The 142,186-nt window shown below is 45.6% G+C and overlaps 9 protein-coding genes across 12 annotated transcripts in view; 5 read left to right on the top strand and 4 right to left on the bottom strand.

Moving 5' to 3' along the window:
* The window catches only part of LOC117413351 (tissue alpha-L-fucosidase-like), a 4,777-nt gene extending 4,035 nt beyond the window's left edge, over positions 1–742 (top strand). Inside the window, exon 9 of the mRNA XM_058999403.1 lies at positions 1–742. This exon is cut by the window's left edge and continues 367 nt beyond it. The gene's annotated coding sequence lies outside the window, so the exon portion shown is untranslated.
* A 444-nt stretch (positions 743–1,186) lies between these two features.
* On the top strand, positions 1,187–7,225 carry LOC117964594 (hydroxymethylglutaryl-CoA lyase, mitochondrial-like). Of its 2 annotated transcripts, none has more exons than XM_034908565.2 (8): positions 1,187–1,360; positions 2,789–2,875; positions 3,005–3,112; positions 3,581–3,825; positions 3,984–4,047; positions 4,447–4,635; positions 6,166–6,291; positions 6,642–7,225. In XM_034908565.2, the coding sequence occupies exons 1-8, from the start codon at positions 1,340–1,342 to the stop codon at positions 6,741–6,743; spliced, it is 942 nt and encodes a 313-aa protein (XP_034764456.2). In that variant the 5' UTR covers positions 1,187–1,339; the 3' UTR covers positions 6,744–7,225. The 2 variants fall into 2 exon arrangements, with proteins under 2 accessions (XP_034764456.2, XP_034764455.2); XM_034908564.2 differs by lacking the exon at positions 1,187–1,360 and adding an exon at positions 2,008–2,224.
* Positions 7,226–8,162: 937 nt separating this feature from the next.
* On the top strand, positions 8,163–13,997 carry LOC117414199 (UDP-glucose 4-epimerase-like). 2 transcript variants are annotated; one of them, XM_059000307.1, is made up of 11 exons: positions 8,163–8,320; positions 9,477–9,603; positions 10,412–10,524; positions 10,760–10,873; positions 10,983–11,159; positions 11,676–11,789; positions 11,882–11,948; positions 12,089–12,174; positions 12,416–12,493; positions 12,746–12,860; positions 13,523–13,997. In XM_059000307.1, the coding sequence occupies exons 2-11, from the start codon at positions 9,483–9,485 to the stop codon at positions 13,585–13,587; spliced, it is 1,050 nt and encodes a 349-aa protein (XP_058856290.1). In that variant the 5' UTR covers positions 8,163–8,320; positions 9,477–9,482; the 3' UTR covers positions 13,588–13,997. The 2 variants fall into 2 exon arrangements, with proteins under 2 accessions (XP_058856290.1, XP_058856289.1); XM_059000306.1 differs by having other exon boundaries at positions 8,164–8,320; positions 10,409–10,524.
* A 5,612-nt stretch (positions 13,998–19,609) lies between these two features.
* On the top strand, positions 19,610–23,460 carry LOC117413650 (platelet-activating factor receptor-like). Its single transcript, XM_034022884.3, has 2 exons — positions 19,610–20,630; positions 23,444–23,460. The coding sequence occupies exons 1-2, from the start codon at positions 19,610–19,612 to the stop codon at positions 23,458–23,460; spliced, it is 1,038 nt and encodes a 345-aa protein (XP_033878775.3).
* On the bottom strand, positions 22,495–74,019 carry LOC117413896 (disks large-associated protein 3-like). Of its 2 annotated transcripts, XM_059000138.1 has the most exons (12): positions 73,818–74,019; positions 52,089–52,233; positions 35,902–36,944; positions 33,075–33,298; positions 32,438–32,537; positions 31,941–32,160; positions 31,034–31,449; positions 30,863–30,945; positions 30,258–30,622; positions 29,837–29,928; positions 29,371–29,514; positions 22,495–27,374 (listed from the first exon to the last, which is right to left on the bottom strand). In XM_059000138.1, the coding sequence occupies exons 3-12, from the start codon at positions 36,883–36,885 to the stop codon at positions 27,078–27,080; spliced, it is 2,925 nt and encodes a 974-aa protein (XP_058856121.1). In that variant the 5' UTR covers positions 36,886–36,944; positions 52,089–52,233; positions 73,818–74,019; the 3' UTR covers positions 22,495–27,077. The 2 variants fall into 2 exon arrangements, with proteins under 2 accessions (XP_058856121.1, XP_058856120.1); XM_059000137.1 differs by lacking the exon at positions 52,089–52,233.
* A 6,592-nt stretch (positions 74,020–80,611) lies between these two features.
* Positions 80,612–83,077, top strand: LOC117413357 (gap junction alpha-4 protein-like). The gene is made up of 2 exons (XM_034022433.3): positions 80,612–80,800; positions 81,838–83,077. Exon 2 carries the CDS (start codon positions 81,852–81,854, stop codon positions 82,758–82,760), a length of 909 nt encoding a protein of 302 aa, XP_033878324.3. The 5' UTR covers positions 80,612–80,800; positions 81,838–81,851; the 3' UTR covers positions 82,761–83,077.
* A 5,359-nt stretch (positions 83,078–88,436) lies between these two features.
* LOC117413360 (small integral membrane protein 12-like) lies at positions 88,437–90,425 on the bottom strand. The gene is made up of 2 exons (XM_034022436.3): positions 90,293–90,425; positions 88,437–89,210 (listed from the first exon to the last, which is right to left on the bottom strand). Exon 2 carries the CDS (start codon positions 89,200–89,202, stop codon positions 88,927–88,929), a length of 276 nt encoding a protein of 91 aa, XP_033878327.3. The 5' UTR covers positions 89,203–89,210; positions 90,293–90,425; the 3' UTR covers positions 88,437–88,926.
* Positions 90,426–90,741: 316 nt separating this feature from the next.
* LOC117414226 (peflin-like) lies at positions 90,742–96,194 on the bottom strand. Its single transcript, XM_034024038.3, has 5 exons — positions 96,070–96,194; positions 93,611–94,040; positions 93,007–93,162; positions 92,748–92,891; positions 90,742–92,280 (listed from the first exon to the last, which is right to left on the bottom strand). Exons 1-5 carry the CDS (start codon positions 96,085–96,087, stop codon positions 92,063–92,065), a joined length of 966 nt encoding a protein of 321 aa, XP_033879929.3. The 5' UTR covers positions 96,088–96,194; the 3' UTR covers positions 90,742–92,062.
* Positions 96,195–96,315: 121 nt separating this feature from the next.
* LOC117414227 (gap junction beta-4 protein-like) lies at positions 96,316–100,708 on the bottom strand. The gene is made up of 2 exons (XM_034024040.3): positions 100,520–100,708; positions 96,316–99,833 (listed from the first exon to the last, which is right to left on the bottom strand). Exon 2 carries the CDS (start codon positions 99,819–99,821, stop codon positions 98,940–98,942), a length of 882 nt encoding a protein of 293 aa, XP_033879931.3. The 5' UTR covers positions 99,822–99,833; positions 100,520–100,708; the 3' UTR covers positions 96,316–98,939.
* Positions 100,709–142,186: the final 41,478 nt, after the last annotated feature.

Genomic DNA, 142,186 nt, shown 5'->3' on the forward strand with positions numbered 1-142,186 from the left:
TGTGTGTGTGTGTGAGTGTGTGTGTGTCAGTGTGTGTGTGTGTGTATCTGTGTGTGTGTGTGTGTGTATCTGTGAGTGTGTGTGTGTGTCAGTGTGTGTGTGTGTATCTGTGTGTGTGTGTGTGTGTATCTGTGAGTGTGTTTGTGTGTGTGTGTATCTGTGAGTGTGTTTGTGTGTGTGTCAGTGTGTGTGTGTGTATCTGTGAGTGTGTTTGTGTGTGTGTGTGTGTATCTGTGAGTGTGTGTGTGTGTGTGTGTGTATCTGTGAGTGTGTTTGTGTGTGTGTGTATCTGTGAGTGTGTTTGTGTGTGTGTGTGTGTCAGTGTGTGTGTGTGTATCTGTGAGTGTGTTTGTGTGTGTGTGTGTGTGTGTGTGTGTGTGTGTCTCTGCGTGTTGATCTCTTGTTTCCAGTCTTTATTTTCTCTTTTTGCTTTCAGATGACTGACAGAAATGTAAACACGAGTATTCAAATTCATAGTTTGATTTAGATTTTTTTAATTTTTTTTTTTTACACGTCGCTTTTTAATGAAATCTTCGGAAGCAATCAAGATATTTCACCAGCAAGAAATAACTGTGATGCACTGATTTATAAAGATATAGTGGATGTATTAAATGTGAAACGGTCATGGATGAAATCAAGGGGGTGGGTTTGTTTAAAGGAATGTGCTGCCTGGTGCTGATGCAGTGTTTGTTGTAAGTGCTGGGAGATGCTGTTTCTCAATAAACACACAGTGATGCATTGATAGTGTTTGTGAGGGTGGATTTGTTAGGTGCAGAACGCTCTGTACACGCTGGCTGCACCCATATCAAAGCGCGCGCCCCCCCCCCCCCCCCCCCCCTCCTCACATTCTTCTGGGGCTGGGCTTCTCCACACTGCCTGGGTTCACCTCGTTTCTCAAAATATTTAAAAATCCATTTCCCACACTCCTTTTGCTCTTGCGTGACAAGCCCGTTCAAAGACTGTGTTTTTCCTGCTTGCTTGGGATCACAGATGGGCCCAGGGGCTCCTGTTTGTGCATCGCAGGCATATTGTAAAATAAAGGGGTCCTTTGCAACCAGATTGCTGATTACAGATGTAATCTTCAGCATAACTGATGTTCAAGAGTTGACCTAGCCGAGCAAGGTAGCTGGGTACAGCAGACTCCGGTTCAGTCCAAGCGGAATCCAGTGCCGCGTTTTTATCCTGGCATCTCCTGTGTTCGGCTTCAAGACGCGTCTGTTCCATGGCAGAAAGTTGCATGTATTTATTTAAATAAACATTTCAATGTATATTTATATATATTTAATTTAACCGCGTAACTGTATGTCGACGACCGTTAGGACATAATGCGCTGTGGAAAATGGGAGCAGTTTGCACGCAGGTAAGTTGAAAGAGGTTTTATTTAATTGAGTCCAGTGTCGGTACTTTGTATACAGACGGTATAATTATAGTGTGTGAATACAGTGCTTTAATAATAATAATAATAATAATAATAATAATAATAATAATAATATGCAGTTATTATTTAAAAGGGTTGGCCGTAATAAAATAGGCACTCAGCATGAACTATAGCAGATTGCCTTTCCTAGTGTAGCTAATACAAGCATTGTTTCTTTGCGATTTTTAAATAAATGGACATTATCTAGTGGTTGAGACGAGGGCTACATTCATTTACACGCAAAACCTCATATTTGTGTTTTTTTTTAATAAAATGCCAACGCCAAAACTCGCACTGTGAACTACAAACAGTACAGTTACTCCATAACGCGGAAACACTTCCATATATTAAAAAATAATAATAATAATTACACTCAAGCGATTACATTTATACAGGTGTTTCAGCCGCTATGCTAAATTGAAACGGCTACGTGCATAACGTATTACCTGTTTTAGTGTGTTACTGTATTATTATTATTATTTATTTAATACTAGTTTTATTGATCCAAAAATAATTAAAAAAACCCGTTTCTGTGCCTTTAAATAAAGCTTAAAGCCCCGTCCACATCCTCCTCCTGTCGGTGTTTGTTTGGCTGTTGGAGCTGGGTTCTGATTGGTCAGTCCGCTGCCAGTCAGACCGGCTCTCCAACAGGGGATGGGGGAGTTGCTCGATGACGTGCTTGGAGGCGGGTCTGGTGGACTGACCCTGGTAAAGATGGCCACGGCGATGCGTGTTTGCAGAGCGGTGTATCCGTGTTGGGCGCTTCAAACCCGGGGACTGAGCGCCGCCGCGACCCCACCCGGAGCTGTAAGTATATATATATATGCAAAAAACGTATTGATGTTACCTAGCGGATGTACGTGTCTGATAAGCAACCAGGAAGAGAGATGGAAATCAATAAACCGCCTGTGTAACATCGCAGGAATCCGCGAGTTTGTTTTTATCAGGGATCCCTTACCTGCAGACCGTTAGCACCACGGGTCACAAACACGAACCGCTGTTCTGACAAATACTGACCCTGCCAAAACAGAGTCTCCTGCAGGGTAGCGGTCGATTACTTATTTTTTCAATTCCAATTCCTTAATTCCTTAATACTGTCTCCAGCGCGACCGTGTCCCATTGCAAATTAAGCTAAATACCAGTGTGCGATATATGGACTTGTGTTGCAGACAGCGCGGTACAGCAATCGCCGAGGCATTCGTTTTCAGTTCTGGTTCTTGTAGCCCTGTCTCTCCTTAATGAAGAAAATAAAAGCGAACAGTGAGTGAGTGAGTGCATCGGGGTGCGAGTTCTGCTCATTCTGTTGAGGGTAAACAGGTTTTTGGTTGACAGAAACACTGATCTCCTGCTTCGTGTGTCTCTCCCGCACAGTCCGGCGTTTCAACCCCTTTGAAGCGGCTCCCGACTCGGGTGAAGATTGTGGAAGTGGGGCCCCGCGATGGGCTGCAGAACGAGAAGGTACCGCAAGGGAGCGCTGCGTGTGCGTGTGTGTGTGTGTGTGAGAGAGAGAGAGAGAGAGAGAGAGACTGTGTGTGTGTGTGTGTATCTGTTTATGCCTCTCCCCTCCTCTCTGCTCTCCCCTCTCAGACTCTTGTCCCAGCTGAGGTGAAGATCCAGTTGATTGACATGCTGTCGGAGGCGGGTCTTCCTGTCATCGAAGCCACAAGCTTTGTGTCGCCCAAGTGGGTCCCTCAGGTATGCAGTGGGGTGCGGTGGGGGTGGGGGGTCCAATGAGAGAAACTCCCATTATAAAGGATGAAGCAGTGAGACAAAGTCCATTCTAAAAATGAAGCAATTTCAATGAGAATAAAAAGATTTTTTAGTTGAAAACAAGGCCGCCTCGTTGCTTTATGGCAGAAACTGTTTGCAGTTGTGCTGCCTTCAGTGCTGCAGCACAGGGATGGGAATAAGACTGCATAGCAGTTTCACCCAGTCCAGGTTTTACTAGCAGCTTGATTAGCCTCAGTGTGTGCCGGTAACAAGCTCAGGTGAGTCTTATTAAACATAATAAAACCAGGACTGGAGTGAAAGTGCAAGGGGAGTCTCGCTGCCATCCCAGCTGCATGTCATATTCCATTCAGAGGACCGCAGGGAGCCCGATCCGATCCCAATGCAGCGTGCAGACAGTGCATTATTTCATTGCCTCTGTTCTGAGCCCCTCAGATGGCGGACCAGGTGGAGGTGATGCGTGGGATTCGGAGGCGCCCCGATGCCAGCTACCCCGTGCTGACCCCCAACCTGCAGGGGTTCCAGGCCGCGGTCCGGGCAGGGGCGCGGGAGGTGGCCATCTTCGGGGCGGCCTCGGAGCTCTTCAGCAAGAAGAACATCAACTGCAGCGTGGAGGAGAGCCTGCAGAGGTTTGAGGAGGTGACCCGGGCTGCCAAGGAGCAGAGCGTGCCAGTGAGGGGGTGAGAGCGGGGCGAGAGAGGGCTACAGGAGAGCGTGCACTGGTGGGGGTGCGGAGATGGTGGAAGGTGTGAGGGGGTGGGAGGGGGGAGTGGTTCGCTGTCAGGTTGAATGTATTGTTTGCTCTCCAGAGCGTTTAACTCTTCCTCTCTCCTCTCAGCTACGTGTCCTGTGTGCTCGGCTGCCCCTACGAGGGGAAGGTCTCTCCAGAGAAGGTCGCCCAGGTGAGTCGCGTTTTGTAACAAAGTCCATGTAGGATAAAATAACAGAAGGAAAGCGAGACACAGGAGAAAACTAGAAAAACAAAACAAAACACCTAAATGGTCTTAGTTGTACCTTGATTTATATAATGGTTGATTGATCCCTCTCCCTCTCTGGCCCCGCCCCTCCCTCTCTGGCCCCGCCCCTCCCCCTCTGTCTCCGCCTCTCCCCCTCTGTCTCCGCCCCTCCCTCTCTGTCTCCGCCCCTCCCTCTCTGTCTCCGCCCCTCCCTCTGTCTCCGCCTCTCCCCCTCTGTCTCCGCCCCTCCCTCTCTGTCTCCGCCTCTCCCCCTCTGTCTCCGCCCCTCCCTCTCTGTCTCCGCCTCTCCCTCTGTCTCTGCCCCTCCCTCTCTGCTGCCCCCAGGTGGCGAAGCGGCTGTACTCCATGGGCTGCTACGAGATCTCGCTGGGTGATACGATTGGTGTGGGCACGCCGCGGGGCATGCAGGAGATGCTGACGGCCGTGAGCCGCGAGGTGCCGATCAGCGCCATCGCCGTGCACTGCCATGACACCTACGGGCAAGCGCTCGCCAACATCCTCGTAGCACTGCAGGTACACTGCCAGGGGGAGCGAGTGCGACAGAGTGTGTGTGTGTGTGTGTGTATCACTGTGTCTGTGTGTGTGTGTGTGTGTGTGTGTATCACTGTGTCTGTGTGTGTGTGTATCACTGTGTCTGTCTGTGCCAGTGTGTGTATCAGTGTGTTTGTGTGTGTGTGTGTGTGTATCACTGTGTCTGTCTGTGCCAGTGTGTGTATCAGTGTGTCTGTGTGTGTGTGTATCACTGTGTCTGTCTGTGCCAGTGTGTGTATCAGTGTGTCTGTGTGTGTGTGTGTGTGTGTATCACTGTGTCTGTCTGTGCCAGTGTGTGTATCAGTGTGTCTGTGTGTGTGTGTGTGTATCACTGTGTCTGTCTGTGCCAGTGTGTGTATCAGTGTGTCTGTGTGTGTGTGTGTGTGTGTGTATCACTGTGTCTGTCTGTGCCAGTGTGTGTATCAGTGTGTCTGTGTGTGTGTGTATCACTGTGTCTGTCTGTGCCAGTGTGTGTATCAGTGTGTCTGTGTGTGTGTGTGTGTGTATCACTGTGTCTGTCTGTGCCAGTGTGTGTATCAGTGTGTCTGTGTGTGTGTGTGTGTATCACTGTGTCTGTCTGTGCCAGTGTGTGTATCAGTGTGTCTGTGTGTGTGTGTGTATCACTGTGTCTGTCTGTGCCAGTGTGTGTATCAGTGTGTCTGTGTGTGTGTGTGTGTATCACTGTGTCTGTCTGTGCCAGTGTGTGTATCAGTGTGTCTGTGTGTGTGTGTGTATCACTGTGTCTGTCTGTGCCAGTGTGTGTATCAGTGTGTCTGTGTGTGTGTGTATCACTGTGTCTGTCTGTGCCAGTGTGTGTATCAGTGTGTCTGTGTGTGTGTATCACTGTGTCTGTCTGTGCCAGTGTGTGTATCAGTGTGTCTGTGTGTGTGTGTGTGTATCACTGTGTCTGTCTGTGCCAGTGTGTGTATCAGTGTGTGTGTGTGTGTGTGTGTATCACTGTGTCTGTCTGTGCCAGTGTGTGTATCAGTGTGTGTGTGTGTGTGTGTGTATCACTGTGTCTGTCTGTGCCAGTGTGTGTATCAGTGTGTCTGTGTGTGTGTGTATCACTGTGTCTGTCTGTGCCAGTGTGTGTATCAGTGTGTCTGTGTGTGTGTGTATCACTGTGTCTGTCTGTGCCAGTGTGTGTATCAGTGTGTCTGTGTGTGTGTGTGTGTGTGTGTGTATCACTGTGTCTGTCTGTGCCAGTGTGTGTATCAGTGTGTCTGTGTGTGTGTGTGTGTGTATCACTGTGTCTGTCTGTGCCAGTGTGTGTATCAGTGTGTTTGTGTGTGTGTGTGTATCACTGTGTCTGTCTGTGCCAGTGTGTGTATCAGTGTGTCTGTGTGTGTGTGTGTGTGTATCACTGTGTCTGTCTGTGCCAGTGTGTGTATCAGTGTGTTTGTGTGTGTGTGGTCTCTCCAAGTGGTCTCTCTTTTTTCAGACGTGTGTGAGTGTGAGTGTGCACTCTCTAACCCCCCCCTCCCCTCTCTCCTGTCTCCTGTCCCGCTCCAGATGGGTGTGAGTGTGGTGGACTCGTCCGTGGCTGGGCTGGGCGGCTGTCCCTATGCTCAGGGAGCCTCAGGGAACGTGGCCACAGAGGACGTGGTGTACATGCTGCACGGGCTGGGCATCCACACGGTGAGCCACGGGGCAGGGGGAGGGGGAGAGGGAGGCAGGGGGGCAAGCAAACCACTACCAGTACTGGGCAAACAGCAGACACTGATCAGTGTTGGAAGTGAGACTCCTGTTGCACAGCAGTTTCACGCATTCATGGTGTTACTACGAGCTTGATTAGCCACAGTGTGTATAAGTAACAAACTCAAGTGTGTGTCTTATTAAACTTGTAGGAAAACCAGGAATGCATCAAACTGCTGTGCAATTGGAGTCTCGTTTCCATCCCTGCTGTTTCTCACCTGCCAGGCAGACTGAATCATAATGATAATGATAGTGATGATAATAGTGATTCACTCTCTCTCTGTCTCTCTCAGGGGGTGGACCTGCAGAAGCTGATGGATGCCGGAGTCTTTATCTGCCGCGCTCTCAACCGCAAAACCAGCTCCAAAGTGGCTCAGGCCTCCTGCAAGCTGTGAGGGAGTTCAGCATTGAGGCGTATTAAAAGCAACTTCACTTCAGTGACAAACGGCTCCACTAGAAGCCTTTCTCAATGTCTTATACAAAAACAAGAGACGTGCAGGTAGACTTTGACTAAAGACACTGAGAAAGACTTCTAGTGGAAACGTTAGTCATTGAATTTACACTGAAGACACTGAGAAAGACTTCTAGTGGAAACGTTTGTCGTTGAATTTATGAAGTTTCTTTTAGTGTTTCTGAATTCAGCTCTGTTGAGTGTTTTGATAGTTATGAATGGGAATAAAACACGTGAAGGAAATTCAGAGGCAGCAATGGTTTGAATTCGCAATCCCAAGTTAAATGTGCTTGTATTGAACTATTCAACCCTGTCTGCAGTGTGCTGCCCTCCTGTGTCCGAATACTCGCCTGGTTTGTGGGAGTTTGTATTTGTTCATTTGTATCTCTTAAATCCTAAATAAAATAATAATAATAATAATACAAATCTATCTATTTACTTTGATATGTGTTTAAGACTCTTGAATTGTAAAACCATATTTCCAGCTGTACTGTGAAAGCCAGTCTGTGAAATTCAATCTCATCTCGTTCCCAGTATCAAACTGGGGCTGCAGCCGGTCCCACCTGCAATCTGCAGTGTGCAATCCATACAGCAGCTCGACCGCCTGCATGCATCGCCGTCTTGTGTAGTTGCTCTTTCTAAAATGAATTCACCAACCAAACCTCCAGTATTTCACTGACAGTAAAATATATGCAAACTAACTATACCCTAAAGCGATTGTTGGTTTTTTTTTAAAATGTTTTGGTGGATTCATAAAGGTTTATATTCGTGAAACGTGTTTCTTTAACGTGGGTCAGCTGTGCGTGTTTCACTTCAAAACGTTATGTCACGGTTCAAAGCCGACGCTTTAGTTTAAACAGAGTTGTAGAAATTGTGTATCTGTTTTAGAGAGAATTCCATAATCATCAGCTCTCTCTGTGCGAGGAGAATCGGGATGCAACAGGATACTCATCAATCACGAGAAACACTCCATGGAGAAGGGACGCCATTGAGAAACGGCGTGGCTTTCAGTTCATCGATTACTCTTCCTTATTAATTGCTTGATGTTTTCACGCCATGTCTTGCAGCCTGTTACATTTACACCGTTGTTAAAAGCGTTTTACATATGCAATAACAGGATGTGTTAATGTTTTGGCACGGTACAGGAACGCACTGTAATCGTATATAAACACTCGCGAATTACAGGGTTAAAAAACTTGCGATCACAAGACCTGCCCTGAACCCGACGGGCCGACGCGTCGCCATGGGCGCAGTTACTATGGAAATAACAGCAAGAGCAACGTCACAGGGAGCTGGAGCCAGCGATCACGTCACCAGAGCCGGGATTCCACCCCCCTTCCACGTGTCCACGGAACAGGAAAGCCGAGTTTCTTAAAGGCGCAGGGGCACCCCTACCCGTCCACGTACTGGAATAATACTTGCGAGTCCATCCGAAGCGCCGGCTCCACACGAACTGACACGAAGGCAGAGAGAGGCAGCTGCACGGGAGCGAGCCGAGCACAGCGAGGGCTAACTAAACAGGTACGTTTAGCGGCAGTTTAAAAGCAGGAGGAGGTGTATTTGTAAGAGCACTAAAGCGGTGTTGCTGACAATAATTTATAAACGAAGATCACTTCAGTGGGGTCTGCAGAACAGTGCAGTGTCAGCCGATCAGCCCTGATTTAGATTCGTACCCGGAGCTGCATTCATGCATTAGACTTAAATACATCACGGTGCTGCTCATGTTATACAGCGTGCGGCAGGGAAGGGTTTCACCAAAGTAAAGACACTGTTCCCAAAGGCTGTCTGCTTAAGGGTTACGTACTGTGTGTTTTTTTGTTCAGATTGCAAACGGGTTATTTGCTAAGCACTTGGTAGTGATTGTGACGAGCTGGTTACGTATCCAATCATTCCGGTTTGAATGTATTGTTCACCGTCCGGATACTAAGAGCACGGTAGATACTGTACGCGTGTACCTCTAGTGTCACTAGCATCGGATCATATCGAGCTGTACCCCCTGCCTTTAGGACAGTTAGGACCCCAACAAATTAATACAAAGATAAAAACAATCATTAAAGTTTAAGTAAAGACAACGTTAGCCTTCTCGTGCCCTGCAGTGGTGTATATAAACCAGCCACGCTGTATATATTGTGTGTGTGTGTGTGTGTATATATACACACACGGCTGCTAGTTTAGTATAAGGCAGTCATTGTATGGACTGTTTGAATGGCGCTGTGTTCTGTCTGTGCAACGCGACATAGGAGCTGCAGACGATTTCCTGTTTGTAGAATATCCTCAAGCCAAGGGGAGTGTGCGTGCGTGCGTGCGTGTGTGTGGCAGTGGCAGTGCCCTGCTGCTGTGATCACACACTGCACAGAGCTGCCATCGCTTCCAAACCACTGCAGACAGGGTCCGTTTCAGCGCTCTGAATCCCACAGCGAGAAGGCATGCCAGTCACGTTAATATGATCCTGCGCACAGATCTGTCCCCCCCCCTGCACAGGACACAGGACACAGGGCGTAGGTCTGCAGTGTCTTGGTAACATGCGTATGGAGTCAGTGTGAGCAGCTCAGCTTTGCTGTCAGGTCCCTGTCGCCTCCAGACTGCCTCGGATGACGTGTGTGTGTGTGTATGGAAGCTGTGTGGAGCTGATAGAAGCACGCTGTGTTAATGAATGCCTCCCCGCGTGCTCCCCCAGGGCAGCATGGCGCAGAAGGTTCTGGTGACGGGGGGAGGGGGTTACATTGGCAGCCACTGTGTGGTGGAGCTGATCCAGGCTGGATACACGCCCGTGGTGATCGATAACTTCAGCAACGCCATCCGAGGTGAGAGCGGCACACCCTGCACCCTGCACCCCGCACCCCTATACTCTGCACCATACACCCTGCACCCTATACTCTGCACCCTACACCCTGCAACCCTGCACCTGCACCCCTATACTCTGCACCATACACCCTACACCCCTACACCCATAAACACTGCACCCCTAAACTCTGCACCCTATACCCTGCAACCTACACCCTGCAACCCTGCACCTGCACCCCTATACTCTGCACCATACACCCTACACCCCTAAACTCTGCACCCCTAAACTCTGCACCCCTATACTCTGCACCCTACACCCTGCACCCTGCACCCCGCACCCCTATACTCTGCACCATACACCCTACACCCCTAAACACTGCACCCCTAAACTCTGCACCCTACACCCTGCACCCTATACCCTGCACCCTACACCCTGCAACCCTGCACCTGCACCCCTATACTCTGCACCATATACCCTACACCCCTAAACTCTGCACCCCTAAACTCTGCACCCCTACACTCTGCACCCCTACACTCTGCACCCCTAAACTCTGCACCCCTACACCCTGCACCCCTACACCCTGCACCTGCACAACTCGCCCTATAGCCCTGAACCCTCCAGCTGTGGCCAAAAGTTTTGCATCACCAAGAATTTTCGGATTGAGACACAATTAAAAAAACAAACCAAAAAAACAACCCAACAATTTTGATATTTTATTTAACCCTCATGCAATCAAAGAAGTTATAAATGACGCCTCTCTGTCTCTTGGGGAGGGGGGCGAGTGATGGATGATTGGGGTGCTGACTCTCTCTGTCTCTCTCGAGGAGAGGGTGGTTCCCCGGAGAGCCTGTGTCGGATAGAGCGGATCCTTCACACCCGGATCGAGTTCAGGGAGCTGGACCTGCTGGACCGGGCCGGGCTCGACGCCATCTTCAAGGAGGTGAGAGAGAGAGAGAGAGGGAGCTCTGTGTGTCTGCCTGTCTGTCTGTCTGTCTGTCTGTCTGTCTGTCTGTCTGTCTGTCCGTCTGTCAGCTTCTCTGCCCGTCTGCCTGCCAGTCTTTCTGTCTGTCTGAAGTCTATGTCAGTGTGTCTTGATGGCCTTAGCATTTCTGTACCTGGCTGTGTCTGTCTCTCCCCTCTCTCACTCTCCCTCTCTCTCCCCCTCTCTCTCTCAGCACCAGTTCTCAGCAGTCATGCACTTTGCTGGTTTGAAGGCTGTGGGAGAGTCAGTCCAGAAGCCTCTGAAATACTACCGGGTCAACCTGACTGGAACCATCAACCTGCTGGAGGTCAGTCTGGGGTTCCCCGGGTTATCTAGCTCTGCATTACATACACTTGCATTGCTCCTGCGTGCTGTGCTCGCTGCGTGTTGACTGCGTGTCGTCCCGTGTCCCGCAGGCCATGCATGCTCACGGCGTGCTCAACATCGTGTTCAGCAGCTCCGCCACGGTGTACGGAGACCCCCAGCGCCTGCCCATCGACGAAGACCACCCTGCGGGGGGCTGCACCAACCCCTACGGGAAAACCAAGTACTTCATCGAGGAGATGATACAGGACCAGTGCAGGGCAGAGAAGGTGACGAGAGAGAGGGGGGGGACAGTGGGGAGAGACGGGGGAGTGGAGTCTGGAGAGAGGGGAGAGGGGAGTCTGTAGAGAGGAGATGGGGGATGGGGGATGGGGGAGTGGGGAGTGGGGAGTGGGGAGTGGGGAGTGGAGTCTGGAGAGAGGAGATGGGGAGAGGGGAGAGGGGTAGATGGGAGATGGGAGATGGGGGAGTGGAGTCTGGAGAGGGGAGATGGGGAGAGTGGAGTCTGGAGAGGGGAGAGGGGAGATGGGGGAGTGGAGTCTGGAGAGAGGGGAGATGGAGGAGTGGAGAGATGGGGGAGTGGAGTGTGGAGAGAGGGGAGATGGTGGAGTGGAGAGAGGGGAGATGGTGGAGTGGAGAGAGGGGAGATGGTGGAGTGGAGAGAGGGGAGATGGAGGAGTGGAGAGATGGGAGATGGTGGAGTGGAGAGATGGGAGATGGTGGAGTGGAGAGAGGGGAGATGGGAGAGTCTGCCGTGTTTGCTCAGTGCTGCGTTTCTCCTCCAGGGCTGGAACGCGGTCCTCCTGCGCTATTTCAACCCGATCGGAGCGCACCAGTCCGGGCAGATCGGAGAGGACCCCCAGGGCATTCCCAACAACCTGCTGCCCTTCGTAGCACAGGTACCCAGCCAGGGAGAGGGGAGAGGGGCAACTCATAAGAGGAACAGCAAGAGTGATGAAGTAACCTCTTCCCTTTCCTCTCTCTCCCGCAGGTGGCTATCGGACGCAGGAAGCACCTCAGTGTGTTTGGGAAGGACTACGGGACCCCTGATGGGACAGGTAGGGTTCTGCTAACCCTGCTAACGGCACAAGCCAACTCGTTTGTTCTGCGATGCATCTGACAGATCTTTACATTGTGTGTTTTGTTAAGGAACGAGATTGATGACATACGTCTCTCCCCTCTCTCTCTCTCTCTGCAGGAGTGAGGGATTATATCCATGTGGTCGACTTGGCGAAGGGCCACATCGCTGCTGTGAAGAAGCTGGAAGAAAAGTGTGGCTGCAAGGTAGTGGATGGACCAGACCAGAACGAGCACGCTTTTGAAATGTTCTCAAATGCTATGTTACAAAAAAAATACTGTAGGATGCTGTGTGCAAGCTGCTCTTACACCCTCTCAAGGTCGGAGTGGCCAGTAAGCCCACTGGTGGCAAAACCACTCTGACCTCTCAGGAGGTGGGGTGGGTAGTGGCTGGTATGGCACAGCACCCTTGACGATGCTCTGTCCTCTCCCCTCTCCCTCGCTGCAGGTGTATAACCTGGGCACAGGCACTGGCTACTCGGTGCTGGAGATGGTGAAGGCCATGGAGAAGGCTTCAGGGAAGGAGGTGAGTCTGTGTGTCTCCCTGTGTGTGCCTTGCTCGGCCGTGCTCTCCGCCTCTCTGTGTTTCTGTGTGTCTCCCTGTGTGTGCCTTGCTCGGCCGTGCTCTCCACCTCTCTGTGTTTCTGTGTGTCTCCCTGTGTGTGCCTTGCTCGGCCGTGCTCTCCATCTCTCTGTGTTTCTGTGTTTCTGTGTGTGTGTCTCTGTGTCTGCTCTTTGCCCTGCTGTCTTGCTAACCCCTGTCCTCTCTCCCCTGCAGATCCCGTACCAGATCGCTCCCCGCAGGGAGGGGGATATCGCCTCCTGCTACGCGGACCCCAGCCTGGCTGAGAAGGAGCTGGGCTGGAGAGCCAGCTTCGGACTCGACAAGATGTGTGAGTGTGGGGGCTGATACTGAGAACACCTGACATTACAAACCTTACTCTATACCTGACCTCACCTGCACATACCTGTATCAATACCTGACCTCACCTGCATAGCACACACCTGTATCAGTACCTGACCTCACCTGCATAGCACACACCTGTATCAATACCTGACCTCACCTGCATAGCACACACCTGTATCAGTACCTCACCTGCATAGCACACACCTGTATCAATACCTGACCTCACCTGCATAGCACACACCTTTATCAATACCTGACCTCACCTGCATAGCACACACCTGTATCAATACCTGACCTCACCTGCATAGCACACACCTGTATCAGTACCTCACCTGCATAGCACACACCTGTATCAATACCTGACCTCACCTGCATAGCACACACCTGTATCAATACCTCACCTGCATAGCACACACCTGTATCAATACCTGACCTCACCTGCATAGCACACACCTGTATCAATACCTCACCTGCATAGCACACACCTGTATCAATACCTGACCTCACCTGCATAGCACACACCTGTATCAGTACTGATACAGGTTCACACACAGCAGGTGAGGAGCTGGAGTAACACATGTTGCGTATTTTATAATCTTGGTTTGTTTGTTTGTTTGTTTGTTTCTGAACTCTCTGTCCTGTTCCCAGGTGAGGACCTGTGGCGCTGGCAATCCCAGAATCCAACTGGCTTCAGCAAAGGGGCGGAGTCATAACACAGGCCCCTCCCACCCTCCTCGCAGCCAATCAGAATGTAGGGAGGCAGCCTCCACAAAATCATGGCTTTGATGACCGATTGTCGAAACTTGAAGGAAGAAACTGGAATAATAAGAAAATAATTTAATACGATTTGTATCACTTTGATTAATTATTATTAATTGTTATTAATATAATACATTTTTAAACAGTGCCATTGTTATACTGTACTGCTGAAACAAGAATATAGAAGGAGAATTTAGCAAGGGACCTAAAAGGACTTTCTGTCTGTCCGTCTCTCCGTCTCTGCTTGGGTGTGGGGGATGAGAATAGAGACTCCTAATGGGCAGACTCTGTACGTGTCTGTGTATCACTACAAATGATTGTGAGCTTTTCTACTTCTTTCTAATTAAACACTGTGTTGACAGTATGACTTGTGCACCGTGGGTATTTCTACAGACTCCTCTTCCAATGTACTGTAGGCTGAATCTGCACGTGATGGCGTTTCTGTTTTAGACCGATGCAGCTCCGTTCACACACTAAACAATGCTTGATATATTTTATGAGGATCAGACAGGACCGTCACTCGCAGTTACAGCAAAAGGCCGTTAGGTGGCAGCATTAGAATCTTAAAAGAAGGTCTTCTTCAAAGCAGAGTGGGTTTGTGTTTGGTAAAGCAGAGTGGGTTTGTGTTTCATAATCCCTCCTCTCTTCAGTGGCATGAAACTCTGCAGTAAGATCCAGGATTCTGAACTCCAGCAGTGTGAGCTCTGAAAAGGGAAGCTCATCTCTTATACAAGGTTAGACTGCTAGGCTGTCGCAAAAAGAGAGGTGGTGCAGTGGGCTAGTTCACTAGCATGCTGTGCTGCTCCTCCTCGGAGTACCGGGTTCGAATCCAGGTGAGTTCTTTGTTTTCAAATACTTTGTTAATTTCTCATATAGACAATGAATTGTATACTTTCCTATATAGAGCATGATCAAGCAAGCGGTGAGGTGGCACAGGGGGCTGATTCACTCGCATGCTGTGCTGTGCTCCTTGGAGTACCGGGTTCAAATCCTGCTAATTTCTTGCTTTATTTTCAAAAAACTGGTTCATTGACCTCATAGCCAGCGTGCAGCAGAGCTTTCCTGTGGGAGCTTGTGGCGCAGTGGGTTACACCCACGGCCTCCTCTCCCTGAAGACGGCGGTTCGAATCCTGGTCCCGGAGGTGAGTTCCTGAAGGTAAGTAATGATGTTGGTTGTGTTTCCACAGATGGAGGAGGAGGAGAAGGAGGAGGAGAAGAAGAAGACCTGCCCTGTGGAGGGAGGAGGAGAAGATGGAGAGCAGGTAGGAGAGGATAGAATGGGGGGGGTCTGGCCCCCCCCGCCTGGGAGGAGAATGTCTGGTGGCAGTGTTGCTGCCTGTGACAAGTGGAACTTTTGCTCTGAAAGTCTTTTTGTAAAAGTCACTTACTTAAAAAAAAAACTAATAACACTATATCAGTGACTTAAATAACTTGTTACTAAGTCACTGATATAATGTAAGTTTTTTTTAAAGCTATTTAGTAAGTGACTTTTACAAAAAGACTTTCAGAGCAAAAGTTCCACTTGTCTCAAGCAGCAACACTGCCACCAGACATTCTCCTCCCAGGCAGGGGGGGCCAGACCCCCCCCATTCTATCCTCTCCTACCTGCTCTCCATCTTCTCCTCCTCCCTCCACAGGGCAGGTCTTCTTCTTCTCCTCCTCCTTCTCCTCCTCCTCCATCTGTGGAAACACAACCAACATCATTACTTACCTTCAGGAACTCACCTCCGGGACCAGGATTCGAACCGCCGTCTTCAGGGAGAGGAGGCCGTGGGTGTAACCCACTGCGCCACAAGCTCCCACAGGAAAGCTCTGCTGCACGCTGGCTATGAGGTCAATGAACCAGTTTTTTGAAAATAAAGCAAGAAATTAGCAGGATTTGAACCCGGTACTCCAAGGAGCACAGCACAGCATGCGAGTGAATCAGCCCCCTGTGCCACCTCACCGCTTGCTTTATCGTTCTCTATATAGGAAAGTATACAATTCATTGTCTATATGAGAAATTAACAAAGTATTTGAAAACAAAGAACTCACCTGGATTTGAACCCGGTACTCCGAGGAGGAGCAGCACAGCATACTAGTGAACTAGCCCACTGCACCACCTGTCTTCTTGTGTGAGGTTAGCATTGCAGAGAAGATCTTATATCAGCCTCTTCATATTATTTTTAAGCTTAAGACCATCAACCCCTTAGACTTGATTTTACAAAAAGGCCAAGTCTTTGAAAATGAAATGAAAGCACATCCTCCTAACATGGGGTTTGAAGCCACTAACCTGAGCATCAGAGTCCCACGCTCTACCAGCAGAGCAAGCAGCCAGCTGGCTCTCCTGCTGCGCGAAACACATTATTACATTGTGTGATGTGGACCTGGGGAGACACACTGATTCAACATTTCATTTGTGATTTGAAATGGAAGCCAAACCTTATAGGTCTATATGGTAAATGAAACAATAATTTGGAAAATTAGGGATTAACACAAACATCTCATGTGGGACTTGAACCAACTACCCTGTGAAGCAGAGTCCAGTGCGCTATTAACTGAGCCAGCGAGAGAGCTGCTTAATGGTGTTGTAAAATGCCAGCTAGTACTTGAATGAATTATTCATACACTATATAAAAAACATCCTCCCAGTGCACAGATTCTCAGAAGGGAGCCCCTGCCAGTGAACGACGCTCCTACAGAGAAGCGGGTAATGCACACATTGAAAGTGTAGGAACTATACCCTGTAAAGGGTCATTTGAAAGAACTGTTTAAAACGAAGACTTTTATGACTGTTGCAGGATATTACACTCAAGACAGAAACGGCGTCTATAATGAGAACAGTGGAAAAAGAGATTCCATTCGACACATCGAATATAATAAAGGTGTCAACCACACATGATATGTGTTAACACCTTGCATTTAACTCGAAGAGGCCCACGCAAGGAATGCAAACCAAACAGCTCACGTGAGGACTAAAGAAAATATAAGATGCACATCCTGACCACGTAGAGACACAGGAAACGACACTGAAAACAGCAGTTTAAGTTAGTAAGTTCAAAACTTAGAAATAATGTAACTCTGACAGACAGAAAGAAATGAAGTTCGACAAGAAGAATTGAATCAGGACTTCAAGTTAGTGAGACAGTAAGAGTGAAGCCCTGAGAGGAGGGGCACTGGCACCGTTTTTAAAGTGGGGGTGCTGAAAGCCATTGAACAAAACTGTAACCGCTGTATATGATGGAAGCCATGCAAAGCCAAGGGGGGTGCTGCTGCACCCCTAGTTCCAGCGCCTTAGAGAACACATTTAGACAGTAAGTTGGAAAGAAACAACAGGTGGAGCGTTAGACAGTTAGGAGTCTCAATAATATGTGGTCTGAAATCTCTAGACTTTCAATGCTGTGACACAAAACAGGATCCGGGGGTGGGAGGGTTTGTTTTCTGAATGAAACCTCAAATCACTAAAAACTAGAAGAAAAAAGTTAAAAATTTCAACGTGTCATTCTTTCAGTGTGGTTAACCCTGCGGTGGCCAGGGAGAAGTGTGAGAGAGAGAGAGAGAACACCATCCCCATGCACATTTCACACACTCCCCTGCTCCCTCTCTTCTGTCTCTCCCTCGCTCCTTAATTCGAAGGCTCTAAGCAGAAATCACGCCTCAGAAGCAGGATTAAAGCAGGTAAGATATTTAACATTAAGGTGATGCAGGTGGCAAGGTAACACTTTTTTTTGGTTGAAAGTTTATATGCACTCTATATACATCTTATAACCTTACAATGCAGTTCTGTTTTTTTTAATAAGTCAGTCTCGGAAGCTATTTAAAGACTTTTGTTTTTAATGAAACGAAATGATGTAGCAGGCTATTTTACATTTTGAAATGAGCAGCTAGTTTACTGTCAGGAGAAAGCTATTACCATCTGAAGAACTCGGCACGAACCCAGAGTAATACCATTTGAAGAACTCGGCACGAACCCAGAGCCGCTCAGGGCTGTGATTCCCCTCAATCTCGTTTTACTGAAACAGAAACCACTTGTGAATCGTACAGATTATTATTATTATTATTATTATTATTATTATTATTATTATTATTATTATTATTATTATTGTTATGATTCCTGGCAAACTGCAGCTCCACACGCATTTGACCTCAAGAAAGAAAGTACCCAGCTTCCCTAGGCTGACCCAAGCTAAAATTCAAGGACCCTTTCCATGAAGTGTCTCTAATGACTGTGGATTTACACTGTAGTTACTCAGCAAATACACGCGCACTTACATGCCAGTGCTGTTCTACATAGTTGCAATGCACTTAATATGTCAATCTGTTTGCATGATATATGTAAGCACACAATTGTATCAGAAAAGGGTTTGGGTTATATCGTGCAAAAAAAAGATTTGCACATTACGAACACTGTAGCTATGCATAACAGCACGGTACTTGTGTGCGAGTGCCGATGTATTTACTAAGTAACTACAGTGTAAATCCACAGTCATTATAGACACTAACTGTCATGTACCCTGAACCTTGCCATGCTATTAGCAGCAGAGTTTTACAAGAGGTCTAACAGTAAGCAACCCTGGAGTTTCCTTTGAATTCCGCACGGGACCCAACCCAACCCAACCCGACATGCTTCAATCAACTGAAACATTAGCAGCCCACATCCTCTGTAGTGTCAGAGAAGTGTGAAAGTGAAGAACCGCTACACTCTCACACTCACTTCCACTCTCTCAGCACCCTGTCAAGCTGCAGGACAGAGCAGGGGATCAGAGAGCAGCGCTCCAAGTCAGACGAGCAGCCAGCAGCGAGCCGGTAAGCGTATGCTGTCCCACACCTCGCTGTTCTACACAGTGCTTACCTATGCTTTACCATGCTTATTACACTTTACTGTGGGGAACTTGTGCAAGGGTAGAAAGAGTCTAAATCTCATTAATCACATCTTTAAACGGGGCACTGTGCGTGCTAGCCTATGTTTATTTAACTTTGATTCCCAAATTATCAGCACGCAGTAATTGGTATGTAGTTATTTTTTTTTTCTCAGGAGGATACATTGTACTGTGTTTTAAAATGATGTATTTTATAAAACAAGAAGGACCATTATTATTGCAGCTGCGTTTCAAGGACACATTGTGCGTTTCTTATAACTGTCTCGGGTACAGGTTCTCACACTGTGTGGTGCTTTATCATGGTTTCCCTGTCTTCTATCCTATATTATTTCTAACATCATTTCCAGATGCATTATTGACTTGACTTTTTACAAAATATGAACTAGCAGATATAAAATAGGTTAGGTATTTTGAGCTTCAGAAACCAAAATAAACAGTTAAAAACGTTTGTGATTTAAATTTACTAATCAATGTCTGCAACAAAGACTTGCAGACAGACTGTTTCTCATCGAATTTATTCAGTGCCTTGTAGTGTTTCTATATGGTATTAGACAGTTCATTATAAATACTGGATGCACAGCAACATGGTGCTTTAAGGATGTTGAACCAAGGTGTTTAAAATAATCCCTAAGATGACTTTATAGCGAGGTTATAACGAGCACAATGACTTTATAACGAGGTTCTAACGAGGACAATGACTTTATAACAAGGTTCTAATGAGGACAATGACTTTATAACAAGGTTCTAATGAGGACAATGACTTTATAATAAGGTTCTAATGAGGACAATGACTTTATAATAAGGTTCTAATGAGGACAATGACTTTATAACAAGGTTCTAATGAGGACAATGACTTTATAACGAGGTTCTGACGAGGATAATGACTTTATAACAAGGTTCTAACGAGGACAATGAGTTTATAATGAATTTCTAACGAGGACAATACAGTATTTCTCAATGTACTACTATTGAGCAGTTTTTTTTAATTACGGATGAGACACGATAGCTGTTCAGAACACAGTCTCTGTTTGGTGGCGCTGTGTATTAAACACAATCAGCCTTTTTCTCTTTTCTCTGACCCCCTTTCCTTGTCTTTCCTCCTGTGTGTCTGTCAGAAATGAACGACAGCGCTCTCGTGGAATTGGGCTCCATCGTGGTGACGCAGCCGAGCAGGGGGCCCTGTCAGGTGAGCCACCCCGCGGAGTTCCTGCTCCTCCCGCTGGTCTACACCGCCGTGTTCCACCTGGGGTTGCCGGGCAACCTGATGGCGCTGCTGGTGTTCTGCAGCCGAGGGACGCACGTGAACAGAGCCATGAAGATCTACCTGGTCAACCTGAGCGTGGCAGACGTGGCCTTCAACCTGACGCTGCCCCTGTGGATCCACTACTACTTCAACCGCGGCCACTGGGTCTTCACGGAGCTGGGCTGCAGGCTGGCCGGGTCTCTCTACTACCTGTCCACCTACAGCGCCATCACCTTCATGACCCTCATCAGCGTCAACCGATTCCTCACAGTCACCGCGAGTCGGGGCCAGCTGTTCCTGGTGACCAAGAGAGGGGCTGGCTGGACCAGCCTCTGCGTCTGGGCCTTCTGGCTCTGCTGCTCCATCCCCTCCCTCTCCGCGGATCAGACCTTCGAGACGGACCGCGGGGTCATCACGTGCTTCGAGATGTTCTCCCAGGACCGGACCTATGCCTTCCTGGCCTGTCTCTTCTTCCTGTCCTCCTTCCTCACGGTCCTGGGCAGCTACCTCTCCATCCTCCGCACACTCGCAGCCCCAGGAGCCCCCGGGGCCCCCTTCCGAGGGCCACACCGGCGGCTGGCCAGGTCCATTGTCCTGGGCATGCTGCTGGTTTTCGTGGTCTGCGTGGCCCCCTACCACGTGACGCTGATCGCCTGGGTGTTCAGAAAGACGTCGGTTTTCAGCTGCGCCCCTCCATCCCTGGTGGACGTTGTGCACAGAGTGAGCACGGCCCTGCTGAGCGTGAACAGCTGCATCGACCCACTCATCTACTGCTTCTCTCTGCAGCACTTCCGAGCCCAGCTCCGAGGGCTGTGGATGGCGTCCGGGCCGTGCCTCTGCAGGCAGACTCCCAGGCAGGCAGACTCCAGCAGCTCCAGCAGCAAGGGGCTTGCCGGTAAGTGCAACAGAGAGGATCCACACTCAGGATTTACTCGCCGTGACATCTCTGTCTTGTAAATCCTTAAGAGGGTGCACAGCCCCAAAGCATTGCTGATTCGACTTGTGTTCAATTTTCTATCTTCATACTGCAGAAATAAAAAGTAAAAAAAATATGTTTTGGTGAACAAATCCCGAGCGAGGATACCCTTTGTTGAGTATATACTCCATTTATCCAGCACCTGGACTCTAGCGAGCGGCGCGAGGCACCTTGACTTTAAAATGGTACTTTGTAAGCCCCTCTGGTTTGTTTCTCGCTGATGTGAAATTATCTCTGTTCACAAAACAGGAGATGGATTAAAGACTAAGAATAAGATAAACCGTGTTTGTCAAGTGTTGTTTTTCTAAAATAAAAATATGTGATATGACTATAAAATGGGCTTGACAATAATTGCATTACAGAGTTCCTATTGCATCTATGAAGATGTTATAAGCAATACTAGATGATGGATAGTAATGACATGCTATAACATTGTTATAGCAGTGTGATAAGAACATGCAACTAAGACATTTATAACAAACCTTATAACTACTTATTAACATTAAAATAGCATTGCAGTCAACACATGTAACACTTTAGATTAGGGATCAGTTATATATAAGCAATTATAAACAATAGCAAAAACAATGGCAGAAGTGTATAATACTAGTCTTATTATTTGTAATCATATTCTAGAATTATTAATAGCATAATTAATAACATATTTATAGATTGTTTATAATCACTTATATTGGATCCCTAAAGTGCTACCAAAAAATATCCTTGTTTATAATACTCAGAAGCTATAAAACACATTTAATAAATGAAACTAAGGTGTGTCTATATAATCCAACATGAACACTGTATACCTCCACACAAGCCTTATTATTACAGTGAGTGCTTACCAGCCGCGTGTGCAGCTTGTGTGAGTGGCTGTGTGATAACAGAGAGAGCCTGTGTGTTATGAGGTTTGTTTGATCACACAGCTCCAGACACACCGGCTCACAGTGATTCATTCTGATTCTTCCTGTCACGCCTTGTTCAGTCTTCATTGGGCTGTTTGGTTTTACTGTTTATTTTCCTCGTTCTTAACCCCACCCTGTCTGTCTGTCACTCCTCTTAACGGCATTGGGCAGCCGTTATGCAGACCCACGAGACAGACTTTCACACACACACACACACACACACACACACACACACACACAGTGTGATGGAGAGGGAACAAACAAAAGAGAAACTCACTCCAACACTATTACCTTAAAAACAAAAGGGCATTCTTCTTCATATTGCTGTCACTGTTTGTAAATGTAAGAATAACACATCGCTTTAAAAACAACCGCACCTGGAGGGGGAATGATGGGGTGTGGTTCCTGCTTCGCTTTGTAACCTGCAGAAGAGAGGAAAAAACCTAACAGCTGTGACCAACAAACTGGGATACCTACCACTGTAAACACACGATGTTGTGGATGAAGTACAGTTTGTCTTGTTCGTAGAGATTATTGACAGCTTACCATTTTCTGATGTTACATGGGGCAAGTTTTCGTAGGCGTACCACTTTCTGACGGTGTACCACTTTCTGACCCTGCACCAGCAAACACACACACACACGCACCCAGACACACAGGAAAACCCACCTGGTATTACACAGACTTCCCATTCAGTGAAGAAGAGCAGAATTCTACTTTTGAAAACGATAAACGTGAGTCCCTCCATTTATTTACCCAACATCCCCGCACCACATTTTAAAACAGACTCCCTTTCAAACAGAAGAATAGTGCGTTTCGTTTAGAAAAGACGCGAGAGAAAAGCAGGAAAAGAGAAACAAACAAACACAGGCCACATGTCGCTAAAATAGCTTTTATAATAAAAAAAGAGTTTGCAACGTCAACAGTGTTCCATTCTGACTGATAAAACACATCACAGTGCCTTGTCTAAGGGTGGCAGGAGCTAACATGGATTTCTTTAGCTAAGTGACTCTGCATTTACTCGGTAGATGCTTTTTAAACACAGGTGTGCTTTCACAGAATCGCAATGCTATTATGCACTCTAATTCTTTCTAGAACTCTGTTTCCTGTTTTCATTAAAGAATTCTGCACTGAAGGCAGCTGCGCGTGTGTTTGGTCGGCCTGTGGTTGTTCTCTGATAGACAGGCTCCAGACCTCGAATGCTCTCCAGCACGACTGGAGAAGTCAGTGTATGAACACTGCACGGGTGCCTCCTATTAAAATAACTAGCATAATAGTTCATTTACATGATAGCGCACATGAAGGTGTAATAACTGGATGACTACCAACATTGCTGCTCTTGCACAGTAACTATTAGTGTACTACACGTGTTATTACAAGTCTCACGTGTTACTGTGTAATTACACCAGGTCCATAGTGTCATTACCATGTAATTACAACGCAGTTCCCATGTCAATAGCAGGGTCCGCTGGTAATTACATAGTGATTCACATCCTGTAATCTGAAACGTCCACACTTGAGAAGGTGGCACTGAGCCCCCTGCTGCTGTGTGTGCATCATTCCGTTTACATAGCGACATGATCCAGTTTTAAAATAAAACCCTTCAGCGTGCTGCTGTTTGGTTTCTGTTTGGGATGTGCTTTACCATACCTCTCTGGGCTTCACAGTGCTTGCCTATGCTTTACCATACCTCTCTGGGCTTCACAGTGCTTGCCTATGCTCGTCCACGCTTTAGTTACTGTGGGAAACTCTAAGGGTCGGGTAGAACAAAGCTCTTTTCCAGGACCCTCAGTCTGGCACTGTCTTGTCTTTCCCTCCCGTTTGCAGAACCGCAGCGACAGTAAGACGAGGACACAGGATCCTCCAGCTTGGGGGGTGGGGGGGGCGGGGGGACGTTACAAAAATCAAGCAGCATCTTCAACCAACCTAGCATTAACGCGACAGTCATTTAAAAAGCATGCTGCCTAGGGTTAGCAGTTTTACAATGAGTAAAAAGCAAGCCACACAAACTACTGCCTCGTGGGCATGACAATATCAGAATAATCACAATAATATAACACTGTACTTACAAAGTGTTGTCAGTCATCTAGTGGCTGTGTCCACTGTTCATCCCACCATTGGGATTTTGCTACATTAAAATATTTTTTTGCAATTTTATATAATAATAATAATAATAATAATAATAATAATAATAATAATAATAATAATAATAATAATAGTATCAGACAGCTCCCTCTTAGGCACATTTTATTTGCTCAGTAGAAAACTGTAAAACACGACCAGCGTCATTGGTGCTCTGTACTGCAGGCCTGTTCACTTCTTTGTTCTCTTCCCTCTTCTTTCCCAGTTGTTTGCAAGCGCCCAGCAGGCAGCGAGCGGGTCCGTTACTGGGGTGTAAAGGGGTGTAATGACGGCAGAGCTCCGGGAAAGGATTTGAACGCTCCTGTTGTGCTGTGGATGGAAACGTAAGCCGCTCTCAGATCGACAGCCCCTCTGACACCGCGCGCTCCTCTCAATGCTGAAGCACTTCTGAACAGACCTCCTCTTATTAGCAGCCTGTAAAAACCGGACCACATTTCCACTTCCACACAAGCAGCCCCCGGTCTGAAGCTGCTGCAATGTTCTCTGCCTCTTAGCTTTTTCGTTGCAGACGCTGTTTAGCGTTACAAGGTCAGTTTGTTTGATCCCCTCACTGTTCCAAACCAGAAAGTGAATGCATGCATAGGGAAGCATGGGCAAGCCAAAGAATGGGAGCGAAACCCTTTTTCTGGTCATTTCAAACTCATCCGGCAGCAGCAATGTTAAAATAATCCCATGAAAACACACACACAAACCTCGGCCTGCTGACTCTGCCTCTTATGAGGAGGCAGCGACTGGAAAACACTGCAATAACTGGCTTTAGTTCAAGGATCCATTATGAGGAATGTGTTATAAAGGATGTTATAAACAAATTCAACAGTAACACTGCTATTAGTGTTAGTAATAAGAGGCTACAGCAACAGTGTTATAAGAATGTAAATAAGCATTTATAACACAGCGCATTACTGCTTTATGACAAGACAATAGTAATGTGTCACTCAAATGGTATTGTAATAAACAGAGTTCTGTATTAATAATTGTTAAAGCCTTTACTAAGTCGTTTCTAAATGTTTTATGAACGGATCCTTAGACTAACGGGTGAGCAGACAAAGAGGATGATTGGAGTGAAAGTGCTGGCTCCCCGAGCCTACCTATAGGCTTCTATCTGTCTCTCTCAATGAAGCGTGTGTCACTGAGCTTGCTAGGGTCCTGGAAGGCACTGAGAAGGACAGACTTGTACAATAAAACAACTTTAAACAAACTGCATTAGAGGGAGTGGGGCACGACACAGCTTTTAAACACAGTAACAGAGCAGCTATAGTGTGGCCCTCTAGATATAATATAATATATTTATCGCTATAGATATAGATATATTTTAGATCGCATGTCATTTGTATTAAAATATACTTCAATTTTAAAATATGAAGATTTATTATTATAAATTAAAAAAAAAAAAAAAGAAATCTAAAAAGGTAATAAAAAGCCTGTTATTGTGTTGAAACGGTTGTCATGTAATGAAAAAAACAAACAAACGAACAAACAAAATAAAAACGACCCCTAGTCCCCTGGCTCTAGCTCCCTGGCTCTAGCACTCTGCTGTCCAGAGGTCCTGTGCAGTTTTAGCAGCTTGACGCAGTAACAAGGCAGGGTGTCCGTTGCTGGGATGTCCAGCAGGGGGGGCAAGAGTAACGCAGTTGAGCTCCCAGCTCACTGCTCTGCGAGTTGTGTTGTGGGTCTGTGTGTGTCAGCTCCCAGCTCACTGCTCTGTGAGTTGTGTTGTGGGTCTGTGTGTGTGTCAGCTCCCAGCTCACTGCTCTGTGAGTTGTGTTGTGGGTCTGTGTGTGTCAGCTCCCAGCTCACTGCTCTGTGAGTTGTGTTGTGGGTCTGTGTGTGTGTCAGCTCCCAGCTCACTGCTCTGTGAGTTGTGTTGTGGGTCTGTCAGCTCCCAGCTCACTGCTCTGTGAGTTGTGTTGTGTGTGTGTCAGCTCCCAGCTCACTGCTCTGTGAGTTGTGTTGTGGGTCTGTGTGTGTGTCAGCTCCCAGCTCACTGCTCTGTGAGTTGTGTTGTGGGTCTGTGTGTGTCAGCTCCCAGCTCACTGCTCTGCGAGTTGTGTTGTGGGTCTGTGTGTGTCAGCTCCCAGCTCACTGCTCTGTGAGTTGTGTTGTGGGTCTGTGTGTGTGTCAGCTCCCAGCTCACTGCTCTGTGAGTTGTGTTGTGGGTCTGTGTGTGTCAGCTCCCAGCTCACTGCTCTGTGAGTTGTGTTGTGGGTCTGTGTGTGTGTCAGCTCCCAGCTCACTGCTCTGTGAGTTGTGTTGTGGGTCTGTGTGTGTGTCAGCTCCCAGCTCACTGCTCTGTGAGTTGTGTTGGGGGTCTGTCAGCTCCCAGCTCACTGCTCTGTGAGTTGTGTTGTGGGTCTGTGTGTGTCAGCTCCCAGCTCACTGCTCTGCGAGTTGTGTTGTGGGTCTGTGTGTGTCAGCTCCCAGCTCACTGCTCTGTGAGTTGTGTTGTGGGTCTGTGTGTGTCAGCTCCCAGCTCACTGCTCTGTGAGTTGTGTTGTGTGTGTGTCAGCTCCCAGCTCACTGCTCTGTGAGTTGTGTTGTGGGTCTGTGTGTGTCAGCTCCCAGCTCACTGCTCTGTGAGTTGTGTTGTGGGTCTGTGTGTGTCAGCTCCCAGCTCACTGCTCTGTGAGTTGTGTTGTGGGTCTGTGTGTGTCAGCTCCCAGCTCACTGCTCTGTGAGTTGTGTTGTGGGTCTGTGTGTGTGTCAGCTCCCAGCTCACTGCTCTGTGAGTTGTGTTGTGGGTCTGTGTGTGTCAGCTCCCAGCTCACTGCTCTGTGAGTTGTGTTGTGGGTATGTGTGTGTCAGCTCCCAGCTCACTGCTCTGTGAGTTGTGTTGTGGGTCTGTGTGTGTCAGCTCCCAGCTCACTGCTCTGTGAGTTGTGTTGTGGGTCTGTGTGTGTCAGCTCCCAGCTCACTGCTCTGTGAGTTGTGTTGTGGGTCTGTGTCTGTAGATGTGCTTTCCTTGTTTTTTCTCAGTGCAGCAGAGATAACGATGAACGCGGTGAGGAACACGCCCACAAAAAGCAGCTGATATATAAAATGGCCCAATTTACTAAGCCTTCGCTGGAGCACACCATTATTTACTGGTGTTGAAACAAGAGGTTGATTTAATTCTCTTTAGGAGAAAAAAAATAAATTAAAAGAAATGGGAGCATATTTTTGCACTGGTCGCAAATACAATGAAACAAACCCACGGAATGAAATGACATGAAATGTAAAAGCGAGCTGGGCAGGCTGGTCGGCTGAGGCGCTGTGCTGGGGGAGAGAGGGGGAGAGAGAGTGCCGAGGCTGGGCTGGCTTCGTGGCTCCGAGGCTCTGTGGTTCACAGCCTGGTCTGGGCCTCCGGGATGTAGATCTCGATGCTGTCGGCGCTCTCTGTGGCTGAGTTTTGCCGGAAGGACGCGGTGCGTTTTCCGGCTAGCAGCCTCCACCTTGCCTCCTGCCTCTGCCGGTCCCCTACCAGGTCCAGGGATCGGTCCCGGGGAAGCAGCACCTTCCCTGCCCGGGACCCCAGGCTGCCCCCCATGCTGAGGCTTCCCAGACTGACACTCGTGACAGCACTGCCGCTCACACCACCCGCTGACTTCTTTGGTAACAGAGGAGGAATCTTCTTATCCTCCTGGAGAGGGGGAGAGGGAGAGGAGGGGAGAGAGAGGGAGTGTGGGAGTGGAGGGGGAGTGAGAGGGAGGGGGGGAGAGAGAGGGAGTGTGGGAGTGGAGGGGGAGTGAGAGGGAGGGGGAGAGAGAGGGAGTGTGGGAGTGGAGGGGGAGTGAGAGGGAGGGGGAGAGAGAGGGAGTGTGGGAGTGGAGGGGGAGAGAGGGAGGGGGAGAGAGGGAGTGTGGGAGTGGAAGGGGACAGGGAGAGGAGGGGAGAGAGAGGGAGTGAGGGAGTGGAGGGGGAGAGAGAGGGAGGGAGAGTTAGGGGTGAGAGAAATAGTAAGCTTAGTCATTTTCAAATGACTTTGGTATGATGCGTTTTTAACCATTTTTTTTATATGAACCCTTTATTCTCCTCTGTTTTCATCTCAATACAATACTGCAGATTTTTTCACAGATTCCTGGCCATTTCACCTCTGATTCCTCTCTCTTTCCTCTCTCTTTCCTCTCTCTCTCCTCTCTCTCTCCTCTCGGATTCCTCTCTTTTTCCTCTCTGATTCCTCTCTTTCCTCTCTCTTTCCTCTCTCTCTCCTCTCTCTCTCCTCTCGGATTCCTCTCTTTTTCCTCTCTGATTCCTCTCTTTCCTCTCTCTTTCCTCTCTCTCTCCTCTCTCTCTCCTCTCGGATTCCTCTCTCTTTCCTCTCTGATTCCTCTCTTTCCTCTCTCTTTCCTCTCTCTCTCCTCTCTCTCTCCTCTCGGATTCCTCTCTTTTTCCTCTCTGATTCCTCTCTTTCCTCTCTCTTTCCTCTCTCTCTCCTCTCTCTCTCCTCTCGGATTCCTCTCTTTTTCCTCTCTGATTCCTCTCTTTCCTCTCTCTTTCCTCTCTCTCTCCTCTCTCTCTCCTCTCGGATTCCTCTCTCTTTCCTCTCTGATTCCTCTCTTTCCTCTCTCTTTCCTCTCTCTCTCCTCTCTCTCTCCTCTCGGATTCCTCTCTTTTTCCTCTCTGATTCCTCTCTTTCCTCTCTCTTTCCTCTCTCTCTCCTCTCTCTCTCCTCTCGGATTCCTCTCTTTTTCCTCTCTGATTCCTCTCTTTCCTCTCTCTTTCCTCTCTCTCTCCTCTCTCTCTCCTCTCGGATTCCTCTCTTTTTCCTCTCTGATTCCTCTCTTTCCTCTCTCTTTCCTCTCTCTCTCCTCTCTCTCTCCTCTCGGATTCCTCTCTCTTTCCTCTCTGATTCCTCTCTTTCCTCTCTCTTTCCTCTCTCTCTCCTCTCTCTCTCCTCTCGGATTCCTCTCTTTTTCCTCTCTGATTCCTCTCTTTCCTCTCTCTTTCCTCTCTCTCTCCTCTCTCTCTCCTCTCGGATTCCTCTCTTTTTCCTCTCTGATTCCTCTCTTTCCTCTCTCTTTCCTCTCTCTCTCCTCTCTCTCTCCTCTCGGATTCCTCTCTTTTTCCTCTCTGATTCCTCTCTTTCCTCTCTCTTTCCTCTCTCTCTCCTCTCTCTCTCCTCTCGGATTCCTCTCTCTTTCCTCTCTGATTCCTCTCTTTCCTCTCTCTTTCCTCTCTCTCTCCTCTCTCTCTCCTCTCGGATTCCTCTCTTTTTCCTCTCTGATTCCTCTCTTTCCTCTCTCTTTCCTCTCTCTCTCCTCTCTCTCTCCTCTCGGATTCCTCTCTTTTTCCTCTCTGATTCCTCTCTTTCCTCTCTCTTTCCTCTCTCTCTCCTCTCTCTCTCCTCTCGGATTCCTCTCTTTTTCCTCTCTGATTCCTCTCTTTCCTCTCTCTTTCCTCTCTCTCTCCTCTCTCTCTCCTCTCGGATTCCTCTCTTTTTCCTCTCTGATTCCTCTCTTTCCTCTCTCTTTCCTCTCTCTTTCCTCTCTCTCTCCTCTCTCGGATTCCTCTCTTTTTCCTCTGGTTTCTCTCAGATTCCTCTCTCTCTCCTCTCATTACTCTCTCTTTCCTCTGATTCCTCTCTATTTCCTCTCTTTTTCCTCTCTGATTTCTCTGATTCCTCTCCCAGTCCTCACCTTCCTCTCAGGGATTTTCCAGCCTCTGTCCTTCAGTCTCTGAAGCTCCTGGAATTTGAGCCGCACATCCTCGATAGAGAGCTGCAGCTGATCCCAGAGTCCAGCCAGGTCCTGAGGAGTGGGCTGGGGGTACGCAGAGGGGTCCTGGGGACAGGGGACAGGGGACAGAGTCACACACACAGACAGACAGACAGACAGAGAGAGAGGAGAGTTAGAGATTTGTTTTTTTCTCTCCAAAGACTGAATAAAACTTTAGACAATGGGGCTTGAGTATAGTCAGTGTGTTTACTCAACGTTCCACTGTTAATGATATAAAAACAAAAACGCCTTGAAAGCTCTTCAGCGATCTCAAGCGATGTCCACTCCACTACAACCAAACCCATTACAACAGGAATTTACCACTCGGACAAGCCAATATAGATTATTATTATTATTATTATTATTATTATTATTATTATTAGCTTACCAAGCTCTGCTGGCACAGTCTGAAAAACTGCTGAATCTTCTGAGTCATCAGCAGCTGGGCACTGCCCACCGCACAGCGGACCATCTCAAGAACTGCGGACACACGGACACAAAGACACACGGACACACGGACAGTATCAGTGAAGTCTGTTTTTTGGACTCTGCTGTAAGTGCTCATATACAAGCTCATAAATAGGTTTTGTTGTTCTCTTTTCGGACAACATGGTGCCCCATTTGGAGCAATAACTGAGAATTTCTCTAGAAAGTCTAGGGTGCCGACTGTGTATATATTTACAAAAATATATTTCAGGACGATTCGGACAAAAGCCCTTCTTCAGGCATGCATAAAAGAAAATTAAATTAATGAAATGAAAACATCCACCCATTCATCGGGGAAACCCAGAGGCGGTGTCTCCACTCACCCTCCTCCCCCAGGTCGCTCTCCTCCGCCTCTCTCTCCATGGCCTGGCACCATCCCTCCATCCTCTCCACCTCTGCCTGCAGCCTCTTCAGGAAGTGCTCCCCGTCGCGGGCGGAGGCTGGCCGGCTGGGGGGCCCCTCGCTCCAGCCGCTCTCCAGGGGCTGGCAGTCCTCGCGGTACGCCCACTCTCCCTGCGTGTGGACGGTCCGGTACACGCCGTACTGCCCCACGGACTCGGGCTCGGAGGAGTGGCGCTGGAAGGAGTGTCCGAACTGCAGCCCCTTGTCCGCCGTGGCCACGCCCTCGCACCCCAGATCCGCCTGCACGCTCGCCGTCACGCTGTTCGAACGCTTGAACCGCGCCCGTCTGAGGGGGGAACATTAAGACTTTCATGCATGAAATATTCAAAACAGATGCATCATCAATATACCTCGTCATTGAAAATGTTTTATTTCATTGTTTATATGGGGACTGTCATGCATCTGCGTCTTCCATATGTCCTTATATAAAGACTAGGTGGCCATGCATGAATGTACCCACATCCATTGTCATGGTTTCCTCTGTAACTGTTAAACCCTGTGGTGCTGAAATCAGCAGCAGGCTCACCTCCTGTCCTCCTCCACCTGCACACCGATGGAGTGGAACTCCCTGAGGGCTTTGCTCTCCGAGTCAGAGTCCGAGCTGTCCACCTGCACAGAGACACAATGAAACACACTCAGCACAAAGCCCAGAGGGGCTGCCCAACTCGAGGGGTACAGCGCCGGGACCCGGACTGACCTGCACTGCGATGGACGGCCTCCACTTCCTCCCCCTGCTCTCCGACTTGTGCTCCTGGCTCCCGGGCGTCTTCAGGCTGTTGTTTTTGGGGGTGGCTGGAGCCCTGTCCAGCACGCTGTCTGCGGAGCTGCTGTGCGGTGGTTTGGGGCGCCCCGAGGAGGGGGTCCCCTGGTAGCCCCGGACCCCCTCCAGAAGGTTGTCCGCCGAGTTGCTGTGCAGTTTGCTGCTCCGGCCCGCGGTTCGGGAGACGCGCCCCACGTCCAGGCTCTCCGTTGAGTTGCTGCGGGGTTGGGGTTTGGGATGGTCTGGCGGGTAGCTGTCCTGCTGGGACTCTGTGCTGCTCTGGGCTGTGATGGAGATCATGGGTTTGGAGATTCGAGGGGGGACTGGAGGGGGGTGCTTGCGGTGCGGGAACACTGTGGGGGGGGGGGGGGGGGCGGCAGAAGAACAGCACGAAACTCAGCCAGACCTCTTATTTTTTTCTTATTGACAAAATAAATAACTTTACAACTTAGTATCTTGTGATGTGATGGATGGTATTTTATGAAAAGCAATATAAACAATGTACAATATATGGCCCATTATACAATTGAGAAACTTGGGGAATATGACATACATGCATGCAGACATATACAGGAATAGTCCCTTCTACAACTGAGCAGCTTATATATATATATATATATATATATATATATATATATATATATATATATATATATATATATATATGTTTAAAATATGTTTTGCAATTGATTTCTACAGTAACAGGACTGTGTATCTTAATAATGGAACAGTCCGACAGACATACAGATGGGTGCACTCACTGCCTTGCAATGGCCCTATGGGATGGACAGGTTGAATATGGACAGGCAGAGAGACAGACAGACGTACAGACGGGTGCACTCACAGTTGCCTGTCTTGCCGTGGCCCTGCGGGTTGGACAGGCTGAAGACGGACAGGCAGTCGTCGTCCTGGGAGACCCCGGCCTGGATGGCGCGGACGTAGCTGGGACTGCGCGTGCGGAAGCAGCCGGGCAGGTCCAGAGCGTCCACAGCCTGCGACTCGGTCTCCCCGTAAACAGACTCATACATCCCTTCGAACTGCCGCTGCATCAGAGCCTCCCCGAGCTGAACACAAACACACAGAGTCACACATCCCCTCGAACTGCATCAGAGCCTCCCCGAGGTGAACACAAACCCAACACAGAGTCACACATCCCCTTGAACTGCATCAGAGCCTCCCCGAGCTGAACACAAACCCAACACAGACTCACACATCCCCTCAATCTGCATCAGAGCCTCCCCGAGGTGAACACAAACCCAACACAGACTCAAACATCCCCTCAATCTGCATCAGAGCCTCCCCGAGCTGAACATAAACCCAACACACGTGTAGCTTCCATACCTGCGTGGCAGTCAGGGAGCGGCTGTAGCTGCATGCCCTCAAGTTGACCTTGGGCGTGGTGCAGCTGGGGTAGTCGGAGCACTGCTTACAGGAGGAGTAGCTGGAGAGGAGGGGGGGGGGGCAGTCAATCGCACATCACATGACAAGGGCAAGCGTCTCAGCTAAATAACTAAACACGCTTTTTGTTACTCTAGTGAGTTCATTGTTTTTTTGAAAGGTTTCAAAGTTTTGGATGCAGATCAGGTGCAGTCAAGGTGTGATACTTGCTTGAGTTTGCACACAGCAGATATAAACCCCCCTTAGGCAGTGTGTTCAGCCTGCATCACACGCTGTTATTATAGATGTTAGTACTGCTAAATAGATTGGATTCTGTGTCATGCACCAACCACGTGCCTGCTCTGTTTCCAGAACCACAAACCAGGCAAGCAACTGATTGCAAGAGACTTTTTCAAGCAGTTCATCAAAAGCAAATAGACGAACGACACAAGGCTGCCTGACTGACATTTACTGGGTAGTTTAGATCTTGCTTGGTATCTTTATTGGGGATCGCTCTCAGATCAAGCGGCAAAGGGTCACAGCCACCCCGTTTCTCAATCTGGATGGCCGTGGTCCCGTGGCTCTCTCAGTGGACACTCACTTGCTGGAGGGGCTGCGGTGGTCCATGCTGACGGAGCGTCGGAAGGCCTCTCTCTGCGTGCTCGGCCCGGTCTTGGGGGATGGTTTGGGGCTGGCGTCCGAGTCCCCGCTGTCGTCATCCCCCATGGCCTTGATGTAGCTTCCGCTCCGCATGCGTCGGCACGGGATCTCCCCCCCCAGCTTGCCCCCCGCGGGGTACCCCCCACCCCAATCGTCCGAGGGAACCTGAGGAAGAGGAAGAGAGGGCAACACGAGTGGTCACAAAAGGGGCTTCGCTGCCGTACGCTCCCCTCACTCCTATACACAGTGGCTTTATTATCACAGTGGAACCGTTTCCAGTACCCAGACTGGATGACTGGCAATGCTTCGATAGTCTGACTGTCGTGTGGTTTTGTGTGTTAAAAAATACTAAGCAGACAGCCAGGACACTTCTGTCTCAATGAATAAAGACATTCATTTTTTCTTTTTGTACTATATTTTAGCGCATATTAATTTCCCAGTTTTTGATTGCAGATTCCAGGTGGGACCGGCTGCAGCCCCAGTTTGATACTGGGAACGAGATGAGAATGAATTTTACAGACTGGATTTGCAGCGCCGAAGGAAACGTGGGGTTATAAAAGCACTGATGTGGTCCCACTTCAATTAAGGGATCCATCAATAATCCTCTATAAACAAAAAAGACTCCTATGATCAGGGAGCCAGAGAGTGGGGTTAGTCGACCACCAGGCAAGGCAGCTGATCAAGTTGCCCTGGAGCAGCAAAGCAGCGTCTGCGTGATATTTATCTCAGGAGCGGCTTCTCATTGCTCATTAGTCAGAGGTGACCAGCGTTTCTTTTAGCAGCTAGTTAACATCTCTCTCCTGGCGGCCGAGACAGTAATAAATGAGCTGCCTGTGCCGGATCCCCTCCTCCTGCCAGCACTCACTGCCTTCGATTCCCTGATACAAGCAAACTGCTGCAGAGCTGCAGAGAAATGCAAGGGGGGTCAAAGAGCTCTGGGGGGGTCAAAGAGCTCTGGGGGGGTCAAAGAGCTCTGGGGGTTGTTAAAGAGCTCTGGGGGGGTCAAAGAGCTCTGGGGGTGGGGTGGGGTGGGGCGTTTATCTTCTGATCCTCTGATGAGCGAAGTTGAGATTGTTTCGCCCCTCTCAAGGAGAGTTGTGTTACTTCTTGCTGTTGCCAAAACTAAAAAAAAAACAGAAGCAATTGTGTTATGAAATCGTCTGCATCCTCACCACCTGATCCCATACCTTTGGTAAATATAAACCTGTCACGTTGTGATTTCTGCTATTTACAAAAAGACAAAGAAACCGACTCCCCCCCCCCCCCTTATAAAACCAATCATGCCAGTAATAATAAACACACAAGACGACAAGCTGTTCTTTCAAGAGGAACACGGCTCACAGTTTTCCAAACGTATTATTTGAATGTTATAAAATCGGGTCTGCTAACGTGAGCGGCTGGTTTGCCAACACGTCCGCTCATGCTGCTCACGCTGCTTTGTTTGTGCAGTTTGTACAGAAGACTGCGCTGCAGCGTGGTTTACAGCTGCAATCTCCTGGCTCCTGGCTGTGCTATCCCCATCGCTATCCTTCCACAGTCACCTATTCAGAAATGTGGATCCGAAACAAATCAAACCCTCCATTGTGCCGAGTTTAGAAAGACTGAAATAAACAAAATGCTTTAGTATTTTCTACAGTGGTCATTTTTGATCTCAGATAAGAGTTATTTTATTAGTTGCCTTACATTATATTAAACACTTTGAAATGACACTTAGAAAAGTTTACCACACTCCCTTGTGTACGGTCCTTTCTCAGTTTCCCCATGCATTTAGTTTACCATGTTTTTCAATAGGCTTTATCATACCTCTCTTGGCTTTACAATGCTTGTCTATGCGTTACTGCTCTAACAATGCACTGTGCTGTGCTTTTACAATAGGACACTTTGCTAAGAGGGCACAGCGTGCGGTTTCTGCTCCACGTGTTATCTGTCTGGGGAGCACGCACAGCTGCTGCTGCTGTGAAATTGCATTCAACGGGGACATGCACTGAAGATGCACTTCAACACAAACTACAATGAAACTGCAATTTGGGCTCACTGTGATTACATGGGCAATTGTGTTTTTTTTACATCAGCATTGTAATCTGCTGATCGGCAATTAAATTGCAGACAATTCCCTCTCCCAGTTATTTATCTCAATTGAACACACTTTTCACTGCACTTGAATTTCAGGGAGCAGGAATGAAGCTGCTAGATGGAGTCCAATCGATACATTTCGATACAATGAAGTTTGAAACCAGCGAGGAATACCCATTATGAACCCAGGAGCTCATGGGAGTTCATGGCTCGTCTATAAGCTCTTTCTCTCTCCAGCCCTCCTTTCGCCCCATTCTTGCTCTCTCTCTCTCACTTCCCCCTCTCTTTTCCACCCGCTCTCTCCCCTTCATTCCTATTCCTTCTCTCCCCATCTCTCTCCTTGTTTCCCCCTCTCTCCTCTTCCTGTCTCTCCCCCTCTTCCCACTCTCTTTTCTCCCCTCTCCCCCTCTCGTAATCTCTCTCCAGTCGAGGAGCGGAGAGTTCAGCTGTTTTCTTCACTAACAAGGTATTTGGTTTTTTGCACATGCACACCTGAAAGACAGAATCCGTTCACCGTGGCGTCAAGCATCTGCTGAGCAGATGTGGGATAAGCCGAGAGCCTTCCGACCTGCCACAACAACCCCCAAAGGGACAGGGGTTCAAAGACATACACATATTTACACCCTAGTAAATTTCATATCATTTAATATTCCCCCTCCAGTGTGTGTGTGTGTGTAAGAGTGCTGACACAGTACCTGCAGGAAGTGGTAAGCCCGCTCCTTGGTCTTGCCGGGCTCGTGCAGAACCAGCGCCTTGTCGTAGCCCAGTCCGGACCCGGGGTACCCCTCCCGAGCCTGGCTGACCGTCAGGGATGACCAGTTGTTCCTCTTGAGGGAGAGCCCTCCTTCCCCTGCCAGTGCCATGCTGCTGCAAGCCATGCACTCCCCCTGCAGCTGCTGCAGCGCCTTCCCCTTGAGGGACTTCAGGGTCGGGGCGCTGCTGTCCGGCCCCTCGGAGCCCGGCGGGGGCCCCGCCCTGCTGCCCCCGGCCCCTGACACCAGGTAGCCGCTGTCGCTTTCCAGATTGTCATCCGAGCTCCACCAGCCGGCCGTCCTGCTGCGCTGCCGGAGCTCCTTGCGATCGCGGCTCTTGCTCCGCCTGTGCTGGCGGGGGTAGTGCTGGGGGTGCGGGGGGTGCCCCTCCTCTCCCCTTGGCGCCACCCTCGTCCCATTGTACTCCCTCTTTAAGGGCGCCTCCAGGGAGTGGGACTTGGCGAAGAGTCTCTGGACCGAGTTGACCAGGTGTCGGATCCGGCTGGGGCTCTCGCTGCGCTGCTCCCCGCTGGCGCCGCGCTGGTACTGCAGGGTGTGGAAGCCTTCGGGGCGGAAGGGGAGCTGCTTCTCAAACTGGTCCAGCAGCTTCGGGGGCAGGTGCTGGATCTTCCCCCCTCCTCCCAGCGAGAGCTGCAGAGAAGCAGGGGGGTGGTGAGAGGCCAGGCATTCCTCACAGTCGTAGCTCTGGCTGGGCAGCGAGCGAGGGAAGGTGCCCCCGCTCAGCTCCGCGGGAGCGGGGTAGTAGTGGTGATGGTCCCCCATCCCCGGGTAGGGTTCGAAAGCGGCGCGGGGGTCCGGGGTCAGGGGCATGCATTCGGGGGGGAGGTCACAGTCCTCTGGTATGCAGTGGCATGGTCCCGGAGCGGAGTGCTGGGAGAGGCTTCTGCTTACATGGTACCCCTTCATTGCCTCCTCATACTGGACTGGACAGTGGGGGACAGACGTGTGGGCTCATCCAGGATTACCTGAGAAGAAAACAGGGAGAGAGAGCGAGAGAGAGAGAGAGAGAGAGAGAGAGAGAGAAAGAGCGTGAGAGAGAGTGTGAGAGAGAGAGGAGAGAGAGTGAGAGGAGAGAGAGAGTGAGAGAGCGAGAGGAGAGAGTGAGAGAGCGAGAGAGAGAGAGCGAGAGAGAGAGTTACAGACAATTTGTGACAATAAACATTCATACAGTTCGGTCTAAAGAAAACCAGTCCATGATACTCCATCATCTGTTAGAAGCTCTTTTAAAGCTAACATCGCTCTCAATGGCCTTTATCTTGAACTATTCAAACTGAATGGCATATACGAGTGAGCCTTCTGATTCCTTACACACATTAGCGAACAAAGAGGTGTACAGGAATTCTGGAGGGTGATTTTATTGATTCCATCATTAAAAGAGATCTGTTGCTCAAAAATTGAAATTAAGAGGGATTGGAAAGAGGTCTGCAAAGGGGTTGTGATTGTTTATTGCCCCTCCCAATCTCCCTCGCCTCCCTCCTCTTCCCTCCCTCCCTCCCTGATCTCTCAGCACACGACAGACTCGTTCTCACAGCCAGCTCTTAATGCAAACCCCAGCGAGTGCCTCTCTGACTCCACGAGCTACGGCGTTTCAATTCTGTTTTCAGGTGGGGCGCTGACCTAGCTGGGTGATGAAACACTGAAGCATCAAAAACGTGCAAGCGCTGAACCCAACCCCCTCTCGGAGGAGAACTGGAGAAACAGAATCGGGAATCACAGAAACGAGAGAGGCAGGAACTCCAGACAACATGAATAAACACTGCAGTCCGATCCGGGGGAGGGGTGGAGAAACACCAGGAAATCAAAGGGTTAAGCCCATTACACTGCACCGTGGAGACAGGCTGGAGAATGACAGTACCCCAGTCACTGCTGGCATTCTGCAGGGGCGTCCTCCCTGCCCTCCCCCCTCGTTCGATCTCCCTGCCAATTCATTGATGTGCTTCACACTTTTAGAATCAGGATATTACTCACTGGGCCACAGAGGCTTGTTTTTAATGAGATTCCTGGCATGCCGCAGCAAAGCAGACCAGAGAAGCCCCTGCTGAGAATACTGAAGACTGCAAAGATGCATCTGGTAACCAGCGGTAGGAGAGATGCGGGTTCAGGGAAGGTTTGACTAGAGAGACACAGCTTAGAAGAGGATCAAACTGGACCGGGTCACAGCCCCTCCTAAAAGAACCCAGCTATACCGAAGCAAAGAACAACACAAGAACATCTACCAACAAGAGGAGGATCGTCCAGTTCCTAGAAGCTGATTGATCCCAAATACTGTCAAACCAGGATTAATAATCAAACAGCGCGGCTCGGTAACCCTTGGCAACCCATTCCATCGCCACTCTGTCCTAAGTTAATTTAATTTTCAACTGTGTCTCTCCAGTCCTGGCTTCTGCGTTTAAAGTATGCGATTGCGTTCTTCAAATCCTTTTAGGATTTGAAAAACGTGAACCAATCCCCCTTAATCCTTCTTATTTGTGGGCTCCACAGACGCAGCTCCCTGAAGCCTGTTGCAGGGCCAGCGCAGTGACTGCTGATGCTCACAGAGGCAGACACTGGAAATACTCTCCGTGATGCAAGCAGCAGAGTCACGGATGAACCCTGAGCAACACTGACAGGTCCTGGCAGCTCATTTATTCATTCCTGTAGGACTGCAGAGCCACGAGGCCTCGCTTCAGAGCACCAGGAGGTCATGGTCACCCTGTGTCTTTACAGGACTACCGGCTGCAGTCCCCCATGGCTATGCAATGCATCTACCATGGTTTGGCACGTTTCTATTTTAATGTGCTTTACCAGACCTCTCAGGGCTTCACAGTGCTTGCCTATGCTTTACCATACCTCTCAGGGCTTCACAGTGCTTGCCTATGCTTTACCATACCTCTCAGGGCTTCACAGTGCTTGCCTATGCTTTACCATACCTCTCAGGGCTTCACAGTGCTTGCCTATGCTCTTCCATGCTTTAGTTACTGTGGGAAACTCTAAGGGTCGGGTAGAACAAAGCTCTTTTCCATGACCCTCAGTCTGGCACTGTCTTGTCATTCCCTCCCGTTTGCAGAACCGCAGCGACAGTAAGACGAGGACACAGGATCCTCCAGCTTGGGGAATACAGGACAGTTACGCTCTGCTATGCTCTAAACCCAGAGTAAACCCCTCTCCTTCGTAAGGTATTTACAGACTCTCCTATTTTCTTTCCATTCCTCAGGAAGGTGCTCACCCGCCTCGCCGACAGCAAAAAGCACAGAGCCGTTACCTTTCGAGAATCTGCTGCGGCGTATTTTAAACAGCAAGGTCTTAATCTCCCGTGTATTCAAATACAGAAGCACAGGAGCTCCAGTGTCACTTTCATAACTAAAGGCTTTGGCCACCCTCGCACTCCGGGAGGGGTAGACAGCAGGGAGAGCGATCGATACCTCATTATATATATAGCGAGAGCGCCGGCTGTTATAACAAGCTTTTTTTTTTATTTTTGCTTGCAGAAAGAATGGACTTGGGAATGAGGTCTTTGTTACAGTACAAAAGCAGTTTATATGTATTCCCCACACAGCTCACGAACACTGGAGGTGCAGGAGACGTCCTCCTCTCCCAAAAGAAAGCCAGCTTCTCTTTTACACCAAGGAGCTCGAGAGAGGTACTGGAGAAACAGTCCCTGCGAAGACCAGCGACTTCACACAGCCGGGACGGTCCCCCGAGCCCCCTTGAGCCCCCCCCCCCCCCCGAGCCCCCCGGACTCTCCCTGCATGCCACGCACCTGTGCTTTTACCAGGGGAGACACTCGGGGACCCTCGCTGTATTGTCCAATCGAATCCGCCTCCTGAGTGCTCCACTCCGGGTAAAAAGCTTTGCTGCTTCCTCAGGCATCAATTCTGACCTTTTTATCCAAATTGACACACACTGACTTTTAGAAAAACCAAATGTTAGAGCTTGAAATTGACATTCGGATGCTTTTAACAGAGCGCGTACCCTTTCCTTTTTTGAGACGTTTTCACAGCACAGGCACATCTCTATTAATGGTCACCCGAGTATGCCGCCCACAACGCCCCAGGACTCATCGGATCATTACTCTCTCAATACAAGCGAGTAACAGAGACAGGCCTGACCTATACAGAACACTCTGCGGAAATGACAAGAGGAAGCCCCATGCCACAGGAAAAGGTATAACATACAACACTAACGCTTTAAAATAATGGCCAGGCATTTAAAATGAACACTGGCTGAAAAGACCTGAATATCTTCTGCACTTCCTCGGAGTTCTAAAGTCATTCATTTTGAAAGCAGCCCCGTTAATTCATGTGGATTTAAATCTTACCCGTACTCATGTCGTGTTCCTTTGTAACAAATGACGCTGCTCACATGTCGAAGGCTTGCATTGATGCACGAATGAACACTTCTCACAACGGCAGGAATGCAAGCCTTATACATGTGATCAGCATTTTAGAAATGTCAGTTTTTACAGTTTTCAGCCCCAGATTTCACAGGGACAGCCACTCAAACAGTCAGCAACCACAGGTAATAGAAGCAGATGAGACACTTCTCAATCAGACCCCCTGTTACTACCACCAATATTCACCTGCGAAATGAATCAACTGCACGGATTTTCACCCTGTTTTTTTTTTCTTAAATAAAAATGTTATACATAATCTAAAAATGAAAACACTGAAGAGCCTTGCTCATCAACAGCTTGCTATTAACTATCAAGTATTAACAAAACATGAACATCAGCAGGCGTGTTAGCAAGATAAAGTAACAAATAAAACGAGAGCGAGAGTTGTTAGCAAGTAGGACCCAAGGGCACGGTTGAAATACTACCGATCCAGCGTGTCATCTCCTGCCCCCCCCACCCCCCCCACCCCCCAGGCTTCACAGCAGAGCAGTCTGAGTGCAGCTGGAACCCGTTACTCCCTCCTTCACACTTCACACTGTTTACCTTGTTAGCGAGAAGCCGGCTGCCTGGCCTCTAATCCTCGCTGCTGCTGCTGCTGCAAATGAGAAAATGAGTGATTTCTCCAGCCCGCTGTGTAATCAGCGTGCTCATTAAGAAGCTGCCCCCCCCGCCGGTCTTTCTCAGCTCATTAGCACTTTTTAGACAAGAGAATTAACACACGGGTGCAGTCTTTATAAAGATAGGGACGCGTTCCCGAGGGCTGAGGGACTGACATTCAATTCATTATTAAAACCTGATGGTCTCTCAGTACTGAGGTAGTGTGTACGGTGCAGTTCCTTATGAAATACACTAGCAGTTCCCCCCCATGTTTTGCCCCATAGTTTGCCATGGTTTGCACTGTGCTTTACCATACCTCTCTGCACTTCACAGTCCTTATCTAGTACCACGGCTCCCATCTGCCCCACAATGCCATTCCGCTGGCACTCGTATTCTCGTAGGGCGGAGCACGATTTGAACGACCTCGTACCGTGTACCGGTGCAGTGTTATAAACGGGGGGCACCGCACAGTACATGCAAGGGTTTTTTAAAACAAGCTGCCCCACGGGTGCAGTGGTATCCTTTGGGGCAGAAGATTGTGCCTGTCCTTGATACTGGAGCTCAGCTTGTGTAGGAAAGGAACCTCAGGCTCATGAAAACTGTACTTTACTGTTTCATTTCAGTTCTATTGTAATGAGCAATGAGTAATGACCCCGGACTCGTCGATTTGATCCATGCACAGCAGTATAAAGGCTCAGAGGAACAGCACCTATGGTTACTGCTTCATAGCTACTCTATTCTAAAAAGGTCATTAAAAACATGCGAAAAGAAGGGGGTGTAATGCTGTTTCCCCCTTAAAGTGTGATTTATTTAACTTTGTTCGAATGGTAATAACAGAGCCATGGTTTCAAACCAGTGCGGATCTCTTTGGCTCCCGGGTCACTCAGGATTCACAACGACCAGCTGGGAGGGAAACGCTGGTCTCCAGCCCCCCAGTGCGAGCTGGGTAACCTTGACAACAGCAACACAAAGCTCTTTACACAGGAAGGACCAGTGAGCCGGGGAGACAACAGAGGGATTGCATTACGAGAGAGGGAGAAGAAGAAAGAGAGAGGGAGAGAGAGGGAGAAGAAAGAGGGAGAAGAGAGAGGGAGAAGAAAGAAAGGGAGATGGAGAAGAGAGAGAGAGAAAAAAGAGCGGGAGAGAGAGAAGAGAGGGAGAGAGAAGATGAAAGAGAGAGGTAGGGAGAGAAGAAAGAAAGAGGGAGAGAAGATAGAGAGAAGAAAGAGAGAGGGAGAGAGGGAGAAGAAGAAAGAGAGGGAGAGAGAGAAGAAAGAGGGAGAGAGAAGAGAGAGAGGGAGAGAGAGAAAATAGAGGTAGAGAGAGAAGAGAGAGGGAGAGAGAGAGAGGCTGGCAAATTAAAATGCGAGGCCCAGAGGAGGTTGGACTCTGTAAGCAGTGAGACAGTGGAGAGATTGAATCAGAGACACGTTTTACCCATTACTGTACCAAACACACAGAAATGTGGTTTCTTGATGAAAGGGGATGAAGAAATCTGTTTTTAGGGAGAAAGAAAGGAGGTAGGAGAAATCTGTGCGCAGTATAATATTGCATCCTGCAGCCTCCTCAGTGGAAGTACAGAGTAGAGACCTTTTAATATTAGTAGATGGGGAGAGCGAGAGAGAGAGCGAGAGAGAGAGATACAGGTAGGTGACCTCTCATCACTGCCTCTGGGCTGAATGAGCAATAAATAAATAGAGCTTTGGAAGCAGTCGTAGGAAAGGTACTGCTTTGGATGACAAAGGTTGTGCAGTAATCAAAAAACAAAAAAATAAGGCTGTGGGTTTTTTTCTAGCAAAAGGATAGCTAGGTCATTAAAAGACAGCCAGGTCATTATTCTGTTAACATGAATACATACACACTGCTGTGCAAAAGTCTTAGACATGTTGCATTTTTCTACTCTGATGCATTATGAGCATCAACAATTTACTCAAAGCCTCCACTTGTGTTTTCTGCTATTATAACTACCTCGACTTGCATAAAGAAGGAAAAACATTGAGTGAAATAGCTCCCATCACTCGATTTTCTAGGTGTGGTATCTGAAGCATAATCAACAGAGAAACATCATCTTTGACAAACCCAGGACTAAGCTGTCTAACAAGGATGAGCAATACTTGAAGATAATATCCTTAAGGAATAGAAAGAAGACAAGCGTTGAATTGACAACAGAACTGGTAGAAGGCACAGGTGTCGTTGTCCATCAAATCAAACAGAACGAAGGTCACTCTTGAAATCAGGACTTGAAGGATGTGTTGCAGTAAGAATACCTCTGTGAAGAAAGGGGAACAAGACTAAAAGGCTAAAATATACGCAAGAACACAGAAATTGGACTATGGAACAATGGTCAAAGGTGCTTTGGAGAGGCAGTGTTTGCAGGTTCGTGCGGTGCACTTGCTGCACAGAGATGCACGCTGGTATTATTAGTCCCGGATTTCAGAGGAAAACAAATATGCTAATAAAGGATTGCAGCATGCAGAGCGAGAATCTACAGGCAAGGACGCTTGGATTCCGCTAATGCAGCCTGACGCTTGCAATCCTGTAAAGCACGAATACATTAGGAAGAGCGGCGACCGCGGGGGTTTAGTTTATATTACTGTTTTTTTTTTTTCTGATGTTCCTTCCAGGTAGCGAGTGAGTTTCCCGAAGGTTTATGAAAATTCATAGCGAAGCATGCGGCTTTGAACTCTGATGAACAGCACAATCAATGCAAGCACAGGCGTTCTTCTTTATAGAGAACAAAACTTTTCAGTATTCCGCCACTACAATGCACCTCTTCCAGTTCAGACGAGGGCTGGCTTGGTTTTTAATGGGTTGCTTTTGATTGGTTCAGCTCACACCGTGACATTGCACATGGAAAAAATGGCAGAGCCCCGGATTGCTTTTAAAAACACTTACTGTTGATTGGTACTCAATTGCTAACATGAAGGGGGGACCACTTGTTTTGAAAATCGACACACTGCTGACAGCCCTGAGGGTGTGATTGCAGGTCCAACGTGCTGAAGTAAGTACTCCCGTCACATCGGGTCCATTTCAGCTCAGGCGGACCACATTCTAGGGAGGTAGTGTAAAACAGTTTAAAACGTTGATCAATTCTGGTCGCCTCTAAAGTAACACTTCCATCGCTGGCTGGTGAGGAGAACGTGTCTGAGGATTGCATCACAATGGATGACCTCTGACTTAATTTTCCTGGGAGTGTGCCCAAGACAAATAAGGTTCGCTTTAATGCTTGCTGCAGAGGTTCCCTTGAGCTGGAGTGAGCAATCTATTGGATAACAGCATCACACGAGTCTCTCCAGAGAATGTGAGATACAATCGAAGGAAGGGGGCTTTCAAATGAAGGGTATGAATCACATCACAGCATCAACCACCGTGTAGCTACACATACTGTACCAACAGGCAACTGGAGAATTCAAACCCCACATGCGACAAAAAATACAAAACGGGCTTCTAAATGTGTAAACCGAAAATTCTTTCATCTTGGAAAATCTTATTAAGGCTGGACAGTGGAGTCCTCAATTACAGAAGGGAGCGGGTTTGTTCTCTATGCTCTCTCTCCCTCCCTCCCTCCCTCTCTCCCTCTCTCTCTCTCTCTCCCTCTCTTGTGCAGTACAGCATGGCAGTACAGTCATGTCATTAACTAGTGCCTACAGCTGGGCAGCTCTGTTCTAGTAGATCAAACAACTTGTTGGAGGTTTCAAACACAGCAAAGGATCTTCAAGGGCTTGTCTGTAAGTCGTTCCTTTAAAGTGGGCAAATCTACTTTCATTTGAATGAACTGAACAGGTTTAGCAGCCGAGCTCTGGGTTTATTGAATATAAATGTGAAATAATGTAAAGTCTGTTTCTCCCACTCCCCCCCCCTAAGCTGCTCAATACTGATTCCTCTTAAAAGGAACACACCAAGGCTTGGAAATGCATTTCTTACCTCTTATAATCACCAGCACCACGATCGGCGATTCCCTCTTTGAAGGAGCGCGACTAATCCAGGATTCGAGTTTTGTTAGCGCCAGGCAGTGGAAAGGAGGCGCACAGTAATTCACTAGTCCTCCGTTTTCAGTATTTCACTTCCTGAAGGCAGGAGTGTGGTTCCCCACTTCCAGAGGTAAGGTTACTGTGGAAGTCTGGGGGGGGAGTGGCAGTGTGTGCTGCCTGCGCTGCTGTCATAGCGGATCCCTCTTTCATGTGTCATGGGGCTGTCAGTGCCTGGTGCTGGAGAACGCTGTGGAGCAGAACTAGCCTGACAGCTTCAAACGGGCATTGACAGCAAGCGCAGCTCACCCAAAAAAACCACACACGGCACACAGATAATAGCAGCGGCAAGCACGGTTATTTATTTACAGGAAGACGTGCTTCCATGCTTCAGCCTTTCTTCATTTAAAATGTCCTGCATGATATATAGGCCAGGCACGCGGAGTCTCCTCTCCGAGTCCTTCCCAAGGGGATCCTGGCAGTTACGCGGTCATTCAAAGCAATCAGATGCGCAGTCATCTCATCTCCACTTCGGGGGAAGCATTAAAGGACACAGAATCGATTCACACCTCAGGAGGAAGGGCAGCAAGCCCACAGTCTTGCCACAAAGGGTAACCGCACTTGGAAGAAGTGAAATCTTTAACGTTTCGGGATTTACACAGAAGTCAGTAATGTAAAGGACAGCAGCACACTCTCATGTAGCTGTTCTTAATTATTACACCAATACAGCACCATATACTCACAGAGAGTCCATCGATACCAATTACATCTGCAAGAAATTCATCTTTAACATCGCACCTAAAAAGGACAAATCACCAGTAAAGCAAATATATTAATTTACTACAGAGCTACCAGATATCACAGGCTTGAAAGAACGGAGAAAACATGGCCCATATTTACAAAGCTTTAACCCATGCCTTATTCAAATAACATCGATCTTTTAAAGTGTGTTTCTAATCACTAAATAATTTATAAAAAAAAAAACACCTGCTGTTCCCAACATCATATTCACAATCTTCAAATAAGAACAAGCAGAGAGGCAGAGAAAGGGGTCAGGTCTGAAATACACATTACAAAAATACACTTCACATTTTCATACAAATCGATATAGGAGTATCTCACTTTCTATTTCACAGCCCTTAACAACAAAACGCATGGATACCCAAAATACTTTACACCATCTCTGTCCACGACCAAGCTGTAATTGGAATAGCTATATCTATATCTCTATATATAATCTGAGTTTATACTCTGGAGGAAAAATAAATAAAAACCAGCTTGGCTTCAAACTGTATCACTGGGAGAAAAAGACAAATAACAACGAGAGATTGAAACACAGACCTGTCAGAAGTGACTAAACTGTGATCGATGTGCTTCGTACAGTATAGGACTACCATACATTATAAATGATGCCTATACTAACTTAGACAAAATTGGAAAACGTCTCCCTTTGTATTCATTTCCTGTTTTCTTTTTCTTGGATTATTATTATTATTTATTATTATTATTATTATTATTATGTATTGTTACTTTGTAATGTTTCCTGCTTCCTGATTTTGCAGGCTTCTTTCTGTTTTGAGACAGTGCAGTATAAAAGGTGCTATATAATTAAAATGCTTTGAAAATGAAAGCGTTTCACCTTCTATGTGTAGTTCCCCACTTCACTTACAGGCTAAGATGGAACAGCGGCTCAAACACCAAACATGCCCACCGATCCCATCCGAGCGCTGACACTATGACATCATCAATGACATCATCAACGGCATCCTCCCACTGCCCGGAGCACAGAGTCAGCCCAACGCGAGGCTCGGAGCTTCCTCATGGATCACAGTAACGCCACTCTGATCCAATACGCTTTGGTATGCGTTTAATGAAACATGCGTCGAGTAGCTGAAGCAGAAGCAGCATCTCTTAAAGAGTTTGCTTATTCCTGAAAGGTAACAGGAGCAGACGTTTGCGATTCCGTTTTAAAAGGAGAAACAGCTCCATTTTGGGCTGCAGCGTGGAAGGTAATTGGTTTGAGTTGCATGGTGATTAGGGAAAGAAAGGCGCTGGGCTGCAGTGTGGAAGGTATTGATTGGTCATTAAAACTGCAGCAGAAAAAAAGCTTTGAGCTCAAGTGCTGTGTGAGAATCCACTACTTGGACAGAAGATATATTGAGACACTGATCTGGACAATGCAAGAATGAAACCATTAAAAGCGATCGTCTCTCTTCCAGCCCTATTTATCCAGGGTGCTCTCTGTTATCTGAGAGGCTGCGAGTGGCTGTGTGATTTCTGTGTAATTAATTTGCCTTCCTCAGAGACACACACACACTACGCAGTAACAGACAGCCTTGGCATTCTTACAGTGAGGTGATCCGAGGACAAGGGAATTTAATGATCAGTCAATGAGAGAGAGAGAGAAAGAGAGAGAGACTGTCTCTTTGTGTGTGTGTGAGAGAGACTGTAGATCGATTGATTCATGTTTACCATGGTTCATTCGCTGCCTCTCCTTTTCTTAAAACACGCATCCCTCCATGCTTGGCCATGGCTTTGACAATACTCTCCCATGCTTTCAATGTGCTTTGAATGACCTTGGTCAAGCTTTAGCTCTTAATTACACGGTGCTAGCACAGTTATTATTATTATTATTTATTTCTTAGCAGACGCCCTTATCCAGGGTGACTTACAGCTATTGCAAATATCACATTACAGATAAGAGCAGTTATAGAACACTTAAAAATATCTGCTTATAAAGAGTAAATTCCATTAAGAGCAAGCAGTAAGTACGATCAATGGAGAAGAACGAGTTCAAATAAGAGCAATTACAAAAATAAACGTGCACACGGTTTCCTTTAAGAGTGAAATCCAGTACAGGATACAGAAAGCAGAGTTGTGATTGAGAGCAGGAGTAGAATACAGCAAAGTGTGGAGCAGATGAGTGAAGTGCAGGCTGATGCCAGTAGTGGTACAGTTGGGTGCCAGATAGCCCAGTATAATCGAGAGTTGAGGGTTACAGGTGTGTCTTATTGCACAGACAGGTGTGTAATTGTGATGGGATAAAATGGCAGGCAGTTCGTAAGCAAGGTGTTTTGGAATTGCTGCTGTAGATGCTGCACTTTGCAATGCTTTTACTAGAGAGAGCGGACACAAATACACACAGATTATTATTATTAGTTTACTATACTACTGCAAAACGAGCTACAGATAAAATACCCACACGCTTTCACATTACGACAGGAAAGCCTTTTATCAACTGGAAAGAATACGGACCTGAAATAACAGACGTCCTTTCCTGTTATGAATTATTTATTTAGTTTGCTTTTCTAATATAATAATTCCAGTGTGTGCACAGCCTGTGTGTGTGTGTGTGTGTGAGAGAGATACAGTGAGAGAGAGACACACACACAGAGTTTGATATTACACTGTGGTTCTGCTGCAGTGTGGCTCTCCAATCTTCAGCACACAGACCACTCTTTTTTTTCCAATATAGTATCTTATTATCTCTATAGCCACAAGGAAATAGGCCTGGTGCTTATTATACAGAGAAATACAGTGCTGTTTCTGCTGCTTACTTCTCTGGTTATTACAGGCTATGGCAACTCTGTGTTATAAGAGCTTGTGTTATGAGCCCAGGCACTACAAGAAGCTGTGTACTTACTTTATGAAACTCTGTAATGCCTGAAGAAAATGGCACAGTGATCAAAACCTTTTTCCAACACACCTACAGATGTTTGGTATCTGGATTAAAGAGTAAAGCTGTCTAATTGTTCCAAATGAGTTCATTAGCAGCGCAACCATTTCAGAGCGCTGCCTGAAATTTATTTATCCCCTGCAAAAAAAAAAAAAAAAACAGGCTTTTGAAAATACTCCTCAAGACTGACGGTGGGAAGCATATCGGTGTTGCACACAGGCTTCAGTGCACAGCTAATATGCGTCCCCGCTTCACTTTGGAAAATGGAATCAGTCTGGAAGAGGTGTTTTCAAAAGCAATATCCACTGGAATCATTAGTAAATAACGCTCCACGGTACGGAATCCTACAGGACACACGTAACAGGAAACTACACAGAAAATCATTTCCAGTGTTAATAGATTGTAGAGCACTCCGGCATGGCAGGGTCTCCTCGCTGTGGCTTTTCTGCCCGTGTGGATTCACTTCTGAGTTGTCACGGAAACCGTACCTGAACTTTCTGACTCCCCTGTGTAATGGAACTGCCTACGTTGTCACGGAAACAACAACAACAACAGAAAAAAAAAGCCATTCCCACGTCTACAAGCTTTTAAGCAGCGGCTTTTTCATGAGTCGAAGAAGGTCAGAAACACAGACCAGAGATTGAATTGATACGGGAAAGCGCAACAGAGCAGAGAGCAGTGAGCAGCATTTCTGGACCTGCTTCAACAAGAGCTGTGTTTTTTGTAACACTGGGAAGTTGGCTCTTCTGAGCAAAAACTCAGACAGAACGAATGTGATCAATAAGTAATACACCTTGAGAACAAATAGGGCTGCATGTGTTTCATTGTGCTTCAGATTACAGATCACTTTGGTTTAGCACAGGACAGTACAGCGAGTCTACTGTAAGTAAATGAAAGGGCTTCCAACGACCTAAAGAACCGAGTGAATCTCCTTATCACTGCCGGTCAGACTAACAGCAAAAAACCCAAATGAAGCCCTGGAAGGAGCCAGCTGGCACCTCATTACACCTCTCTGGCATGGTCTGATATCCGCACACTGGAAGCTCTTCAGCAGCTGATGAATGCTCTCGCTATGGAATGCAGGCAGGGCTCCTGGGAGGTCTTGGCGTGCGGAGATGGAAGGAGGGGACTAAACGGGGGTTCAAGATGAGGTTTGGAGTGCAACGTGGAAGCATACGAGCAATGCACAGGCTTCTGCGTGGCATGCAGCACCTGCTCTCTTACAAACGCTTCCCCACAGCCCCACACTCAACCTGGAGGACTCTCTTCAGGAACAGTAATGCTATCTGAATAGCTAGCGTGGGAAGCATCGACACATACTGCACAAGGATATGAAACAAGAACAACAGAAAATAGCAGACGCCTGTCTAAACAGCAGCCCACAACTCCGTTTCTTATGAAGCTTTCCCTCCGAGTGAGCGATTGTACTGCCCCCTGTATACAGCATATCCACCCCAGTCCCAGTTCTACAGCCCCTGAACCCGGGGATCAGGGATCCTGAGCCCAGCGGAGCGCACGCACACACCCCTCCTTCCACCTGCGAGACAGACACGCGGCTCTGGTGAAGATGAAGTGTTGCAGCGATGGTGTAATTGTTCAGCCCCTGAGAAGCGACACACCTAATGAGGTGGAACTGTTAACTACAAACGCACCGAGCTGCTAAACCTCTGCCTCAGTGTGTATAGCGCGGGAGCTGCCACTGCAGCGATGGCTTTACTCCCGGTCACTGATTGGTCCTGCCCTGGGTAATCCGGCTCCTTTCATCTCAATCTCAGCCGCACTTCAGGAGCTGGTGTCTACGCTTGGCTGCTTGTGAACTGTGGGCTGGAAGGCAGATTCCCAAAGCGTTTATATTGCAAGCAATATTGTTTTCTGAATGAAAAAAAAAACACTCGCAATTTAAAAAAAAACTATTAAGAATCAACTAGTCTATGTACTGCACATGTCCCTAAATGAGAGTTGTCCCTTTCTGGAAGGTGAATCCTAATAACGACAGAGAGCTTTGAGAATCTAGCCCAGTTCCACCAGCTTGAAACGGATATCGGCACGTTTCTAAGTTTGGCATGGGTAACCTTGCGTGGTAATTGTCCCACGCATGTAGCACGGGTTACCACGCTAGCGGACGCTGGATCTGCAGAGAGAGAGAAAGAGAGGGGTCTGAATCGCCTTCTCTGCAGACCTCATTTCCATACAGTTCCACGAGCAATGAAATATTAAACAGCCCAAACGAAATCCACTCAGTATGTACTACTTGAAATAAACTGGCAAATGCAATATTTATTCCCCTTGATTTGCAAGTTCAACTACACCGTGCGTGTAGTTGAACTTGCAAGTTCATGTAGTTGAAGCGTTTTGAAGTTGCGGCTACGCTAACACGTGTTGATAGGCGGTCGGTGTTGCAGACGGAGTGCAGCCAGGATGAAAAGCTCCTGTTACAGCTGGGACAGAGCGGGCTGACTCGAGCCGCTGAGTAGGGTTGTGTGGCTCCATCTCTCACCCCTTTGCTAATCCAATCTGTGCAGGAGTTTTTTTTATAAATGCATGTTTCTTTCTTTCTTTATTTCCCAACTGGTTGTTAATAAACCCTGCAATAAAAGACGAAGGGAGTCCTGGTTGGAGTTATTGCAGTTCTCTGTTTATTGGTACACAGGCTACAAAGAATGGCCCGTCGGGGCTGGCTGCTGTAAAGAATGATTGAATTAATAATAAACTCATTAGCACGGCTCTCCCGAGGAGGGAGGAGGGTGTGTTTGTGCTCCTGACTGCTAGGGGGCTGATGCACCCTGTACAGCACCATTTGTTCCCCTCTCCAAATAAGTTAAAAAAAGGGCCAGTGGCTTCTGTATCAAATGCATGTTTATCACGTGTGTGTGTGTGTGTGTGTGTGTGTGTGTGTGTGTGTGTGTGTGTGTGTGTGTGTGTGTGTGTGAAGCATCTGCTTTACTAACCCGTGCTAGTCACAAAGCTGGAGCAGCGTGCAGCAGCAGCCCGGCAGTTCTTCATCCAATTACCTTCCAGAGGGGAACGGGGCTCTGATTCCCTAATTAATGTATGCACGGCTGCTTAGCAACAACAGAAGATTGAAAAGTGAAAAAGAACTGTAAAGAAGGGCAGGATGTTCATCAAGACGAGGTAAGAGGGTCGGTCTAACTTCCCCTCTCCCTATCCACCCAGCCCTCCCTGCTCAACACGCTCAATACAGGGAGCTGCTTACAGTTTTGCACAATACATGTACTTTTTAAAATTTATTTTTATTTTTTACTCTAGTGTCAGCTCAAATAAGGTTCATCATTGTGGTGATTTACGGTCCACTGCTGTTAGCTCATTGTAATGGACCACAGGGTGTCCGGGGGAATAGCAAAGCCATCACAGAGGAGTAGGACGCGTAAATAAAACTACATACGTCACGTTAAAAAGTGCAGTCACCAATTATAGTAAAGAATCCTCACATTGCCGTGGCAGCTTAACCACCGAGTCTTCTCCACACAAAACATACCTGACGGGACAACCGGGCGTGCACGCAGCGGAGGGCTGCGGTTCCTCTCTGCTAGCCGGCCCTTGGGGTTCCACGCTGTGATTGGCTGTGTGCTGAGCTGGAGGTTAATTCATTCGACCGGAGCAGTGTGGGAGGGGACAGTATGCTAATGAGATGAGAGAGAAGAAAGAGGTCACATGGGGGCTCACTGATCTCAATACAGGTGTAGGAGGGGTTACTGAGGGTGTAATCGGACTGCTTAGAAGTAACGCTAGCGGTGGAGCTGAGGGACTGGGAGGCACTGGGAGGGACTGGGAGGCACTGGGAGGGAGGCAGTGTGGTCAGTGGTTAGAGCTGTCAAATGTTGCGATTGCTTGGGTTGCTCAGGCAGCGGACAAATGGTGTGTTTATTTTAGTTGCAAGCTGTAGCCATTATATTAACACATACGAAAGACTTGAAAAACGAGGTAACTTCAGAATAATTGTACCTACTGCAAATGAAATAGATCTCCGGGGGACAGAAAAAAAATGCAAACCAGATACAAAGCCGCTGATCCCTGGTCATGCTTTCGTTGATGAGCCCTCAGATGGTATCTGCTCTCTTTTTTTCCCCCACAGAAAACTCACTGCGAAGCAAAAGACTCCTTCAGACTGCTTATTAGCGTGAGTGATACGATTGCACATTAAATTAAGCAGGCTCGTCTTTTCTGAACGCTACAAGCTTGTCTTGCTGCGTCGCGTTAACTGCAAAAACGCACGAAATAGTGTGAAATACACCGCGTAGACTGTCAAACAGCTGAACCGTGGCGCTAATTGGAAACATTTTCTTAAAAAAAAAAAAAAAGCGACGTCTCCTCTTTCTCACAAGTATAAGGCTTGCATTCCTGCATGATTCAACACTTCTCACAATCCTCTGCAAGGCGAGGAGGGCATGAATTCATCATGATTTATGCCTTACGCATGTGATCCACATAATTTGTTTTAAAAGGGACATGGCATGAATACGGGTAATATTAAATCCACGTGTATTAACAGGGCTGCATTCAAAATAAATGAATGAACTCAGAGGAAGTGAATGAGATATCCACGTGTTATTCATTATCAATTTGCGGGCGTTATTTGTTAAAAGTGTTAACAAAACTTTACTATGAAATAAAAAAAAGGATGAAATGCAGAAAAAGCTGCTGTAGAACAGCGGATCGTTACCAGAGGGACGGATACCAACTAGACGCTCAAAGCTGAATACAATCCCTCGCTGGAGGAGATGCAGAGCGGGCAAATTGTGCGGTCGGAGCAATTCAGGAGCCAATCTGTGTCTCCAGGACCCTGGGGACGCGGTGCTCCCGAACAGAGAGCAATTAAACTCACACAGCAAAATAAAAAAACAACAAAATGAAGTCTGTGCAGCAAGTTTGGAACCGGAGATCGAGGCATTCATGTGCATCTCTGGCAGTGTACCCACAATAGCTGACTGGATTCATATCTCTCAATAGATAGACACACGTCTTTTGTTTTTTACCTACTTCGGGTCTACCTAAAAAGACAAAAGACATTTTAACATTACAAAGGAAACTGGTACCGAAATATAAGTTGTGACTGTCATAAAGCCTTAGATTTAGTCTTGGGTTTACGGTTAGGGATAGGATTAGGATTAGGATAAGTGTAAGGGTTTAGGGTTAGGATAAATGTAAGGGTTAGGGTTAGGATAAGGTTAAAGTTGGATTCAAATTCAGATGTCCATGAGAGCCTACCATGTGAAAGCTGTGGCAATGCATCCCCAGTAACCCTGCAATACTGCCAGCACTTCACCGGGACCCTGCAATACTGCAATACTGCCAGCACCACACCAGGAACCTGCAATACTGCAACACTGCCAGCACCACACCGGGACCCTGCAATACTGCAACACTGCCAGCACCACACCAGGAACCTGCAATACTGCAACACTGCCAGCACCGCACCGGGACCCTGCAATACTGCAATACTGCCAGCACCACACCGGGACCCTGCAATACTGCAATACTGCCAGCACCACACCGGGACCCTGCAATACTGCAATACTGCCAGCACCACACCGGGACCCTGCAATACTGCAATACTGCCAGCACCACACAGCCCTGTTTGATTGCAGAGAGAGCTTCTGAAATATTCAGGGGCGAGGGGGACAGCTGCACATGTCGATAATGAACATTAAAGAATCGCTCTCAGAAATGGGTCACAGATTGGCGATCCCCTCAGCATCTTGCGAGACAGCACTTTTGCTCCCGGTTACAGTATTTAGTTTTTTAAAACATTTATTTGCTGAAACTTCAAACTGTACCAGCTGGTGGGGGGCAGCACTAGCAAACAAGATGACATCAGCGTCGATGATGAACTGTGTGTGCGATCTATTCTGCAGCAGCCATATGTTACATTTCTTTATTCCTTGACATGTTTATTTTCTTACAGGAAATCAAAACACAGCAACACCCCTCCTCCATATACAATCCCCTGCATCTCACAGTCCCATTATCCCTGGCCCCCCTCCCTCCCCATAATCTAACAGAACACCCCTCCTCTATATACAATCCTCTGCACCTCACAGTCCCATCATCCCTGCCCCCCTCCCTCCCCATAATCTAACAGAACACCCCCCCTCTATATACAATCCCCTGCACCTCACAGTCCCATCATCCCTGACCCCCTCCCTCCCCATAATCTAACAGAACACCCCTCCTCTATATACAATCCCCTGCACCTCACAGTCCCATCATCCCTGACCCCACTCCCTCCCCATAATCTAACAGAACACCCCTCCTCTATATACAATCTGCCGGACCTCACAGTCCCATCATCCCTGACCCCCCTCCCTCCCCAGGTCACAGTATGATATGGTTTGAACCAACAATAACATTGCAGTTACACAGGGAGCCAATGCAATACATGTCCCCTGGATTACCTTAGCCTTGGTCTGAGATGTGGTTCTGTTAGGCTTTGTCAAGGTAACACGTCTGCATTTTAATGGGATCCCAGCTACGTTTTACAATCTTTTTGTGCGAGCGTTATCCGCAGAGAGTTTCCAAGCTGTGAATCCTCGACGTCTCGTCCAGCGAGGGAGGCAGCGTGACCCTGTAACGAGCCCATTCCATTGGGGAAGCTGTCCTGCAAATGGCTTCCTGTGTGTGTTTTTATTCTCCAGGATACAGAGCTGTTAATTTGAGCTGGGCAGTGAAAGGCTGAGCCTGTGTGTTGGGATATCACACCTCTGGAGCTGTGCCGGGCTGCTGTGCGCTCTGCGCTGGTCCTCCCCTCACCGATGGAGCTGCTGTACTGCCTGCACACGGAACACGATCCGAAAATGAGGCAAGCTGCTGGTTTAGTTATTATTATTATTATTATTATTATTATTATTATTATTATTTCTTTCACTCGGTCCTCTGGTATTGCAATACTTTCTGCATGCTTTCAGCTTTCCCCTCCTATGTCAAACGTTTTAGCTCAGTGTTTTGCTCATATGTTTCCTGTTCTTCACTGCACAATGCTTTAGGGGACTTTATCAGGCTTCACGTGATAAATAGCACAGTGAAAGCATGGTAAAGCATTGTAAAGAATAACGAGGTATGGCAAAGCATTTTAATAAACATGGCAAACCAGGGTAAGCTATGATAAATGCATTTTATAACTAGCATGGGAAAACTAAAACAGTGGTAAACTTTAATAAAGAAATAGCCATTGGAATTGCTATGGCAGAGTTTCTTAGGAACTGCTTCAATAAGCAGGTACTAATAGGTACATTCTGAATACCCCAGCTGGCCTAAACTGGCTTCACGGGCTGTTAAAAACCAAACGAAGTAATGAAGCAGCGACTGTATAATATTCACAGACAGGGCGATGCAGAGTAACCCATCTGGTACTCATTGTGTCGTGACACGAGGCCTCTGTGAAGCAGAACTCTCCTCTGAATGTGGGGACGCGCACCTGGGCTTCTGCGGACCCTTCGTTACCATTTCAATCCTGACCCGCGGCTATGCTAATCCTGAACTTCATCTGCCAGGAAATAAACAGCCAAGGATATACGGAGACGCAGCGGTACAGAAAGAATGGACGGGAATGAGCAATTCATGTGCTAACTCGTGCTTAATAGAGGCGCACAGTGCCCCTTGTCAACGACTTCCTCTCTCTCTCTCTCACACACACACACGCACGCACACACACACGCACGCACACACAATTAGCTCCTAAAACATGTGATCTTTTTAATCTTTTTTTTTTTTTTTCTTGAACTGATCCAAATTAAAATCTGGATTGAATGGACTGCTTCCCTTCTGGTATTATAGCGGAAGCAGTACACTTCAACCTCGATGGAGCTTCGCTTTGATTCAGCCCATATTCCTGTACTGTAGCCCCCAGTATCCAGTACTGCACTGTAGATCTAACTACCAGGACACACTCCCTGCCAACCTCCATCACAGTCCGACAGCTCTAACCACTGGACCACACTGCCTCCCAGTCCCTCAGCTCTAACCACTGGACCACACTGCCTCCCAGTCCCTCAGCTCTAACCACTACACCACACTGCCTCCCAGTCCCTCAGCTCTAACCACTGGACCACACTGCCTCCCAGTCCCTCAGCTCTAACCACCACACCACGCTGCCTCCCAGTCCCTCAGCTCTAACCACTGGACCACACTGCCTCCCAGTCCCTCAGCTCTAACAACTGGACCACGCTGCCTCCCAGTCCCTCAGCTCTAACCACTACACCACGCTGCTTCTATCCCATTCCTCTCAGAACACACATTCTTAAAAATAAATCTAAGCTCCCCAATTCCCCAAACGCCCTTCCCCGAAAAATGTGTGCAGTTTTTAATAAAACAGACTGGAGGATGGATGGGAAATGAACAGTTTTAATATCGTGGATTTCCATCAGGCCAAATTAAAACAAAAATGATTGTTTCTTAAACAGAGGAGAGACCTGGGCCAGAGGCCATGCTACACACAGAGAGACTAACCAATCAAATTCGATGAGTTTAATTGGAGAGAAAAAAAAACCCCAAAAAACCTGACAACTAAAAAAATGAATCTCCTTGCACACCTGAGAACATTCAAAGATTATGAAAATGATTTCCCCATACAGAATAAATCTTAAGCACAACTTACACTAATTCAAGTAAGACAACTGTTTTGGCTCGTGCCTGCTCAAGTGCTGCTCCGTCGCATGCAGTCCTGCCCCTGCTGTTTCTCCTTCTCCCTGCAGACACTGCGAGCGGGGGCTGTGTGTTGTTCAGGGGAGGGGGGGGCCAGTTACTCACAGCCTCTCCCTACATGTTTAATAAAAGAGCACAGCAGCTTTCAGCGCACCCTGGCATTTCCGACACTCTCTCAAACCGGTAATTTATGCTAAAGGTCGTGGAAGGTTTTCTGTCGTTTGCACTGCGGTGGCTGACTTCAAAGCAGGAGCCGAGAGAAACGTCTTTGTCTCGGCTAATAACCGAATAAGCGGAGAGAAAGAGATTCCTTGCATTGCGAGACGCTTTTTGAAGCTTCATCTTGGTCTGCAGGCCTCCGTGGGTCAGTGGCTTCCTTCTCACAGCCTGTTAACATACTGACTTATTCATTTATATATTTTACTTGGAGAAGCACACTGGCTCTGTATTAATCCAGGGTGATTATTGGCCTGCTTACTGCCATGGCTTCATACAATAAAAATGCAGTTCATTTTAGAAATACTAAAAATGAAAGTTCATTGACAAGCGTTTCGAGTAAAAGTCTTTCTCAACGTCTTCAGTGTTGGCTGAGTTTCGGTTCACGTTCTCTTATCACTGGGTAGCGAGGTCTCAGACCCCCCTGTAGGTCACAGGGAGGAGACGTGTGAAGGATCTCCTCATGCTTCCTCTCAGAGGAATGTCCTTGTGCTGATTTTGCACGGATCAGACTCGGAAACAAGAAAAAAATGGACAAATTCGATGTGCAAATCCAACGAGGAGGATCTGCAAGAAAAATGTGCTTGATGAATTTTAAAAGGGGTGGCGTTACGATCCGCCACTGTTTACATCAACGAAACCCCGCTGTCACCTCGTTTTCAAAAGAATAGCTGTGGGTAGATCACACATTACAAACCGACACAAAACATCACAGGAAACCATGGAGAAATCGGGATCTCTACAGAGCGTCGCTCATACCTACAAAGAGGAAATTCAATAGGACATGTTTCAACTGAACGCCTTCCTTAGTGTCTTCAAGTGAATAGGGAGACAATAAAATATTTGTCACTTAATTTACTTTGAAGTTCCCTTTAATAATATATTGTAGCCGTGGATGAGACTCTAAGCTCTACCCTGTTATGTCTATATGCATGGTGAAATCATAGAGAGGTATGGTAAAGAACATTGAAAAACAAACCATGGTAAACTAAGCCTTATAAAAGTTTCCCATAGTAAAAGCATAGCAAAGTGTAAAAGCATGGTAATGCATAGGTAAGCATTGTAAAGCACAGAGAGGAATGGTAATGCATAATAAAAACTAAAAATGCATGGTAAACCGTGGTAAACTATGGTAAATGCATAGTTTAACCGTGGGAAAAGCACGCAAAATGACTGTGCAAATGTACTGTGGTAAACTTTTGTAAGGGGCTGTGTATGTGAGAGAGAAGCACCGGTTTAGCTTTGAGAGAAATAAAGCAGCCATCAGAAACAGCTAGAGAATCTCAGTGATGTGCACAGTGTGGGTCACCTGACCCCTCGAAACACCTGCCCGCTAGCAGCTTCCTTCAAGTGATGTCATCGTACGAGCGCGTGTTAGCCCTGTCAACTCTTGAAAAAATGATTCAAAGTGTTTTTTTTATTTTAAAGCCGAGTGCTTTAGGCAAAAACAAGCCCTACCATCTGTTCAGCACAGCCGGCTTTCCCTCACATGCTGGCGTTTCTTTGTTAATTCGGGGCGGGTGGCGCCCCGTTCTTTCAGTTTGTTTGTTTGTTTGTTTTTGGAGGGGTGTTTTTCGAAGCTCATTAAACGTGGAGACGATGCCAGCTAGATCAACGAGAAGCTCTCAGACAGTATATCCCCGAGTCCCGTGCCAATGGCTTCTGTGTGGAGGGGTTTATTTTTGTTTTGTGGGTGTAGAAGGACAGGCCAGGCTTTTCAGCACCAGCCCAGCAGAGAGAATCCCAATACTGAGATTTTAAATCGGATGAACCCTAACCCTGATCAAAAGAATGTCTTTCTGCACCCGGTAAAGAGCGCGGCCCGTCTTTCTGCACCTGCGCCTTTTATTTTCAGATTGAAAATACATTATTTTACTGTACGGCTGGAATTTGAGAGTACACTGCAGCCTCTAATATTAGATCTGAATGCAGCAATGCTGTTTGTGGTTACAGTACGGGGGTTTATAGGGGATGCAATTGTTTTGCAGAAGCGACTGTTTTAGCATCAAAATGTAAGAGTTGAGCACCGAAAGTCATCTCGGATGCAAGATGGTGCCAATGCCAGGTGTTTTTGTTACTTATGTTTTTAAAGCCAACTGCTTTGGGTAGAAAAGGGAAAATGACAGCGGCTCTGCCACGGGTTATCTTGCTGAAATCACGCCCGTCACAGACTGAGAGTCTGCGCCCTCACTCATCATGAGCTTCACCTGCAGTCCCATCTGGGGCGCCAGACTGATGGTCTGTGGTGAATTAATCCGACTCTTTGAGAGACACAGTGGATTAGGCAGGCGAGTCTACCTGCGTTAGATCACTACTATGAAATCGTGAACACACTCAATAAAAACACCATTTCAGAACGCTCCAGCACATTTTGCCATAAGTTTCGTCTCGTGCAAGGCAGACAAGCCACTGACAAATTCCCAAGACACAGACAAAGGCATTCACTTTAAAGTGCGCTCTTTTATAGAATGTAACCAGGATTTCTGTAGGTTAATATGTGCGGTTCACCCCGTCTCTTATGGTATCAGGGTGTCCTCTCACGAAGACGCTAACTGGAAGTAGACTATCTTACACAACATGTATACAGAAATGCACAGTGGCAGTCCAATACCTTCGGGTCAGCCCTTTCAGTTTTCATCCATGGAGCTCCAAGTCAACTGAGGCTGAGATCCAGCTCAGTAAAGCTCTTTGCCAGTTTTGCAAGCCACCCTCCATCTGCCCTGAAAAGAGCCATTTCATATTCCTTCAGATCTCCGATATCAAAACCAGCCTCAGCTGCATTGGACACAGCACTCAGGGCTTCATTTAAGACTCCTACTGCAGAGCGGTTTGGGTTCTTGGAGTCTAATTAGATACAGCTGAGGTTCATTAGACACACTATGCATCTTTAACAGTGGAGTTAATTTATCACTCCACTTCCTAACGCACCGAATGACCGATGATGCAAGCACAACTTCCTGGGCCCTTGAGGTTAAAAGCGTTTCATCGTGGTTTGCTCTGCTTGTCAATAACATCGGGTGTTTGCTTTACCAATCCCTGCTCCTCGTTCCACATTTCTGTAATGCAGTTAGCTCTGTTTCAGCAGCCCTGAACGCAGTGTTGTAAAGCACATACTAAGTATGAACATTGTATTCATGTCTTTGGAGCTGAAGGAGACGTTTTGCATTTTAAGACTTAGATTTATTGACTTACTGGAGTAATTAATAACTTGAGTCTAGAGGGAAAAAAAATGCACAAAAAAAAGAAACCTCAAGGCTTCAGTACAGTAATTCAGTTTATTTATTTATGCATTTATTTTTTTTAATATTAATTGCAGAAACATGGCAGTTCATCGCTTTTTCAACTGCTCATTCTTCGAGGGAATGGCAGAGTAAACGAATAGTAATTTGTGCACAGTATTTGTGAGCACATTGAGGTGTGTTAGTTTGCAGCCCTTGAGGTCAGCTCGTGATTTCACAGCAGCAGTGATTCGACTGAACCTCTAAACGCTGCTGTTTATTAAATTCAGGCTGGTTACCCGGTTACTGTCCCACCGCTGCATCCCATTACGGAGTTCAAACAGTCTAATAAAGTTTGAAATCCCCAATCCCAGTGCAGCGCCCCTTAAAGCAGCACTCACAAGCAGTGCGCTCGTGCATCACTAAAGGGACTGCTAAGTCTTTTAAACACCCCTCTTAAGGTCACAGCTTTAGATGAAACGGTTTCCCTTTCAGTATTTCTATCTGGTGAAAGCACAGATTCCGATTACCTTTATAAAACTGACTTGCAATTTTCAAATCCAGATGGTTTTGATTGGGGTGCTGTACCCTGCAGGATAGGTGAATCCAATCACCCCTGTGTCAATCCAGACATTTCATTAGAACGATTGTGCTACTGTAATGCTCCGAGCTCTCTTCATTTTTAATGAGAGCTGGTGATGACAAGCAATCTCTCACACATTATTACCCCAGATTACTGTTCTGCTCAGCTGGGTCTCTGGCTGCCTGCATTAAGGCTCTTTATAAGCAATTATGCAGTGATCAAGCTGCCATGGTATCTTTAATTCAAACAGTATTATTATTATTATTATTATTATTATTATTATTATTATTGGTTGTGTTATTATTGCAGAGATTTTAATCATAGCACTCGTGTGGTAGTAAATCAAGGTATGCAGCTATCCATTGAATATGCCACTGCCTGGGGAAAATGATAGAAGCATTCTAATGATTTCCTACCCTTCGCTGTGGTGGGTTTGTTTGCATGTAGTTTCTGGTACAATATTCACTGTGCCTCAGTCCCACTCAAGCTGTACAATGAGCCAGGGCAGCCAGATCCCCTGCTGGTAACAACATCTCAGATCTGAGCTTCATCCCGGAGACTATGGGGCTATCCTGGGGAAATCGCATCAAATCACACAAGTGCAAATAAATCACATCAAATCACACCAGTGCAAAGAAATCACATCAAATCACACTGTTTTCCAAAGTGTGTCCTAGTTATTATTCGTGTTTTCCGTTGAAAGTTGACAAAGATAACCTTATCCATTAGCACTGAATCCAGGACCATTGGGCATTAAGGCTAGACTTCAGACAGAGGGTAGGAGACACGTCTTCACACAGGAGAGTGGCAAGGGATGGAATTGGCTACCAAGGATTACCTAACCATGTTGTTGATGCTAAATCATTGGGATCCTCTAATACCTGACTTGACAAAGTTTGGAGATCCATCAGCTGCTCTGAACGGGATGCGCACTGACAGCTGGAACGACCTCCTCGTAAACTATGTTCTTCTGTTACGTTTCGACTAGAACTCTCACTTCACTGTAGTTTTTCTGAATTCAGCTCTATTGAAATAGTTACAGATCACACTGAATGCTGGACTGAAATGACTCGCAGGTATCCATACAAGGAGCAACGCAATCTTTTTAACTGGACTGGTATTCACATGTGGGATCCTGAACAATTTAGAGGTCTCTTCTGATATCTTTCTGAATTGTGAGAGGCTTGCAGAACAAGGGAGCTCTGAGCTGAGCCGTGCCCCCTCTCTCCCTGCTCCGTGTTATCTCAATGGAACAGACGGACTGGGCTTTTTCAATCGCGGGATTATCACAAGAGGCTCCTGCTTGTCATAGTGAAAGGCGAGGGGCCGAGTGTGATCTCCTTGTGATTACATTGAGAGAGTCGAGACTCAATGGGAACGCTCTCCGTTGCTCTAGATCTTTTGTCTCTTTTTCACTCTTTTCTGTATCATTTCAATCGCTGAACCATCTTGCTCTCTGTCGACAAGCAGGAGGGGAGGTTTAGAATATTTTAAAAGGCCAGTCGGTCAGCAAGCGTTTCTGAAGCCCTTCTCTTGTCATGAAGCATGGAGGCCACAGCTGCAAGAAAGTAACAAAGTCTTCTGTGATGGTGTTACAAACGCTCAGAGGGGTACTCTACCCAGGGAGCGCAGTTCAGACTATAGCAACTAAACTCAATTCCACAAAAAATGAGGGGCTCAGGGGATTTTGCCACTGTGTAGTCCTGTTTGTCTTAATGTGATAGTGTAAGTTTTTTAAAATTTTCTTTTGCAGCTGTCTTTGTTTTATAACAGCAGTTCTGCATTCAGTATGTAAAGAGTATTGAGGCGTCTCCATACAAAACGGGTTTTAAGAAAGGACACATTTGTTTTTAAAAATAAACTTTAATACAGTCAAGGAAGCATAACACGTCTGTGGTGGTTTATTCATTTAGAAAACAACGTTGCTACTTTCAACAGCACGGTCTGTTCTGCTCCTCCGAGTCACGTCATTAAAATAAAACAAGCATCAGCAATCTCCTTGATTAGTTATTCTGGAGGAGTTTTCAGGCTTTGCAAATCCACAACATGAAAACAGGGACTATCTACTCTAAAAAAATGATCGGAGGAGCCAATCTTGTGCAGCGCACGCACCCAAAAGAGCAGCCTTCTAAATATCTTCTGAAAAGATAAACGGGGACAGTGTAATAAAAAAGATACAGAAACCAGAGAGTTGTCACTTTGCACAGGTAGCAGGAGCCTGCTGAGAATCACCATGAGGAATGAATCGAGAAACGTGTACAGCGATGAGACAGGAAACATTATACTGCTCCTTTCAGAGCTGCGCATTTGTAGGTTATTTCAAGGGTTACAAGGAATGCATCTACTCCCGTCTACCTCGTCAGTAATTAATAACATTTGGGGTTGACTGATAAATCATTCAAAATATGACCTGATTATCTTTCAAGGATACCAAGGTGCTGAGTGAGAGAGGAAGCAAACGGCCCGAGAGAGATCAAATGAGCCACGCCCGCCCTAACCCCCAGTCGTTCTGCAGCTCCTGTCACAACAGTGTTTATGACAGGTAGCAAGGGGAGCAGAACTGCCAGCGTTGCAGATTGATGACAGGTAATAGCTGTTATTGCTGCAGGACAGACAACTTGTCAGTAGCGGTTGGTGGTTGTGCAGTTTCTTGAGTATCTACTCTGCAGCACCTAGCCCATCTCCCCAGTCAGCAATCTGTTTTAGCAGCTTCCCCTCCCCTCCCGTAATGAATTTACACTGGAGGCATAGATCTTCAGAGACAGGTTCTGCTAGCTCTCTTGTTTTTTTAGTTTTTTTCCCCTCAAAACGAAGGAGTTCAGAACTCAGAGGAGGTGCAGAAGATATTCAGCTGTTATTTTTGTGCTCTTCTGCAGCAATTCATTCTGAATTTGCGGTCGTTATTTGATGGTATTGAGAATCTAGTTCACAATCCGATTTCCGCGCATACGTGAGGTGCTTCTTGTTCTATAGATTTCTGTGACGGGGGAGAAGACGGGGGATGGGTCGTTGCTGGATCGTTTACCTCCGACAATCAATGCCTCTCCTCAGCCTTAACTCTGCCTGCACCAAAGCGAAATCTGCCCTCAGTATTTTGCTGTTCATTTGCTGACTCCTTGATGAGGGACACTGGCGATCAGACACACTCGGCTGACACTGAGTCAGGCTGGCAGAGAGACTGGGAGACTGAGACAGACAGAGAGAGAGCTCCTTGGGGATGGGGTATTGTGTGCTCTCTGTACCCTCTCATTCTCCACACCCCTGCCTCCCTCGTCCTTTCTCCCCACATCCCCCACTCTCGGTTTCTCTCTCTTTCGGTCTCCTAACCTCATTAGCACTTTCTTTCCTCTCCTCCCCCTCCTTCCTCAGCCCCCCACCCATGTTCCTCTTTCCCCCGCTTCATTTCTCCACCACACTCCCTCCCTCCCTCTCCCAGTCTCCTTCTCTCCGGTGGATTCCTCCTGATTGCCTTGCCCGGTAGTCTGAAGTGTTTCCCCAATTATCAAAAGCTACCGTTCTGTGCAGATTTTACCAGATATGAGCAATTAGCAGCAGCGTTCAAGGTACACATGCATCCAGCGTGGTCATCAAGCCTGCGTTTCACCAGGACAGGGCCGTGCAGACGGCTGTGACGTCTCATTTACAAGAATGTCCCTCAGGGGGAGGGGGCTCCAATCGCATGCAAATACCTTTTCAATAGGGTCTTCAAAGAAACAGAGGGGTCCGACAGATTGATCCTTCAAAATAACGAGTACTTAGTCAGCAGGGGTAAGAGCAATTTGTGTCCCGTCTTAGAATACAAGAGCTAGTGTAATGGCATTATGGGCAACTGGGAGCCACAGCCATACTGCCTTGTAACTGTTTTGAGGTATAATGGGTTGCCTTACAACGAGGGAGCACTGCATTATCCCAGACAAATCTGAAAAAAAACCCGAAGTGTCGTTTTTAATGTCCTTGTCTCTGCGTTACATTCGACAGTTTGACACGCTGCGTCTGGGTAATGATATGGTGCTGAAGGGCAAGACCACGTCCCTCGACGCCAGCCTGATCACTTCAAGGACGGGATGCTGGCCGCTGTTCACTTACTGTCAGCGCTTGTGCCAGTAATTAATACCGGCTCCTTCTAAATGGACACCGAACTCCAGGAGCAGGGAAATGGATTCTGTACTCCATTAAGAATGCTCCATCAAATTGGAAATACAAGAAAGCTATTTAGAGTGCTGATTGAACGAGATAATAGATCATACAAGGCATACCAGTACATAGTGCACTGATGAAGATCGAAAGAATTCTTTATTAGGATACAGAATATGAAATATGACTCTAGGAGCCAGATTTTCAAAGCTTTTGTTACAGTCTTTAATTGACTTCTAATTTTCTGAAAGGAGAACATTCCATGTAAATGATATAAAAGTGAGAAGCAGTGTCTATAAAAGGCCATGAATAGCACAGGAGTATATGCATTATTCAGTTCTTGGTAGTTTAGGTATTAAAGCCTGGAGTAAACGCTTTGAGCCCCAGGTATGGATCAATGTGCTACTGTTTCAGGACTATGAAAATGTCGTCTTTAAACCACACATGAGCAACAGTGTAGGGCTTGAATGACTTCCATAATAAAACATGACAGAGTACCACAAGAAAAATGACTGAAGCGAACCAATCCGATTGCTCACATTTAGAAGGACCAATAGTTTTTAATTACTTACTTTAATTAAATATGTTTTGAATTACTTACAGAAGGAAATGCGTTATTTGATTGAGTTAGTTGAGCAAGTCAAACGGTTTCATGCATTTTTGTTTTGAGGGTTTGTATTGCGTAATTATAATGATCAATGACTTGCACAGAAATGCTAGACTCAACCCCCACACTACCAGCAACAAGACAATGAAGGTGGAACAAGCCCAGCATTTCCAACACTGCTGCACCGTGCCATTGCGTTAAAAAGGCTGCCAGTCTCTATTGCCACATAGATCACCTCTGAACACCACCTGCTAATAGTGATTACCATTGCAGAACATCTACTTCCAGCTCTTCACACAGGACAGAGATACTGAATGAAGCTGCGTGTCTGCGCTGAATGGGGTCACAGCTGTTCAGTCTCGTCCCAGGGGTCAGTGCCTCCGTGCTTCCTCTGGGTTACATTAGAGACCGAAACACTGAAAATAACTAGACTTCTGGACACACAATTTAAAATGTTTATGGGGGACAAATGGCAGCTGACTCATGATGAGGTCATCATGCATTTGCGTCTTCCACGTGCCCCCATGTAAAGTCTTTTTTTTTTCTGTATCTGTCCCCTTCTGAGGATGCCGTGCATGAAAGGGTTAAGAAGATCAATCTGTAATGCATACAGGCAATTAGCTTAATGAATGCACTGCAATACTGAGATATCATGAACCACGTGGGTCTTATCTTATTACATCTGAGCAAAAAATCTCTACAGGGCAGAAATACATCCCCGCCTCCCCCCATCCCACATGAATTGAATTAGTCAAAGCGTTCTCATATTTCAGATCTCACTATTCTCCTGCACCCCCTGCCCCACTTCACCCTCAATCTTTTTATTTAAAGAGCTTTTAAAACTGATTGCAACACACTGTGCCTGCATTTTGATTTGGTTTAGAGTTCTACCCCTATGAACGAGCTGCTAGCTATCTTGCATACAAAACCCTAAAACAAAGCCCTCGGGGCGGACCCAGCTGGATTGCGCAGAGTTGACTAGTATTAAAGCCCCGGTTGCTGTAAACAGCTAAAGATTGTCGTGATCTGCTCGCTCTTTTGTTTTTGTTCGCTCTTTTCTTTAATATATCACTTTACTGAGAAGCCCAGACCTCTGACCAAATGACATCAGGGACTTTAGGGTTGCCATGGTGACTGCTGGAATCTCTCTCTCTCTCTCTCTCTCTCTCTCTCTCTCTCTCTCTCTCTCTCTCTCTCTCTCTCTCTCTCTCTCGAAAATGTTATTCTGGTTATTATGATTTCTTTTCTCCAGGTATCCGTTGGTTATGAAAAGGGTTTCCTAATGGCACTGACTGCACTGCTGCCTGGCTGGTAAAGGAGGGGAGGGGCTTGTGTTGTCAAGGACACGCCTCTAGTTCACTTCTGAGCCCTGTTAGTTCCTGTGGATTTAATATTACCCGTGTTCCTTCCATGTTGCTTTGTAACAGATGATGTTGATCATGTGTGTAAGGCTTGCCTTCGTGTATGAATGACTGAACACTTCCCATAATCCTTCCCAACGTGCTTCATATATTTCACTACAATCGCCGGTCTGTATCTCTCACACACGCCATGACATTTTATCATTACCACTGAGCCCACATACAGCAATCTATTTTGAACCAGGTGCAAAGGCAATTCTCTTAAAAGGAATAATATTGAAATAGCAATGGTTTTATTCAATGGTTTTATTATTAATAATAATAATAATATTTTTTTTAATCAGCGTGTTATTTTAAGGGCCACCATGTACAGTTATTTTTCACTACCATCCTCTTCCCCTTTAGAAAAAAAAAACGGTGCACATCTTAGCAGTGTAGTGTTCAATTGAAACGTCTGTTATACATGAAGTCTTGCATTTTTCACTGTTTAGCTGGAGCCAGTCCGGATCTGCACTGTTTCAATATTACATCATAATGCTGCTGCAGTCTTCAGTACCCGTACAGCAGGATGTAATTAGAAATCACAGCGCAGGTCAAACACAGGCATGGAGAGAGCCAGAGCTTCACTGCCGTGGAGCTCCCTGACGTGCCAATGTGCTGCTCAGTTCAATATACACAAAACTGCAGAGAGCAGCACAGACTACACGGCAGCTCGGAGCTACGCTAACAATTACAATCAGAGCAGCGCTGCTTCACTGTGTCAGAAATGCTACAGCTTTACCCCAGAGACAGGTATTTAAAACAGGACAATGCAATGCAGCTGGACAGGACTGCTAAGGTACACAAGCACAGCGCATTGCAATGGCACCTGTAATTAAATACGAATCATAACAAACATGCAAACGTTGGAGCAAAACCTGTTTGAAATGCATATAGCCGAGTTTATAAATGTCTGTAGCAATCAGACATTGTGCTTGATTAGCCCCAGTGTGTTCAGGTGTCTCTTATTAAACTCGTAGTAAAACCCGGAACAGGTCAGTCTGCTCTGCAATCGGATTATTATTGTTCGATCCCTGTAGAGTCCATGCAGTTGCTCATTACCTGCACATGCTTTGGGAGTTGCTCTGACTCTGGCTAGTTGTTGTGCGCAGTCCTGATTGACAGGGGCTCCCCCCGCAGACAGGGTTTACCTGCGGAGGAGGAGGGGGGTTCTGATGACACAGAGAATCCTCGGCTTTGTCACGATGCCCCCTCGCTGCGGAGACCACGCCAAGGTCAGCTTCCCCGGAAAGCAGATGGATGAGAAATCCAGAACCGCACCGCATTCCAGCTTAAAACAAAACAACTGACTGTCTTTATCTCGCATCATTCTGACTGCAAAGGGCTTCTGCAGGTGCAGTGGGTTCACACGCTTGCCGTTCACAGATTGGCCTTGTCTAGCTCACAGTGGAGATTCTGCACCCTCTCCTGTCCAGGAGTTTGATGTATCCAAGATGACAGCTCAGATACAGAGGGAGGGGAGGGAAACGTCTCCCCTGCACGGAGGTCAGGGTGACAGAGCCGAGGGTCCAGACCCCAGGACAAAGACTCTGGAGCTGGATACCACAGCTGCTGTTCCAGACCCCTGTTTTCCAAGATGTTTGCTATCTGTTACTTTCCACATATACAGGACTGGCGATGTTTTATCAATTATATACAGGCCTTTTTTTGCAGTCCATTGCTTTCTTTCTATCCTCGGTTGTCTGTTTTCCTTCAGACAGCAGGATATCTCCTGGATGATTACACGCAGTTTCAAATCTGAGTAGCTTTCTTAAAGCATACAGTAACAACAGTGCCTCCTGCAATAGCGTGCTGTTAAATACGGTAAACAAGCAAGCTTCACTCCTGGGTATGAAGCAATCTGAAGAGTAACAAGTCTTGTTCAGAGACGATATGCCTCACGGGTGACTCAGTTATTCATGAGAGAAAATATTTTTCCTGGAAAAACAGAAGACACCGCTGTGAAGCCCAGAACAGTGAGTGTGTGTTTTGTTGCATCGCTGTACATCTCTTTTTAATAATTCAGCGCTAGAGAAACCCTGGATAGCAATTATAAATTCAAATCTTTGGGTCTGTCTTCTCCCTCTAGATTTCATCCTCAAAATGGGGGGTATAAAACCATACTTCTGTGGCTGAACTAAAAGAAAAAGATTGCACAAGAAGATTAGTTATTTCTCCTTTATTGGTGTTGATTTTAATTCTGTGCACCCTTCATCACTCTCTCTCTCTCTCCCCCTCTATTTCTTCTGAATGCACTACAGAACAGACTGCTGATAATGAAGTCCATACTAAATGAGCACTTCCTTGGCAACAGCTGTATAACAGTTTGAGGGACACCGTGGCTCAGTCATACTGGCCGAGCCTGCGTCTGGATGCACCAACAAGCAGAGAAGGATGAAACCTGCCCTGAGATCCTGTATCGGGTCTGTGCCATCATCTCTGAAAAAGCACAACACAAAACAAGAATCTCAAGGGTACAGTGGAGGTGTTGTAGTCGTTCAGACACACAGCTGCTGCACACACAGGCGCTTTCTCCATCTCTTGTAATATGAAGTGGTGCAGTTGGGTTGTAAAGCCTGCACTGTGCAGCTCCTGTGAGAAGCCCTGCAGTGTGAGAGTCGATTGAGCCTCCCTCCGGTCTCGTTGATGCATGCTGAGGGCTGTGCTCGGAGCTGGAGTTGGAGCTGCACGCGTGCTCCGCACACATTCCCCTTGCTCTCAGGTTTCAGATTTCTCTGCCTGCCTCCTCTCTGCTGTGCCACTACGGGTTCCTCATTACCCAGGTCTGACCTCAGCCCAGAGCTGCAGGGAGAGAGCAAGCGAGCCTGGGGCGCGCGAGCACAGAGGTGAGGGTAGTAAAGCAGTACAAAGCGATGGAATCACACTGCTCTACAGCAGGAGCCACAGCCCCTCTGTATCTCAAACTAGACCCCAGACACTGCCCGTTCTACCTGGCTCACATACTGCACATGCACAAGCTGGTCAAATTCACAAAAAAGTCCTACCCCAGTCTAAACACAGTTCATGTGTCCTAGTGCTTTGAAATGGAAAATTGCAGATCGGTCATATATTTTTTACATGAACTCAAAGTGGCCCATTTCCAAGATGCATAAAACTGGTTTCATATGACGCATAACATTATATTTTAGTTTAGACAGAGCTCCCCCTTTTAGATCGCTGTAGTGGGGAGTCACAGGTGAGAAAGCATGCAATTGGTAATCTGCTTTATTAAGAGGATGCAAGTGCTGGTGCAATGGTATGATGAGGCAAATGAGCCATGACAGCCTTAAATGTTCTGCAGTGTAAATGACTGCCTTATAACGACAGAGCACTGTGTTACAAATCCCTAAACTAAAGTGTACTTTGCAATATACAGGATGTACAGTGCAACGTAAATCAGAACAGATCTCCAACTCCCAGAAGCCATTTCAACTGCACCCTTCAGCTCCCTCCCTCTGTCAGTTAGTTGAAATATTGTAATTGAACCAAAAAGGAACAAAGCTATACTGAGACAGTAAGCCGACGGAGAGGATAAGACATGGATTTATAACAACGAGACAGTGATCAATGCATGCCATTTACCTGCTAATAGAAAACAGATTTGGTGGAATGACTGTGTTCAGTAGCTTATATGATCCTAATGTCCCCGGCAACAAGGGAAGACTTTAGCCCAGTGGATTTTGAGAAACAAGATTCAAATCGACACACAGTGACTGATGCATGCCGTTCACATATTAATAGAAAATATATGGATTTTTTTCTGTGTTTGGAAAAATAAATACACTAATATGGAAAAGAGCAGTATTTTATTTTGACATACCAATATAATGCATTACGTACATTTCAACTTGCAGGAACACGCACGAGAGTACACCTTTCATACAGAATATACACATGTAAGGGAAATCTAATTAAAATCCACATACATGTATATGTGCCCTGCATTAAATACGTGCCATTTACTGGTGGACTGCTTCTCAAAAAGCTTCATGCATATCAAATGCATGTTACCTTTTAAACAGCTCATGAGTTCATGCCTTTATGAGGAGCACATGCAAGACAATTGAATCGTGAAAGACTGTGCATTATATATACCTGAACCAAGCAGAGTCTCTCTTAGCAGCCAGTAAAGCTGATCAGTTAATGACAGCAGGCTCTCTAGTGTGCGGCTTGACTCGGGTCACACAATCCTGCCATGCTAGTGTTTCACCCCCCCCCCCCCCCCCATCCATGTTGTAGGAAAGGTTCCTTAAAGAAAGTAAACCAGCTATGACCGTGTTTCCATTACACCGTGCTGCCCGGTTTTTAAAAGAGTGAAAAGACCAGACCACAGTATCTTGGAAACGAGGTATACCTTTTCCACATAGAGCCAGCAGGCAGGTCTTACAGTAAGTGTAGATGGAATAATTAATTCATGTCAGCGTTGTATTGCAGCGAGCATGCCACGAGTCTCTGCCCCAGCTGTTTTACATCTAGATCGCCCCTGATCTACTCACTCAAATATATTATTCACGTATGCAGTATAAAGCAGCGTTTAATTAATGTCTTACTGTAGACGGGGCGTCTATTTTTACTGCGCGGGCAAGGTTTGGAAAAGAACGCTAAAAACGAAATCAACCAGCTGGCAAATGGTTCTAAACCCATTTAAAAGCACACGAGGCACTTCAAGGAAGGCCTGTACATATTTAAACTTTTAATGAAGAGAATCGAGGAATTTGCACAGAGCAGAACTAGAAAAGAACGCAATTTACATGCGTTTAGAAAATATTAAAATATATACATGAAATATCTATCTGTATATATTTCGGACAAAAACCCTTCAGGTGTGTGTGTGTTATTGACCCGAACCTTCGCCATCATCAGAATTGCCCAAATCAATGTTTATTTTTTCTGTTTGCTTTGCAGATTTCACTTGATTTCACGCCTGCTAATCCCCAAGCCTGGTCTGAAACCAAACCATATCACTATTTATTCATCCATTCATTTCTCTGTCCTGAAATGAAATCAATGAATCGTGGCAATTCAAACTGCAACAGAATCTATCCCAGTTTGAAGAACCCTCTGTTGAGATCTGTCTGGCTTTCATATTGAACCCATTAGTTGTTGCAAGAACCATTCTTTATAGAGCCCCAACCATCCGTGTTCCCTAGAAATCAAAACGCGTGGTTCTTTTAAGAACGCTCCGGGACCCTCTTCCCGGTGTGCCCAATAATGATGAACACTAACGGTACCGTGAGATCTCGAACCCATCCTAAAACCTAATCTACAAAGAGTTCCTGTGAGCGCGCATCTCATTTTCAAGGGAGTCCCTGTGAGCGCGCATCTCATTATCAAGGGAGTCCCTGTGAGCGCGCATCTCATTATCAAGGGAGTCCATGTGAGCGCGCATCTCATTTTCAAGGGAGTCCCTGTGAGCGCGCATCTCATTATCAAGGGAGTCCCTGTGAGCGCGCATCTCATTATCAAGGGAGTCCCTGTGAGCGCGCATCTCATTATCAAGGGAGTCCCTGTGAGCGCGCATCTCATTATCAAGGGAGTCCCTGTGAGCGCGCATCTCATTATCAAGGGAGTCCCTGTGAGCGCGCATCTCATTACCAAGGGAGTCCATGTGAGCGCTCATCTCATTTTCAAGGGAGTCCCTGTGAACGCGCATCTCATTATCAAAGAGTTCCTGTGAGCGCGCATCTCATTGTCAAGGGAGTCCCTGAGTCCATCAGCCACGATTTATCACTGGTTATGAAATACACTAAGCGTATGCAAGCAAATCAACCAAAAAAAGCACAGTATATACACACTACAATATTGGCCGCACACATATCCAATCTTATTTGTCATAATCATACATAGTAAAGGAAAAATCTAAACCTAGTAGCTTTTCACCTTGTTCCGCGGCGCTGTGGCAGTCTATCGCTTCATCTTCCCACTGAAGTGCCATGGAACTCCCGTGTGTTCAATTAAAACACACACACACACACACAACATTGCCTGCCAGTTGCGCTTGAAAAACCGCTGCTGCTGCTGTTCATGTAATGAAACGGGAATCCCAAAACACTCACTCACACATTCACACACGTCAAACAAGACAACTTATTCTGCAAGTTGCAACGCAAGAGCGGGGTGTGATTCGCATTATACGCGGTACTGCGTGCACTCAGCCATTCGATTCAAAACCAACAATGACAACATCAAAACAACTTGATATTACCGTCGTAAACACACTGCAGGCTAATCACAATACAATGGAATCAGAAACCCTGCAGCCCAGCCTCATTTTACTGTCAACTCAGTGTGGGTAGGGTTATCACAGATATGAATGAAGTCGCTATCGCAGTCTGCTGTGCCAAAGGAGAATAGTGCGGTGAAGTTATTGAAGACAGGTGTACGCATAGCACTAGACGCAAAACCTTACCTTACATGTGCAGTCTTCATTGGCTGATGATAAATCCCTTTTTATATTAAGTCCGGGTGTTCTTGTTCTAAGAAAGTGCTTTTCTCACATGCACGAAGTGAAGGAGGTCGGGAGGAGAGACGAAAAACAAATCCGCGCGACTGAATGCTGTCTTCCCCCTCGCCTCGCTGCTTCTCTCGGTGCTGTGTTTTTGAGTGGAGCTCTTTACCCCCCCCCCCCCCCCCCCCCCAAGTCTCTCCCTGCACTGCAGTTTGATTGGTTAACACGGTAGCGGCGAACTCTTCAAAGCTATACCCCCCCCCGCAGGAGCGCCGGGGGCTGCTAACAAAACGCGGAGCTGGATCGGCGCTACATTGGAGTCTGGATTCGGAGATTCGCATACCCAGAGTGGGATTCCTTTCATCTGATCTCCACAGGGACAGAGGCGCATTTTCTATAGACAGGGGTCGGAGTGTCTCCGAATTGAGGAGGAGATAGGAAGGAGATAAGAAGGAAAGCGATTCATTCAGAGCTGGTTTTTTTCAACAGATCTGAGTAAAAGGATAGGGTTTATGCAATAATAATAATAATAATAATAATAATAATAATAATACAGGTTGGAACAGAAGGATGGTTTTTTGACAGCATTTTTGTGTTTCGTGCGCTAAATTCTGTAAAGAAAGTTTCCGCGTGTCAATAGATCACGTATGAGTTCAACCATAAAACTATATCGCCAGTTCCAAGCAAGCAGAAAACGCGTCACCAGTGGCTGCACTGTGTGTTCATAATGGGAGCCTCTGTTTGTAAGGGTTGTGTATGAAACGCTGTAATGGATGGCTCGGTCTGGAGATTGCATAAAGCTAGGGGCAGCAGTGTGGAGTAGTGGTTAGGGCTCTGGACTCTTGACCGGAGGGTCGTGGGTTCAATCCCAGGTGGGGGACACTGCTGCTGTACCCTTGAGCAAGGTACTTTACCGAGATTGCTCCAGTAAAAACCCAACTGTGTAAATGGGTAATTGTATGTAAAAATAATGTGTAAAAAATAATGTAATTGTATGTAAAAATAATGTGATCTCTTGTAACAATTGTAAGTCGCCCTGCATAAGGACGTCTGCTAAGAAATAAATAATAATAATACTCAGGTACTCGTCTCATTTTTAAATAAATCATAGTCTGGCCACTTTATTGGGTTTTGGGACCGGTTTGTCCACAGCAGCCTCAACTCTAGAGATTACCTGAAGGAAATGTAATTCTCTGATCTCATGTCATGAGTATAGCTATTTTTATAGATTTTAATTGGAATGTAGTATTTTTGAAGCAGGTTTTAACACTAGACGTGTGCAGCGGTGCCCTCCGCTGCCAGCTGAGCGCTGATCGCATGCCCGTCTCTGATTGATGTTAACTGTTCTTCGTGTAGCGGCAGAGCAGAATACATTAAGGACTACATTATTTTAAACGCCTCCCGAAGTTGAAGCTCTTCAGCGCGCCCGTCTTTCATTATTAATAAAGGTGACATCCCTAATCATTCAGCAGGAATCCGAAGCACATTAAAAATACCTTTGTTTCACTGCACTCTCTCCTCGTCCACCCCCCTGTTTCCCTCCCCCGCACAGCTCGACATTGATTTAACAAGCCGGCCTTGTGCGGGGCTCTTTGTGCTGCTTTCCGCGGCCTGGTTTAAATACCCCGAAATAAATGGACTACAAAGTGGATGCGTTCCTTGATCTCAAGTTCTGTGAGCAAACCAATACATGCAGAATCTGTGTTAGTGGCATATTAACAAAGAAAGAAAGAAAGAAAGAAAGAAAGAAAGAAAGAAAGAAAGAGAGAAATGGAGAGATGAGAGGAGAGAGAGAGAGAGAGAGAGAGAGAGAGAGAGATGGAGACGCACTGGTCTTAAAAAACTTTGAAAGAAATATTCCCTATTTTATCAGGACCAGAAAAATAACCTCGCATTTACTTAAACACAACTTGCAATACGCACTCCGCTTACTAGTATAGTAAGTTTACGTAGTAAGTTTGATACCCCACTCTTACAACACAAGCGAGTTCTTTAATATCTTTGAATGTATTCATTGATTGCATCGATCCGCTGACCATCGCTGTGCAAGGAGATCCCAATGTGAACTGTGCATACGTCACTGTGTAGCAGACTTGGCGCGTTTGAACAGCACTGACCGGCGTTTGGTTTTCAGCACCATGGACAGCGGTCTGTCTGATTCATTCTCGCGTGAGTTCTCTTTTTGGGGTGGTGAAACTCCACGTGGTTCCTCGTCTATCGATGAACGAAGAAGCACGTGCCTTTATCTGTGGATGAAATTCTCTATTCATCCTCACTTCTTTACACAGAAAACCAACTCAGCGAGTCTATTATTATTATTATTATTATTATTATTATTATTATTATTATTTATTTCTTAGCAGACGCCCTTATCCAGGGCGACTTACAATCGTAAGCAAATACATTTCAAGTGTTACAATACAAGTAATACAATAATAGCAAGAAATACAATAACTTTTGTTCAAGTGTGACAAACCACAATTCAATAATACAGCAGATAATAGTGATAGTTACATCAGGATATGATTAAATAGTGATAGTTACATCAGGATGTGATTAAATACAAAATACTACAGGTTAAACACTTGGCAGATTACAGTATTCTGAAGTACAGGATTAAATGCAGTAAAATAGGGGGCAGATAAGAGCAAAATAAAGCACATTTAAATGAAGGGTGATAGTGTCCCAGGATACAAACAGAGGAGTTCTATAGGTGCTGTTTGAAGAGGTGAGTCTTAAGGAGGCGCCGGAATGTGGTCAGGGACTGGGAGTCTATCGCGAGACCACGAGGTACTTGAGCTGTCAACAAACCTACTTCTGTACGCAGTTTACCATGCAGACCTCTGAACTCGATGGAATCCGGCCTCATTTAATTCAACTACAGCAGCTGAGTGTACTCCACACACTCAGCTACTCCACACAATCCTGTGACTGAAGAGTCCAGTGCACACTCCCGGCACGATGAGAGCCATCCAGCACTTCATCGCCTGCCCCTCTCCTGGTAACACCGCGCTGCGCTGCTACTCTGCAGACTCGTTATACTCTATTATTTCATATCAGAGAACACACCCTTGCTGCTTCTCCACAGTTCAAGAGGCGGTAGATTGAAACTGGGCTAACGTACTTCTGTTTGCAGATGCTTATTTATGTATTTTGGCGACTCGCACTTACAGTTGCAAACCCTGCAAAAAATGTACTTACACCAGAGCAGTTTCACCCATTGCAGGATTCACAGTGCACAGGTAACAAGCTCAGGTGTGTCCTATTAAACTCAAAGTAAAACCAGGAGAGAGAGAGAGAGAGAGAGAGAGAGAGAGAGAGAGAGAGAGAGAGAGAGAGACAGAGAGAGAGAGAGACAGAGAGAGAGAGAGATTCCAGCAGTCACCTGAGAGCGAGCTGTCCAATGTTTCAATGTGGTTCACATGCCTGTAATGCATTCCTTTTTATCTGGTGTGGCTTAAACCCTTTATGGGATGTTAATCATGAATCATGCAGTAACTACAGTATATATAATATATCTATTATATATGCAGTATCTTCTCTTTCCTAGTGTGGAATTCATTCATGACACAGTCACAAGGTCAGGTCTCATGACAAGCCTCCCCTGTGTCGTCCTATTCAAGATAACAAGACAGAAGTGTGATTTAATCTGTTGTGAATCTGGGAGAACAGACTCCCTCTCACTGCATTTGTGGTGCTGTGCTGTACCGGGAGGCTGGACACGACTTCCCTTGACTCTGTCACGAGGCCCTGGGGCAAGTCAATTAAATAATTAAGGAGTCGGCTGAAACAAAGTCCTGCAATGGATTGATTCAATTCAGTTGTTCTGGGAGGGAAGCGTGACACTTCCTCAGAGATAACCGCCTCACAATCCTTCAGGGAGAGACGGTGCTCAGCAGCAAAACCTGGATACGGAAGCACCTGCCAACCAAGCGCCTCTGCTGAACCCGCTGCCGAGCTCGCTGAGATCTGAGCTGCTGTCCATTGTGATGCTCTTTCAGCAGGGGGAGGTGCAGCTTCTCTGTCCATTGTGATGCTCTTTCAGCAGAGGGAGGTGCAGCTTCTCTGTATGATGCAGAACCTCGTGTAGTCTTTTGAAGGATTGCCAGGGCTGTGATGGAATTGTTCTTATTCTGTAGTTTCTTGTGCTGCTGCTGCCTGGGATCCTGACGGAGATTCCCTGCCCCTTGCTTCGCATCGCTAATGCCCTCTAAATATTTCATCAAACACTCAGAAAGAGTTTCATGTGATATGAAACCCTGACACACACACACTCGCTGATTCTCATACATCCTGTACACACTCATAGTGTTACACACTGACACACACTCACACACACTGACACACACACTCAGTTGTTATGTGGAGATATCTGCTAAACCTTTAATAGTCTGTCGTCTAATCTATCTATATAAAATCTGATCTATCTATATAGCTGTTTGCTGCTTTTGAACTCTCTCTTTCTCTCTCTCTCTCTCTCTCTCTCTCTCTGCTGTCAGGGCTGTCTTCAGAATCAAACACACTCACACATATTGTTTGAGCCTCTGACAGCACAGAAAGGTGCAGAAATTCCCAGAAAGAGAGAGTGAGAGGAAAGGAAAAGCAGTTCCTTATCTTCAGAGACTCTATCACAGATTCAGGGACCACAAAGGTTCTGTCTGTCACTGTGTTGTGATGATAAGGCAAAGACTACAACCTAGAAGGGTCTTTTTTATTTTCTTTTTACACTCTGGTATTTATCTCAAAGGGAAATATTCAGAAATATTTATCTCAACTGAGGTGAAATATTCAGTCCTTGATTCCTTTGTCCTTTAGGTTCTGTAGCCAAGCATTCTTGCACACGGAACCGCAAAAGGCTCTACAGAACGGGTTCCGTGCATGAGCAAAGGATTCTAGAACAGAACCAAATCAGAGGTTCTGAATTCTGAAATTCTGAAAAAATGAAGCAGCTTAATATGTGATAGGCTTCTGTGAATGAATGAAAGATGAAATGCATGCAGGGCTTGTCCCCAAACGAGCTGACAGTCTTCATCTATACGCTTGGTATCCTGTCTTTAATTCGAGTGTCGCTCTCCTTGTTTAAATTTCATCTTCCTGCGAGCTGAGCCAATCTATTCCAATTACTCTGAGAGCCCTCATCATGAAAGTGATATTTATCAAACTGGAAGGAATGTGACCTGCAGCCCTCTGCATTTGATACCTAGCAATCGTGTGCTAATGCCAAAGCAAACAGCTAATTTCAGTGCATAAGGGGAAGGTGCTGGCTGTTACAGATACATTGACATTCTCTCACTTACACGTTCTTGTTGTTTCTTTCTTAGCAACATCTGTCAAACCCGCCCCTTTTCTATCTAATTATTCCACTCAGCTCCTGGTCCAAGCTCTTGCTCTTTCTAGATGGGATTATTGTAATTCTCGCCTCGCTGGTCTCCCTGCTTCGGTTATTCACCCTCTTCAAAGTCTGCTGCTGGCCTGGCATTCTCCCAACCCCACTGCTCTCACTCTGCCCCTCTGCTTCTCACTCTCCACTGGATACCTAGCTCTGCTTGCATCCACTGTAACACCCTTGCCTATAGCTGTATTTATCATATATTCAATATTCATCATACTGCCACTGCCTATCTCCAACCCCTCGTGTCTTCCTTTTTTTCAGTTTATTTTATTTATATAGCACCTTTTATACCGCACTGACTCAAAACAGAAAGAAGCCTGCAAAATCAGGAAGCAGGAAACATTACAAAGCAGCAATACATAATAATAATAATAATAATAATAATAATAATAATAATAATAATAATAATCTGTTCCTAGAAGCAACAGACACAAAACAAGGAGCACTGGCGACATCAATTGGCCACCAGGTGAACTACAAACTTACACTGAGAGCCAACACTATTATTTATTTATTTATTTATTTATGTATTTATTTATTTATTTATTAGAAGACGTCCTTATCCAGGGTGACTTACAGTTGTTACAAAATACCACATTTTAAAATATCACAGTGCAGAGTATCACAGTGCAGAGTATCACAGTGCAGAGTATCACAGTGCAGATACGAGCAGTTATAAATTACAGTAAAATCAGTAGAAAATAAGAGCAAATTCGAATAAGAGTAAGCTAAAGAATAAATAAATAATTACATTGAAGGGCGCGTTTGACAGAGCAGTTAACATGAGTGTGATGGGACTGTACTTATCTGTGATGGGTTTGGAGAAACGAGGAGAACAATCTTCTCAAAGAACTGACGCCTCAAACAAAGGATGGTTTTATTACATTTGCCCGCGTGGATCTTTTTATGTAACGTCAACATGTGTTGTTGTTGTTGCGACTATTGCTGCTGCATTACGTCAGACTGTTTATTTCATGACGTACACGTGAAATGTTTTACGTCATCATCAGCACAAACCGAGCACGTCCCAGACAATAAACCAGTGCGATTCTCAATAATCTGAGCAAATCCTTCAGATCGCTTTCTAACTCTCTAAAAGACAACACCACACAGCATCCCATTTCCCAAACATGCCGAATCACAGTAAGAACGACTCTGTGGCATGGGTGTATCAACATGAAACTTTTAAAACTTCCCTAAAGTTTCTGTACTCGTGAAAGCGCTGTGCTCGTTCTCCAATCCTGCGAGGCAGGACTCTTGGATTTATGCGCTGTTGCCGAAAGCAGGCTGGGAAAATAAAAAGTTATTTCAGACTTTATCCTGCCCCTTTCCCGTGCCGGTTTCCTGTGACCTCCCCTTTAAGGAAGCTTGGGAAAAAAAAGAAAAGTTTGTACCTTCCTTGGTATTCGAGTGCAAACCGCACACTCAAACAAACCCTAGTGCGCAGCTAGAGCTCCCATTCAGGGACAGGTAGCGGTACACTGGAGGCATTTTCTGGGACTTGTTATCTACTAGCTGGGATCAGAGCCGGAGCTGAGCGGAGGATCGGCAGGTGAGATGTACGACGCAGCTGTCTGCCCTGTTATCAAGGCATATCTACAAAGTGCTCTTAACACAGATCCTCCATACAGTAGACGTAGGCCATAGCGACAGTTTAGCTCTAGTTTTCTAATTGTTTCTCGTTTTTTATTAACATTTGTTAGAATGTTATATTGTGTATGGCCATGTCACTCACACACACACACACACACACACACACACACTACAATATATATATTTTTTAAATATAGAGTATTCTAAAAATAACATAATATGTTATTGTACAATGAAATAATGTTATTGTAACAATGAAATAATATCAGTTAGAATGTTCAGTTATATGATGTATGTCTATCTATCTATCTATCTATCTATCTATCTATATATATATATTGTATGTGTACTTTAAAAATATTTGACACAAAATAGCTCAATATTTTACTGTACAAGATATCAAAGTATTATAGTAAAGATGTCAAGATTACCAGCCTTGATGTATATAGCTGGTGTTTATATTGTGAATGGGGGCGGACAGTCTTCCCTGTGCTTGGCTCACTGCAATGTAGTTGCTTTGACCCGTGTCGTTTGGGTTGCGCTGGCATGACTAATCTCAAACCTGACACTGCTTCAGCTCTCTTTTATCTTGATGTGTGCGCTTGTTTCATTTCTAATTGAGGAATTAGAAAGAACGTAATCTACCGTCAGCCAGAGGAATAGCAGCTGTTTAAACTTCTTTAATGTAGGTTACTGAGAAAGACCGAGCTTTAGAGAGCTTGGGACTCCTGCCTTTAACCCTTAATGTGAGACTACACATGTGCTTGCTAAGTCACTATAATGTAAATACACAGGAATTAGAGACACTTCATGGAAAGTGGTACTGGTATTACTTAGCTGTTTGTTTCTAGTTTTGTAAAAGCAGTGGACGTTTTTACCTCTTTCAAAATAAAAAGAGGAGTTAATGAAAGCTGGGAGTAAAGGCTTTGTAAAGGCCCCTGGGTTTCTCTGAAGGATTTACCTCAAGTGAGACTGAAGGGCTTCCTTGTGTTGCAGAGCGATTGAGAGTGATGGCGGACTGGAGCTTGCTGGAGAAGCTGCTGGGGGAGGTGCAGGAGCACTCCACGGGGCTGGGGCAGGCCTGGCTCACCGTCCTGTTTGTGTTCCGCGTGCTGGTGCTGTGCACGGCCGCCGAGTCTGCCTGGGACGACGAGCAGGCTGACTTCACCTGCAACACCCTGCAGCCAGGCTGCCAGCCAGTCTGCTACGACCGCTGCTTCCCCATCTCCCACTTCCGCTACTTCGTGCTGCAGATCATCTTCGTGTCCACTCCCACCCTGCTCTACCTGGGGCACGTGGCCTGGAGAGCGGGCCGGGCGAGGAAGAGGGGGGAGGAGGAGGAGGAGGGGGGAGCCGAGCTCAAAGGGGTGCTGATGTTGCCCTACACCCTGAGCGTCGTCTGCAAGGTGATCTTGGAAACAGGCTTCCTCCTGGGGCTCTGGTTCCTCTACGGCTTCACCATCCAGCCCCTCTACGTGTGCCAGGGCTTCCCCTGCCCTCACCAGGTGGACTGCTACGTGTCGCGCCCCACCGAGAAGACGGTCTTCACCATCTACATGCAGGGCATCGCCGTGGTGTCCCTCCTCCTCAACCTGATCGAGCTCCTCCACCTCCTGGCTGGGGGGCTCATGAGGAAGGCTCGCAGGCTCTACTGGGGGGGCAGGCGGGCCGAGGAGCCAACGCTCAAGCCAGGGCTCCCCGAGAACGGATTCGTCTGCCTGCCCGCCAGCGGACCCCCCGCCGGTCCCCCGCAGACCTGGGCTTGCCAGGCAGAGCAAAGGACCGCAGCCCCCCAGTTTGACCAGCTGCCCCAGTACGGGGCCTGCGTCGGTCCAGTGAAGGCAGCTACCTCTAATAAGCCTGCAGATCGAAGGTCAGCAAGCAGGGGCTCCGAGGCAGAGAAGAAGCAGTATGTTTAAGGCACTCTGTTAGGGGGGATGTGAAAAGGGTTTGCAATGCTGCCAGCACTGTACTGTACTGTACTGTATAACACAGCCTTGCTATGGGGATTGCATGGGCGTGTTGTACAAGGCTGTGGGTGGACTGCCAGCCAGCCAGACAGACAGACAGACAGACAGACAGACAGACAGACGTTGGGTCAGGTCCTCTGGTTATCTCTTCTCAGGGGATTGCGCTGGCCAGGGAAGCAGATAGGTGTAGTTCCTTGGTTTGGTCACCAAGTAGCGCTGTGTGCTAGCAAAACAAATGAATCAATAAAAGTCCAGTTTGAAAAAAAGGGATAAAAACAGCATTAAAGGGGAGGAATAAAAACAGAGTTAAAGGGGAGGACAGATGACAGTGTTTTGAGTTTTTTGCACATTCCTAGTAGCAGTTTGGTAATGCATCCTCTAAAGAAAGCATTGCCAAGCATTGGAGGACTGCAGTCAAGCATGTTCTGTACTGTAAGTATTTCTAACCCAACGATTCTTAAAGCATTGCACAGTCGCAGTGAAGGTCTGAAAGATAAGCTGCTAACACTCATAAAGCTATCCCAGCTCGGCACCACACCGTGGTATTGCCAATTTAATACTAAATATAAGGATCTTGGTACTATATTCTGTACAGCTAGTGGAAGGAGGATAGGGTCTGAGTTTATAAAACGATCACTCCGTCCAGGGCAGAGTTTAAACGCATTATCTGAGTCACCTCAAACAGAAGTGGAGGCTCTCATTATAGGACAGGAAGAGATTGAAATAAATCGAGGATATCCTGCAGGTTTAGGATCACACACACACACACACACACACACACACACACACAGAGCTGTCCCGGGTGTCTCCCCTCTGTCCAGCGGTACAGGAATGCATCTCAAAGGATGTGCAGCAGCTAAAGACACCTGCTTCTGGTTTAAACTGAACATGGAGAATAAAACAGACCACAGGTGACAGTTAACATCCGGACTGAACGTAAAAGAACATTTGGGGACCCCTGTCTTTAGGGTAAGAACTGGGATCTGTTGTATTTGTTAATAATGTTATTAAATAAAACGATGGAAGTGAAACAGTTGCTTTGCCGTTTGTCTTTCTCTCTCATGAAACCTCTCTTCTTGTGAGCGGATTGGTTAGCAACAGGAAATGGATCTATAAAGCACATGGGATATTCATGGTCCAGATTCAGAAACAGCAACTCATCAAACAATAGAAACACTTCATGAATAAGAAAAGCAGCCGAAACGTTGCAGCTAATTAGTAAAACAGCGAGCTCTCAGTTTGCCAGTTACATATATGGCTATATATAGCCATTGTTTTATTAAGATTTGAAAAGTTTGCAACATGCTGACAAGATGTATAGAAACTACCTGCAGAATACTCCCAGTGGCAAACGCAGCTTTGCATACCTGCCAAATCTCCGGGAGACTCCCGATATAGAGGGTGAATAGAGGGTGAGCCTAAAAAAACTCCAGATAATTTAGATTGCCAATTGTAATGCATTATTACCTGAAGTAAATGCTCTCTAACAAGCGCCCGCCCACCCGCCGTCCTAAGATAACGTCTTCATAATCGTTAATCAGCGTCCAGGCAGGATTTTAGCTTCGATGAACCTGTAAGCGTTCTCGAATGAGCACAGGACTATTGATTTCCAGGCCTTTCCCAGAGTCCCTGTGCTGATCACAGACTGCTGTCTGCTTTGAGCAAAACCACTGGCATTGCCTGGCATCTGAGGGGGTTTGTTATTTTGCTTTTTATTATTTTATCATAACAAAGCAAATTGTAATGTTCTGTGCTCACGACAGCTGTGTTAGTGTTGGCTTTGGAATCCGCAGTGCTACAGGTAAAGAAACAGCATCTGATCCCAGGGTTAACGACGCTGTCTTTGGCCGCTGGCATCATTTATTTGGACTGCATGTTTTGTTGAAGCCAGCAGTCTCTGTTTATGCTTGGCCAGCTCTGTGTCTGTCTTTGTTGTTGTGGTCAGATTAGCCTCATCCAGTGTTCTTGCTGTCAGTGCAGATCTCACAGGTTAGCGAGGTGTCTCCACAGCTGTGAACACACTGCCGACTCGTTTCCTGAGCTGAGGCCTCGTCCCGGGGTCTGCGCTGGTATCTGTGGGTATTATCAGCTGGGCAGGCCCGTTGCTGTTATCCTGCACAAACACGCTGACATGTTTCATTCCACTGCTCATGTTTTCTTAGGAGAAGCGGAGGTCCAGTTGAGTAAATGAAACGCTGTTCCAGCCCTGATAAGAGTCTCTGTTAGGCTGGCGTTAGCAGTTTGATGGGCTGAAATAATAAACACACATCCAGTAGATAAAGGGGTTCAAGCCTTGTATCCGTGGCCTGCAGGCTGCGTTCATGTGCAGGATGAAGTCAAGCATCGGGGGTTGCACTGTTCATACCAGCCATCTCTCTGTTTCTGTCAAGGTGAGAAATGCCTTCCAGCAAAGAGGAGCCAATTCATTTTGATTTTCGGATGCAGACAGACTGAACAGATCACACCCTAATCATTGCTCATGACGCCTGACTTACGGAACACCCTGTAGATTTTTGTATTATTTCTATTGCAATGCCATTATAATTATACTGTTATACCAGTATTTAAAAGCACACACAGTCTAACACAAGCAGGACTGGGGGACTCTAATAACGCAGAGGGGAAGGCTGCTCTGTAGCGCTGCACCTGCACAGATGTTTCAGATTCTTTCCAAGCTTGGGTTCCTTTACTCTGCAAGCGACTGGTTTTTCGTAGAGCTGCTGTTCTAGGTGATCAGGTGACTGCAGCCCATGCTGCGTCGGAATTGTTCTCAGATCCGCTGTGTACGAATATCACTGCGCTATTTTTGAAACCACATAGAAAAAGAGGTGATTTACTGGAAAATACTGAAAGGGTGAAGTGCAATTACCAGGGAGGTTTGAGGAGCTGGCTTGGCAGAGGAAATCAGTGCTGAGGTCGCACAACAATGTCAGGATACAGGAAACAATAACGAGGGACAGCCTGAGGTTTCCTCTGGGAGAGACTTTCACACAGCGAGGGGGAGACTGGCAGAGAGACTGGGAGACGGGGATGGCGCTGACCGGAGACTGGAAAAGACAATGAGAGACAGGGGAGCCTGAACGAGGGACTGGGAGAGAGCATCATGAGACTGGGGGAGGTACTGGGCAGACTGGGACAAGAGGGGCCATTGCTCAGAGGAGACTGGGAGAGCCGGAGGGCTTGAAGACAGATCGGGAAGGGAAAACTAGGAGACAGGGGAGACATCTCCACTGTGCTGGGCTGCAGGTATTAAGTCTCCCTGTCTGTGAGTGGCTGAGTGTGTATTTGTCTATTTGTGTGCTTGTGTGTGTGAGGGAACAGCAGCTGGACTCTGTTCCCAGGCTATTTATTGTTATCCTGGGTAGCACCTAGCAGAGGATCATCAGGTCTCAACAATGGAGCCGCGCTGCTAGCATTGTGCTGCCAGGAGCTCCATTGTCTCCACAGCGCTTATCTGAACTGAGGGGGGAGGGGGGTTCTTTCCGACTCTGTGTGGCATTTATCATCCGCAAACACACACACACACCGAGACACACAGAGATACACACTGATACACTGAGAAACACAGACTCACAATCACACACACCGTGCGCTCTTTTGTCCAGAGGCACTTATTCAGCTCCTCATCAACTCGTCTTGTGTTTCGTGTTTCGAATCAGTCAGATGCCATTGAAAGCCTGCAGAGGTTTGTTTCTGACCCTGTGGAGCTCCTGGGTGACACTGGAGTGTTGCTTTCCCTGAAATGATCACGTTATTAATCAGCAGCTTGATTGTGCTGCCCTGTACTGCACACTTCCTCCTGGGAGTCCCTTGCCAAACGAACAATTCAGACATCAGAATGGCTGGCTGCCGTCACGCTGTCTCAAGGGCTTGCGTTAGGGCAGCAGCATTCTCACAATGAGCCACACACTTTATCTGTGTCCTTAGCTCTCTACTGAGCCTGATACTGACACTTCCTTCCCTACAAAGGAAAGAGGAATACTTATCAGAACCCGCAGAACGTTCATCCACCAATCAGAAAACTCCTTTAGACACACAGTCCTGGTCTAACACTGAGCCTGTCTGCTCTGTTCAGGAGAGCCTGTGCTGGAGCAGCACACACACAGTCCTGGTCTAACACTGAGCCTGTCTGCTCTGTTCAGGAGAGCCTGTGCTGGAGCAGCACACACACAGTCCTGGTCTAACACTGAGCCTGTCTGCTCTGTTCAGGAGAGCCTGTGCTGGAGCAGCACACACACACAGTCCTGGTCTAACACTGAGCCTGTCTGCTCTGTTCAGGAGAGCCTGTGCTGGAGCAGCTGATTCCAGAAGAAAGGCAGGCAGTGTTCTTGGCAAGGCTGAAAGTTGGCACAGTGTTCCTGTCTGCTGAATATCCAGGTACTACATTAATAACAAGCATGTGAGTAATATACACAGGCTGGCCAAAACAACAGACAGCTCACATACACAGCGAGTCTGTTTGAGTGGTAACAGGTGTGTTTTGCTGCCTTGCCCAAAGGCTATAGTGGCCACTGTCACCTCACCTTTGTATGGCGTTTGCAATCGTCAGTGGCTCTTACTGCATTCACCACAATTTGTTTACTTTTCGATGCAGTCTGTTTTGCCTTGAATGCTAGTTTCCAGCTGTAGGCTTGTGTAACACACGCTAGACATATCTTTATGTTAGTGCCAGCGCCATCTAGCAAACATCAACTGAGGATAACAGTTTCCATTTGTGCTTCCAGCAACACAGAGCAGTGCACAAGATTACTACACAATGCCACGACCATAAACAGACACTGTGGCTGATCAGGGCTGCGTTACTCCAGACTTCCTCTGGCAACTGGAGCCGAAGAGCAACGTGGAGGCTTGTGAAGGCAAAAGAAACAGAACTTACAAAACGAAAATGCACACTGAAGCTACTCCCAGATAGAGGACAGAGGACAGACAAGAGACAGACCCTGCTTTACTCTCTCCTGGCTGGCAGCGCCTGATCCTGGCTTGATGCCTGCCTGTCCAATCGTCAAGATGAAGTACCAAATACAGTGGAGTGAAGCCCTCGAAGCCGGGCTCCGACCCAACGCTGCTTACACCATGAGCGACGGAGCCCTGCAGAACCCAACGCTGCTTACACCATGAGCGACGGAGCCCTGCAGAACCCAACGCTGCTTACACCATGAGCGACGGAGCCCTGCAGAACCCAACGCTGCTTACACCATGAGCGACGGAGCCCTGCAGAACCCAACGCTGCTTACACCATGAGCGACGGAGCCCTGCAGAACCCAACGCTGCTTACACCATGAGCGACGGAGCCCTGCAGAACCCAACGCTGCTTACACCATGAGCGACGGAGCCCTGCAGAACCCAACGCTGCTTACACCATGAGCGACGGAGCCCTGCAGAACCCAACGCTGCTTACACCATGAGCGACGGAGCCCTGCAGAACTCTAAAAGACTTTGCAGTGCCAGCTAAAACAGCACAAGAAGCAGCAAAGCCTTTCTACTTCAGAGATGGAAATCACTCCCATTGCACAGCAGTATGAGCCTGGTTTTACTAGGAGTTTAATAAGACACACCTGAGCTTGTTACTTATGCACTGTCGGCATTAATAAATAAACTATATGAATGAACCAAAAAAAAAACAGCTTTATTTATAAATTGCTTTTATTTATTTAATACTTCTTTCCAGAACACCTGTGATGCCAGCATGGGTGTCTGTTGTTCGGCTTTGTTTCTTTACTGTACTTGGAGACACGGCCGACTAAACAGGACAAGCTTAACACAAAATAAAGCTGACAACACATTTGAAAGGCATGAGTTCCGGATCGTTATAAATGGAGTCCTTTCATCAACGCAGAGCAGGCTGGCTTATTCCACAGCAGGATGCTCCGCTCAACACTTACATCCTCTGGGGGAGAAGTCACTTGAACACAGCAAAGTAACTGCAGGGGGATCCTGCTGACCGGGGACCTTCTTAGTGAATGTCGGCAGGCAGCGTTTAACAATAATCAAGGCTCTGAAAATGTGCGTCCTGGAAACAGCGGCCGGCTGTTCTCTTCATCGCAGTTTGGGTTTGTTCTCCCCAGACTCCACAGTGATGCTACGCTCGCGTTCTCCCCGGTCCAGCCCGATTCCCCTAGCTCTTCTCGGGTCGGTTGCGGTTCAGCGCGGCTTTCGGGGTGAACTCCAGCTTGTCTTTGAGGCTGGTGACCTGCGTGCCGTCGCCCCCCCTCAACTCCTCCAGGCGTCGGTCCTCTCGCAGCTCCGCCACGCTCTGCTCGTCCGCGGGAGGGGGGGAGGTGCCGCGGATGAACCACTCCAGGTGGTACCCCACCGCCCCGACCACGAAGGCCACGGGGAACGTGATGTAGGGGGCGTAGGCGCGCGCTGCTGTCCAGAACACAGGCCACATGGTGAGGACTGGGAGGGGAGAGAGAATGTGTGGATGAGGTGAGGGGAGTGGGGAAGAGCAGAACAGACTTATTTATTATAAATAAAAAAACTACGGATTGTTGTACATATATCGTTGTGTGAGACCATTTTGAAGTCGTTTTGGCTTAGTAGCTTAGATCTATGTTGTTCAGATATTGTGGGTTGAACTGTCTGCACACACATGGTGAAAATCCTTCAAAACTGTCACCAGCAGAAGTTCCTTATAAAGTTGCTGCCAGAAAAAGTTGCCTGTTTTTTTCATGGCTATAAAGTTTGGTAGGAGGTAGCTCCACGTACTCTTGTTAAAACATAAGAGAAAACGACACTGATGTTACCCTGCATTATTTATATTTTATTTATATAACTTCTTGACAGAAGAACTGATTCCACAGTATACGTGGAGGGCTAGTCCACAGTGGTCAGTAAGCAGCTGCGTTACTATCAATGCATGAGACGCTTGTGACATACCGGTAAACTGTCACGTACTCACTGGAACCGGCTGCTTTATACTGACCAGGGACTGGTCTGATGGAAATCATTCTGCACGCATAACGCGACACACATGACTACAGTGGACTTAGTGCTGGCCGGAGTTTCGTGCATTGCTTTTGTATGAGTTAATTACTTGCACGGCTGGTCGTGATAGATTTTACGAAACTGAATTCCTGTTTTCGTCATAATGACGTCAGTTTCACACGATCTCAGTGCGGTACGTGACGACACACGGGATTCCTTCGCATTTTCTCCTCGTAATACATCACTTTAAACTTGATCTAACGCTATGCGAGGGGAAAACAAACCACACTAAATCTAAAAACGCTTCTTTGTCGTGTTGCTTCCTAATACTCGTTACACGTTCTTGCATTTGCAAAACAGAGTTAAGAAACAAGACTTTGCTGCAGTCGAGTCATGCACGGGTTTTACTGCGGCTTAAAACACAACATTTTTAAATACAGCTCCCGTTCATTAAACTGCCCTGATAACTTAGACTTCCACGACATCATTTGTGCAATAATTAAAAACGCTGAATATTTTTTTCCCTGACCCGTCCTTCAATGTCATTTACTCACCTTTCTGTTTATAAAAACTCCAAACACGAACACAAACTTCCGGTCTCTGGCCCCGCTTCTGCTACGAGTTGATTGGTCACAGCTGCGAGCTCCTAACTTTTTCATTGGTTTTCCCTCCTGCTAATTTTCCAACTCCCGCCCCGCTCCATGTCCACTCAAAGCGTACGAGCGCCACCCAGTGGCAACAAGCACAAACTGAAAACAAAAATCCGGTCACTTTATTGTAGAAAAAAATAAATACAAACAAACAGTAATGTAAGTAAGCTGCACACCGTGAAATAACGACATGTGGACAGTAAGTGCGTGTTAGCAAAAATACAGCAACTTTATTAACACAAAAAACACACTGTTGTTACTATTTCCATGTTATTTATTGGTGTAAAAAATAATTTGATTACAGCACAGCATATATTTGGACCACAAGAGTAAGTCAAGCTCTTTGCAGCATCATTTATTTATTTATTAGAAACCTCATTATGCACGACAGTCAGGGCACATTAAGCAGTTTCACATGCACACAAACGTTTTTAAGATAGGTACCAGTTTAGCATTACACTATTATTCTATGGTCGAAATGCACTGCCAAAACATCTGAGACTGAGGCTCCAGCACTGTTACTGCAGACGCTGCGTTCTTGCACACAGTATACATTTTTAGCAGGTAACATGAGCAGTATTTGACACGCTTCCAATAGTTTGCATGCTAGATGCACAGATCTCTCTGTGTCTGAGTGCTAGATGCACAGATCTCTCTGTGTCTGAGTGCTAGATGCACAGATCTCTCTGTGTCTGCGTGCTAGATGCACAGATCTCTCTGTCTGCGTGCTAGATGCACAGATCTCTCTGTGTCTGCGTGCTAGATGCACAGATCTCTCTGTGTCTGCGTGCTAGATGCACAGATCTCTCTGTGTCTGCGTGCTAGATGCACAGGTCTCTCTGTGTCTGAGTGCTAGATGCACAGGTCTCTCTGTGTCTGAGTGCTAGATGCACAGGTCTCTCTGTGTCTGAGTGCTAGATGCACAGGTCTCTCTGTGTTTGGCAATTTTGAAACCCAGATCTTATTTGCTGCTGCACTTGTACTTGGGTTTCAGTTTTTTTTTTAATTTCATTATTTAAAAGGTTTATTCCTTCATTGCTCATTTATTAGATGGCACTACCACCCCCCAAAAGTGACCTCTGAACATTCATCTGCAATGACTCGCTTTAAAAATAACACAGAAACAGGGAATACAAAGGGAAATACAATCTGGAATTATATATTTGAAATGAATACAATGACAATACAGGTAGTGTTTCCCTCTTAATCTCACTGAAAGCCCCTTGCAGTGCTATGGTGTTAACTTGGTAGCTAAACCCTGTACCATGTGCAAGGAGAGGCAATTTACATGATTGTTTAAAAGGTCAAATTCTGCTTTGCTGACTTGAAGGGGACTGGAAGGGTATGGAGAGGAGGGGACCAGTCCTCTCAAAGGTGAAATCAATCTCAAAACAGGAGATATTTCTGTATGTAGGGGAGCAATGGGGAGCGACCTGCAGACCTTTGTACCCTCATATAAAACAATAGTAACTCATGCTTGAGATATCTGCAAAGCCACACCTGCATTACAAATATTTGATTCCCTGCACTACTCAGAAGTGTGTTAATGCAACAGCCCCCCCTCCCCTCCCCTCCCCTCCCCGCTGGAGCATTCCCGTGCTGGTCCCCTGGCCCCCCAGTCCAGTCCTGAGGGATCACACACACACACACACACGCGCGCACGGAGCCCAGCTCTCAAAGCAGGCGGGTGATGGAGGTGCACAGGAAGTCCTCGTAGCTCATCCTCACGCTGCCCGTCATGCCCGTGTCTTTCTCTTGGAAGGCCCCGGTCATGCTCTGCAGCTGTGTGCACACCTGGATGAAGCGGTCCAGCTGCATGGAGGACTGCCTCCCCCGGGACACCAGGCTTTGCGTGAACTGAGGGCTCAGGTTGTACCCCATCTGGGACAGGGCTGGAAGGCAAGGGGAACGGGTTTAGGTAGGAACCAACCGCTCAGGGTAGAGCCTCTTAAAATGAAACTTTCCTAACCTCATTATTATTGATTGATTGATTTATTATTATTAATAACTTCAAAATGCTCAATCAGAATTCTAAAGTTAAAACTGTAAGAAACCGAGACAAGTAAACCAGCGTTGAGGCACCAACCTGATTTAGTTTCTTATAAATTTTACCTTAAATTATTTGAGGAATACAAACACCTGGTAAACTATTACCATGCCTGCTGCGTGCGCCTCCTCCAGGGGTGGTAATCAGACTCCTATTGCACAGCAGCTTCACCCATTCCAGGTTTTAATGCAACCTTGATTAGCCACAGTGTGCATAGGTAACAAGCTTGGGTGTGTCTCACCAGGAATGGATCAGACTGCTATGCAATGGGAGTCTTGTTCCCATCCCTGGCCCCCTCACTCAGTCACTCACCCTGGTGCAGTTCGTTGGCGCTGATGGTCCCTGAGCGATCGCGGTCGAACTGCTGGAACAGAGACTTCCACTGCTGCATGAACCCCCAGAGACCGGAGAACCCAAACAAGTCCATCTTCCCAGTGTTGCTCTTATCAAACATGTCTGCAACAAGAAATCAAAACAAGCAAGGCTTTAAATAGCAAGGGCTGCCCTGTTACCATCACAGAATCCCACCCAGGAGTGCCGGCTGACTCTCTCGTCGTGCAGCGGTACTCACTGATCATCATGAGGCACGTCTCGTCGTTGAAGGCTGACCAGTTGGAGTTGACCAGGGCCTGCTTCAGCTCCTTCAGGGTGATGGAGCCGCTGTGGTCAGTGTCCACGGTCTGGAACCACTGGAACGCTTCGGGGTCGACGCCAGGGGGGACGTTAGCTGGAAACACAAACACACAGAGACACGTCACTCTTGCCTCAAAAAACACAGACAGGAACGTGTTTATCATCCAAGCATACAAGCGTTCTGACCACCACCTTAAAAACATTAGAAGGTTTATGAACGAGAGGAGGCAGTTTGGCCCATCAGTGTTCCTCCCGATCTCAAGTTGAATCCCAGTGATTCGGTACCAACAACTAAGCATCCTCTGGTCCTGGTTTCTGCACTGTGCTGTACTGTGCGGGTTGATTTCATTTGTGCAAGGGTCTTCCAGGTCCACACTGCTCGTTACGGGGCATCCTTCTATACCATGAAAGAGATTATAAGGCCCCACTAGCCCTTGTCTTCTCATTATAAGAACTCAAATTGCAGGGTCTTTACCTAGGACTCCCGACTACAGCATTAAAAAGGTTGGAGCAGAGTTAGAAATAAATACATATAATCTCACCTCCTCCAGGAGCTTGCTGTCCCTGGGGCTGGCCATAACCTCCATAGGGGGCGCCAGGGGCTTGCCCTCCGAAGTGCCCCCCTCCTGGTGCTGCCCCTCCATAGGGGGCCCCCGGGGCCACTCCCCCTGGGCCTCCATACTGCCCCCCAGAGCCAGGAGCAGGGCCTCCGTAGTACTGCCCACCACCAGGGGGAGCTGCTCCCCCGTACTGACCCCCCGCAGCTGGCGGAGGCGCAGTGCCCCCGTAATAACCACCAGGGGGAGCTGATCCCCCGTACTGACCCCTGTGTGGAGATGCAGTACCGCTGTAAGGCCCACCAGGGGGTGCTCCAGCCCCATATTGACCTCCCGGAGGCGCCTGTCCACCAGCAGGGGGCGGTCCAGAGTAATAACCCCCTCCCGGGGCCGGACCTCCTGAACTGGGGTAACCCTGAGAAAGAGAAACGAAAAGGAAAAATAAATCCTGCTTTAAAATATCCTAGAAAGGCTTTACAGATGACATTTCAACTGCTGGTGGCTCTTCAAGAGTTCTTAATGGTTACTAATTCACAGACCCCAATTAGAGCTAATCTTGGACTCCCTAATGATATAAGGAAGTCCACAGATCAATGCTAATAGAGTTCTGTGAAACTGGTCATTAGACTCAACGTCGTCAAGTATTTTATTTGAGGTATATCCTTTTACAAACACAGTAATCTGTCGCGTATCTGCCTGTCACATATCCTAACCGTTTATCTGGCAGGATCAAGCTCTTCAGCGACATCACCCACAAGTGTTTGATTTTTCCGTAAACCTATCCATTTTGCTGATGCCCAGCAGGGCATTAGGAATTAAAAAAGCTTCCATTTATTCACCTCAGGGCTGCTGCAGAACCAATGCCAACTGGGTTAAAGAAGCTGAAATTCACTGACACGTGCGTGTGTGTGTGTGTGTGTGTGTGTGTGAGAGAGACACACAGAGGTTGGATATGGAAGAGTGAGTAAGGAAGTCAAAACCGCCCACAGCCGGGTGAGTAGCTGGAGTTGGTTTATTTTTGAACAGAGAAGATTAGTCCAGAGTTTTTAGATCCCACTATAGTTTTCTCACACTGTGTTGTATGTACTACCACTGCTGCTGTGTTGATATGTAAATAAATCGTGTTCGCCTGCGGGGGGCGTATCAACTTCAACCCCAGCAGCGAATGCACGCACCCACACGGCAGACGGCTACCGGCACAAGCATTAATACACTGAACCTTTCGAAACAAGGGATTTAGGGGAGCTCTCTAATAAAAGCTGAATCTCAAAACAATAACTGTGGGCAGCAGTGTGGAGTAGTGGTTAGGGCTCTGGACTCTTGACCGGAGGGTTGTGGGTTCAATCCCCAGTGGGGGACACTGCTGTTGTACTCTTGAGCAAGGTACTTTACCTAGATTGCTCCAGTAAAAACCCAACTGTAAAAATGGGTAATTGTATGTAAAATAATGTGATATCTGTATAATGTGAAATAATGTATAATGTGATATGTTGTAACAATTGTAAGTCGCCCTGGATAAGGGCGTCTGCTAAGAAATAAATAATAATAATAATATAGTAACTGTTACAGCTGTGTATAATGGTATTTAAAACAGGATTCATTCATCTGACTTTACTCTGGTCACACCGCAGTCAGACACACGATGGACTACTGTGTGTGTGTGTGTGTGTATATATATATATATATATATATATATATACACACACAGACATACTAATATGTCATTGTAGATATAACTTGTTGACATCCTAACTTTTTACACCCTATTTCACATTGTATTTTAACAGTATTATTTGCACTTGCTGTAAACTGCACTGTATTTAAATCTGAATCTTGCATTGTAACCCTGTGCTGCTCTGTAACGCCTGTAAATCGCTTTGGATGAAGGCGTCCGCCAAATAAATAAATAACAATGGAATAAGAAATGTGTTTAGACGTGCTTCATGTAACACTGAAGCCTGCCTGTTTACTGCAGTCTTCCAAAGAGGTTTCTCTCATTGCTGTCCACTCCACACCACAAACCGATCCGTGCTGGCTTTGCCTTCGTTAAACCCGGACCCTGGACCCTGGAGCACCGGACGTGGTTTCCCTCCATGAAACCAGCACACCGAATAATCTGTGTAATATGCAGTGGGAGTCTTGTTCCCATCCCTGGCTAGATAAGAGACTTAAAATCTGTGCAAATCCACTGAAACCGAAGCCTAAGAATTCGTATCTTACACAACATATACAAGAACATACGCTTCCGTGAACTCGTCTTTACAGCTTAAAATAAACACACATATTCAAATTTAAGTTTCGTTGTTTTTTTTTTTTTAAAGCAGAAGTGGAATATAACTCCGGGCGTTTCATGTCGTCTATAAAAAGTATCAAAAACGACATAATATTATTTCTTAAAACAAACCCTGAAAAACACTCGACCCCGGAAGCTGCGCCGCGCTTACCTGTCCGTAATTTGCCATTTCTGAAATGACGTCACTGCTGACGCACCGGGACAGTAGATCTACAGACGCCACGCCTGCTGACACTGGATTGGTCAGAGGGAGTGTCAATCAGGTTCGTTTAAATCCCATACAGCCTTACCCGGATTGGTGCAGATGATCCTTTACGCATAACCGGATTGGCCGGTATTCGAGACGGCCGTGTGAAGCTATGTACTATCATACTACGAGTTCAGTTTCGGTCGCTTAGCAATACGTTCTTTGGTGTTGCGGTTCGTTTATCCAGCCCGACCGACCCACAAAATGCCACCCTTGACAAAAGCGGAGGGAGCGGCGATTGTGATTCATCGCTTGGAAATGCAGACGATGACGTACCGTATGGAAAGATGTGGACGTTTTGCGAAAAGAGATACATTCTGATCTAAATAAAAGAAACGCTAATTTTAAAGCCGGTGCTAACAATAATAATAATAATAATAATAATAATAATAATAATAATAATAATAGCTGAAACATCCAGGCAGAGTTCATCCTGTCCTCTCTGTGGTTTACAATGCTTGCCGATGCTTTCCCAGGCTTTCAGTACCCTTTATTCCACTTTGCTTTTACTGTAGTTAGCTTTGGCAGGGGTTTTGAAAGCGCAGCGCTACGTGTGACCTCTGATTTTCATGACGTTTCATTTTTTTGTTGTTATCTGTTTACTGTCCCATGGCGTGTGTTCTTCTTAATCTTCAGTCCTTTGCTGTTTCTGCACTAATGGATGTGTGGTATGTTCTATCAAACACCCAGCACAGGCTACCATTGGGGTCTCTGAGCGACCTTTCAGCAATGAGGCCAGTGTAAAGGGAGGGCACCTGTAACTTCTTCCTTCTTTGAAACATTGAGTTTGTCAGAGGTTTTCTGTTGCAAATCTTGAAGTCATTGTTTCAGTGTTTCATTGATCAGGCTCGCTGAGACTCGCTCAGAGACTGTGACTCAGAGGAATAGTATACTGGCGACTTTAACTTGCAAATATCCAGCATGAACATCACACATGCTGGGTTAATAAACACACAGTATAAAATAAACACCACGCAGATTCCTTTCATGTCCGCTGGGAGTTGTTTTAGGAAGTCGCAGTGCAGACTGATTACACTGTTGACCATCACAAGCTCCTAACATGCTTAGAGTTGATGTTTCTACTAATATAGAAAACACGCCTCTCAAAATACATAAGAACCAGCCAGGCACAGAACTGCTACGATCACATACAAAACAAGTACACAGAGAGGCAAGCCAGGACATGCCAGGATGTGCTTGTGTGAGTAGCAGTGAGTAAACAGACACACACATTGTACAGTGCAGTGTTACATTTACATGAACAACAGCATTAATAACAGCAATAATCATCATCATTTTTAACTGTCACTGCTGCATGGCATCCTTTGTAATTAATTCACAAGGGTAAAGTCTGGACTTTCTTACTTCCAGGATACTTTAATAGTGTTACATACAATGACTGAGATAACGTTTTGCAAATTAACATATATTGAAATACACGTCTGAATCCTCAACGGATATCTGAACATGACAATACCCTGTTTGCTTAAAATGTGAAAAGCAGGAAATAATGGAGGTGCTCCCGGAACCTCAGCCCCGGCTCCAAGCTCCAGAGCGCTCCAGTGACCCAGTGCCAGCTCCGCTCCGGTCCAGCATCCTCAGCGCCAGCTCTGCTCCGGTTCAGCATCCTTAGCACCAGCTCCGCTCCGGTCCAGCATCCTCAGCGCCAGCTCTGCTCTGGCTCCAGCATCCTCAGCGTCAGCTCTGCTCCGGTCCAGCATCCTCAGCGCCAGCTCTGCTCTGGTCCAGCATCCTCAGCGTCAGCTCTGCTCCGGTCCAGCATCCTCAGCGCCAGCTCTGCTCCGGTTCAGCATCCTTAGCACCAGCTCCGCTCCGGTCCAGCATCCTCAGCGCCAGCTCTGCTCTGGCTCCAGCATCCTCAGCGTCAGCTCTGCTCCGGTCCAGCATCCTCAGCGCCAGCTCTGCTCTGGCTCCAGCATCCTCAGCGTCAGCTCTGCTCCGGTCCAGCATCCTCAGCGCCAGCTCTGCTCCGGTCTAGCATCCTCAGCGCCAGCTCTGCTCTGGCTCCAGCATCCTCAGCGCCAGCTCTGCTCTGGCTCCAGCATCCTCAGCGCCAGCTCTGCTCTGGCTCCAGGCCCATGGCTAACCCTGCCTCTTACCTCCGTTGTGCATGCCTACTCAGTACAGTCCAACAAAAGAGCAGTGTGGCGCAGAAGGGCAGAAGGGCTGCTGAGAGTAGTTCCGCCTGAGATGCACCCTGCTGAATTATTGTGTTTTGTTTTTCAGCCATTGGCACAATGTTTGGTATTGTAAAGACAAGCCCGCCTCGCATGCAAAACCGAATCCTTTGAATACCAGACTGTGAAACCTCAACCACAAACTAGGTAGCTAAAAAGCTAAAGGTGACTACAATGAATAAAATAAAAAATAATAATAGTAACACAAAATAATGGTGCATTTGTTGAAACATCAAACAGTGGCACATCTGTAATACAGGTGCTTTTTAATTCCATTTAAATCCAGTTTCAATTGAGCCACTTTTTTAACATCCAATCAGAATAAAGTGCACTGGGGTTTAGAAATGTTAGGCTGGTGGCATTAAGACCTGTCGCGGTTTAGATCCTTCATACAGAACCCAACGACTGACACCTTCAAATAAAAAGTGCTGGATGGAGCCATAACTTCCAAAAATCAAATAAAAATCACTAACGTATTTTTCTGGTTATGTAAATATTTCCACCCGGATCGTTCCAGTTTCAGCTACGTTAAAGGTGTGCTGAGCAGCTCTTTAAAAAGGTGACAGAAGGTTTGCTTCAGTTTGGTGAAGCAGGTCCTGCAGTGCAAGATGAAGTGGACTGGGAAGCACCGTGTGGCACACTTAAACCGGTCCCAGTTTCAAGGGTGGAATTGTTGACCTGCGCTGGCACCTTCACCACCTTCTTGCCTTCCTTGGCGCTGCTGTTGTTGAGCGGAACGGGCTGGTAGAGCTGGATGAATCCAGGCTGGCTGGACTCTGAGAGGAGATACCTCTCGTTCTGCTTACTCATCCTCATGATCTTCTGGCAGCGCTTGCCTACCAGGTAGAGCATCTCGATGACGCACATGAAGATGCACAGTGCCGAGGTGACCACCATGAAGATGGTGAAGATCTTCTTCTCGGTGGGGCGGGAGATGAAGCAGTCCACCACGTTGGGGCAGGGCTCCAGCTCACACTTGGAGAGCCGGGGCATGTCATAGCCGTGGTAGATGTAGAAGAGGATGTAGAGGAAGGCTGCGTCGAAGCCGGCCTTGAAGACCAGGCTGAAGAAGTAGGTCCACCAGAGCCCGCCACGCTTCTTCCCGGGGTTGGCGTAGAGGTGGGAGCCCTTGTGGGCTTTGGCATACTTCTGCTCCTTGATCTCGCGGTACTTGACGTGAGCCACCACCAGCAAGGAGGGGCAGGTGACGAAGATGAGCTGCAGGGCCCAGAGGCGCACGTGGGAGATGGGGAAGATGCTGTCGTAACAGACGTTGGTGCAGCCGGGCTGCTTCGTGTTGCAGACGAAGTCCTTGGACTCATCGCCCCACACCTTCTGCGCCGCCACCACGAACACCAGCACTCGGAAGACGAAGACCACCGAGAGCCACACGCGGCCGAACACCGTGGAGTACTTGTTGACCCCGCTGAGCAGACCTTCCAGCGCAGTCCAGTTCATCACGGCACAGCGCTGCGAAGAGGGAGAGCGGGAGGAGAAGAAGAAGAAGAAGAAGGAGAAGAAGAAGAAGAGGAGAAGAAGAAGAAAGGACATTAGCTGAAACATTTGTCATTTGTACTGACAAAATGCCCGAAATGAAATTAAATCAAATGAATAAGTAAAACAAAAACACACAAACATGTACAATAACAATACATAAAAAAATAACTAACTTCTGAACCGGAACTATGTCAAAAAAAAAAAAAATCAAGGAACTTGATATGTTCTAATAAATGAGGCATAAATGTATAATTGTCAGTAATATATAATGTAGATGAACTTGAAGTATAGTAATATATTTGCATATGTGTGTGTTTGCATATCTCTCTCTCTCGTCTCTGTCTCTGTCTCTGTCTCTCTCATCTCTCTCTCTCTCTCTCTCTCTCTCTCTCTATATATATATATATATATATAGATGTTCTTGATACACAAACTAGCAAATCAGAATGTCAAGTAAAAGCCTCCTGGGTACTTAATATTTCTTATTCCATAAACATTGAGAAACATAAAAGGGCTTGATCATTTCCGAACCAATATCAACTTTCACACCAGGGTACAGTGATACAATCTGATTACAAACCTCAAATACATACAGAAATAAATACAAAGCAAAACAATTTTTTTTTAAAAAAACCCAGAAAGGTTGATTATAATCTTACCTGCTATCTGACAAGTTCAATAAAGAGCAGCGAGGTTAAACAGCTGCTGGATTGCCAGTCTCCGATGAACAAAAAGAGCTTCTCTGAAATGCAGACAAACAGGAATGCAGTAGAAAGCACTCACACACCTTTGCATGGGCGGGATGGCAAAGCACTGACTGCGCATACCTAGAGACAGCGCAGAAACCTGCTGCACATTCAGACACACTGCAAGCCACGGTCACCTGATACCTGTGCCTGTGTGACGGCTCGGGGCTGGACGGTACATCAGTGTCACGTTCTGCTGTTTCATGTTTCAATGTCATGAACCCCACCTGTGGTCTGCAGGTCCCTGCACCACACAGGACTCGCATGTGAAGTTTGGAAAGAAACACATGATACTGCAAGCATGCCTTTATACAGTCTGAGAGGAGGCAGGGGTGGCAGAGACATTTCCCTGCTTCATTAATATACCATACCTCGCTATTCTATGCTTTATCATGCTTTGACTGTGCTTTGGAACTTCTATAAGGGCTTCTAGGCCAGTTGCGTGCATAATGTTAGTCTATCCAAACAAATGAAATAACTGACCGACGAGTTATAACGTTGTGATTGGATCCCCCCTGGCGTATTTGTTCACTTTCTTAAATACACAAACGGTTGGTTGAAAGACAGAAAAGCAGTCAAAGTAAATGCAGTTTGTTTGTCACAGTCTTGGAACACAAAGGACTGCTGTCATTGATGGAGATTATTTAAATCAATTAAACAGACTGGTTTGTCTGGAAAAAAACTGCATCTCTTTCCTTTGGGCTGGGAATGAAAGGCCTGTGGGCGGGCCTTCGTCAGAGCGATGTCACCGACTTGTTCATTCACGTGGTTTAAACAAAACAAAACAAAACCTGTAAGTGGTCATGATGACTCATCAAAACCTTTTGCATATTGGAGAACAGACTGTACTAAACCATTGTGTTAAATTGCAGAACAGAAACCACTGCCGTGCTTCTGCAATTACGGGATCCAACAGACTTTGATCTTCAGTGCAGTCCTGATGTAGATGTGAGGGCTGATGTTAACAGCTGAAGAGAGTGGTCCACTGACCACAACCATCGTGGGACTCCTGTCTTAACAATTACAGTCTCCGCTATCCCTTCTCTGTCCTCTCTCGGGGCCTCGGAGAGACTGGGGGGAGTCAGATGTGTGTCTGTGAAGAATCCTGAGGTGTTAGCTCAGAGATTCAAGGTCACATTCCCGCCCACTCCCTCCCTCCTCTGATGGGATGTTTCTCCACACTCTCGTGACTCATGCGTTCCTCTGGTCACGGTTGCAACAACAAGGATTTTTCATGGAAACAATTTGTTGTGACTGATCCAAGCCTACGTTTATAGACACATAATGCTTAGGAATTAATTGTGAAACTGATTTACATAAATGGCAGCCAGACAAAAAGACAAGTGTTCTTTAACCTGAACAAAACAATACAGCATTCCTCTTAGGTAGTCACATTTAGTTTAATAGTTCTAGCATTCAAACCGCTCACTGTGTGAAAGCAACTGCCCGTACCGATACAAACACAAAGACCAGGCTCGGATCAAGCAGGGAGTGCGAGACCGTCAATGCAGCAAGAGTTGTGCAAAGAGGATCCAATGATCAGCACGGAACACACGCCTGCGCAGTGCAAAACATGCCAGGGTTCTGCAGGGATGAGGCAAGGGATACATGCATGCTTCAAATAAGCAATTTGCAAGATTTGAACACCACGTTATTATTAGTGGTAGCAGCAAGGATTATGCAGATGAACTGCAAAACATTAAAATCCTCATACAAAGACATCTGCTGTCTTATTATATCATAAATATGGCTCTGAAATTAAAACACGGTAAAAGCCTGTTAAGATCACGATCAAGCTTATTGGAGGCTGATGGACAAAGCAAGTTACGGGCATGGTAAAGTATGCCTGAAAGAAATGCAAACTTTTACAAGAGTCTAGTTCAGAAAGTAGCACGAGGGCTGTTTTTTGTATTTGTAATATAGGAAGTTGGAGATGGCTTTACCCCTCCCCGTTCACACACAGGTACATCTAAACGTCGTATCACTGCAGTTCAATCTGAACGCCTGCAATGTGCCTCATTAACAGCGCTTGTGAAAACGCTTCACACACCGCACACCCAGAGAACTCCTGCAGTGACGTCAGCTTTTACACAGCAAGGACGGCAACGTCATCTCCCTCCCTGAGATAATTAACTTCTCTTTTCTCTCTCCCCACTCCCTCTCTTTTTTTTTTAATAAATCCTCTTTTCTTTGTTGCTGTGCGATGACAAGGGGCCAACTGTGCTATAATGATCTTGGTTTCATTCCGTATGTCGCTATTCATTCAGGATATTTTAATTGTAATTGGAGAGAGAGAGAGAGAGAGAGAGAGAGAGAGAGAGAGAGAGAGAGAGAGAGAGAGAGAGAGAGATTTTTCTAGCCTTCATATTCTGAAGATATTCTTTACCACTAGAGGGTGTAAATACACTAGGTATTGTTACTGTTTCATTGCATCACACAGTGCATTGAGAAAAGAAAATTGAACAGACTTCTAACCCTGTCTTCACCAGGATTCATGAGCTGCAAGCGCCAATGGGTCATGTTTTCACGAGATGATTTATAGAAAAGTAAAAAAAACAACAAAAAGAAAACAGCTTTGGAGAGCTGAACACGCCACAATTTTTTAAAAAATCACTAGCTTTTGTTAGCAGGCGTTAGTTAAAGACTGGAGTGAATGCTGGAGTGAAAACATAGCCCACAACATCCGAATCTCTGTGTAATCCTTAATTAATTGCTCATTTAGTAATGAATAATTACAAATAAAGTCTTAACGCAACACCTTTGGTTGACTGTGTCTTTAACTTATTTCCTTTGTCGCCCCCTCACTGATTAACTTGAATGTTTTTGGACCTCTAGTGTAGACTCGGGTCATCAGTGGCTCTCGTTAAGAGCTCTCAGCAGGGATCTTAATTAGTGTGGTTAGTGGAAACGGCGCAATCAGAGCAGCAAGTTAATTGACACGAGGCAATTAGAGGCCCCACGGCGAGCGCACCGCTCACGGTATTTGAGAAAGCCCCCAAGGTTTTGTTTCTTGGTTTTTCAGTGAGTGGAGGGTGTCAACAAAGCCGGAGCACTGGAGGGGTGACAACCATCCACGCCTTCCCTGGCCTTCAACCGTGACTGCCTTACACACGCCGCTCAGGGGCTAGACACTTAGACGAACGACAACAGCTTGAGCTTTATTTTAAGTTATAAAATACGTGTCTTTAGATATCAATCTTAAAACTGTAACGGATCTATCTATTACGAGAGAGTGCACATAAATACTGTCACAGTTTGCTAATCAGATTGCATTTTGTTTCCTGCAAGGCTTGATCAGTCGAAGTCGGATTTCAGCTCCCGGAGTTGTGTGCCGTAGACCAAACACGCTGCTGCTGAAAGATAAACTATTCGGAGCTTATTACGGGAAATGCCAGGCCTGTGCATGAAGAGCGCTTTCTCCTCTGTGTGGCAGACCGCACGGCTGTCATCAATGACAGGGAGAATCAACTGAGTCGCAATCATCCGCTGTCTGCCAGAATCACTTTGATCTGATTGCTTTTTTAAAAGAATCTGCAGGAAGCGGCTTCGGGGAAGGAAGGCTGCGATCGTTGCTACTGTAGTTTTGCAGCATTTATTTATCAGAGAACGCAAGGACACAGTGTTGATGCACTGTGGTTTCTGATTCTCAATTATTCAGTGGTCTGTTACTGCACGGCACACTGCACACTGTGAACAGCAGAGCAGGGGCTTGCTTGTCTTGTTAGATGTTGAGGCTGAGAGGTGATACATTTCAAACCCCAAGGGTGTGGATGTTGGACCATAGTTTCACACAACAAAACAAAACAAACAGAAGGAAAGAATGATGCTCACCCAACTGTGAGTAATAAGATTCTAATTCCATTGAGGGGTTCTAGTGACATGATAAACCACAAGAACTGTAAGAAGATTCTACAGCTTTGCAGGTCTAGTTTTTGGAGTCTGGGGTTCACAGTTTGCATGTGGTGAAGTGCGCACATCATTTTGTTCTTGAGATGCTAGTGTGAGATTTGAAGGCCAGTAGTGTTCGAGTTGGAGGCTGTGTGACAGCACGGCCATGCGTGTAGCACCAGCTCACCTTCCCCGCTGTGCAGTGCCTTCCTGTCCATTACTTACAGTCAGACCCCGTTTGTCACATCTGAACTGTTTCAGACAATTCAAGGGAGCCACTGATGCATGTGTTCTAGTGCTGTGCCGGGGGCTGTGGGATTTGTGACCCTGCACAGCGGTAATACTGTATATTATTATTATTATTATTATTATTATTATTATTATTATTATTATTATTATTATTATTATTATCTACTGGTCCTATCCAAGTATAATACCAGAGCATTCACCTAAACAAACCATATCTATATTTCTTTACAATCAAAGTTTTCTTTATAATCGAAGTTTAACTTCATGTCAAAATCAAAACTAACTAAATAAACGGGGAGGGTTTCCCTGGAGGCAAAATGTTTGTTGCTCTGTGCTCCAACCCTGTAGAGATTATAGTGAGAGAAATGCAAGTGAGCTAGCAGATATGCAGACAGACAGACAGACAGACAGACAGACAGATAGATAGATAGATAGATAGATAGATAGATAGATAGATAGATAGATTTGTTTTATGCACTAGATGGCAGTAGAGTCTCTTCTTCACAATGTTTTTGATGGTGCCCTGAAGGTCTACATGCTCTTTCTAATGAGATAAATAAAAAAAATAACATTTTAAATTGGGGATGAAAAGCTAATGCCAGTAAGCCTAGCTGCTGGGCTGCACAGAGAGGTCTGTGTGTCTGTGTGTGTCTGTGTGTGTCTGTGACAAGACATCTGGGGGCGTTTTGAAAGACTTGCAAGCCTCATCCAGAGTATACAAATACACAGTAACAAGCCCTTAACAAATTATCTTTATTGGCAATGCGGCAGTCGAGCTATAGTGCCAGTGCAAGGGCTCTTTACCAAGGGTTAATGAAAGCACTGCTGCAACAGGGTGAGGCTGCCACTGCTAGACTGCTACACCAGTCGAGTTTCAATTACAGTGCAGTTCATTTCATTTCTGAAGAAGAGCTTTCGACCTTTTTCATTTGTGTTGCACAGTTGCAGGCAATTGCAGTGAGATCCGTCCTTTTCTCTTTTCCCGCAAGTCACTATCTATGAAAGCGCTGGATCAACAAATCCAGGTGTTTTATCCCAGAGTCCTGTATGACAGTATTGGCTCAGCAGGCTCGAACAATAGGTTAAATGTGGGCTAAATATATCTGAAGCTGTCAAATGCTTTTATGATACCAATGACACCTCAAACTGCCACCCACACCCGTTCCTGTTGGTAATAAATCAAAATGAATGAAGCGCAGTAGTCTTTAGATCCTGGTGTTTGCAATTAGCGTTGGATAGATTATATATTTAGATTTTCATTATTTTGCAACTCTTACAAACATTTATCAAAGTAAAAGCATGGCAAAGTGTAATAAAGCATATTGAAAGCATGGTGAAGCATATTAAAAAACACTGCAAACCATGTTAAACTATGGTAAATGCAGAGTATGACCATAGGCAAAATGACTGTGATAACCCTTTAAAAGGGGTTGTTCTGGACCAGCACAGAATTGTCACAGTGTGCTGTATCTAGAGGAAACAAATGGGTCGGCCAAGCGAACATATGGATCTCCTACCTGCTAGATTGAGGTAGTATCACTTCAGCACAGTAATCCTAGTTTGGTTGCCAGAAGGCAGAGTGTTCACTGGTTGCAGGCGTTGATTTCTTACAGTTGGTGGCAGCGGTGGGATATCTAACAATTCTGACAAAAGAAGCAAGCAGAACAGACCTCAGAAAATCATTTCAACATGCTGGATTTAAAAACACTTCGACCTGAACACTGCTTCCTTGAAAAGTTTGACTGAATGGAGGTCTTCACTGATCTTTTAAGTGACCTTCAGATTTCAGCTTTGTGAAGATAAATAACCCAGAAATGGGTAAAATAACTGTAACGGCGTGCAAAGACGTGTCCACTTGAGCCTCATAAAATATAAAACATGTCTTCTACTTTTTCTTTTAGTATTTTTTTAATGAATGAAGGAAGGCGTTTGAGCCGATCTTGGCTTTCTGCTCTATCCACAACAGCTCTGTTTAATTCACAAAAATAATCACATAAAAAAACTTGTTATTGTTTTAATTACCTCCAAAGCCTCTCCAAACTAGCATTAATCATTTACTCTTATAAGAAAACAAGCCCTGTTAATTATCTTCTCTGAAAAGGGGTTCATTCTTCTATAAGCGAGTTTAATCATCAAACACAAACACCAAAAGAAGATTACACGTGGCTTGCCAAAGGGAGAAAGGGAGACAGAGAAGGGTAGGAGGAGGGGGGAGTTTCATCCTTTCTTATCTTCCTTTCTTTTCTTTTTAAAGAATATAAAACATTGATTAGCTCTTAGAAATGTAAAACAAACAAAAAAAATTTGCTTGGAGCGTTTTGAAAAAAAAAAAAACAGCCCAGATGCAGGTGTCCTATTTTTCTGTCAGCAGGCTGTCAAAAAGGTGCTGGAGTGCCGAACGAGAGGCTGCAGACCTGTGCGATCAAGCAGCCGGAAATGAGCCCACAAGCAGGGCTGGATCCAACTCACAGCAACGGATTCTCATTTACAGAGGGGCCCTGCACCCTTTTTTTTTGTATAGCGGTTAAGACACTTGCTTGCTGTGTGTGGGGTCGCTGGTCCACGCCTAGCCTCTGTCCTGTTACACACACACACACACACACACATATATAAACTATACATTTGAGACGTATAAGGTGAATGGATGTGCAGTGCCTACACTATTCATTTATGAGGTCACTTCTAGGTTAAACACAGAAAACGTGCTTTTTAGTAAGAAATCCAGACTGTTCTATGGCAGTTATGTGAGTGCTGTTTTGGGTTAGCAGTGAATGACTGTGTGAAGTGAACAGCTTAAGTGTTTGAAAGCAGGAGGGTCAGCAGACATAAGCTCACAGCCATGTGAGTCTGCCTGCGTGGTGTGTGTCTGTAATAGGAAATGCCAGGACGTCAGTTTCTGCGCCCGGCTTACCTCCGACAACAGTAATCTGTGTGACAGAAGAGCAAATGGCTAATGTGCACGGTTACAAAAACCTTAAAGAGCAGCAGCGTTTAGAGCTTGTACTACACAGGGTTTTACACTGCTGTCTCCCCAGGCAGGCAAGGATCCCTCAGCAATCAGAGAAGAAGAAAGGACGGAAGGAAGGAAGGCCAGGGCAGATTAACTTATCCAAAGCAGCGCTTTCCGAATTGAAACAGTATGATACGATGTGATAAATCAAGCTTTACAATTTGAAGTGTTTATTTTTTCTCAACTGAAACCCATTATGTTTTTACCACTGGGGAAACACTGTTCTTAGTACTGCATGCATGTGCAGTCTTAAAAATGCAAATAGGCTGTGCATATTAAAAACAAAATAGTGAAGTTTAGTAGCTGCGTATGCTGATAGTTTGCTAATGAGGGGTGTTTAGGTAAATCTAGATTTGCATATTTATGGTCATATGGTGGCAAACTATCTGTCTGACGAATAGTCATGATCAAACAATGGGTTACCGGTGTGCATTATGATGTCATAATGTGAAAAGGTTCGCACTGTAATTGCAACCTCATGCCTTTGTAGGTAGCGACAGTGTCATCTCCTCTTAGTGGAGAATCAATGCATTGCCACTGTCTTCAGCTTTAGTGCATCTGTAGACTCACGCATTGCATATTTCAAGCTCTACTTGTTTTGATTTCCTTACTTAGGGTTCAGTATAAACCATGAATAAAACCTGCTTTGCAAAGTTCATTTAGTTCTGAACATCTGGAGCTTGAAGCCTCCACTGAAATAGGGGACGTGCTTCTGTTTGAAGAGCTAATTGGGCGTTCAGTAAATGCTTATTTAGCCCAAACAAAAGAAGCACCACTCCAGGTAATGGCACACGACTGTCAGGAGTGGAGAGCTGCCAATTCGACAGGTGCTGTGTCAGGCTTGTTATTAATATATCACATCACCTGACTGCACATGAGCGCCCAACGCGAACGGGGCCACTTAGCAGAAACGCACAGCCGGCAGACAAGCAGAGCGATATTCTTCACCGAGAATAAAACGAAGCGCGTTGATGCTACAGAACATGAAACAAACCCAGGGGCTCCAGCAAACTGTGCCCCCAACACTAGCTGTTTCCAGCTGGGACTATGAGCAGAGCAGACTTTGTGATGCAGTAAATGGACACGGGATCTGCTCACGTTGCTCATGCAGTGTTGCAGGCTGGTGTGTCCATAGCTAGAGTGTGACTCATTAGACACCCCAAGCTTGCATTTTGAAATGTTCCCAAAGTTTTAACTTGATCTTACGTAATCGTGGTGAATGCCTTTAATATCGACCAGACATCGGATGACTACATGTGATTACTGGCGATCTTTACAATACCCTTTGCTGTATATGAAGCAAAACCTTAATGATAAAAAGTTATTTCAATAGACAGAAAGTTCAAACACACTTTGGGGGACTAAGTACCAAAGTTCCAAACCAGACGCTAACTTGCTCTGAAAGGGAACTTCATTAGAATATCATTTCAGATCTGAAGTTATAATGAAAGACGTCTTGTTTGAATTATTTTTAATTTCCGATTGTCACCCACAGCGCAATGCTAGATGCCCGGCTTGCATTCAAAATAATATCTATCTATCTATCTATCTATCTATCTATCTATCTATCTATCTATCTATCTATCTATATATATATAGTGATCCAAAAAACGCTGACAGATACACTAAATCACGAGAGCTCTTTATTTTCTGTCTGGTTTATTAAAGTGTTCCAGAGTGCTGGTACACAAACGCTGGCTCTAGCGTGGCACAGATCCTCCCAGGCCTTGCTCTTTCCATAGCTCCTTGCCCTTGTGGATTGTCCCTTCGTGTTACCAGGGAGCAGGCTGCCCAAAATCTACAGGGCAAAAGTTACAGGCTTAATATTTCTATTCCACTTTGAATCTGATAAGAGATTCGATTGGGTGCTCAAAGGAAATAGCTAAGAAGGGGATTTCCGGTGACAGCGGGTGCTGATACTAACATGAGAATGTTCCTGCATATGCATTTAATGTAACTGCTTAGTTAGTTACATTGCAAAAAAACATTTTGGCAGCACTTTCCATGGAATGGATAGCCATGTAACTGATGGTAATAACTGCTCTTGCACGGTAACTACTGTGTAAGAACATGGAAACAGCCCTGTGACCAGCAGCCTGATGTAATTCCATAGGAACATCATGTTCTCAATCATTCCACCAGTAGTTACCATGCGATAGCAGGTATTACTATGTATTTACATTGTTATATACACCCCACAATCTACCAACATTTAATACAAATGGGTCTAACTGTTAGAAACAATGCCTGGCATTAATATAGCCAGCCACCCTAAGGCTCATCCAGGGCTCCATTAGAGAGCTCTGTATGTGATTTATCAACCCCTCCCCCTCTTTGATTCAAATCAAAAGATGAACACACTGAAAAACCACAAGGTGTTTTCCTTCAAATACATGGACAATAATGCCTGAGGCTATTCTCCTATTGTTAGAAAATGGTAATATAAACATCAAAGAAAATGGTTGGGACATGCAGTATATTCACAGTGTATATATTAAAAAAACATTCTAAACAGTTTGAGTATTGCAATTGAAACCTTCAGGGAGGAATATATTAGATCACACCATGTATATATTGACCCAGCAATCTCTACCAAACGATAACATGATGAATAAACAACTCATACAGAGCAATGCATGTCTGTCTCCTAAGACCAGTATTACTTTTAATATGGCAGGAAGGTGTGGGGTGGAAGTGTTTCAGTGGGTAAAATGAGTGTGGGTAGTTAACTGCAGAGTTGCATTGTCCCATGATTTGAATGGATTGAGGAAAGCTGTTCGGTGCTGGCACGAAGGATCTGGAGCCCAGCTCAAAGTCAGGTGAAGGCAGACTTACAGAAAATATGATAACAATTTAATACTGAAGTAACCGAACCCAGAACTCTCGGAATTATTGCAAACATCATAACATAGTAAAGGGCAGATGTATTAAAATGACATTTACATTTGCTCACAAACACTGTGCTAAAGACTTCTTGTGGAAAATCGCATGTCTGTGATTTTGAGTCTTCTAGGCTGGGTGGATTGTAGTAAAACATTAAACACTTTTTGCAAATCAACTGCCATCAAATGTGCTGATTGTTCTTTTTATTGCATAATGATGTAGGACAGCGGATCTGAAACGGAAGGATGCCTGCAGGCATCCGAAAACCTTTTTCAAGAAGCTGCAAGAAGCCTAAACAGAGAACAAACACAATCAATTCAAATTGATTTCGCATTAAGGTGGACTTGAGGTCTGCTGGAAAAATCAGATTCAATGTTTTTTTTTATGGACAGAGAAGCCTGATGCTGCCTGTCCCCTGCCCCCGAACGCAGCACATTTTATTGGCAGAGTTAGAAGCACGAATTCAAAGAGCTAAAACTCACAGACTAATTCCAATGGACAACCACAACAGCAGCTTTCTTTTCTGTCTCTTTTCAGAGGCTGATATATACTGTGCAACGAGACCCCTTGATATATATACTGTGTAACGAGACCCCTCGATATATACTGTGCAATGAGACCCCTCGATATATACTGTGCAATGATACCCCTTGATTTATATTGTGCAACCCCTTCCTATATTGAAATTCCTACCTCTGCCTTCAGAAGACTCTGAAACATCACTCTGTGTGTGCCAGGAGAGGGTTACTTTTCAAATCTACATTTTAATACCAAGCAAAACAAAAACCTTATCACCTTGTTTTAGATTTGCACGGGCTGGTAGAGACACATGCCTTAATCTTTCAGATGACTAAAATGCAATAAACATATTTGTCTTCCTCCAGATACCTTCTGTGCATCAACAAATGTCCCTGGTTACTCTGCTGTGGAAAGTGGAGGTTATTAAACCGGGCTGCCTGCCTCTGAGAATGCATTCCCTGTTTGATGACCCAGTGCTGTCACCATATATCTCCCTGCAGCTGTCATTTACACTGGATCAGAGGCGTTTGCCATACATTGCAATGTGGCTGGAGCATGAACACTCCTGAATGAAATGCAACTCTGCTACCCACTGATACGGGACTGGTTTGCAGGCACTAATAAAATTGCACAGGCTGCTTCTACACACATCATTATTATTAAGGACGGAGCTGCTGGACTGTGAATAGGGTGGCATAGTCGGCTACTATAATAGTGGCAACAGGGAGTCCAGAGAGCTAATCAGATATGCAACAGCAACTGTGTTGACTGTGATGTGGAGGGACAAGCAGAAAACACCCGAGGCTGCGAGACTATGCCAACCTGAGAAAATCACCGTCACAGGAAGGCGAGCACTGAACCGAACTGTCAGGTCAGCTAGGCACGCTGTGTGAAGAACAGAGACAAATTCTGCAATCTTCTAGAGGGGCTGCCCCAACTGCTTTCCTGCAGCCCTGCTCAGTACTAAATGTGTATGGCTTACGGGGTTAATATGAAGGCTGAATGTGGTCCTGCGTTCAGAGAGAATCATGTTGCAAGGGGCAGGGGGGTGGGAGGGCATGGATTTCTCGGATTTGCTCTTGTTCTAAAGCTAGGCGTCTATAATTATTTATACCCCAGCCTTCCGCTGACTCGTTATGAGATGCGTTGCGCTCGTTGCTCATGGCAACGACCCATTAACACGAGCGCCTGTCTTTGAAGGTCACAGAAGAACTGAGGTGGATATTATTCTGAATCATTAACAAGGGCCCTCACATTTCACCTGCTTCCAAACTGTCAGCACACTGCTCATTATAAAACACAAACACAAAACAAATGCACAAACTTAGAACAGGGAACACCTGCTGCAGTCCTTTTTCAGCAAAGCTCTTTCGATGTTGGATCATAAGGCTGCCATGCGTGGCACGTTATTTAGGCACTGTGAACTGCTCTCGACGCGTTCAACTTCGGAGGACTGGTCCTGTTAAACACGACTAGGATGCTGGCATCTTGTTTTTCAATCCCGTCTCTTTGCTGTTATAATGCATCCCGTATGTAAACTTTTGACAGGAGCTCTCAGGGGACTAGTTAGTAAAGAAGACGTCGGTCTCAACTCTTGCAAAGACTGAATTCAAAACAATTTACAAAAGCGTGCCCAGGACCTCACCTAATAAAATCACACGCCTAGCAGTAACTTCTAAAACCACCTTCAGATATCCGACCTTCAAGGACTCTTTTCAGAAGACCCCTCCCCACCAGGAAGCAACATTACTTAGCAAGCCTGTCAAATAAGGATTTAAGCAGCAACAGCGATAGAGAATTGTCCGTTGCACACATTTTAGGACATTAAACGAGTAAGAAGAAAGAAAGAAAGAAAGAAAGAAAGAAAGAAAGAAAGAAAGAAAGCAGGCAATGAAATACACACGCGCACAAATAAGGGATGCATGCAATATAACGTACAGGAAGAATCAGAGCAAGCTGCACCATTTGGTTTTATCATTAAAACTTTGCCCTGTGTGAGTAGCCCGCTCCATTGCATTTTAATGGGCGGATTTTCTTCTTCATGGGAGAGATGTTTCTTTGCCTTGCTTTGCTCTCTCCCTAATTAGTTTTGCTCAGCCGAGGCATGCTGCTCCACTGATGGGGCCCCTAATTCATGGACATAATGAGAGCGTTATTTAAATAAACGACCTCCTTATATTAACTTCCTGTATTATTACTGCTTCATTCTGCTTGTTTCTCTGTTGTTTAGTGCCTCGGGCTGGCTTGCCGTGCTCGTGGAGTGACTCTGTTGTGTGGTATTATTATTATTATTATTGAACATGTCTATATACCAAGTACAAAATATCCAAGCTGTACAGAAGTACAATTGTGCAGTCAGTGACCGAAGGGGGTGTGCAATTAAACACGGTGCAAGTACATGGAGCCACATGGTCACCCTAGATGTGTCAGTGTATGGAAGTGTTTTTCCAGTGTCACAATAACAAAAGGTCTACAGGTTAGGAGGAAAGCAGAAAAATTAATATTGTAGCATTCTTAAGAAGCAGAATAAATTACCAATGCCCTGGTTATGAAGAAAAAAACAACTCTTAGATTAAACAACACGTGAAATCAATGCCTCCAGTAGCAAAGTGAGTTAAGAAGGGTCTTTGTTGAGCACATAACTGTACATAATTGAATCCCCTTTTAGAAACCAAATATAGAAGAAAAAAGAAAAGAAATCGTGTCTCGGAGATGCGTGTACAGTTCTAAAGAGCACTGTGATGCAGTCAGCTTTTCACAGTATAATGAGGTGAAAATAAAATACAGAAAACAAACTAACAAAGAACTATAAGAGTGGGACCTTGTTAAGATCTCTCACCCGCCGTGCGGCTGGGGAGAGAAGACAAAAATGCGACTTTGTTTAAAAGTCTTGAGCAAACTCATAATTATGGGCTGCCTGTTGTCATGCCAACACACTGTAGATAGTGATCTCAGCAGATCGGCGAGGATCTGAAAACGAAACATACAGCAGTGTGTGATGGAGAGTGAGAGACTCGTCTGCTTCTGTCCATAGCAATCAATGAATAAAAACCGGCAAGGAGATTCCTGTTTCAAAGACAACTTCAAACTTCGCTTCCTATTTCATTTTTTCATGCAATAATAATGTCGCTCCCACATCTTTTCCTCTAAATCTGCCTGGCTTTGAACTTGCTTTGAGCTTGTCTGTGCAATCTTAACAGCCCTTCCATTCAAACCATGTGACAGTAAACTCTGCTGGTCCAGCCTACTCTGCATAACATAGAGATGGTGAGTAGGTGGGAAATCACCAGATTCGAATGGAGTTAAGGAGCGTAAAGTGGATGCTAGACTTCCGAAACCCTTCTATATTAATAAACAAGATGTATCAGTAACCTGAATCCATCTTCCACACTTCACGTGTAAAATGAAGTCATCATGACTTCCATCTACTGTACAGCATGTCTAATAGGATCGCGTGACTAAGATGCATGTCAACACCCGCGAGACTCCTCTTGTACCTTCAGGGGTTCAAACTCTATGCAATAGCATCTTCAAACCAGAGCAGTGTAGTCGTGCGACACTCAGACACAGCTGGCACTCTGCCCTCCACTTTATTAACAGACAGTCCCCTCTGGCTTCGTCACGGTCCCCCCTGCTGACCGGGCCTTGGCAGATTAGTTTCTCTTTCAGAGGGCGTGGATTTCATTCTCCCCTTGTGATGAGGGAACAGCAGCCAGATCTATAACCATGAAAGAGACAACCGCGATGCAGACACGTGAATCCACAGCGACTGGTAAAAAAACAGCATGCCACGATGTTAACGTGTGAGGCTCCTGCTGATAACTGCAATAATGCTTTAAAATACTTAAAAGGGAATGATTGATTTTTTTACAGTATAATATCAGTGAGGCCTCACTGCAGCAGCCATGGTACAAGTTCAGAAACACTAAACGTTTCAAAGACATCGAATAAAAGACGAGTGGAAATGTTTGCAGTTGACTTGATTAAGTTTCTTTGATTCTTTCTAAATTTAGCACTGTTGAGTGTTTAAATAACTAAGCTTGGCACACAGCTGCTGAATGCACGACACAGCTTTCACTCACTCAGAAAGCAATAAAGCATTCTTCTGAGAGGAAATAAAAAGGCAGAACAACAACTGAACACCAGCTGAAGGAATCTGACAACAGTTGAATGGAAAGCAAGACAATCAAACTCTCTCGGCACTCCAGCAGAAATATTTACTAATACTGAAGAGGTAGGAACAAAAGAACATATTTGTATTTCAGCCACCGAAAAGAAATCCTTCAATCTGCTCTGTAGCAAAAAATAAATAAATCACAGAAGCAGCCAGCATTAAGATATCTGAGCTAAAGATTGAAGAAACTGATCTGGCAAAGATTCTCCTACGAGCTGTGTGAAACAAGCAGCCTTCTATTAAAAACAACGTGTTGGTCGCGTTTCAATCAGTACACTTGATGCAGCACATGTCAGTTGTGGGGTTCATGGTAGGCAGTAAGGATGTGCAGAGACACCCTGAGCACATGTCAGTTGTGGGGTTCATGGTAGGCAGTAAGGATGTGCAGAGACACCCTGAGCACATGTCAGTTGTGGGGGTCATGGTAGGCAGTAAGGAGGTGCAGAGACGCCCTGAGCACATGTCAGTTGTGGGGATCATGGTAGGCAGTAAGGAGGTGCAGAGACGCCCTGAGCACATGTCAGTTGTGGGGTTCATGGTAGGCAGTAAGGATGTGCAGAGATGCCCTGAGCACATGTCAGTTGTGGGGTTCATGGTAGGCAGTAAGGATGTGCAGAGACACCCTGAGCACATGTCAGTTGTGGGGGTCATGGTAGGCAGTAAGGATGTGCAGAGACACCCTGAGCACATGTCAGTTGTGGGGGTAATGCAGAATTGTGGGATTAAGATTAATCAGAAGGGATTCTGCACAACATTACATTTGAATTGTATTACAGAGGCTGTACACACTTCTCTTTAAAACAGAACACAATGCCAAAGCAAACAGCCTCTGAACAGGGTCACGACTGTATGTAGTCTTTGCTGCTATTCAAACAAATACGCGGGAACATCATTACATCTGCCACACCATTCACTAAAACCTGCATTTCAACTGAGTCGATCACAGAGCAACAAGGGATCCATCAAAAATCAATTTCCCATACAAGTGCATTGTGATGGATGTTATTGCAATCCAATGGCTTGCGATGAGATAGCCCCTATCTCCGGTGAGGAGGAGGAAATCTATAAACGGATCATTAAGATATATTGCATGTTCTATTTCTTTCTTTCTTTCTTCCTTCCTTTCTTCTCTCTCTCCCTTTGTTTTATTGCTTTCCCTCATGGTATTCCCATCCATCAATCTCACATATCGGTTTTACATCAGGACTCACCAGCCAGTGGAATAAACTGATCTTTAGGCACAGAAAAAAAAAAGAATGAAATAAAATAAAATAAATATACTAACTGCATTTTAATTATTGGACATCAATCATTATTGGTTTGCAATTGCTGAAAAAGGAAATCTCTGTATCTATCTATCTAGCTGTGTGTGAGTGTGAATCTGTGTAAGATTTCAGCACATGCTTAACTATCCCTTTCCAAATTCAACCGCTTATACAGGAGGTGTTGCTGCTGATACAGTAACTCCCCTCGTCATCCCCTCAGATATCATTTCATTGGCATTTCCTTTGCTTTCTTTCTTGCTTTCTTTTATCTGACATTGTTCTGCGTAGTTGCTCCAATACTAATCTTATAATCTTTCTTTTCACTGTGTCAGTCTTTACCTGGACATCCCTAACTCTCTAGCATTAAACAGACTGCCTCATTCCATTAAAGTCAAGTGAAAAGTGAGACCTCTGCTGGCCCATCCTACAGTACCCCCCCTCCCGTCTCCCTCTCTCTCTCTCTCTCTCTCTCTCTCAGTATAAGTTGATGATCTCTGGACAAGCTCAGCACCAGGTAAAGACACTTTTAAAAAAGAAAAAGGAAAAATGCTGACGACCTCAGCATGGGAGCGCCGGAACCCCAGAGCACTTTGAATCCCGTCACATTCCACATCAAGATGTCATTCGGGTGATGTTTCCAGCTGCTCTACCTCATAGCCCTATTTCAGAAACCCATTAAATAAACATAAGAACACGCTGAAACATTTATAGGCAAGCTGGCAATCATGTTGAATTAAGGCTCTGGGTTTGATATGTGTAATAAAGTCTATAGGACACGGATTGAATCTGAATGGTAAATATAGAGAATATAGAGTTTTACCACAGTTTAGCTTTCTGTACACTTTATATGAAAGCAGGTGCTGTTGATAGTCCAGTTTGCTTACATTCCCTAAAGATAGTTCCAGCTGTCAGGGCATTAGATTTCCCACCTCCTAGAAATCTAACAATGCTTTAAAATACTCTTCCTGTGGGGTTCAAAAACGTATTGCAAAGTCATTGGAGCCCCACGACTCCATACCCTCTGTTGCTTCACATGGAAAACATGCATATGGCACTGGTTCAGGGCTCAGTATTTGATTTGTGACGCAGAGAGCAGTGACGTTATTTTTGGAAAATCCCCAAAGTATATGAAAAAAAAAAGTAATTTGAATTCAGATGGCAGTTTATCTGCCAGGACTTGACAGCCCAGCTATCAGTCTGAGAGCCCCTGTGAAACAGCTCATACATCATCTGCACAATCCCTTCACGGCTGCCAGTGGGCTTTAGAAGGCTTTGGATACATTCTTAACCCTCTGCAATAATCTGCACTGGCAATGCAGACAGACAGACAGACAGGCAGGCAGGCAGGCGGGCAGGCGGGCAGACGGGCAGACGGGCAGGCAGACAGGCAGGCAAGCAGGCAGACAGACACACACACACACACACTGACAGACAGACAGACACACACACTCACTGACAGACAGACAGACAGACAGACAGACAGACAGACAGGCAGACAGGCAGGCAGGCAGGCAGGCGGGCAGGCGGGCAGGCAGACAGGCAGGCAGGCAGGCAGACAGACAGACAGACACACACACACACACACTGACAGACAGACAGACAGACAGACACACTCACTGACAGACAGACAGACAGACAGACAGACAGACAGGCAGGCAGACACACACACACACAAACACACTGACAGACAGACAGACAGACAGACAGACAGACAGACAGACAGACACACTCAATGACAGACAGACAGACAGAGAGGCAGACACACACTCACTGACAGACAGACAGACAGACAGACAGACACACACACTGACTGACAGACAGACCGGCAGACAGACAGATAGACAGACAGACAGACAGACAGACAGACAGACAGACACACACACACACTCACTGACAGACAGACAGGCAGACAGACAGACAGATAGACAGACAGACAGACAGACAGACAGATAGACACACACACACTCATTGACAGACAGACAGGTAGACAGACAGACAGACAGACAGACAGACAGACAGACAGACAGACAGGCAGGCAGGCAGGCCCACCAATGAAGGCCCACCCTGTCCTCCATTCCACCCACATTCTCACATGGAGAGGAAGTGTTTAAATGAAGTCTCAGAATGAACCCTTTCCTGGGCTCAGGTCATATACACATACTGCAACCAAAAGCTAACACACATTTAAACATGAAGACACAGATCCTACTGTTACTGATGTAGCTGGTGCAATAGTTATGTGCATTTATACTGTAGAATATGGAAGCCAAGTACTGCTACAAAGTAAAGAAGCTATTTACATGAAATACATCACCAAACATAACCCCATATTTACATGTGAGGGGTGCATGGCAAAGCATAGGCAAGCACTGTAAATCCCAGAATTCTATGGTACAGCATACTATGTGCTATCATTCCACTGTGGGATACGTCTTCCAAATGTGAAGCCATCGCTGGTAGTTATGGGATCTGTAACCGTGTTGCTACGGCTTCTTCAGTCTTCCCAACCATCCTGTCTGTCTGTGTCTCTTCCTTTCCTCTCTCCCTCTCTCGATCTCTCTCTCCCCCGCTCTGTCGTCAGCATCTCTCTTCCTAATCCAATCAATTCCTCTAAGCCGGGCTATTCTTTTCTTTATAACGATCCGGGATGAATTGTGATGGCAGTGGAGACTGGCCTTCCTTTCCAGGCAGCTGTGTGGGTTTCGAGTTCATAATCTTCTGTGAAGCGCTGAGACCCTTGCGCGCCTCTTTGAAGAAACACGGAGAAGAAGATTGCTGGATATTGACGGAGCTCAGCATGCAAACCCGCTCAGAGCTGAGCTCAAATCCCTGTGAGAAGGACAGTGCAGGCTTTACCGGGGTCAGTTTGCACAGGCACGTTGCAGTTTGACATGAATAGATAGTTTGAGTTTGCTGCACTACAGCTTATCAAGGTTTTCATGGATTAGATACAGGACTATTTCCATTGCTGTGTCCACAGGGAGTTCAGAAAGCCCATTAGAAAGCACAGATGCAAAAATGGGTGCATTTTAGTTTGGGGTTGTGGGAGTCCAAACAACTCACAATAAAATATATAACCCCCACAGCAAATTATGTGAACCAGGACCTCAGAAAACCCTAACCCTAACCCTAACCCTAACCCTAACTTTTTTTGCTAAAGTTTATAACTTAGCCATAACTTCAAAAACACTTTAGTCATAAAGCAGAACTGATAAGAAACTGAGCTATACAAATACACTTAGGGGCTGGTATCTTCATCAGTGTAAAATAGTATAAACAGACAAGCAAAGAAATAAAACGCACACACACACACACACACGCACACGCACACGCACACACACACACGCACACACACACACACACACACAGAACGGGTCAGTGCTAACCCGAGTGAGAAGGTATATGTTCAAACCCTGGTTAGCATCTCTGTTAATGATGACACTCAATGTGCACATCAGTGCGTGAGGAGGGAGGCAGGCTGCATGCAGGTTACCAACACAGCATGCTTTTACAGTAGCATTTAAACATGTTCTCAGTATGTTCTTGACTCCGGTCCCCCTCCCTGCCCTGCGCTCCTTACCGAAGGACGATTCAGATATCAAATGGAATGAGCCGTGGCTTTCCCATCCGGGCCGCAGACAGGGAGCCAGCGTGCCAGCGTTTCCAGAGATGAAATGAGAACTCATGCAACCCCATTGTGAATTATGACTCATGTGTAATGAGACGCACGCACAGAGCCTTCAAAGCGCCAGCGTTTTCACTTGGCTTGACTTGTTTTTGATCTTCAAAGTGCTGCGCTCGGGTTTGAAGTTGTGAGTTTTGTCAGGTCTGGAACACAACCTCCTTTTTAACACGGGCTTGCCTTTAGAACACAGGGCGTGTGTGTGGTTGGGGGGGGGGCTCTGCTCCGTCTCCTATTCCTATTCCTGCTTCATCTCCTATTCTGTCACGGAGATGCCTCAGCTCTTTGTTCTGTGCTTTGCTCATCTAGGAATCGAAAGCTATTATATGTTAAGTTGTAGCAGCCTGTTCATTGAACGCACTATCAAAGACCTTTATTCAAAATTATTATTAGCACTTCCTTTTCTTTTTTTAAAATATAAATAAAGTAACCTAGAAAACACACACATTTAGCACATTCCAGTTGTCTTGTTTCTCAGCTGTTGAATTGTAACTGGTGAGAATCGGTATTTCTTAAAAACCTGTTCTGCTAGTTCATGAAACCCACACAGTAATCCTGCGGCACCTGTCCTCAAGCCAGGGAGGAAAGCGGGCACGACCCGCAAGCTTCAGAATAATCCTAAATGTTTGGGAGAGGAATAAAAACGCCTTTGAAGCCAGATTAATGAAAGATCATTTCGTTTTTTTAAATCCGAGGCCGTACGCCTTTAAATTCTCGACCACTCTCCTGAGCTTTCTTCCCTGATCTCCGAGGCCGAATTAGATTAAGATCCTTGTCATCTATCAGCGCATGGTTATCATTTATACCATCAAATATGCATGTGACAGAGTTAGAAAAATCCTCAGCTTTTCATTATCTTTTTCTGTACATCTGCTGACATGGATAATTGATCATTTTAGTAATAATCTGTGAGAGCCTGAGTGCCATGACTGCCATCACTTACAGAACCTCTAAAGCAGTCCCTGAGGAGTGTGTGTGTGTGTGTGTGCGGGACTGTGTGTGTGTGTGCGTATGTGTGTGTGTCAGTGTGTGTGTGCGTGCGTGCATGCGTGCGTGTGCGTGTGTGTGTGCATGTGTGTGTGCGCGTGTGTGTGTCAGTGTGTGTGTGTGTGTCAGTGTGTGTGTGCTTGTGTCAGTGTGTGTGTGTGTGTGTGTGTGTGTGCGCGCACGTGTGTGTGTGCGTGTGTGTGATTATGATCTAATGGCATGACGGATACAGCTTCCAGATAAATCGTCCTTGTGCAGAATGAAACATTCGTATAAGTTTGGTTCAAGCAGTGCTCGTAAATCAAGCTCTGATCTGAAATACAGAAACGAACATTCAGATACTTGCTTGTGAAACAGTAGTGTGATTGCTCTCTGGACTGATTGAAGTGGATAATTGATGACTTGAGTGATGCATGGAGCACAGCTCATCATTTGCTCTCTGATATGTTTTGAACTACCAGGTCGAGGGTTTATTAAGGAAGGATTTCATCTGGGAGTATGTGACCCGGCTGGCAGTCTGCTGGCATGTATGCTAAACACAGGGCTCATGGGTTTGGAAAGAGAAATCTGTTGCTGCATATCATTTTAAACAAGCATGTGTACTACTGCAATTGCAGCAATAAAATGCTGTTTGCAAGTCTTACTTTCAGGTAGTCTTGCACTTGCTTGGTAATTTGACCTGGATTCTGGTTGCTTTCAAGTTGTTACACCCTACAAAAATACATCAATCTCTAACAATCGGGTCACATACTCCCAGATGAAACCCTTCCTTAATAAACCCTCAACCTGGTAGTTGGGGCAGCAGTGTGGAGTAGTGGTTAGGGCTCTGGACTCTTGACCGGAGGGTCGTGGGTTCAATCCCGGGTCGGGGGACACTGCTGCTGTACCCTTGAGCAAGGTACTTTACCTAGATTGCTCCAGTAAAAACCCAACTGTATAAATGGGTAATTGTATGTAAAAAATAATGTGATATCTTGTAACAATTGTAAGTCGCCCTGGATGAGGGCGTCTGCTAAGAAATAAATAATAATAATAATAATAATAATAACTACACTGTAATAAAACAGCAATGACATGTGTGGGCGTGTAGTTACAATGCAACAGCATGCTTAATGAATTACCATGTAACTCTGTATGCAGTTGCATTGCTATGACAGTGTAGTGAGGGGGTAGCAGGCAGGCAGATAAACTTGGTCATGTTTTCAATCACCTCTAAGTACACGTCTTCGTAAAGTCAATAACCGGTGTTTGATTATTTTAATGATATTGGAAAGCTGCTGGGGGCTCAATATAAATGATTGGTCGAATCAAGCCTGTGATTTTGGGACTGGAATATGACCGTGTCTGAACCGTACGTGGGTAATGTCTGTCTCTCTTGCCAGGGCGGGATCGCCTGTGCTCTCGATACTGTAACGGCTCGATACATCCCCTTCCCGAGTCTCAGCAGCAGGGACGCCGGTGAATCCAGACAAAGGATCAGAGAGCAATTGAATGAATCCATCGCTGTCAAACACCTGAGGAAATTACACATTTCCACCTTCGCGTCAAGCAGCGATAATCCCCTCCCGCTAACACAATTTATTCAGGCTCTGTTTCGTGGATTTAGCCCAGAAGAAAATTCTCTGGATCGATTACTATACATGAGTGCAAATAATACATTAGCGACACCAAGGGAGGAAGCTCAAGCCTAGCGCTGCAGAACAAGCCAGCTAGCACACACATTGTGTTAATAGAGACTTGTATCTGTTATGCTATTGTGTGTTACTCACTCAAGTAATAAACGAGACTGCTTTGGACCCCAGACAAGCCTTTGCACTGGCTAAGCAAGCCCGTTACAATGCTCTCCATTATTTTTAAAGCAGATGCACCTGCTGCAGACTTTGGAATGCCCTTGGGAGGGGATGTTTGCCTTGCTTGTGTTTCCTGGGGTTGACTGCATCAGGTTGACACAGGCCAGGATGTCCCTCTGCCCAGGGAAGGGCATGCATTGTGTAAGCTTCAATTACACAGGCTTTGGAGAGCGCATCCTTGCCTGATGCGCTTACCAGTGGAGAAGCAGCCATATGTAAAAGATGACTTTAGGGAGAAAAAAAATCAATCAAAATGTCAAATGGCTTGCAGCAATGACAACAAGATTATAGCACAGACTGCAGCAGACACAACGTACTCTCCATGGAACAACAGCCTGTCTCTCCACAACTCTGAACCTGTCTCTATAAATAACCAACTATGCCTGTGTTTTAGACTGCAGATACCCCCTGGTGCAGCCCTCAGGTGCAGCCCTCTGCTCTGGTTTGCAGGGATTTCTTTCCCGAGAAAATGCTCTCATGTAGATACACAGAATGTTAGCATGCTGGGGGTTTGAGTAGAGTGTGTAGACTGGCCTCCAGGATACTGGGGTATATGGGGACACACTGTGTAAAAGAAGCAGCTAAATAAGTTAGAGGCAAGATTGCCTTAAAGACTTTAGGGGCTGTGGCCAAAATCTAATGAAACCGCCTTAAATCTGTTTACTCGTTGTCATCATGGAAATGTAAATATAGTCATTGAGAAATAGTGTATACCAGAGATAGCCACAGTGTCAATTGTGCACGCCTGTCTCCTCTCATTACAATTAATCACATTTGACAGCTGACAGTGGGAGTAAGTAACACTTACTGAAGTATTTATACAGAAGCTGCAATACCCAACCGGAGAAAAATTGCTTGCTTGAGACAAAAAAAATGATTGCTGATTTCCTTAACTGACTCTGACACTTAATAGAGGAATGCACTGACAGGTCGTCTCGTGTTCTGGGTGTGGGGGTCCTGGCACAGAATCTTAACCATCGTTTAACATCGTGCTGGATTAAGATCTGGGTCTCAGGGCAGAGTGACACCTCTTCTCTCTTGTCTTCCTCTTTTTTGACATGTTTTGGCGTTTGCAGCCGATCATTTCACAGATTGGACAGCGCATTGCTAATTACCCCATCATGCAAAACTGCTTCAGTCCTCTGCAACCGTCCTCTTCCCATCAATCGCCACTTGCTTGCACTCATCAGTGGCCCACTGTTACGCCTCTTCCAAACTCTGATATGTTTTTAAGCTACGGTTTCCTATTTTAAGGGTAACGTTGCTTATGCAGTTTTCTATCGCCATGCACTGTATCAAGGAATGCTGTCACACAGACTCCTAAATGTTAACAGCGACGGCCCTAGTAAGATCTTGCAAAACGTAATCCGTAGATTGAAATGCAGATCAATGCCCGCAGATTGCCCTGCGTGGCACGTTTGACTAATGGCAGATGGCACGTCTCCTGACAGTGCATCACAGGGTGTTGTGGTTTTGATGAATGGCATTTTGAAGCTTACCGCGGTATTAATTTCGCAGGATATTTTTATATTCATAGACGTCATAAAAAGCAGGCATTGATTCACACGTTGCGGGTCATAAGAATCCATACCGAGGGAACGATGGGAAAGGGCTGAGCACAGAGGAATTACTTTATTCCGCTCTGTAAGGGAAAGAGGATCAGCAGGGAAAGTACTGTAAGCAAGGTCCTTGGGGTGGTACTGGGCTGTTTATTCAGGTCGTATTTCTTGAAACCTACAGAGCAAATGCAGTAAATAACTGGCTGCATTCTTGTGATATGAAGTGTGCAGCTACAGTAAATGTGTGTGAGTGTGTGTGTGTGTGTGTGTGAGTGTGTGTGTGTCAGTGTGTGTATGTCAGTGTGTGTGTGTGTGTGTGTTTCTTTTTGTCTTTCAGAAATCTGAGTCAATTAAAGACTGGCATATCCAGCTGTGGTACTTAAATGACAAAAACAAAGTGTAAAATTAAAATACTATTTATGAACGGGAGCTCTTTTTTATTATCTCCTCTCAAAATGCAAAACACCCATTCAAAAATCACTCAAAGTGATCCTCCCCCAAAACAAAAACACAGAGAGAAAGCTCGCTCTCATTAGCCGCCCACTCAACCTGCCTCGTCACGATCTCCCGGGGCTGCCCTCCTCTGAATGATTCCTCCCCAGTCAGGAGTGTTTGCCGGCTCACAGTTTTCCTGAAGGCAGGAGCGAACGGGACGCTACAGAGTTTCATAAATCAGGCAGTTGCTCCTGTGCTCCTCCAGCTTGACCCTGCTGCTGCTGCTATCTGACAGGGCTCTTATCATGCATGCATATCAAGAGGATTCTGATTGATCTTCTCTAATAGCACTAATTAAGCCTGTCCCCCTGTATTAGGCTGCTTTGCATTTAATTCACTTCTCATTTCTGTTTATTGCTCAGCCTTTATTTCACCTTGGAAGTGTAATTATAATATCACACTGCAAACTCCTACCTCTGGAGATTAAGGCATTGATGGAGCATTTACAAAAAATGTATTAATAACTTTCTTTTCTTTCGGTTTCTTTTTATAGAGCGTGCTGAGCTGCCCGGAGCACGGACTGGTGTTTGGGACCTTCATGGCTGCTGCTCCTCAAAGTTTAGGCAGGCAACTTGTTATTCTAGTGCTAATTAACATGCAGAGTGACGGCGCTGGAGAGCTGGGAATGGAGAGTTTTCAAAGTCACGGGCTCCAGCAGGCAAGGACGGAGGTGACTGCTGGAGCTGCAATGAATTTATGAGGGTGACCAGGGTTGACTTTGCTCTTTTACCATTTTAAAAGCTTCAAGTAGCGGTCTCTGTGGTGCAATGATTCTGAATAGATGGTCCTGGTGCGCGATGGATCTCCAGGAATGGGAGTCTCTCTCATTGGATTTTTTTTCACCATCTCGTGAAAGGAGAATGCCAGAGATGACAACAGCGAACAAAGCAAATCAGCCTTAATCTGTTTATTAAATTGGCAGGCAGATGGGAGTGACAGCGCTTCATAATTGCTTACAAGTGCTAATCAGCGCTCCTTTGTACTCACAGAGGCCATTCGGGGCAGGTTGGCTTTCAAGTGCTGATTGGGAAAAAGTTGTGACCTGGTTTTGTAAAGTTGATGAAAGGAGGGGGGGTTAGTTAATTAAATATCTGATATCATTTTCAAAACGAAATGAAAGTCAGCTTTCAGCCTAAAAGGTTCACATTTATTTGATGTTTTGCATAGTTAGATCATGCCGTTTAAACAAATTGCTTGCGACATGTAATTTGGTTAACTATTCGCAGAACTGATTTAAAGAGACACTCAAGCGGAGATACCACGCTAACAAAAAGGTTTCCAGTCGTTACAGTTAAATGACTCCCTTCTATTGGGTCGACAGCTTTGACTCAGTTTGAAAAGCGCCATTTCATAAAGAAATATTAAAGTTATTCAACAAACTTTTACAAACTCGTTACATGAAACCAAGACGTTCCTTGTACTGGGTTTTTAATTTAAACTCGATAGCCCTTTAATTGGTTCGGGATGGTTCAGCTTTTCCATTCGTGCACACCCACCATTGACTCCATAATAAGCTACCTACACACAATGTATTCAACTCTTCTTATTCACAACGCTGTTACTGTAGTCAGGAACTGCTACTAAAGATTACAAATAAATTGTTGTTGAATTTTTATTTTGGAATAGGGCTGTATGTAAAATGCACAGGGTAACATCTTTACACAGGAGAAGGAATTTTGACAAAACATAATACCATAACTATTACAGAGCAGTAAATAGACATATATAATAATAGGCACCATATGGGAACCAGACCCAGAAACCAACAAATAAACATGATTCAGGAACCTGGTGCACCGCAGATCATAGATTCCCTTTAATCCTCAACAAAAACCCTTATTGTTATTTTTAGCTCTTTCTAAAGGCAACGTGCTTCCCAGCCTGTTTGTTACTTTTTCAAGTCAAAGGCATCCCCGACAGGCAGCTGTTTCATGTTGGGCTCTCGTAACTCTTCATATTTAATGGGTCTTCTGCCGCTTGCTTCCACTCAGGGTTTCTTAAGGTCTTTGGAGTTTTGGTAAAATGCAATTTCTGTAGCAAGATAATTGGCTGGTCTGTCGTGATTTCCAATAGTGCTATATAAAGCTTTGCAGCAAATTCCATTGCTTTCCAAGCAAAATCATTGCTTTGAATACAGAAACGCACGCTAAACAGTACATCCAATTGGGTTACCGGATGGCTTACCAGATGCTGTAAAACACTATTCTAAAACCACACAGCAACAAGCCATTCAGGGTACCCTGCAAAACTCCAAACCATTTCTACACAGACTAGTTCATCTTACTACACTGAATAGTGAATAATGCCTATGCTGAGTTTACTCTTTATGCGACACCCCGGTCCATGAAGAGTCTTTCATTGATCTATTACAGTGTAGTTAACTGTAGATAATTAAATTCGTTCCCAAGGTCAGTGTAGTGTGTGCTTTCTGTACATGAGCTATCCCCGCAGATCCATAAAAGCCAACTATAAAAAGAATCTCATAATAACTCTCAATGGGTTATAATGATGAAACACTTTGGGTTGGCGGGACGTTGGGAGTTCATCTCTCTTAAAGGCTCTGTGCTGAATGGCTTTTCATGCCACACTATTTATTTATTTAGTTTTGGTGTTGTAGGCGGTGTGTTTAGTATTTGTAAGAGGTGACTGCCATGCTTGCTGTGGATTGTTCTGAATGGGGTGGTATCATAAAAAAATGTTTCACCCCAAAATTGAATTCTTCAATTGGAGTTCAAAGGCATTGAATCCGGATCCTCCCGATCTTCCTCAGGGAGAAATTATTGTACACTTTACAAAAGTAAAGGGCGGTAAGAAGCTGTATCGTTCAGTAACTGGTAAAAAAAAAAGGAGCCAGGAAACGTAAAACCTAACAGTACACAAAGTAGTACAGCACTAAATATTCTTGCCACACAGCTTTCCATAAGAACCCGTGACTCCAGCTCTGAGAGGCTCGAGAAACAAAATCAAAACTGCCTCTGGATTATTACCAAGGTTCTTGAATTAAGGATCATTTTTAATCACTTTTGTAATGAAAGTTTGTTAAGTAAACCTCTGTGATAGATGTGTGAGTGTATCGGAGTTGACAAGGAACATTCCAGCAGCTGTATTAGAACTGGCATTCTGTCAAACATCCCATTGTGAAATGATCAAGAAGACTAGCCGAGAATACAGAACAGCTCTCCGCTTTCGAAATTGCAGCTTTTTTTTTTTTTTACCTTGACCCGTAACCAAACCACTTTTTTTGTATTTAATAAAGAAGAAATAGTCAGAGAAGCTGCAGCCTCAATTTTTTTGGAGATTGAACATGCGAACGCCTGCATCTCAGCTTCATCCAGCTAAATAAAAGACTCTGTTTGTCCAAAAGATTTCACTTTCCAGAAACAATACAAGCCCGTCTCTCCCGGCTTCGAACAACGCATTTTTTACTTTTTTTCTATTGAACTTTTTTCTATTTTCTATTAAGACAACTTGTCTACAGAGCTACATCTGTAGCACTCCTGCATTAAAGGGGACACCCTGCCTTCACATTCAATAAAAAACATTTAAAATAAATGAAAACACAAAAGATTGATACATAACGTGCATCGTGAAGCAGGTTATATTTAGTTTGATTATTTTGTACAAATGTACGGTTATTGGTTGTTTACTTAACACTTTACATTAAGTGCCTCGAATTACTGTGTGTTGAAAGCTTAGCAGAAGAACATTGCAATTATGTGTAAGTACACATGCACCTAATGTGTAACTACTATGTAAATACACAGTCGTTAAGACACTTTATGTAAAGTGTTCCTGTTGTTTTTATATAACTGATTTGAATAGTTAACTTATAAGGCAACCTTATCTTTGAGAAGCCAGCACCTTGAGACAGCCTTACTTATTAATTCTTCTCTGCAGTGGAGCTACGGTACCAGGTAAGGGGCACTCTCTCGCATCCTCTTCCTGCAAATGATTTTCCAGGGAAGCCTTGCAGTGAGTTCATCTGCAGCCCACTTCCTCCTGTCTGTCAGTAAACCAGCTTTATCTCGGCACATGACTCTTTCCTGGGTAATGAGTGGGCAGTAGTTTAGTATAGTTTTCATTTTCACTGGAGCAGCGCAATGCTGCTGTCAGAGGACCCACTGACCACAGGCACTTCTCTGTTCTCTCAGCTCCATCCATAACATTTTATTGAATGATATTAAGTAGGAGCCAATAAGGGCAAATGCAATTCCTTGCCAAAGTTACCTGCTCTATGGCACAGTAAATGGCATTTATTCCAGGTAAACTCACAAGAAATTTCCCCAGGTATTTGTATGCCTAGGTTGTATTGAATGCAATCCTAAAATATGTCCCACTGGGAAATATTTTTATATAACCAGTGGGACAGTATATGAAGCAAATACCATTGCATTCAATTCAATAATTCAATAAGCTTGCGACTGGAGGACAGCACTATAACACAAGTCAAGGGCTGCAGATTTTAATAACTGTGAACCTTGCTGAACACGATTTCAAACCATTAACATCCTGTACTTTTCAAATTAATAATAGCAATACAAAATGTCTTGTCCAGCAAATTAGTGCTTCTGTCGGCTGCAGTGCTGCTCCAGAACTGGAGGAGCTGCCGTGACAGAAAGAGTGTGAAGGCTGTCATGGAGAATGATCTGCTGTGCTCCCGTTAAAAATGTCCCCTCGGCATCTTCGTGTTCACAGGCCTTTTACACCATCGCCGGGATTCTCAAAGCTATTCGCTTCAGACTGTCCTGAGCACAACTGTTTCATTTGTTTCTAAGATAGCGCAAACGCACCAACTAATGTTACCAAATCGAAATGACAACGCGAATCTTAACAACAAGAAAGAATGCTTTAAATAAGATGCATCTTAATACCCGCACCAAGCTGATCGTTAGTGCGCTGAGGTGTGACACTTTTCAGTGACAATTACCGGATTGTAAAAATGACAATCACACAGAATCTGATTCAATTAACCAACACTCACTATAAAGTGTTTATGCCACTGTCCCGCCACGTTCAGGGGCTACGAATGAATCTGCGGAGAGCAATCTGCTGATGGATATGGTGCTTGGTCACCGACATTAATGACGATTAGTGCTGAATGTATGAGCAGATCATCTCAGAGCATTCTGCCGGCTCCTTTTATCTGATTGATTTTAGAGGGGGCTCGGCTCGGAGCTCAGGTATTACAATCCCATGCATTATCCAAGCAGAGACAGTGGAAGGAATTGCAGGCAGACTTTTCAAGCCCTGCTAATACTTTCCATTAAGTGTGTCTAATTACTGTGTGCTTACACAGTAGTTACTTAGTAAACACGTGTGTACTTACACATAATCACATTGTTAGTATGCATAGTTACAATGTTCTTAATGTGTACATCTTTTTGCAGGATATATGTAAGTACACAGTTTTACCACTGTGTCATTTGCGCACTGTGCTGTTCACATATTAAGTTTTCTATCAGATGAGTTGATTTCAAAGCTGCACCATTTGAGGCTTATTTAGGTCATGGAGTTGTTTTTTTTAGTTCAATCAATTTCAGATGGTTGTTTTCCTAATCCTTGCTTGAGTTCCGCTCAGGTTACACAGACTCACCGGGGTCTACAGTGCTGCCGGAATTCACGCTGCAGCACTGCGGAATCTAAAACATTATGCTAAAATATGCATGAGCATAATTACTCGGGGGCTGTGTGTTAGTGTTTGAGTTGATTGCCACAATGATCCTCAAATCTGCAAAGCATTCATTCCAGGACTCAACTCATTCTTGAGAGGATAAACAGGGTTTAGCTTTAATTTTATTTTCCTTATTTAATAACACCCTCCCCCTTCCTCAACACACACCTCCCTGTCTGTCCAGGATTCTCACTAGCAACTCCCAGGCTTCCCTGGAGCTTGGGTGAGAATTCTCAGAGTGGACTTGATTGCTTGCTGTACTGTAGGGGCAAAAAAACATACAGAGACTCCATTCCTTCTAGTGCTGACCTTGCTGTAACTGCTGCATCAGTCAGTGCACCTGCCTTTCCTTCTTATGATGTTTGATGCATGTGAGATGTAATGTTTTATGAGTAGCACTTTAATTTAGGGATTCCTAATAAATGTTTTACATAATCTTTAATATGCATATTAACAGTTATTAAGAGAATACGATTACAAATAATAACGCTCTCTCCCTCTCCCCCCCTCTCTCTCCCCCCTCTCTCTTGCCCTCTCTCCCCCCTCTCTCTACCCCCTCTCTCTGTCTCTTTCTCTCTCTCTCTGTCTCTCTCCCCCTCTCTCTCCACCCTCTCTCTCTCCCCCTCTCTATCTCTCTCTCTCTCTACCCCTCTCTCTGTCTCTCTCCCCCCTCTCTCTCTCCCCCTCTCCCTCCCTCCTATCTCTCTCTTATTTGTTTTCAGTATTTCAGTATGTGTAGGCTGGACTGTAAAATAACACAGAGCACCGTACTGTAGTTTATATTGACACCTCTGCAATACAGCTTGAAACTGTGATGAGTGGCAAAACATGGCTTGTCACTGAAGCTACGCTAAATTACATAAACACCAAATTGAACTAGAAACACTCCATTCAGACCGGTGCATGATTGATGGAGTATCTGAATTTATACCACAGGCGCGGCTATATTTAGCGAGGGACGCGTTTTTTTGGAATGGAATCAATGTCCTTTATATCCCACCGGATCTCTTAGTCTCTGCAGTCGATAGCGATTCTGAATAGGAATCCCACTATGCCGACAGACCTGCACTTACTATTGGGGATCAGATAATCTCTCTTTACTGGTCTGCCATTGACAGGTCCGGCGCTTCAGAAATCATTTTGAACCTCTTTTTAACGACACCCTGGAACACAATGTCTGGCGGACGAGTGCTGCTCATAGGAAATCGATATCTTCCGGTTAGTGAATTGTAATTAGGTTGGGACGCACGTTCGTTACTATGAAGGATGTAATCACCAAGCTTTTTACTATGGTCAAATCTAACAGTTCTCTGTGTTAGTTTTCATTCTTTGCTTGTACTATAGGGGGGCTGTGGGGTTCACAGATTTCAGGTTCCTTGCTGTAACAGGTGTCTCTATCATTATAACATTTCTCAATACTGTAGTTGGACCAAAGCAAGATGAATCAATATTCATCTCGTTTTCCAATATTAAATAAACATAATTGGATCACTATGCAGATTTATTTTGCTGTCTTGAATAGACGCACTGGGAGAAATGACGTAGGCTTGCTTATGAACAATGATAAAGTGGTTTGGAGTTGTTTTCGGGGTGCACTCCCATTTCCGTTCACTAGATGTCGCTGTTCACACTGTTTAAAAACACAGGCTTGAGGTGCTGTCGTTTGTATACTTCTGCACGGCTGTATTTATGTCTCTGAAGTGTCTGCCCTTCAGTCTGTGTGCCAGCCTCTCGATTCTGTCAATAGTGCTGCCCGCCATTGTGCTCATTAAAAGAGCGATAGTCAGTCCTGGGAATATCTTTTTTAATTTACCTTAAATAAGAATAAGAAACTATTTAAAATACTTAAAATACAGCGTTTGCTGTAGGTTGCATGGCCTGATCGCAGCTAGACCATTGGAGTGAGTCGGCTGGACTCAAACTGGGGAGAGAGTGACAGAGAGAGTGACAGAGAGATATACCCCCGGGTATACCAGGAGAGATGCCGAATCCAATCAGGTAGACACGTCCTAATAAAGTGGCCAGAGCAGTACAATAATTCAACATTTAATAAACCTCTCTGACCACCTGGTAGTAAGGCTGTTTGCGAAATCAGAAAACTAAACTCTGTACAGCAGTGGAAGTTGCAGGTCGCTTCCCATAGTGCTGCTGTGCAGTTGGAGCTCAGTGGAGGACAGTGAGTATTGATCTTTGAGAAAAAAATAAATGTGTCATTTTTTCTTTTCTCTACACTTGTACACTACCTGGGGCAAACTAAACTGTATTGATCAATTGTATCGATTGCGATGAAATCTGAACAACAAAATACAACCAAGGGACCTGCAGCTCACGGATAAAAAGCACAATTAACATCCAGGAAGCGTGTCATTGAACTCTGCAGGGTGTGCTTTCAGAGTGTCTGCTGCAGTGCTGCTTCTCCAGAGAAGAGAGACGGGTTTACGTGAGTTTTAATTGAAACGCTTAAGGAATGGTGTATTTACATAGTAGTTACCGATATAACCCAATCCCAACCTTATCCCTGTAAACCATGCGGAATACAAGAATAGCACGCTTGGCAGACCATGCAAGTGTACTGTCGCTTTGAATAGTGCAGGTGTCCCTTTACAGAACCAGTGTGACCTGGTTCAATTTCCCTGTCAGCACGCCCATTAGCCTTGTATAAAATACTGCTGGCTCTGCTTGACCCCTCTAAATTGGCATTTCTACAACATCAAAGCATCGGGTTCCTGTTTTCGCCTGCTCTGTTCGGTTATCGCGTTGGAAGCTACAAAAGATGTCACTTTTAAATGCTGCATATAGTGGTGTGAATGGATATACACAGCAATGAGTCACTGAAGGTCTTAGGCAAGGTGGCGTGTAACACACTGTTCTGTTTTCTGATTTATTGATATTAAGAAAATTGTGACGCAGTTGCAAAAGTTTTCCACCTGGTGGCACTGTGCGCTATGCAGAAATAAATGATCATTGTTTCCTTTTTGTGTTTTAGGAATAACCCTCCAATTTATAGACCACTAGCACTGTATAAAGTACAAGAAGCAGCTTTTCTATTCCCATATTCAGATGAACCCAGAAATGACTGTAAAGCAAACCTCCTGGAGACCGGACTTGCTTGCTTGGCTCATGCTTCCCCAGCAGGGTTAGTGATGACTGGGACACTGTGTCGTTGAAGTACAGTATGGGCACTTGCTGCATGCTAACATGTCTGTTTTCTCCTGCAGTAAGCGTCCATGTCATTGTGTCAGGGTCCAGCTGTGCGTGTAATTACGTCCTTGCCTCTCAGAGTGTCGCTGCGGGGTGCACAAGCCAGCGTCTCTTAGGTGACGGAGCAAAGCCACACAGCTGCCTAACCTTTCTAATTAGAGAAGGGCAGGCCGGCAGCTTGGATCTGCATGGGAATGCCAGGAAACGACACCAGCAGGGCACAGCACAGATTGGTTTACTTCATCATTTATTCCTGTGTTTAACATTCTGCACGCCAGGGCAGGTGCTGGTGTGGTTCCGAGTCGTCATGAGTGTTCCGGAACACCCACCCATTCTTTACCACTGCTTGAGATCATGAGAAGAAGAAGAAGAAGAAGAAGAAGAAGAAGAAGAAGAAGAAGGTATACAATAAAATAAAATGTGTGATTAATTCCTATGGATTTACCTACGAACACCCATTCAACAGATCCGTGGCATGTATTTTGAAGTGTCCGAAATACATTGAGATGTTTCTTGGAGTATTTTTTTTGTTTTGAATCGTGTTGTCTGTGTCACTGTAACTGCCGTTAGAGGGAATGGGAAAACAAGTGAAAAAGAACGACAACAAGAGCATCTCTTTGAGGATTCATTGCTTCCTGAGGAAACCACATCAATGCAATCAGCTGAACACCACGTTGGCATGGATACTGTCTCTAAACGGCAGGGTGAGGTTTCAGGAGTCATCTTCTCCTGCTGCACAGGTCCTGCTCATTATCCAGGTAATTCCTGCTGCATGGACCGCGTACAATAAAAGCTGATGGTAATGAGGCTTTAATAGCTCAAGCAGGGCCGGTGGGAACGCTTCCTAAACATGATCTGCCTTTCTGACAGGGAGCAAAAGAGATTAACAGAAAAGAGAAACCATTATATCAATTCAGAAAGCAATTCAAACCTGATACCTTACCCTCCCTGCCGTCTCTCTCTCTCTCTCTCTCTCTCTCTCTCTCTCTCTCTCTCTTTTTTATTCTCTTTGATGCACATTTTGATTCTAAGTCACTGTAGATATAGACTCTAGGTTTGAAAATCCTAAATGAACGGTGAATCCAGTCTGGAGGTTTGATGGACCTTGTAAGAAATTAAAGTCGATCACAAAGCATTGCTGTATTTTTTTTTTTGGACTGATTCCCAACTCCCTGGAATCGTAGGAGCAGCCAAGCCTTAAAACCAAGTGTTCTCTCTCTTACATATTTATGGAGGGAGGCTTTCCAGATGCTTGGACACTAGGATAATCAAAATATTTGCACTGGCACCAGGCGTTTAAAGGAGAGGAGTTATAGCATTTCTCTGAAATATACACGTTTCCCGACTACCCACTCCCCGCCCAGCCCCCTACCGACTCCCCGCCCAGCCCCCTGCCGACTCCCCGCCCAGCCCCCTACCGACTCCCCGCCCAGCCCCCTACCGACTCCCCGCCCAGCCCCCTACCGACTCCCCTCCCAGCCACCTACCGACTCCCCGCCCAGCCCCCTACCGACTCCCCGCCCAGCCCCCTACCGACTCCCCGCCCAGCCCCCTACCGACTCTCCGCCCAGCCCCCTGCCGACTCCCCGCCCAGCCCCCTGCCGACTCCCCGCCCAGCCCCCTACCGACTCCCAGCCCAGCCCCCTGCCAACTCCCCGCCCAGCCCCCTACCCACTCCCCATCCAGCCCCCTACCGACTCCCCGCCCAGCCCCCTACCGACTCCCAGCACCCTACCTACATTCTTTAGTACTTGCCAGCAGCACAGTGCCAATTAGTCAAATGAATGATGACTGCTGGCATAGTATCATTCCTCCTCTGTAGGAGTGGCATGGATGGAATTAGCTCCGTCATCATTCTCGTCCCCGAGCAGCACTCAGGAGTGTAAGTGAAGCCGTGCACTCTAGCAGTCAGAAGTCTACGACATCGGTAATGCAGAAACGCTGGCAGCCGTTCATTTTAATTAAGGGAAATGAATTTGCAATGAAGCTTTAACCTCTGTGACAGGTGTGCGGGGGTGGAGGAGCAGACGTGCTAGGACTGAGGGATGGTGTAATAAAAAAAACGTCAGCAATGGCCAGTACAGTTTTCATTCAATCTGCCTATAGCTGGCCATGTGCGTTTTCAGCTCATCTCCCCGCGTCATGAAAATACAGTGACACTTTAATTTACTAATCTGTTCATAAAACATCTATATAATTAAGACAGGAGCTGCTTATTCAAGGCACTTTCCTTATTCACTTGTAACGAAAAGAAGACACAGCACTTGAGATGACGGGAACACATCACCATGTAATAACTGGTTAACTCTTCCTGCTGTTGCATCAGAACTACTTGTGGAATAAGAATGTAATTACACAGCATCTGCAACGGAGTGACCATGTGATTACATCAGGTAAAAAAATGTTGGTTACATGGCTGTTAACATGGAATTACAATGTAGTTACCATGTACCAGCAGGAACCACATGTAGTTACATAGCTATAACAATGTAATTACATGACCTTTTTCTATGTATTTCAAAATCTGTTCTAGGTTTTACCAGTAGCTTCATTTAGATGGCTGTAAATACAGTTTTCTTTTTCCTGCTCTTAAGTTTTAAAATACAGCTAAAGCAACAACCAATATACTGGAATATAGATGGAAAGGGCACTGCTTAAAACACCCTGGACAGGTTTACAGCCTCTAGATTCATTTCACTAAATTATAGGGCAGTAGAGAGCAGTGAAATAAATACATGCTTTAGATTTACTGGACTTTCTTGAACCAGTGGGCCCTGTGTTAGTTCTAAAAGTCTGTTTCTATTAAGAAAATACAGGTTGCTTTTCACAACGCAGTGCTGGCTTGATGGCTGGTGAGCATCAAACTTCACATGAAAATAAATAAAATCTGACTTGCTAATCAGCTTTGCAAACAGAACCCATATAAAAGCTCTATCTTTGTAGCCTTTAAAATAGTTAATTACCGTGTTTTAAAAAGCAGAAAGTGTAGTGAGCAGCAAAGCCCAGTCACGTCAGCTAAATCACAGATCTGATTGTTGCCTGGCCATTACTTTGACAGGTGCTCATAATCCTCCAATTCCTTTGATAAAATGAAGTACTTCGCTCCTCGTAGGGTTTGGAGCCAAGCACCCATGGCTGTCATTAATGATAGCCTTTCTAATTATATATACAGCAGGTACTTCTCCGGTACTTAGACAGACCACCCTGTGAGCTGCAGTGCAATTAAAATGTATTGTCTCTGGAGTCGTTAAGACTTCACGCACCTCGGGTCCTGTGGCGTGGCTTTTTTTTTTCCGGACGCAGAGAGTTGATTATATCCCTGCTTAATGCGTGGGGTCCCAGAACTCCTAGTGCTTGCGTCACAGAGAGGTGACACATGGGGACTTTGTCAGTCCCATCTCTCATTTCCATATCCTCTCTCTCTCTCTGTCTCTCTCTGTCTCTCTGTCTCTCTTTCTCTTTCTCTCTCTGTCTCTCTCTGTCTCTCTGTCTCTCTCTCTCTCTTTCTCTCTCCGTCTCTCTCTGTCTCTCTCTCTCTCTCTGTCTCTCTTTCTCTCTCTCTCTGTCTCTCTCTCTCTCTCTGTCTCCCAGATGCCCTCATGTCTTCGTCTTCATTGCTTTTTTTAAAGACAGCAGTCGATAATGAGATTAAACTCTGAGCTGTCAGGGAAACATTAAGGACGGATGGGATTTAAAGCAAAGGGAGCTTGGAAGAGCCAGGCAGGAGGAAGAAGTGAGACTTGATTTTCTGTTTAAAATACAAATGTGCTTTAGCTAGACGGATATATAGATAGACTGGTGATTAGTGGATATTCTCGACAGGTAGGCAGGTAGATAGATAGAACGAGATAGATAGCAGTTTAGTTGAAGGCAAAGCTTTACATTAGTATACTTACATTAATGTGTGATATATTTTACATAATATATATATATATATATATATATATATATATATATATATATATATATATATATATGAACATGTATACCAATACTATATATCACCTTTCAGTGTAATTCATTTCTAATCATAATCCACAATCCCTAATTATATCATATTATTTAACTTTATTAACAGTTTATAGTTTGCATACTGTGAGGTTTGACTCAGCGCTGTCTTTTGAGGCTCACATCAAGAATACTTGCAAAGTGGCCTTTTTACATCTGAGAAACATTGCTCGCCTGAGATCATCCTTATCATTGCCTGATGCAGAGAAGCTAATACATGCCTTCATCTCATTTACATTGGACTATTGTAATTCTTTGCCTGCTGGAGTTTCTAAAAAAATCAATTCAAAGGCTGCAATATGTACAAAATAGTGCTGCAGTCTTCACTGGTTACCGGTTAAATACAGAATTGATTACAAGAATTTGCTGCTTATTTTCAAGTGTTTACATGGCTTGGGTCCAGCTTCCTTGAAGGCTATGCTTTGTCACTATGGGCCCCAGCGCAATTTGCGATCTGCCAGTAGTGCCAAACTAATTGTGGCTTGGCACGTGGCTGCGCACGATGGCCGATCGGGCCTTTTGTTCTGCGGCCCCTCGCCCCTGGAATGGTTTGCAGGGACATTTGAAGGACTGTGAGGCTATGGAGGCTTTTAAATCTGGACTAAAGACTCATTTTTATCAATTGGCTTTTTTGTTGTTTTAATATGTGTTAATTGTTTTATTTTACCTGATAACTGTAATGGAAGAGGGGCTGTAGGAGAGGGGCCCAGCAGGTATCTTGAACCATGACAGAGAGGACAGCCTGGGGCAGCGCTCTCTTTCCACACTGCAGATGTTCAGAAGTTTGAGATCGTACCCCAGCCAGCAGCGCTCCTGTTCAGCGCTGTGAGGAACAATCGCACAGGTCACCAGCGACACACAAGGGCTGCTTAGCAGAGCACGGTGAATGCCCATCTTTAAGAGCCTGGTTGCCTTCTCTAAATATCACAGCATCTGCTGCTATCCTGAGATAGCTGACTGTTTCTTTTTGCAGAACCTAGGTTGGGAACTACAGTACATTTGCCACAGGTATCTTTAAATAATTAACTGATTAAGAACTTGAGGGAGGTTAAATTGGTTCAGTTTGGTGAATCAAAGACCAGAAGGGCTCTAAACTGTATTTTGCAGCCCATGTGGTAAATGATATTCTTTCATTTATAGTTATTTGATGCAAATGCCTATCAGAGATACAGCGCTTCAATGGGCTTGTGAGTTTGTTTCAGTAGATGTGAAAATGGTGTGCTGGAGTGAAATCTTGGCAAACGATACAACCACTGGAGTCTTATAATAAAGACGGGGATGCAGTTGTGTACGTGGCTTCAATTAAAAGAGGACTAGATTCAGTAGCAGCGTATGAGCGATCGTGTTTAATCAAATGAGTCACAGAATCTGGGTGCTAAAGGTCACCTCTTGGAATTAGTAACAAAATAGGCTGCTAATCAAGAAACTAATAGTGTTCAGAAGATAATTAGTCACGGTCAGCGACAGGCTAGGAAGCGTTTAATACACCGAAACACAGAACAACAGAGATGATCCCGGACCCTGCAAATGCACACATTCACACATTTTTTTTTAAAATTACAGTGCTGACTATGTTTAGACGCAATGCAAATAAAGAACTAAATAAACACAGAAGGAAATCAAATATACAGAGACATGTGGAATAGGGAGTGTTCATGAGGACACTAAAATGAGCCGGGAGAGCTGTGTTAAACAGTAAAATGGACAGCATTCGATCTCTTCTTGTTTTACAGTTGGCCGCACCCTGTATTCAGTTTGGAAGTGTGGGGTTCGTAACTTAAATAGATCCATTTTGTTCTTGCTGCCTTTTTTATTTTACTGACTTTAGTGATGTCATCGCAATCCGTTTTTGCAAGGGTTCTATTTCTTTGACCTTGCTTCCTCTGAGCTGTGATCTCTTTAAACTGCTCTCTTGAGCTTCCCCACACTAATCTATCTGTGTTATTAAAGTCATTCTCTCCCCCCCCCCCCCCCCCAACTCTGAAGATGTTTGTTTTGCTTGTTTTATTGTTATCGTCACAGCATTTATTATCGTGTCTTAGTATTGCTCCTGGGGAAGGCTTGCCATGACTAACTCTACTTAATGTAATTGAATTGAATTTTCCACTTGTAAACGTGTCAAGCCCCCAGTTATACAATGCTTCCCTTTTTAATTATAAAAAAGAAAAAAAAAACCTTGACAAGATTTATCCAGGGCGTTTGTAAGTGGGATCATCATTAGAAGTACAGTGGGTTCTACATGCAATGTAAGACCCCCCACGTTTCAATGCGTTTTTCTTTCAGTGATGGAATAAAGGCAGTGAGCTCCTCAGACGATCATGGCGTTTTTAATAGGAGACTGTTGCGTTTGGAATAATAGTTTTGTGTCACGAACGGCAATAACAATGGTACTAATTCAGTTTCTCTTTCTGCAGAATTACTCTATGGATTTTTGGATCAATTTCACGATTGCAATAGAAAAGTCATAATCTTTATACAGTGTGGTTTCCCAGGTCAGAGCAAGATTTAATGGTGCCGCCTGTAATTTTATTGCAGTCTTTTTTATTTCTCATCAGGCTATAGTGTCCTATTCTAATTTGAGTCTCTAAAATAGAAAGGTAATAACAATCTCCGAAAACAGTTATTCTGTATTTGGTAGTACATTGATTGCATTTGGTATGCAATTGCTGCATTGAAGTAAATATATGTGTGGCACTGTAGATTATTGAGGATTAATAACCATGTAATTACACTACAATAACTACCAATGGTTCTTGTGCTTTTTCATGTAATTACATACGTATTCCATCTGTAGTTACCATGCACAGCATGAACCATTGGTACTTACCCCTGTTATTACAATGGAATTACATGATAACAAATGCCAGTGCAATCGAAAGTGTTAGCTTTATTTGCGTCCATTGACTATGCAGACATACCAAGTTGTTTGGTGAGTAAGAGGTCCTGAGGAGTTGGGTGAAACATATCCAGTAGTGACTAGAAGATTTCTGTATACTGTAGGGTCTGGGGCTTGCTGTGCACAATGTTCCCAGCAAGGAAACAAGTGGGCGTCTGTGCAAGTCTGCGATGATGCATGCATGCTTCTTAAGAGAAATATTTTATAATGATCTCAAGGTGTCTGCCATATTCCAAATCAGACGCGTAGAGTTTCCTTTAATGAGTCACTTCCACCTAGAACCACGGGTGTCCTGCCTTCAAACAACAAATACAAATTTTCAGCGTTACCAGAATAAAATGCAAAACCTTTTTTTTAAAATCTTTTTAATCTGTGCTGCTTCTCAAACCTCCCTCAGCTGTTTTTTTTAAAATCCTGACTGAAGAAAAATGTAAAAAGATAAACATGCACTGAGTACTCCCATCAAGGTAAAGCCTCCCTCGTGCTGCATGCTGTGTAATATATACCTAATCAAGGGGGGCGGCATCAGTGCTGTGAAGTAACCAGTCTCCACGGCACAGCTCATCTACACTCATCTACATTTGATTGAGGAGTATTGTGATAAAGTTCTAGCTTGACTGCGGGAGTCCGACCCTGTGAACTGTGCATTCTGTTGAGATACGTGCTGCTTTCTGGCATGGAGTTAGAAACTGAAAGATGCCTGATAAGTTTGATTCCTGTTTGACAAGGCAATTACAAAGGGCTGTTCTGTTCAAAAAAGTCACCATGAAACAGCCGCGACTGGGGAGTCAAGCACACAGCAGCTGGGGTGTCATTTTGAAACAACAGCACGTAATAAACAGGGGGGGGCATTCATGATTGTGTTTTCAATCAGAACAAACACTTAACCAAAAACACAAACCAGAGCCAGAGGACACAGTTGCAAATGAAGTGGAGTCAGACTGAGGATAGAAGGTACAAGACACTTCTTCACAAAGTGGTGATTGTATGGAATGGGTGACCAAGGTTTATCAAGCCATACAGCTGATGCTGAATCTCTGGGATCCTTTAAGTCTCTATATGACAGCGTTTTGAGATTAACCAGCTACTAGGAACCAGGCGATCACTGATGGGCCTCCTCTCGATTGTACATTTTATTATGTTCTAATGCCACTGTTAAAGTTTAGTTTGTCAATCTGTACCTTGCTTTTGCAGTTTTCCACACTTTTCTAAAGCTTACAATCTGCTTTTACTATGCTGTACA

This window comes from Acipenser ruthenus, chromosome 25, assembly GCF_902713425.1.
Source record: "Acipenser ruthenus chromosome 25, fAciRut3.2 maternal haplotype, whole genome shotgun sequence".
NCBI lineage: Eukaryota > Metazoa > Chordata > Actinopteri > Acipenseriformes > Acipenseridae > Acipenser > Acipenser ruthenus.

Bases quoted from the DNA above. Each gene is read 5' to 3' on its own strand.
- LOC117964594 (XM_034908564.2), top strand. From the start codon at position 2,072: ATGGGGGAGTTGCTCGATGACGTGCTTGGAGGCGGGTCTGGTGGACTG. The intron at 2,225-2,788 runs GTAAGTATATAT...TCTCCCGCACAG, and splicing joins CCGCGACCCCACCCGGAGCT to TCCGGCGTTTCAACCCCTTT. The intron at 3,113-3,580 runs GTATGCAGTGGG...TGAGCCCCTCAG, and splicing joins CGCCCAAGTGGGTCCCTCAG to ATGGCGGACCAGGTGGAGGT.
- LOC117414199 (XM_059000306.1), top strand. From the start codon at position 9,483: ATGGCGCAGAAGGTTCTGGTGACGGGGGGAGGGGGTTACATTGGCAGC. The intron at 12,494-12,745 runs GTGAGTCTGTGT...TCTCCCCTGCAG, and splicing joins AGAAGGCTTCAGGGAAGGAG to ATCCCGTACCAGATCGCTCC. The intron at 12,861-13,522 runs GTGAGTGTGGGG...TCCTGTTCCCAG, and splicing joins CTTCGGACTCGACAAGATGT to GTGAGGACCTGTGGCGCTGG.
- LOC117413650 (XM_034022884.3), top strand. From the start codon at position 19,610: ATGAACGACAGCGCTCTCGTGGAATTGGGCTCCATCGTGGTGACGCAG.
- LOC117413896 (XM_059000137.1), bottom strand. From the start codon at position 36,885: ATGAAGGGGTACCATGTAAGCAGAAGCCTCTCCCAGCACTCCGCTCCG. The intron at 32,538-33,074 runs GTGAGTGTCCAC...CCTCCTCTCCAG, and splicing joins CACCGCAGCCCCTCCAGCAA to CTACTCCTCCTGTAAGCAGT. The intron at 31,450-31,940 runs GTGAGTGCACCC...CCCCCCCCACAG, and splicing joins CCACGGCAAGACAGGCAACT to TGTTCCCGCACCGCAAGCAC.
- LOC117413357 (XM_034022433.3), top strand. From the start codon at position 81,852: ATGGCGGACTGGAGCTTGCTGGAGAAGCTGCTGGGGGAGGTGCAGGAG.
- LOC117413360 (XM_034022436.3), bottom strand. From the start codon at position 89,202: ATGTGGCCTGTGTTCTGGACAGCAGCGCGCGCCTACGCCCCCTACATC.
- LOC117414226 (XM_034024038.3), bottom strand. The intron at 93,163-93,610 runs GTGAGATTATAT...TTGTGTTTCCAG, and splicing joins ACAGCAAGCTCCTGGAGGAG to CTAACGTCCCCCCTGGCGTC. The intron at 92,892-93,006 runs GTGAGTACCGCT...TTCTTGTTGCAG, and splicing joins GACGTGCCTCATGATGATCA to ACATGTTTGATAAGAGCAAC.
- LOC117414227 (XM_034024040.3), bottom strand. From the start codon at position 99,821: ATGAACTGGACTGCGCTGGAAGGTCTGCTCAGCGGGGTCAACAAGTAC.